The sequence below is a fragment of the Hypanus sabinus genome, chromosome 10, assembly GCF_030144855.1.
Source record: "Hypanus sabinus isolate sHypSab1 chromosome 10, sHypSab1.hap1, whole genome shotgun sequence".
Classification (NCBI taxonomy): Eukaryota; Metazoa; Chordata; class Chondrichthyes; order Myliobatiformes; family Dasyatidae; genus Hypanus; species Hypanus sabinus.
This window is the reverse complement of record NC_082715.1, coordinates 21,690,245-21,834,423: the sequence shown is the minus strand read 5'-3', so window position 1 is coordinate 21,834,423 and position 144,179 is coordinate 21,690,245. Positions and strand designations below refer to the sequence as shown.

At 42.2% G+C, this 144,179-nt stretch overlaps 2 protein-coding genes across 3 annotated transcripts; both read right to left on the bottom strand.

Moving 5' to 3' along the window:
- Window positions 1-66,323: 66,323 nt before the first annotated feature.
- On the bottom strand, window positions 66,324-119,996 carry smpdl3a (sphingomyelin phosphodiesterase acid like 3A). Its single transcript, XM_059981493.1, has 8 exons — window positions 119,867-119,996; window positions 107,384-107,597; window positions 102,496-102,640; window positions 97,948-98,044; window positions 84,697-84,875; window positions 80,527-80,707; window positions 72,777-72,901; window positions 66,324-70,730 (listed from the first exon to the last, which is right to left on the bottom strand). Exons 1-8 carry the CDS (start codon window positions 119,982-119,984, stop codon window positions 70,425-70,427), a joined length of 1,365 nt encoding a protein of 454 aa, XP_059837476.1. The 5' UTR covers window positions 119,985-119,996; the 3' UTR covers window positions 66,324-70,424.
- Window positions 119,997-121,456: 1,460 nt separating this feature from the next.
- On the bottom strand, window positions 121,457-122,469 carry fabp7b (fatty acid binding protein 7, brain, b). Of its 2 annotated transcripts, none has more exons than XM_059981235.1 (4): window positions 122,397-122,469; window positions 121,976-122,148; window positions 121,597-121,698; window positions 121,457-121,507 (listed from the first exon to the last, which is right to left on the bottom strand). In XM_059981235.1, exons 1-4 carry the CDS (start codon window positions 122,467-122,469, stop codon window positions 121,457-121,459), a joined length of 399 nt encoding a protein of 132 aa, XP_059837218.1. The 2 variants fall into 2 exon arrangements, with proteins under 2 accessions (XP_059837218.1, XP_059837217.1); XM_059981234.1 differs by having other exon boundaries at window positions 121,976-122,182; window positions 122,401-122,469.
- Between the last annotated feature and the right edge of the window lie 21,710 nt (window positions 122,470-144,179).

Genomic DNA, 144,179 nt, shown 5'->3' with positions numbered 1-144,179 from the left:
GTGACTAGAGTATATCACTGGTAGTCCAAGAATTGCTGTAATAGGATGAGGTTGTAAATCAAAATGCAGAACTACTGAAATAATATCAAAAATATCTTTCCAATATTTTCCTAGAAGATGACAGGACCAGAACATATGCATCAAGGAAGCTACTTCAGAATTACATCTATCATAAACAGGATGGTAAAAATGAGTTAACTTATCCTTGGACATATGAGCTCAATGAACCACCTTAAATTGTATCAAAGCGTGTCTGGCACACATCGAAGAAGTATTAACTAGTTTAAGAATTTTATCCCATTTCTGTGTAGATAAAGATATTTGAGGTTATCTTTCCCACTCATTCTTAATTTTATCAGATGTACCTAGATGTATTTTCGTAATCAAATCATAAATAATTGCTATTAAACTCTTCTAATAGGGGTTTAAACCTAAAATATTTTCTGTAACTTTGATTTGATGTAATATCGGAAAGGTAGGTAAAGTAGCATTCAGAAAGTTTCTAATCTGTAAATATCTGACAAAGTGTGATCTAGGCAAATTATGTTTGTTAGACAATTGGTCAATCATAAAACAATCGTCCATGAATAAATCAAGAAAGCATGTAATTCCTTTTGTTTTCCATAAAAAAAAGGCTGGATCAATTCTAGATGGTTGGAAAATAAGGTTAGATATAATAGGACTTGACAGAATAAATTTATTCAATCCAAAAAATTTATGAAATTGAAACCATATTTGTACTGTATGTTTAACTATTGGATTTATCATGTCTTCATTCAATTTAATAAATGCAAAAGGAAGCGCAGCTCCTAAGAAGCCAGTGAAAACCTCTGTACAGACTCCCGCTCGAGGCTCATCCATCGTGGGGATTGAGTTTCATCCAACTCTTGTGTCCAAAACGTTAAATATAGAATATTAATTGCCCAATAATATAATCTAAGATTCGGCAAAGCCAAACTGCCTTCCTTTTTTGATTTCTGTTCATAGATGCTGCCTGACCTGCTGAATTCCTCCAGCATTTGGTGTGTGTTGCATCTGTCCTTGGGCCCTAGCTACTTACAATATATGTACACTTAGTGGCCACTTTATTACACCTGTTCATTAATGCAAATATTTAATCAGCCAATCATGTGGCAGCAACTCAATACATAAAAGCATGTAGACATGAGGTTCAAATTTTTTTTGAACCATACATCAGAATGGGAAAGAAATGTGATCCAAGTGACTTTGACCTTGAAATGATTGTTGGTGCCAAACGGGGTGGATTAAGTACATCAGAAACTGTTGATTTCCTAGGATTTGCATGCACAATAGTCTCTAGAGTTCACAGAGAATGATGCAAAAAACAAAAAAAGCACCAGTTCTGTGAGCAGCAGTTCTGTTGGTGAAAATGACTTGTTAATGAGAAAATGGCCCAACAAGTTCAAGCTGACAGGAAGGTTACAGTAACTCAAATAACTATGCTTTGCAACAGTGGTGTGCAGAAGAGCATCTCTCAATGCACAACACATCGAACCTTGAAGTGGATGGGCTGCACGAGCAGAAGACCATGAATATATAATTGGTGGCCATTTTAAAAGGTACAGGTGTATCTAATAAGGTTGCCACTGGATGTATGTCAATTATTTGGATGAGGAAATTGAATGTAATTTTTCCAGGTCTGACAACATCACTAAACTGCTAGGACAATGCGTTATGAGGAAGGTGCAAAGATGTTTCTGAAATCGGCGATTGGACATACGCAAAATAAAATGAATAGATTTGAAGTTATCCAATTCAGCAGGGGAAACAAAGGCAGAGTATTAAAAGACAATAAAATGGGAAAAGTTAATATAAAAAAGAATTTGGAGCAAACATACAAGTGGTAAACATTTAAGGTGGAAAGAGATATATTGTTCTTTATTGCAAGAAGTTTTGCATAGAGTTGCAGAAACAATACAATTAAACCAACCCAGGGTACTGTATGCATCAGTGGGACTGCAGGATTTCTGGGCTGACAGGCTGTGATACGAGAAGAGATTGGGATAAGTAGGCTTGTATTCATAGAGGTTAAGGGACTGTGGAGGATCCCATTATAACATACAAAATTTTGATAGGGCTGGGCAGACTGGATATGGAAAGGATGATCTAAAATGAGAGGTAGCGGTCTCAGTTCTCAGTACTGTGGTAGGAAGCATTTTGAAATGAGGTGAGAAGAAATACAAATTTATTTGTTTTTATTATTTATTGAGATACAGTGCAGAACAGGCCCTTCCGGCCCTTCAGACCATACCGCCCAGCAACCCCCTGAGTTAACCCGAGCCTAATCACGAGACACTTTACAATGACTAATCAACCTACCAGCTGGTAGGTCTTTAGACGATGGGAAGAAGACAGAGCAGCCAGAGGAAACCCACATGGTTACGGAGAGAACATACAAACTCCTTACAGACAGCATCAGGAACTGAATCCAGGTCACTGGTGCTGTTAAATGTCGTACTAACCACTACGTTACCATGCCAATTTCTGAGAAATAGATGAGGCTGTAGGATTCTCTACTCCAACAGGTAATGGGGACCAAGTCACTAAATCTATTCAAGGAGAAGGTAGATTTCCAGCTAACTGGAAAGAAAGAAAAAATATGGCATTGAAATAGAGAATTAGTCATGGTTGCATTGAACAGTAGAACAAGCACAGAAGGCCTATTATCTATACTTAATCATGGTACATCATTACGTACAGATTCACTAAGCCTATATGTGAGAGCTGAAATAAAAAATTGTCTGAGGGAAGGGTGATAATGTGTGAACATTTAGGTGAGAACTAAACAGATTGATTTGTTCTTGGCAGCATCAATATGTTAGATATCTGATGTTTGAAAGATCCTCAGCAGAGTTGGAAAGGGAATCAAGCTGTGATTGAGCAATAAAGCAGAAGGTTATCGGCATCTGTGCGATGTTGAGCCCAGGCCAGCTAAAGCTGTTGCAAAGTCGCTATGTGAAAATTGAAGGAGGATGACAAGGATGGAGACTTGGGACATGTTCAATGTGATCAATGCTTTCAGAAAAAGTAATTGCTATTTAATTCCAGTATCAGTATCAACTTTGTGTCAAGATGAAGCCACTCTCAGGGTGGAGGTGCAACACCTTAAATTATGTTTGGGTACCCTCCAACCTGATGGCAGGAATATCAATTTCTCCTTCCAGTAAACTATTTTCTCCCCCTGCTACTTCCTCTGTTCCACACTCTAAACTTTCATTTCCTCTCACCCACCTATTACTTCCCCCTGGGTCCCCTCCCCCTTCACTTTCTCCTGTGGTCCACTCTCCTCTCCTATCAGAGTCTTTCCTCTCTAGCACTTGACCTTTCCCATTCACCTGGCTTCACCTAACACCTTCCAGCTAGCCTCCTTCCTCTCTCCCCCCATCTTTTCATTCCAGCCTTCCCTCTTCCTTCTCAGTCCTGAAGAAGGGTCATGGCCCAAAATATCGCCCGTCTGCTCATTTCCACAGATGCTGCCTGACCTGCTGGGTTTCTCCAGCATTTTTCTTCTGTTGCTTTGGATTTCCAGCATCTGCAGACTTTCTCAAGTTTAAGCTGCAACCAAACAGCTAAATATAGAATCAAGTGTTGGCATGGAGAATAGGAGCAATGGTTAAGAAACCGTATGAATGGGTGTATTGGACACCGGAAAGGTAACAGCAATACCATGGATTAAAATATTATTGTGCCAATTACCAATGAGACAGTACAAGGATATCTTCACCAGCAATCTCTGCAGTTGCCCAAAAAGGATTTAAAATATAGCACTAATCCTAACCAAAACTTTCTAATGTTGGGACAATTTAGCTAATTAAATCCTCATTGCAGATACTAGAAATGCTGCCTCAAGACAAGAGAATGGAGCAAATAGTGGTAGGAGGTTTATGGCATCTCTTTTTTTTTATAGCGGACATGTTCATTATAAGAGTAGATCATAGAGACTAGTCGTTATTCTCAGAGACTGGACCTCAGTGTCCTGCAGTGTTAGAGCTCTCCAATCATCAGCTTTCCATTTAACCACAATGGGTTTCAGTTCTGGTTGCCTGCATATACAGAAAGGATGTCGTTAAACTGGAAAGAGTTCAGGAAAGATGCTACCAGGACTGCGGGCTTGAATGATAATGAGGGGGTGGGACTTTCTTCCCTGAAGTGTAGAAGGTTGAAGGGTGACCATACAGAGGCTTATAAAATCATGAGAGGTGTAGATAAGGTGGATGATCACTGAGCTTTCTCCTAAAGATGTCCACAAAATAGAGAGAGTACAGAGAAGATTTACTAGAATGTTACCTGGGTTTCAGCACCTAAGTTACAGGGAAAGGCTGAACAAGTTAATTCTTTATTCTTTGGAGCATTGAAGGTTGAGGGGGGACGATAGAGGTATTTAAAATTATGAGGGGGATAGATCGCATTGATGGGATAGGCTTTTTCCATTGAGAGTAGGGGAGATTCAAACAAGAGGACATGAGTTGACAGTTAAGGGGCAAAAGTTTAGGGGTAACACGAGGGAGAACTTCTTTACTCAGAGAGTGGTAGCTGTGTGGAACGAGCTTCCCGAAGAAGTGGTAGAGGCAGGTTCGGTATTGTCATTTAAAGTAAAATTGGATAGGTATATGGACAGGAAAGGAATGGAGGGTTATGGGCTGAGTGCAGGTCGGTGGGACTAGGTGAGAGTAAGCGTTCGGCATGAACTAGAAGGGCTGAGATGGCCTGTTTCTGTGCTGTAATTGTTATATGGTTATAAGGCAGGGTGTCTAAGGTTAGAGGTCATGTGAGAGGAAAAGGATGGTGGATGTATGCAATGGTCTGCCAGAGGAAATATTGGGCTGGGTACAACTACAATGTTTAAAAGATATGTAGAAAAATACAAAGATAGGGAAGGTTTAGAGCAATAGGGATCAAGTGCAGAGAAATAGGACAAGCTGTAATAGACAATTTGATCAATATGGACAAGTTAGAACATAAATGTGATTTTGTGCCGGGCAACTCTACGAATAATCTGACAGAAGAAAATTCAAAGTTTGTCTCACTCTGGTTTCTTTTACCATTTTACCATGATGCCTTTTATGCAGAAACAGAATCAGATTTACTATCACCAGCATACGTCATGAAATTTGTTGTTTTGTGACAGCAGTATATTGCAATACATACTACAGTAATAAAACTAGAAATTACAATAAGTATATTTATTTTCTATAAATACTTATTGTAATTTATAGTTTTTATTACTACCGTATTCATTGCAATATATGTGACATCCATTAGTCTCACGAGACCATGGATCTGCGCCTGGAAAGTCTTGCTTCAGTCTGGAGTGTCCTCTCCAGGGCACAGGCCTGGGCAAGGTTTTTTTAATGGAAGACCGACAGTTGCCCAGGCTGCAAGTCTCCCCTCTCCATGCCACTGATGTTGTCCAAGGGAAGGGCAAGAACCGATACAGCTTGGCATCGGTGTCGTCGCAGGAGCTGCCAGAACGAGGTTGAAGACAACGTCAGACTGCCATAGGGACTCCAGCTCCAAATTTGTCCTCAGGGTTAACTCCCAAAGCCTTTCCCACAAGTGGGTATGGCCACAAGGCAGCGGAGGTTTGAAATCAGAGTTTCCCCTCTCTTCGATGGACTGCCTTCCCAGGCTGACGAGCTCCATCTACCCGAAATACTGCAATATACTGCTATCACAAAACAACAAATTATATATACCACAATAAGTACATAGAAAAAATAAATTATTAGTCAAAAAGGGAGAAGTAAAGATACTGAGGAAGTGTTCGTGGGATCATTGTCCATTCAGAAATCTGAAGACGGAGGGGCCTACTTCAAAGGGGGGACAGTCATACCGGTGTCCAAGAGTAGGGTGAACTACCTCAATGACTATCACCTAATGGCATTCACATCTACAGCTACAACCTACAGAAGCCTAACTTAAGAGCAAGAGACAATTCTGATTGAGGTTTGAGATGAACTGTATGCACGTCTGCTCTAGATGAGTTTGCAGACCATTTCTTCCTACAAAGCAAAATCCAACATCATGAATGGCGATGGTACTTTACTCCCAGATGAGCTCAGTGTCTTTTATGCATAATTTAAAAGGGAGAATAAAACAACATCTATGCGAATACCTGTAGTATATTGTGGCCCTGTGATCTCTGTCCTGGAGGCATATATTGTCACATCTTTCAAGAGGGTGAACCCTAGCAAGGCATCATGCCTTGATGGTGTACCAGGAAGGCCATTGAAAACCCCCACTAACCAACCATCTTCAATCTCTCACTACTGCAGTTGGAGATTTCCATCTGTTTCAAAACAGCGGCAATCATACCAGTGCTCGAGAAGGGTGAGCAGCCTCAATGATTATTGCCCAAAGGCACTCATATTATTATGATGCAGTTCTTTGAGAGGTTGGTCATGGCCAGAATCAAGTCTTGCCTAAGCAAGGACCTGGACATGCTGCAATTTGCCTGTCACCACAATAGGTCTACAGTGGATACAATCTCACTGGCTCTCCACTCAGCCTTGGATCAGCTGGACAATAGCAATACCCACTTGAGGCTGCTGTTTATTGATTACAACTCAGCATTCAACACAATCATACCTCCAGTTCTAATCAATAAACTCCAAAACCTGGGTCTCCATACTTCTCTCTGCAACTAGATCCTTGATTTCCTCACCAGGAGACTATAGTCTGTGCAGATCAAAAATAACATCTCCTCCTCGCTGACAGCAACACTGATACACCTCAAGGATGCGTGCTGAGCCCACTGCTCTACGCTCTCTACACCCACAACTGTGTGGCTAGACACAGCTCAAATGCCAACTATAAATTTGACAATAACGCAACAATTGTTGGCAGAATTTTGGAAGGTGACGGGAACAAGATAGATCAGTTGGTTAAGTGACATTGCAACAACAACCTTGCACTCAATCTCAGTAAGACCAAGGAATTGTTTGTGGACTTCAGGAAGGGGAAGTCAATGGAACACACACCAGTCCTCATTGGGGGATCAGCTGTGAAAGAATGAGCAGTTTCAAGTTCCTGGGTGTCAACGTCTCTGAAGATCTATCCTAGGAGTGATGCAATTGCAAAGAAGGCATGACAGGAGCTGTATTTCATTAGGAATTTGAGGAGAATTGGTATGTCACCAAAGAGACAGGCAAATTAGGGCAGCATGGTAGCATAGTGGTTAGCACAATGTTATTACAGCTTGAACTTTGGAGTTTGGTGTTCAATCCCAGTGTCCTCTGTAAGGAATCTCTGTACCTCCTCCCCATGGAATGCATGGGTTTTCTCCAGGTGTCTGATTTCCTCTCACAGTCCGAAGGCGTACTGGTTAGGTCATTGTACATTGTCAATTGATTCGGTTAGGATTAAATTAGGGTTGTCAGTGGTTGCTGGGTAGTGCAGCTCAAAGGGCCACAATGGCCTATTTCACCATGTATCTCTAAAGAAAATAAATAAATCGAATAAAAATTTCCACAGGGGCACCATGGAGTTCATTCTACCCCAGTCTGATATGGAAGGTCCACTGCACAGGATTGGAAAAAGCTGCAGAAAGTTGTAAACTCAGCTATCTCCATCGTGGGCTCTAGCCTCTCCAGCATCCAGGACGCATTCAAAAGGTGGTGCCTCAAAATGGCAGCATCCATCGTTAAGGACCCCATCACCCAGAATATGCTTTCTTCTGATTGCAACCATCAAGGAGCAGGTACAGGAAGCTGAAGGCACATATTCACTGTTTCAGGAACAACTCCTTCTCCTCTACCAACAAATTTCTGAATGGACAACAAACCCATGAACACTAACTCACTATTTTATTTGCTCTCTCATTGCTTTTTGTGAGTAATGATAAATCTGATGCTGACATGGGTCTCTATTATCAACTGAGAGTGGGAAGAGGGCAGGGAGGAGGGAATCACAGCTGGGAAAAGAGGAAGGGAGAGATGAGGGAGTGGGAAACACCAGAGAGACATTCTGTGATGATTAATAAACCAATTGTTTGGTATAAAATTACCTTGCCTGGTGTATCAGGGCTGGATGTGTCTGCACCAGCATCACCCTCTGCACCTGCACTTTTTCTGTGTCACCTGTCACAAACCTCTCCTGTGGCACTCCATTCTCATTATTCCCAACACCCTATTTATAGTCATTTATAGTTTTTTTTATGTACTGCTGCTGCAAACCAACAAATTTCACGACATATGGCGGTAATATTAAGTATGTTTCTGATTCTTTTGTGCTCATAGGCATTTTGCAGGACAATACCAAAATGTTATGTGGATATATCAATTAAATGCAAAAGTGGAGAAACACAGTATTTCATATATCAGTTTGAAAGTTTGAAAGCAGTATCCACATTCTGCAAATAGTTTCTTCTTTGTGGTTACACTTTAGATTTTCATTAAGTACTTCCTATTAGAATTGAACAGAATGTGACTATCACAACAATGGACAAGGGAGAGGCGAGATAATAGACAGAGAGTGGCGTAATGCTTTTTGACAACGTATATAAGTTGATTATTCACACCTTGGATTGCCTCTTTTTAATTCTTAACCTATTTTTTTAACATTTAATTTCCTTTGCAGAAGTAGCAACATTTTAAAAAAAAGCATTGAGCCTGCAGTGGACGCATTTCACCAGTAAGGGGGCGACAAAATATTAGTGAAGGTATTCATTATACTGCTTCTGGGCATCAGAAAAAAGTAGGTCAGTAGTCTATTGTTTAATAATAGAAACGTACCATTATGATAAGGTATTAACATACCTTTGGATGCTTGTTTTCTGCATTTAAAATGTGGCAAAACCTCACTAAAAATTTAAATTTACCAAACTGGTAAACTGGGTGACACAGTACTAGAGTGGCACAGTAGAATAGTGGTTAATGTAACACTTACAATGCCAACGAGCCTGCTGTCTGTAAGGAGTGTGTACATTCTCCCCGTGACTGCGTGGGATTCATGCAGGTGCTCCAGGTTCCTTCAGCATTCTGTATAGTCCATATATTCCAGCATCAGTGACCAGCTACATCAGCAACTACATTGATGACGTTACTCTGTCCAAGACCATCGCTATACGCGCTAACCAGAAGCCATGGATGACCGCAGAGGTGCGTGCGCTGCTGAGGTCCTGCGACTCCGCCTTCAGAGCAGGTGACAAGGTAGCTCTAACAATAGCAAGGGCCAAACTGTCTCGAGCCATCAGAGGGACAAAGTGTGCACACGCCGAGGTAATCCACAGCCACTTCCAGGACAGCGGCGACATGCGGCGCATGTGGAAGGGCATCCAGGACATCACCAATTACAGGACAACATCACCTGACTGTGCAGGCGATGCCTCCCTCCCAAATGCGCTGAATAACTTCTACACCCAGTTTGAGGCAGAAAATGACGTTGCGGCAAGGAAGTCCACCGCTCCTACAAATGAACAGGTGCTGTGTCTCACCGTGGCCGACGTGAGAAGAACCCTGTGCAGGGTCAACCCACGGAAGGCTGCTGGACCAGACAACATCCCTGGTAGAGTGCTCAGGGGATGTGCAGACCAGCTAGCAGATGTTCTCACTGACATCTTCAACATCTCCCTGAGCAACGCCACCATTCCAACGTGCTTCAAAGCTGCCACCATCGTCCCCGTGCCGAAGAAGTCTTCAGTGTTCTGCCTCAATGACTACCATCCCATTGTACTTACATTCATCATCATGAAGTGTTTCGAGAAGCTCGTCATGAGGCATATCAAGACCCTGCTGCCCCCCTCACTGGACCTCCTGCAGTTTCCGTACCGTCCCAACCACTCAACAGATGACGCCATTGCCACCACCCTCCACCTGGCCCTAACCCACCTGGACAAAAAAGACACATACGTTCGGATGCTGTTCATAGACTTCAGTTCAGCATTCAACACATTCATCCCTCAGAAACTGACTGGAAAGCTGAGCCTACTGGGCCTGAACACCTCCCTCTGCAAATGGATCCTAGACTTCCTGACTGGGAGACCTCAGCCAGTCTGGATCGGGAGCAGCATCTCCAACACCATCACACTGAGCACGGGGGCTCCCCAGGGTTGCGTGCTCAGTCCGCTGCTGTTCACTCTGCTGACCCATGACTGTGCTGCAACACACAGCTCGAACCATATCATCAAGTTCGCCGATAACACGACCATAGTGCGTCTCATCAGCAAGAACGATGAGTCAGCTTACAGAGAGGAGGTGCAGCGGCTAACGGACTGGTGCAGAGCCAACAACCAGTCTCTTAACGTGAACAAAACAGTAGAGATGGTTGTTGACTTCAGGAGGGCAAAGAGTGACCACTCGCTGCTGAACATCGACGGCTCCTCAGTAGAGATTGTAAAGAGCACCAAATTTCTTGGTGTTCACTTGACGGAGAATCTCACCTGGTCCCTCAACACCAGCTCCATAGCAAAGAAAGTCCAGCAGCGTCTCTACTTTCTGCGAAGGCTGAGGGAAGTCCATCTCCCACCCCCCATCCTCATCACATTCTACAGGGGTTGTATTGAGAGCATCCTGAGCAGCTGCATCACTGCCTGGTTCGGAAATTGCACCATCTCGGATCACAAGACCCTGAAGCGGATAGCGAGGTCAGCTGAGAAGATCATCGGGGTCTCTCTTCCTGCCATCACGGACATTTACACTAGATGCTGCATCCGCAAAGGAAACAGCATTATCAAGGACCCCACTCACCCCTCATACAATCTCTTCTCCTTCCTGCCATCTGGGAAAAGGCTCCGAAGCATTTGGGCTCTCACGACCAGACTATGTAACAGTTTCTTCCCCCAAGCTATCAGACTCAATACCCGAAGCCTGGACTGACACCTTGCCCTATTGTCCTGTTTATTATCTATTGTAATGCCTGCACTGTTTTTGTGCACTTTATGCAGACCTGTGTAGGTCTGTAGTTTAGTGTAGCTTTCTCTGTGTTGTTTTTTTTAACATAGTTCAGTCTAGTTTTTGTATTGTGTCATGTAAGACCATGGTTCTGAAAATCGTTGTCTCATTTTTACTATGTACTGTATCAGCAGTTATGGTCCAAATGACAATAAAAGCGACTTGACTTGACTATAAAGTCATACACTTTAGGTTATAAATTGTGGGCATGCTATGGGTGTGCTTGAAGCATGGTTACCTACGTGGGGTGCCTCCAGCACATCCTGGTCTTTGATGCAAACAGCTCTTTTCACTCTGATGTACATGTGATAAATAAAGCTAACCCTCATCTTTCATTTGGACCAGCATTGACCAGCATAATCAAAAGTGCAGTGTACTGTCAAAAGAAATGCAATGTTAGCAAACCAACTGTGTGAGCAATTTATTGAAACTTTGCATCACCATTCATCATCAATCGACCACAAACCACATGTCAACAATTGGGGTGACATATAGCATAGTGGTTAGCCTAATGTTTTACAGTACTGGTGACCCGGGTTCAATTTCCATCTCTGTCTGTAAGGAATTTGTACATTCTCCCAGTGACCGTGTGGGTTTCCTTTGGGTGTTCTGGTTTCCTCCCACAATCCAAAGACATACCAGTTGGTAGGGTAATTGGTCATTGTAAATTGTCCTGTGACTAGGCTAGGATTAAATTGGGGGATTACTGGGCAGCATGGCTCAAAGGCTGGAAGAGCCTATTCCACGGGTTATCTCAACTTAAAAAAAAATCTCTTTCAATCTACTTTTGCTTGAGGTCTACTTATTTCTTAGCTGCATATATATTTAAATATTAAGCAAACTAAAAAAGATCACGCTCCATATTTCAAGTTATCAAAGTTATAAAGACTAAAGAAGTTAAGAGCCAATGGTCACATGATGAGAGAGAACTAGGCGATAAGAGGAGGATGATTATGTGAACAGAAGACCAGTAACTCACCATCAAAATCACTGGAGGAGCTCCACCACCCAGGCCATGCTCTCGTCTTGCTGCTGCCATCAGGAAGAAGGTACAAAAGCCTCAGAACTCATCCCACCAAGTTCAGGAACAGTTATTACCCCTGAACCATCAGGCTCTTAAACCAGAGGGCATTAAAGAGACATGGGAGTGTGGAGCGAGCTGCCAGGGCAGGTAGTGCATGCAAGCTTAAGTTCAACATTCTGGAGAAGTTTGGATTGGCATATGAGGTCGATGGAGGGCTATGGAACCGGAGCAGGTCGATGGGAGTAGGCAATTTAAATAGTTCATTCTGGACTAGATGGGCTGAATGGCCTGTTTCCATGCTTTGTTTTTCTATGGCACTTTAACTTCTCTTGCCCCATCACTGAATTGTTCCCTCACCTATAGGCTCATTTTCAAGGATCTTCCACCTCATGTCCCCGATATTTATTCCTTATTTATTTATTATTATTATTTGCTTTTAGTACTTGTGCAGTTTGCTGTCTTTTGCATGTTGATTCTATCATGGTTATAGTTCTATTATGGATTTTTTGAGTACACCTGCAAGATTACTGAATCTCCGCATTGTATAGGGTGACGTTTGTGTACTTTGATAACACATTCACTTCGAAAATGAGGTCCAGTTCAAACTTGAGAAAGAGCATCTCATTTTCTGTCTGGGCATGTAGCAGTCTCCTGCACGCAATGCTGAATATAATAAAGTGATTTCTGCTTACAGCAATCATCCATCTGTGATATTGGCTCAGCTTGTTTGTTTTCTCCCCCCTTCTGTTGATGGAGAATATACCCAGGCACGCTTCATGTTCGGCATTTCACAACCCTGTCTATACTCACGCTCTCTCACTGCCACCTTTCACTCAATGAATAGATATCTTTCCGGGCAGCTTATTTCTGTGGTCAATCTGTTTCCACCCAATCAGAGACATACACCACCCCACCCTTCCTGCAACTTAACAAGCATCTTTTATCTTCTCTGACAGAAACCTCGACTCAGATTCTCTTTCTAAATATTTCCATCAATTTACACTTTCACTTTAGATTTCCAGCATCTGCTGGGAGGCTAGGGAAGAAATTGTGGAGACCCGTGCAGTGATATTTGCTTCATTGCTAGCCACTGGCCAGGTTCCTGAAGGTGGTTATCGTCATTCCATTGTTTAAAAAAGGTAGCAAGGACAAGCCAGGGAACTGCAGGCTGATCCGCCCGACAGCAGTGACTGGGAAGTTACTGGAAAGAACTCTGAGGGACAGCATCTACCAGCATTTGGACAGACAGAATCTGATTAGGAAGATTCAGCATGGCTTTGTCTGTGGAAATTCAAGTTTGACAAACCTTTTGGAATTGTTTGAAGATGTAACCAAAAGGAGCGATGAGGGTATAACAGTGGATGTTGTCTAATTGGACTTTAGCAAGGCTTTTAACAAGGTTCTGCACAACAGACTTACATGAAACATTAAGTCCCATGGAAAACTGCAAGAGCTAGTTAGGTGGATTCACAAGAGATGCACAGGTAAGAAGCAGAAAGTCATATAAAATACAGCACAGAAACAGACTCTTCAGCTTATTTAGTCCATACTGAACCATTTAAACTGCCTACTCCTATTGACCTGCTGTGGGACCATAGCCCCTCTGTACCCTTCCCATCCATAAACCTCTTAAGCATTGAAATCAAAATCGCATCCATGGCTCATTCCACACTGCCTGAGTGAAGAGGTTTCTCTTCATGTTCCCCTTAAACTTTTCACCTTACACACTTAACCCATGACCTCTGGTTGTAGTCCCACCCAATCTCAGTGGGAAAAAACAGCTTGCATTTACCCCTCATAATACTGTATACCCTTTTCAAATCTCCCCTCAGCCTTCTAGGTTCCAGGGAATAAAGTCCCAATCTTTCCTTATAACTCAGGCAACATCCTTGTAAATTTTCGGCACTCTTTCAATCTCAGTGAAGGGGCTGATGGCTTTTTTTTGAAATAGAGACCAGTGATAGTGGCATGCTGCAAGGGTCAGTGTTGGGACCCCTGCAAAACATTATTTATATAAATGATTTTGGTGTGAATCCACGAGGCTTGATTACCAACTTTATAGATGACGCAGAGTTAGTTGGTGCTGTTGATAGTGAAGGCTATTGCAGATTGCAAGATGACCTTTCTGTTAGGAAAGTGAGCTGAGGAGTGGAAAATAGATTTAAATACAGCTAAGTATGAAGTGATGCATTTTGGAAAGTCAAACCAAAATAGGACTGTGAGTAGTTTGATATTGTCATTTAAAGTAAAATCGGATAGCTATATGGACAGGAAAGGAACGGAGGGTTATGGGCTGAGTTCAGGTCGGTGGGACTAGCTGAGAGTAAGCGTTCAGCACAGACCAGAAGGACTGAGATGGCCTGTTTCCATGCTATATATTGTTATATGGTTATATAGTATTAAAGCAAATGTGTTGAAAGTAGAGTCACAAGTAGCAATGGGGTGAAAAAGGCTTTTAACTCTCTGGCCTTCATCTGTCAGGGCATAGGCAATAGGAGCCGAGACACGATGTTGCAGTTCAGCAAGTTGGTGATGAGGCACACTAGGTTTGGTCATCCCGTTATAGGAAAGATATGGTTAAACTGGAATGAGGGCTGAAAAGATTTACGAGTATGTTGCCAGGACAAGAAAAGCTGAATTATAGGGGAGTTTGGCAAGGCCAGGATTATATCCCTTGAAATGCAGAAATGAAGGGTTTAGAAATGTTTATGAGAGATATAGACTAGGTGTATGTGCGGGGCCTCCATCTATCAGGATTGACCATGGATGTTGTGTACTGGTTATCTAGATACGCAGGCCTGGATGGTACAATATGGAGAACAAGCTTCCTCTCCCCATGCTCCCCATGCTCCCCATGCTCCCCATGCTCCCCATGAACTCAAAGGAAGAGCAGAGACCTATACAGTTTGGCACTAGATGCGTCACAGGAGTTTCCAGTCAGCATTGAACTCAACGTAAGGACTACATTTAGGGACTCCAGCTCCAGATTTTTCCCTCAGGGGTTATTCCTGAAGCCTTCCCCATGAGTGAGTATAGCCACAGGACAGTGGAAATTTGAGATCAGAGTTTCTCTTCTCCAAGATGAGCTGCCAACCACAGCTGACAAGCTCCATCTACCCAAAGTGACTGGTTTTAAGGCACTGGTAACCCACCTTTGCTCAGGCCAAGTACTTAGTGTGCACACCAGAGCATCTTCATGCATACAGACTGCTGTCCCCACATGCTTCAAATCAGCCACCGTAATCCCTGTACCAAAGAACTCTACACCTTCAGAACTAAATGACTACCGCCCTGTGGCACTGCTGCCAATCATCACAAAGTGATTTTTGATTTTTGATGTGGCACACATCAGAAACTCTATTCCTGTCACACTGGGTACTCACCAATCTGCCGCTCTATAACAGATGATAGCACCTCTCATACATCTGGGCCCAACACACCTAGTAAACAAGGACACATGTCAAAATGCTTTGTTTGGATTTCAGTTTGACACTCAACACAAACCCTAGTGAACAAACTCCTACTCCTCAGTCTAAATACACCACTGTACAACTGGATGTTTGACTTTCTACAGGCCTGAGATAGTCAGGATGAAGAATTGCTCCTCCCTTCCCATCATCCCCAGCACAGGTGACTTCCCCCCCCACCCCACCGGGCTGTGTGCTGAAACCACTGATGCTCACTCTACTCACACACATCAAGCACCTGAGTAATCACACTGTCAATGTTGCTGACGACTCGACTGTAGTGGGGGTCATGGCCAAGAAGATGAGAGGGACCACAGAAATTAGGTGGAAGAGCGCAATGCCTGCTGCCAAACAAATACCCTCCTCATCAATGTCCACAAGATAAAGAAGATGGTTATTCTCACACCACTCACATCCATACCTTTACATCAGTGGCATAGCAGTGGAAACTAAATAGTTTCAAACTCCTGGGAGCGGACATCTTGCACAACCTCTCATAGCCCCAAAACCCATCCTACACAGTCAAGACAGCTCACCAATGCCTCTACTTTCTGAGGAGGCTGAAGAGAATTGGACTATATACATTAATAAGAACATAAGAAATAGGAACAGGAGTAGGCCATCTGGCACGTTGAGCCTGCCCTGCCATTCAATAAGGTCATGGCTGATCTGGGCATGGACTCATCTCTACCTACCTGCCTTTTCCCTTTAACCCTTAATTCCCCTACTATGCAAAAATCTATCCAACCTTGTCTTTAATATATTTATTGAGGTAGCCTCCACTGCTTCACAGGGCAGAGAATTCCACAGGAACTGGGAAAAGCAGTTCCTCCTCCTCTCTGCCCTAAATCTACTCCCCTGAATCTTGAGGCTATGTCCCCTAGTTCTAGTCTCACCTATCAGTGGAACCAACTTTGCTGCCTCTATCTTATCTATCCCTTTCATATAGGATATCTATCCCAGTGGCCACACATTTTAATTCCACATCCCATTCCCATTCTGATATGTCTATCCATGGCCTCCTCTACTGTCAAGATGAATCCACACTCAGGTTGGAGGAACAACACCTTATATACTAGCTGGGTAGCCTCCAACTTGATGGCATGAACATTGACTTCTCTAACTTCTGTTAATGCCCCTCCTCCACTTCTTACCCCATCCCTGACATATTTAGTTGTTGTTTTTTTCTCTCTCTCTCTACCAATCACCCTGCCTGTTCTCCATCTCCCTCTGGTGCTCCCCCACTCCCCCTTTCTTTCTCCCGAGGCCTCCCATCTCATGATCCTTTCTCTTCTCCAGCTCTGTATCACTTTCGCCAATCACCTTTCCAGCTCTTAGCTTCATCCCACCCCCTCCAGTCTCCTATCATTTCGCATTTCCCCCTCCCCCCACTACATTCAAATCTCTTACTATCTTTCCCTTCAGTTAGTCCTGACTAAGGGTCTTGGCCCGAAACCTCGACAGCTCTTCTCCCTATAGATGCTGCCTGGCCTGCTGTGTTCCACCAGCCTTTTGTGTGTGTTGTTTGAATTTCCAGCATCTGTAGATTTCCTCATGTTTGCACTTTCATAACTTGATATGTTTCTATAAGACCTCTTCTCATTCTTCCAAATTCCAGCAAGTACAGTCCTAGACAACTCAATTTCTTCTCATAGTTTAATCTCCCAGTCTCTGGAATCAACCTGGTGAACCTCCTTTGCACTGCCTCCAAGGCCAGTATATCCTTCCTCAAGTATGGAAACCAGATCTGCACTCAGTACTCCAGGTGCAGCCTCACCAGTACCCTGTACAGTTGCAGCAAAACCTCCCTGTTCTTAAATTCAATCCTTCTATCAATGAAGACCAACATTTCATTTGCCTGCTTGATAGCCTGCTGCACCTGCAAACCAACTTTTTGTGATCCATACACAAGCACTCCCAAGTCCCTCTGTACAGCAGCACTATGCAATTTTTTACCATTTAAACAATAATCTGCTCTTCCATTTTTCCTTGCAAAGTGGATGACCTCGCATTTACCAACATTGTACTCCATCTGCCAGACCCTTGCCTACTCACGTAACCTATCTATATCTCTCTGCAGACTCCCCGTATCTTCTGCACAATTTGCATTTCCACTCAATTTAGTTCCTTCAGCAAACTACACTCGGTCTCCTCTTCCGGATCGTTAAATGTTGCGGTCCCAGCACCGCTCACCACTGAATACTCACGGCCTTCTACAGATGCACAGTAGAGAGCATTCTAACATGCTGCATCATTGTGTGACAGAGAAAATGCACTGCAGTGGGCAGGAAGACTTTACAACAGGTAATCAGAATTACCCGAAGTATCACCGGCACTGGCCTACCCATCATTAAGGACATATATATAAAATGGTTCTGGAGAAAGGCCAGATGTATGAGGAAGGATCCTTGCCACCCTGCGCTTCGTCTGTTTGTCCTACTCCTATTTGGAGGAGGCTATGTAGCCCCCATGCCAGGACCACCAGACTCAAAAACTGTTCCTTTCCAGAAGCAGTAGGGTTGATCAACTCCTCCATTAACTAGCTCACTCCTCCACCATTACTTTATCATTTCCTATCAGCATCATCTAATGTACAGACACTCCTGTACCTAGTGTCACCTTATGTAATCAATGGATATGAGTTAAATTATTTATTTTTACAGTGATTTTATTGTGATTTTTTTATTAGTGCGTACTTTATCTTAGAGTGTTTTTAATATATTGCGTTGGGTCTGGAGTAGCAATTACAAACACAAGACAATCGTCAAGAGCTGGAAAGCTTGAGGAACACTGGCAAAATGCTAGAGGAATTCAGCAGGACAGGCAGTGTTTATGGAAAAGAGTAAACAGTCGACATTTTGGGCCGAGACCCTTCATCAGGACTGGAAAGGAAGAGGGAAGAAGTCAGAATAAGAAGGGGAAGAAGAAGTATAAGGTGGCAGGTGATAGGTGAAACCGGGAGAGGGTTATGGGGTGAAGTAAGGAGCTTGGAAGTTGATCAGTGGAAGGGGGAATCTGATAGGAGAGGACAGAAGACCATGGAAGAAAGGGAAGGAGGAGGAGGACCAGAGGGTGGTGATTGGGCCACTTAGAAGAGAATATGTGAGCAGGAAACATGAATGGGGAATGGTGAAGGAGAAGTGTGGTGGGGGGAGGGGTGGTGGTGGAGTAATTACCGGAAGTTTGAGAAATTGATGGTCATGCTATCAGGTTGGAGACTACCTAGATGGAATACAAAGTGTTGCTCCTGCAGCCTGGCTATGGCCTTATCATGATAGTGTAGGAGGCCATGGACTGACATGTTGGAATGGGAATTGGAAATAGAATTGAAATAGGTGGCCATCGAGAAATCTTGCTTTTTGAGGCAGATGGAGTGAAGGTGTTCAATGAAGTGGTAACAGTTATTTTGTTCACCTTTACAGTTGTGTACTGGGAATGACATTAAACAATCTTGATTCTTGAATTCTGAACAAGACCGAACTGAATTACAGAGAAACAAAATTTAGTTGTCCGCCTGACCACTGAGTGCATCATTCCCCGCTGAGAAACACTTCATTTACTGCAACAGTGAGAAGGATTGTGAGAACAGTGCAGAGACATAAATCTGGAAAATTATCCTGCTTCTGAGACAAAACAATATCAACCTGTTTTTTTTTTTGAGTATGACTATAAACAACTAAACCATGTTCAGTTCCTGACCATTGTGAGATATGGCAAACCTAGATCAGTTCCTTTCTGTCTTTCTCAGCCTCCGATAGTCAGGGTCAACCATAGATGTTGCTTCCTAGCTGTCTAGATATGTAAGCCAGTGGAGCAGAATAAGGAGAGCACGCTGTTGCCCATGTAGCAGGCTCCCCCTCTCCACACAGTTGATGAATCCAAAGGAACGGCAGATGATGATACAGTTTGGCTCCAGCAACATCACACGAATTGCCAGTTAGCATTAAACTCAACATAAGACTGCTTCAGGGACTCCAGCTCCAGATTTTTCTTGGGGGTTTACTCCCGAAGCCTTCCTCCATGAGTGGGTATAGCCACAAGGCAACGGAGGCATGAGATCAGAGTTTTCCTTCTCCTGAATGAGTTGCCAGCCACAGCTGATGAGCCCCATCTGCCCAAAATTGGTTTCTTCATCCTTCTTAAAAAAATCAGGAATGCAAGAAAATAAAAAGGAGCAAGAACCCCATATGGAGTGAGAAGAACATAAGATTATCTTTGCTAAGACTGTGGGTAAAAGGCAAAGGATGAAATATCATGATGGTGCTTTCATGTCAAACCTTACATCCACCACATAACTACGAATGATTCTGATATGTCTAACTATTGCTCTACTGGACCCATCTATTTTCTTCTCTTGTTTATTCACCACCCTCTTGTATCTTGGTTTAAGATCCTTTTATCATTTATTCTCTCCATCCTTCAGGAGCTTTCCATTTACTTTTCCTCCTCTCTTCTCCACCTGTTCTCTCCTATCCGTTCCACCTGTTTGAAAGCTCTTGCTTCTTTGAAATCAAGAAACCTGCTGGGAATTCTCTGCAGGACTGGAACCATCTCAAAAGTTTAAAGTTTGAAAGTTCAAAGTAAATTCTATTATCAAAGTACATATATGTCACCATATTAAATCATGAGATTCATTTTCTTGTGGGCATACTCAGTAAATCTATAGAAAAATAACCCTAACAGAATCTGTGAATAAGCTCCTAACTGGGGCATTCAACTAGAGTGCAGAAGACAACAAACTGTGCAAATCCAAACTGAAGAAATAGTAAAAAAAAATAAGAAATAAGTATCGAGAATATGAGATGAAGAGTCCTTGAAAGTGAGCCCATTGGTTGTGGCAACATTTTCAATGATAGGGCAAGTGAAGTTATCCCCTTTGATTCAAGAGCCTGATGTTTGAGGGGTAGTAACAGTTCCTGAACCTGGTGGTGTGAATATCTTCTTCCTGATGGTAGCAGCGAGAAGAGAACATGTCTTAGATGGTGGGTGCCCTTGATGACTTTCTGCGTCAGTGTTTCATGTAGATGTGCTTAGTGGTTGGGAGGGCTTTACCCGTGATGGACTGTACCTTATCCACTACTTTTAGAAGGATTTTCCACTTAAGGACATTGATGTTTCCATACCATGTGTCATGCAGCCAGTCAATATATACTCCACTACACATCTATAGAAGTTAGTCAAATTTCTAGATGTCATGCAGAATCTCCACAAACTCTGAAACAAGTAGAGGAGCTGTTGTGCTTTCTTCATAATTTCCCATATATTCTGGGACCTGAGCAGATCCTTGGAAATAGCACTACTGAGGAATTTAAAGCTGCCAAAACTCTCTATCTCTGATCCTCCAATGAAGAGTAGATCATGGACCTCTGGTTTCCTTCTCTTAATTAGCTCCTTGGTCTTGCTGGTATAGAGTGAAATGTTGTTATGACACCACTCGGCCAGATTTTCAGTCTCACTCCTATATGCTGCTTCATCACTACCTTTGATTCAGCCTACAACAGTGGTGTAGGCTGATCTGTGCTGATGGACATCATGGAGGAGATGTTGCCAAATCAAACTGACTGACGTCTGCAGATGAGGAAATCCTGGATCCAATTGCACAGGGAGGTACTGAGGCCAAGGTATTGGAGCCTGTTGGTTAGTTTTGAGGGGGATGATGGTACTGAATACAGAGATTTAGTCGATGAAGTGCTTCTTGATGTGTATGCCTTTGCAGTCCTGAAGTTGCAAGGCTGAGTGAAGAGCCAATGAGATGGCATTTGCAGTGAACCTGTTGCACAGGTAGGCAAGTTGGGGACAGATCTGAGTTGCTTCTCAGGCAGGAGTGGATATGTTTCATCACCAACTTCTCAAAACTTCATCAGTGTGGACGTATGTGTTACTGGGTGATAGTCACTGAGGCAGGTCACCACCCTCTGCTTGGGCACCAGTATCACTGAAGCCTACTTGAAGCTGGTGGGTACTGTCTACCGCCAAAGTGAGAGGTTAAAGCTCTCAGTGAACACTCCAGCCCGTTGATCAGCACAGGTCTTTAGTACTTCATTAGGTGCAGCATCTGGGCCAGATGCATTTTGTGGGTTTACTCTCCAGAAGGCTCCTGGCACACCGGATTCAGAGAGTGATATCATAGGATCATCAGGGGATATGAGAGTTTCAAAGGTTCAAAGGTCAAAGTTAATGACAGAGAAATATATACAATATTCATCTTGAAATTAAAGAGCAAGCACAAGGAAATCTGCAGATGCTGGGAATTCAAAGCAACACACACAAAATGCTGGTGGAACACAGCAGGCCAGGCAGCATCTATAAGGAGAAGCACTGTTGATGTTTCGGGCCGAGACCCTTCGCCAGGACTAATGGAAAGGAAGGATAGTAAGAGATTTGAAAGTAGTGGGGGGGAGGGGGAAATGCGAAATGATAGGAGAAGACCGGAGGGGGTGGGATGAAGCTAAGAGCTGGAAAGGTGATTGGCGAAAGTGATACAGAGCTGCAGAAGGGAAAGGATCATGGGACAGGAGGCCTCGGGAGAAAGAAAGAGGGAGGGGAGCCCAGAGGGAGATGGAGAACAGGCAAAGAGTGATGGGCAGAGAGAGAGAAAAAAAACAAAACTACTAAATATGTCAGGGATGGGGTAAGAAGGGGAGGAGGGGCATTAACCAAAGTTAGAGAAGTCAATGTTCATGCCATCAGGTTGGAGGCTACCCAGCCGGTATATAAGGTGTTGTTCCTCCAACCTGAGTGTGGATTCATCTTGACAGTAGAGGAGGCCATGGATAGACATATCAGAATGGGAATGGGATGTGGAATTAAAATGTGTGGCCACTGGGAGATCCTGCTTTCTCTGGCAGACAGAGCGTAGGTGCTCAGCGAAACGGTCTCCCAGTCTTGACTTCTCTAACTTCCGTTAATGTCCCTCCTTCCCTTCTTACCCCATCCCTGACATATTTAGTTGTTTTGTTTTTTTCTCTCTCTCTGCCCATCACTCTGCCTGTTCTCTATCTCCCTCTGGTGCTCTCCCCCCCCCCCCTTTCTTTATCCTGAGGCCTCCCGTCCCATGATCCTTTCCCTTCTCCAGCTCTGTATCACTTTCACCAATCACCTTTCCAGCTCAGCTGCATCCCACCCCCTCCAGTCTTCTCCTATCATTTTGTATTTTCCCCCTCCCCCACACTACTTTCAAATCTCTTAGTATCTTTCCTTTCAGTTAGTCCTGACGAAGGGTCTTGGCCAGAAACGTCGACAGTGCTTCTCATTTTAGATGCTGCCTGGCCTGCTGTGTTCCACCAGCATTTTGTGTGTGTTGTTCATCCTGAAATGCTTTTTCTTTGCAATCATCCACTGAAACAGAGAAGTGCCCCAAAGAATGAACAACAGTTAAGCATGAAAATCCCAAAGTCCCCCCAGCTCCCCCCTCCCGCGCATAAGCGGCAGCAAGCAATGATCCCTCCTCTCTCCAACAGCAAAACAAAATGCGCATTGGTACCATCACCAAGCCCAAGTGTGTGCTAAGCAATAGCAAAGACACAGACCAAAGGTACCCCAAAGTCTTCACATTGTATCTGAAATCTGACATACCACAGTTCTCTTTTTCCTAGCAAATGAGAGAGAGGTGTGCACCACTTTCACAGTGAGCAGGAGACATAACAACACACCGCTGGTTTACAATGTTAAAAGTCTGTTTTATCATTTTTTTCAAGCTCTGTGTCGGACCTTGGGTCTTCGGGCACACAGCAAAATATTTTCCGGTCTCCCCGCCGACACATGAGTCTCCTGTCATGACACCAACCCTCGATCCACCTGTCTTCAAACCCGATCAAGATTCTCAAGCTAAACCTTTAGTGTGTCGAATAATGGCCTGTCGTAGAACCCCGAGAACAAGTCACGTTCCCGCAAAGAACTGAAGCCTGCATGTAACTCCAGATCAGGGTCTTCAAAAGAAACCTGAAAGGGAAAAATAAAGATATTAGAGGTAGAAATTGAGCTGTTTTTGAAGATGCAAGCAAAGGATTTGCCGTTAGGAGCCATCATCCCTCTTAAGCTTTGTTTGTGATGGTTCCTCCATGTTTTGACAGTCGAAGTAACCATAGATGACGTTGAGCTCATCTGGAAGTGAATGTCACCTGTGTCACTTGATTTCACCTTATTAGAGGTGATAGAATTCAAACACTGCCACAACTGTCAAGCATCCGTTGATTGAAGTTTGATCCAGAATGATCACTTAGCCTGTAAGATGGCTTTCTAGAGATCATACCTGGGCCTCTTGTAACATTCTTGGTCACAGGACTCGAATACCATTGACCTGGTCCTCAGCAGTTTGGGGAAAAGAGAAGCAGAATTAACATTTCAGAACAAATACCCTTTTCGTGATTTGTTTGTTCTGTTTCTTTCTCCACACATGCCTGCCGACCTGTTGAGTATCCTTATCAAATATTGGTTTTAATTCAGATTTCCTCATTCACATTTTGTTTTGATTGCATCTCCAGATTACTTAATCTAATGGGAAGCAATCAGCTATAAAATGCAACACTCTTTGTTTATCTTCAAAATTCAAAATAAAATAAACATATATTACCGTATACTACCTTGAGTCACAGTCATTGAGTACAGCAGAGAAATAGGATCTTCAGCCCATCTAGTTCATGCCAAATTATTATTCAGCCTAGACCCATGGACCTGAATCTGAACCAAAGCCCTCCATGCCCCTCCCATCCAAGTAGTATCCAAAATTCTCTTAAATGTTGAAATTGAAACTGCATCAATTACTTCCAGTGGCAGATCGTTCCACACACACACACATACCCCTCTGAATGAAGAAGTTCCTCCTCATCTTCTTACATTTCACCTTTCACCCTTAACCCATGACCTCTCATTCTAGTCTCACCCAGCCTCAGTAGAAAAAGCCTGCTTGTATTTACCCTATCTATATCCTTCATAATTTTGTATACCACTGTCAAATCTCCCCTGATTCTCCTACACTCTAGGGAATAAAGTCCTAACCTGAAAGCCCTCACTGGAAATGAGATTGATCTTCTTACAAGGCATTTACAAGGAAAAAAATACAATTGAACTTTACAATAATTACTGTACATAAACACTGCCCAGAAGAAGGCAATGGCAAACCACTTCTGCAGAAAAATCTGCCATGATCTTCTGCGTGATAAAGCGCCGCACATAATGATGATAATGATGATGATGATGATAGCAGTCACACCATAGAACATTGCCTTGTTTGAAAGAGATCTCATTTTCCAAGTTTCCTTTTGCATCTCCAGAAAATGAGATCTATTTTTTGGCAGAGCAATGCAATTTCTAGGTCTACGTGATTCTAAGAGAACAGACAAGATGCCTTCTCCAAAGGGGTGCAAAGATGTGGAATCTACCCATGGGTTAGCAAGAGCTAGGATGACATTCGAGATTAAGTTTGTTAGGCTGACAAATAAAAAAACATCTGAAAGAATAAGGAGTCAATGTAAGTACATATTGGAATGGGAATCAGAGGCAGAATTTGTTCATTATTGTCAATATGTATCAAGATACAGTGAAAAGCTTATCTTGCATACGGTTCATATAGAGCAAGACATTATACAGTGCATTGAACTAAAGCAAGGTAAAAAAAATACCAATGCAGAATAAAGTGTAACAGCTACAGAGTAGGTGCAATGCAGGTAAACAATAAAGTGCAAGATTATAATAAGGTAGGTAGTGGGATCAAGAGTCCAACCAGAGAATTATTTAGTAGTCTTCTAACAGTGGGGTAGAAGGTGTCCTTGAGCCTGGCCGTGCATCCATCTAGGTTTTTAATTCTTCTGCCTGATGGAAGAGGAGTGAAGAGAGAATGCCCATGGTGGGTGGTGTCTTTGATTATGTTGGCTTGGAATGAGTTGGTTTGCTTACCTGAAGGACAAATAGAGTCATAGAACTGTAGAGTAATAGAAAAATACAGGGCAGAAACAGGCCCTTTGGCCCATCTAGTCAGTGCTGAACCATTTAAACTGCCTACTCGATCAACCTGCATTCATGCCATAGCCCTCCATGCCCCTATCATCTCTTTAACATTGAAATGTTGATCACATGCACCACTTGCACTGGCAGCTCATTGCCATTCTCATGACCCTCTGTGCAAAGAGGTGTGTCCTCATGGTCCCCTTGAACTTTTCACCTTTCACCCATAACCCATGATCTCTTTGTAGTCCCAACCAAACTCAGTGGAAAAAGCCTGCTTGTATTTACCCTATCTATACCACTCTTAATTTAGTATATCTCTATTAAATTTCCCCTCAATCTTCCACATTCCTAGTCTAATAGTCCTAATCTATTCAATCTTTCCTTATAACTCAAGTCCTCAATCCCAGCAGCATCCTTGTAAATTTTCTCTGTACTCACACAACCTTATAAATTTCCTGCAGGTAAGTGACCAAAACTACACTCAATACTCCAAATTAGGCCTCACCAATGTCTTACTTAATTTCAACATAACATCCCAAATATAATGTAACAAGACCCAAAGACCTATTGCATTTACCCAAATCAACTTACCTATCTAAAACTCTTATCAGCATCAGTATCATTAATGGCATCACAATGTAATTCCAGGAATGGAAACCCCATTCCTGATTTATTAACCAGAATCGGAACTGTTACCTCTGTAACTCAGAACATGCCCTTCTGTTCATCTCAAAGAGCTTTGCTGATTGAGTGCTGGTTACTTGTCTCAATTTCTTGTTGCCCTTAGATTTGAGCTAACTGCTGGAAAGCCCCACTTGAGTAAAATTGTCCATTCCTGAAAGATTTTTATAGGGCTCTAATTACATTCCATTTCTCCAGGAAGCAAGTCCAAGGAAGGACAGCCTTTGACCTCAATCATGCATAAATATCATATTATAAGGACTGACGGAAGTTCAACATTGGTTCAGGAACCTTGGCTATACAAACTAGCATTTTGTTCATTTTCTCTTTTTTTCCTGTCATTATTTTCATTTTAATAAACATTCTACAATAAAACCCAAAGATCTAATTTCTGCTTTGTTGGCTAAAGTATGCTGAAATGTTAATCCACAGTATGATCAACATTAAATCGTACACTTGCATTAATCCTTGTTAAATTCCATCTACCATCACCTTCTAGTGGCTGTAAAAAGATTGTTAACAGCTATATAAAAGAATCCTTACATTCAAAAAAATAGACACGGTAGAAAACTCCTAATTAGATATTTTTAATTTACACCTTTCAAGACAGACTAATATCTTCACAGTGTCTGCACCAACGTCAGTGCTGAGTACTTTAATGACAATGTTAAGGACACAGATAACAGAAGTCTATTTCAATATTGAGTATTTGTCACACTTCTTGTGTTTCATATAATTAGGAAAAAGTTGTGGCTTAGTTAGCTATGATAAACTGTGAGAAAACAGTGAATAGGTGATGATTCTTACATATGAGACTGTAAAAGCAAAATAGTGAAAATTAAAATTGACAGGATACCTAAAGAAGTTTGAATCCCATTTACAAAAGAGTGACCTAATTTCATCCCACCCAACCTTGCCTGCACAGACTTGAGTAACAAAAAAACAATCAATTAAAATTAACTTAGCAGCAATCATCTTTTGAGGAAGTGAGTTTTGAGGTCTTATGCTTACTGACCTACATAGGCTCTCAATACACAGATGGATTGATATTAAAATTTTTATTGCACATATTCAAATCCCCAAATTAAATATGTCAGTCATTCAATAGTTTCATTCATGATCATTATTCCAAACCTCTGGAAACCATAGCTTTTAATCTTTTCATTGAAATGATCTTAATTTTTTTGGTTTTTTTTAACGCAAGGAGAGGTTTGAAGTTCTTGTTTCCATTCGTACGATTTGTTTGTCTTTTGTACGCGAGGGTTTTGATGTTCTTGTTTCTGTTTATGCTTTTTATTTTTTGTGAGTGTGTGTGGGGGGGGGGGGTAATGTTTTTCTTTGAACAGCTTCCATGGTTTTCTTTGTTTAGTGGCTATCTGGAGAAGATGTATCTCGGAGTTGTATACTGCATCCATACTTTGACAATAAGTGTACTTTGAACTTTTGAGAACATTTGAAAACGCTTTTAATTTTCATTGTATCCACTGTTTTGTTAAATTTATGCTCCTTTCTAACTGCCTACCTATTGAAAGTGAACGTCTGTCTTGTGTGTATTTCACATGTAAAAATATGGTGATAAAATGAAAGGTCAGAATCAATCAAGTTTTGACATTGATGCACGGTGATCTCCTTCGTCAACTATCACAATCTTTCATTCCTACATCTCAACTATTATGAAATTGATTCTTCAATCGAATTTCAAATGAATAACACTGTAATAAAACAAAGACCATTCTTTGAGAAAGCTCATTTTGAGATGTTCATTAGAATGCATCAAGTGTACGAGGACAGTCTCCAAGTTGCAGAGATGGCATTTTTCCCAGGCTTCTTCAGTGCTGGTCGTAAAGGCTGAAGGAGTGACTACTACTTTATAGTACCCATCGTCTGATGGTGATGTAAGCGGCAGAGCACACACTCAGTGGCTGTAACCAAACTGGTCATGCTCAGTCCGTTTGAAGCACAATCCACTTAGGTCTAAAGCAGAGCCCTGTGAGAGGCCTTGTACACAATGCACACTGAAGGAAGGTATTCACAGACTGTCAGATCCGCAGTGAAGCATGAGACTAAAGGATATCCCACTAAGTGCGTAGACTTTTCCCACTCTTCAATGACATAATGTGGGAAATAGATCAACAATCCTTGTGTACTTAGTTACAATAGACGAAAAATCATTCCATTTATCAAACTGCTTCCACATAGACTGGCAAAGAATAGTGCAAAATTACCAAGGGAAAGCTGACAGCACATTAGAATAATTTTGAATGTAAAATTTTTGGCTGGTAAATGTGCACTCGGCCATTTCGGAGATGTTTCCTTGCGTAAACCGAGCTGTCTGAATTTAAAACAGGAATCAGAAATTGAGTCTTCAGCATTTAATTAATCAGGATTTACAATGGAACAAATCTGTAGTGACCTTTGCTGACAAGGATTACCATATATAGTCAGTTGGGGTTATTTGGCAGCACTGAGATAGTGGCACTGAGTGCTGGAGATAAATGGTGAATTTTATTCCATAATATGACAGAAAGTGGTCTTTCCTTAACATTTTGTTTTATCACACAAATGAAATATTTAGTATATTACAGATGGGTTCAGTAATGAACCTGTGAATATTCAGTATTTATGACCTCTTATGTGCTGGAACATATATCAATATTTCTTGAATGAGTCTGAGATCTACGTATATATTGCTATAATTCTATTCTTAGGGTTGTAAAGTAAGCTTTAAAAAAATATTCACACTTCTTCACTTCCATGCGATTTGTTTGCAAGGATTTTAAAGGCTATAATTTACAGACCAAAACATACTCTTTCAGATTATTGATCTACAAAGCAGTCAGAAGGGGAAAAAAATGGAAATTTATATTTAAGTATTCAAATCAAGATATTGATATTCAAAAATTGTGTTTGCTACAAAAATTAATGATAAAAAATAAACAACTTGCATCAAGACATTTGCGACAATGATCTTCATGGTTTTCTGTGCAGTACTAGTTCACAGTGCCCAAGAAAATAACCTCCCCCCATTTACCATGAAATTGACTTTGAACAGAGGATCAAAGTCACAACTAATAAAATTTAAGTAGTCATCTACAAAAAGGCCTGATATTGTGAAAGAATGAAGCAACAGGTGGAATGAGTGTTCATCCCACATTTTAAGCAGGTATCCGTTAAGAAGTACTTAATAATAATTTAATAGCAATCTGTACAATATTCCCTAAAACTAACTACATTCTAAGAACACAAAGCGTTGGCAACTCAACAAAAGATAAGGAGCATTAAATAAAATCTCACATTGGTTAATCTGATGGAATTTCCTGATCTCTGAAGCTTTCCCTTGGAGAAGGTTTGTTATACCAACTAATATTTTATCATTGCTGAGCGCTCTTGACAACCACCCCCATCTCTATGAGTATCCAGGCTTACTTGCTAAGCCAAGAGGTTATTATCGTTCAGTCTGCCTCATTAAGAGCATTGTGAACTCTTAGGCCAAGCTGAATAAAGATTAATCAGTGTGCAGCACAACAGGCAGCTGTTATTCATACTCCAATAGTTGCTTTCTGGCCGAGAGTCAATACAATAGGAATATTGTACCTTGTCAGCAATGGTGCTGAATGACAGTAACTTTTTTATTCAGTGCCAACGACCACATCAAAAAAGATCTAGAATACTAATTACAGATTTAATAAATTCAAGACAGTTTTGAAAACAAATAGATGTATTTAGTTCTGTTAAGAGTAGCAAAAGTGAAAGTAAAACATTATATTTAGATTCCATAAATGTTTAGTTCAATTTGAAGAGATGCTGCCCTAACTTTAAGCAGCATGATGTTATTTAGTAGGTAGTTAAAGGCCAAACAACGAACTGCATTTAAATAGCAACATCAGGTCTCTGATACTGCAGCTACTCAACTCAACAATGACTAGGAAACTTGCCTAATCATATCCTCCCTAATTTTAGTCCTGAAGATTCTGTAGCTCTGATTAAACTCTTCTTTTCCTTAACAACATCAAAATGCAAGACAACGGGTATTTTCTTTGTTCAGTTGCTATGGGATTTTCCTTGCCACTGCCATGATATTTCTCTGCTCAGCATTAACTTTCATTCCTTAAGAAAACTGCACTATGAAGCCCTGATCTGTTTCAGCTTCAAGCTTACCAATCCATACTGGAATTCTGACAGAATAAATTTCCTTTAAAATAAGGAAATGGCATTATTCCCTTTAAACAGGAGATATGGAAGTATTTTGTGTTCTTACAAGTAACAAGTTCAATTGCTCTGTTTGCAGGACAGTGGAAGAAGTGGGGCTTGTACATTTTTTGTGGCATTTTCTTTTATATACGGTTTTGGTCTAACCTCTCCCACAGCTTAATCTTTGCAAAGTTCAGACAAAAACCAGTGCTGTGCATGCAAATTAAAATACAGAGCTACTTGGCTGTGAAAATGATTGTACTTCACTAAACCGTTGCTGCTGAACATTTGTATGAGCTGGTTAATCGTCATAGCAACGAACACAGGAAAAGTAACCAGACATTTCAGATATCAAAAAAATCTCATCTAGCCATAATACAGTACTTACTCATCAATTAAAATATAGAAAATAAATATTCTATTGCATTGATGTAGACATTGATGAATTCCCATTACATTATGTAGAAGGTAAATTGTAATTATAGATTGAATGAATAAATTAACACTTGAACTATATCCCAAAATTACCAGAGAACTCAGAATCACAAGACAGAGTAGTGTTGTGCATCATTAGCATTACCCATTTTAAGTACCCATTTTTCTTTATTGCAGGATTGAAACTAAATTTTTATGATGGATTTTTTAAAAAATGTGATATTGAAAACTGGCAGGATAAATGTAACAACAGGTTCAACTAAAGTGCACATCTTCTGACAGCACTAATCGCTTGTGCTGTCATTTTTATCCTTTTGAAACATAAATTTGACTACCACAACACAGGAGAGAGATGAACTTACCTGGATAATCTTTTGGCTTTTCTTAATTTCTACCTGAAACACAGTGCATTCATGTACAAGGTACGAGGTTTCAGATTATCACACATAAGCATAATCACAAGCTGTGGAGTCATTTTCAAGGACACCTCATTTTATGTTCTCAATACTTATTGCTTATTTATTTATTATCATTATTATTATGGCTTCCTTTTTGTATTTACACACTGGCTGAATGCCCAAGTTGGTATGGTCTTTCATTAATTCTGTTAAGGTTGTTATTCTATGCAGTTATTCAGTATGCCTGCAATACAGTATTGGATATGTTGACATATAAGTACTTTGATAATAAATTTATTTTGGAAAACATCTTTAGAGTACTGGGGAATTAATACCACATCCTCAGCAGGAAAATGCATTGTGTGGAACACACTCCACCATACATTACTTGAAGTCTGGTCCTGCACACAGGCACCTCCATTCTGATTAATGTCCATCTGCTCCACACTTTACCAAAATGTACCATCACGCTACAATTAAGAACCTGGAGATATACCAGCATAACTACAAATCGCTGTTTTTCAAATTGGGCTTGCTTTATGAGCACATAAATCCCGACTTCATTATCCTTCCCGGATCATGCTGAATTTCATTCAAGTAATGAAATATCAAGTGCCAGATCTCTTCCAATAATTAGATGCATAAGGAGTCCATTGGAAGAATCACAACACATAAGAAAGCATGAAATTAATCCAGCTAATTTCCTAAGGGAAAACAAAAACTAATATAACTGATGTTCTAAAACCCTTGCATAGCATCTCATTCTGAATCATTGACTTCTCATACATTCTATCTGAAACACATACTAAGCAATTCACCCACTTGGCATGATTTTCTGTGATCTCACTGACTCAGGAATAGTAACATGTAATGCAAAGACCAATTGGTCCTTCTAAGTCAGACTCTTTGTTTGAACCAAAGACTAGTTAACTTGTGTTTCACCAGAGATCCTTGTTCTGAGCACCAACATCAGCCTAATCCAGCAGAGGTACCTTCCATTAACACGTACAACACGATGGAGAAACTCAGCAGGTCGGGCAGCATGCGTTGAAACGAACAGTCAACGTTTCAGGCTGAGACCCTTCATCAGGACTGAAGAAGGAGGGGGCAGAGGCCCTATAAAGAAGGTGGGGAGAGGGTGGAATGTCCCAGGTGAAAAACTAATTAGAGGAAAGATCAAGGGATGGGAGAGGGGAAGAAGGGAGGGGATAGGCAGGAGAGATGAAGAAGGAATGTAAGGGGAAAGCACTATGGGAAGTAGAAGAAGGCAGAATCATGAGAGAGGTGATAGGCAGCTGGAAGAAGAGGCAGAGTGAAAGGTGCATGGGGGAAGGGAGAGGGAGGGAATTACCGGAAGTTGGAGAATTCGATGTTCATATCAAGGGGCTGGAGATTACCCAGACGGTATATGAGATGTTGTTCCTCCAACCAAAGTTTGGCCTCATCATGGAAGTAGAGGAGGCCATGTATGGACATATCCAAATGGGAATGTGAAGCAGAGTTGGTGGGTGGCAACCGGGAAATCCTGTCTGTTATGGTGGATGGAGCGGAGGTGCTCGATGAAGCGGTCCCCCAATCTTCGTCGGGTCTCACCGATGTAGAGGAGGCCGCACCGGGAGCACCAGATGCAATAGATGGCCCCAACAGACTCACAAGTGAAGAGTTGCCTCACTTGAAAGGACAATTTGGGGCCCTGAATGGTGGTAAGAGATGAGGTGTGGGGACAGTTGTAGCACTTACGCTTGCAAGGATAAGTACCAGATGGGAGATCTGTGGGGAGTGTCGTGTGGTCCACGCAGTCACGGAGGGAACAATCCCTGCGAAAAGTGGAGAGGGGTAGAGAGGGAAAGATGTGCTTAGTGGTGGGGTCCTGTTGAAGGAGGCGGAAGTTGCGGAGAACAATATGCTGGATCCGGAGGCTGGTGGAGTGGTAGATGAGGACAAGGGGAACATGGTACCTGTTGTGGTGACTGGAGGATGGGGTGAGGGCTGAAGTGCAGGAAATGGAGGAGATGTGGGTGAGGCAGAAGGGATACCATGATTCTTAAAGAAAGAGGACATTTGAGATGTCCTGAAACAGAAAGCCTCATCCTGGGAGCAGATGCAGTGGAGACAGAGGAACTGGGAATAGGGAATAGCATTTTAACATATGGCAGGGTGGGAAGAGGTATAGTCGAGGTAGTTATGAGAGTCCATCGGTTTATAGAAGATGTCAGTGGACAGTCTGTTTCCAGAGATGGAGACCGATAGATCGAGAAAGGGGAGAGAAGTGTCTGAGATGGACCAAGTGAATTTGAGGGCTGGGTGAAAGTTAGAGGCAAAGTCGATGAAATTGAGGTATCTTCCATCCTGCCTCCTGTCCCACAGTTGGTTTTAAGGACTGTTTCCTATAGTGAGAGAGTCTAGGGCCAGAGAGCACAACCTCAGAATAAAGAAACATCCATTTAGAATGAAGATGAGGGAGAATTCGTTTAGCCAGAAGGTGGTGAATCTGTGGAATTCATTATCACAGGTAACTGTCGAGGCCAGTTTATTGGGTTTATTTAAAGTTGATCGATTCTTGATATATCTTGACAATAAACTGGATTGGTCAAAGAACACTGAGGCTGTCTACAAGAAGGGACAGAGCCGTCTCTATTTCCGGAGGAGACTGAGGTCCTTTAACATCTGCTGGACAATGCTGAGGATGTTCTACGAGTCTGTGGTGGCCAGTGCTATCATGTTTGCTGTTGTGTGCTGGGGCAACAGGCTGAGGGTAGCAGACACCAACAGAATCAACAAACTCATTCGTAAGGCCAGTGATGTTGTGGGGGTGGAACTGGACTCTCTGACGGTGGTGTCTGAAAAGCGGATGCTGTCCAAGTTGCATGCCATCTTGGATAATGTCTCTCATCCACTCCATAATGTACAGGTTAGGGACAGGAGTACATTCAGCCAGAGACTCATTCCACTGAGATGCAACACTGAGCATCATAGGAAGTCATTCCTGCCTGTGGCCATCAAACTTTACAACTCCTCCCTCGGAGTGTCAGACACCCTGAGCCAATAGGCTGGTTCTGGACTTATTTCCACTTGGAATAATTTACTTATTATTTTTTAATTATTTATGGTTTTATATTGCTATATTTCTACACTATTCTTGGCTGGTGCAACTGTAACAAAACCCAATTTCCCTAGGGATCAATAAAGTATGTCTGTCTGTCTGTCAAGGCATGAAAGGTTACAGGGAGAAGGCAGGAGAATGGAATTGAGGGTGAAATGGATCAAAAAGCAAAGTGGATTTGATAGGCTGAATGGCCTAATTCTGTTCCTATGTCTTATGGTCTTATCTTCTGCTCAAGCCATTATAAACTTCTGTAAACTTCCCAGATGTCAAGTCACACTAAGTTAACAGTCAAATGAAATGAAGACATTCACTGCCAGAGGTAGAATAATTTTTATATGCCTGCTTCATTTTTGCTTTTTTGTTTAAATACACACATGAGGTCTGACATAATAAGTGTTTAAGTAAAAGATTTTGTTTTTAAATGGGTCTCAAGTGATACTAGCTGGCTATGAAGAAAGATATGTATTAACATTCAATGACTTATCTAATGGTGACTCCTTAGGCAGGTAAGGCTGCGCCACTTGTTGAAGCAACAATCTTAAACACAAGAGGTTCTGCAGAAAGTGGAAATCCTGAGCAACACTCACAGAGTGCATGGGGATCTCAGCAAGCCAGGCAGCACCTATGGAGGAGAATAAACAAAGAAAAATTTGGGCCAAGGTCCTTCATCAGGTTGTGAAAGGTTCAATTCTGCTGCTGTCTATAAGGAGTCTGTACGTCTCCCTGAGACTGTGTAGGTCCCTCAGGGGGCTGTGGTGTCCCCTACATTCCAAACATATATAGGTTACTAAGTTAATTGGCCGCATGGGTGTAATTGGGAGGTGCGGGCTTGTTGGACTGGAAGAACCAATTACTGTGATGTATCTCAAAATTTAAAAAATAATGTACTGTATCGTTAATTTTTATGTCTTTATTTATGAACTAATCTTGGATAGTTCATTTGTTGCTTCTAATGAAGAAATTTGTTTAAGATAAATGACAACTTAACTTCATATGCAGGGGATTTTCAACAGTTTGACTTTTTTTTTGCAAAATGGATTTTTCAAACTGATTCCTGCACTCAGTTTTCACCTAATTAGTAGATGAATTAAAACTCTGACAAAATACCCAACTAGGTAAAATTTTATTTTAATGATCCTTATTTTAATGATGTATAGATCATACATAGTGCTAAGGAGAGTCATTGCTCTAAAACAAATAGATCCATACATTACACTTCTTCCCCCTTTTAGATCAATGCAATATAACTGTATATGTACAAAACACTCAATTTCCCCTTCATGAACCCATATTCCAAATAAACACATTTTCACAATAACAGTCCATAACTAACTTCACAGTTCTAAAGATTCAGTCTTTTGGGTGGCGCTCTGTGTCTTTCAGGAGAGCATCCCTAGATTTGTGGAGTGGTGTAAAGTTTGGCAGGTATCATGTCAACAGCAATGTTCTTGTTGCACCTCTGGACCTGTGGGTTTTGTAGGTGTCTTGCCTAAGTCAGCGTTTTCAGTTCCCATGCCATGTTGCTGTCAGTGATAAGATCATCACTGAGAGGTAAGAACAGTGACTGTAATGCCCCCGTCTTGTAATTGCAATCGACTCAGATGGGTCTTTGGTTGAGCATCCAGTATCTACTCCACATAACGTCTCCATGCCTGATCTCCAACATCCACTGTGTACATCAGTGGTCCAATTCTTGTTGCTATCTTACCGGGTGTCCACCTGTCCTCTCAGTAATCACATGCTAGGACTTCCTGTCCAATCTCAAAGCTTCTTGCTGCTTAAATTAGCAACTGGCTGAGCAGTTTATTTTGTACTTTCCTCCGTAGATCTGGTTTCAGGAGGTCTATGTGAGATCTCGGATTCTTGCTCATGAAAAGCATCGCAATTGTTTGATCTGTCATCACCTGAACAGAGTTCTGTTATACAAAAAGGAAGTTGTCCATTTTGTGTTGTAGAGAAATGTGCTCCTTGTCTGTAGCATTAAGCGACTTCTTGAAGGTTTGGGTAAACCTTTCAGCTAACCCATTCATTGTGGGGTGGTGAAGAGCTAACTTAAAATATCTGATGTGTTTTTCTTTATGAACAGTTGAAATTCTTCTAACATATATTGTCATCTGTAGGCACTCACAATTGTCATGGTCCCGTCCGGCAATTCCCTATTACCTCTTTAATTGGGGAACACCCTAACCCCCTTGCCCGATTTCCAATCATTCCCAATTCATCAAATTAAACACACCTGCTTCCCATCAGTAACTGCAGGATAAAAACCCTGAGAACACAACAAGGATCTGCTAGTTTGTTGGTTAACTCTTGTATGAGTAACCTTGTTTCATGGTTATTTAGGGCCGGCAGATTTAAGTTCTGCATTGTCTCCGGGATTCTCTACGTGAATCTTGTTTCTGTATAAAGACTCTCTGAGATACTGGCTCTCTGTTTGCAGTGGTGCTAATGCCTAATGACTCTGCCTCAGTGCCTGTGTCCTGTACCTGGGTTTGCCCCCAGCCATGTCCTTGTGACAACAATTTGTTCTGGTAAGCTGCTTCTAGTGAAAATAGTCCTTAGGGCAACGATGGTCTTAGTTGAGGTGGTTGACTGCATTGATATAACCTCTGGCCACTTCAAATGAGCATCCACAGCAATCAGAAACATGGAGTCCACGAATGGCCCAGCAAAGTCAATACGTACTCTTTGCCATGGTGATGATGGCCACTCCCACTGGTGTAACAGCACCTGGCAGGGTGGGGAGATGCATTTTGAACTCTTTGGCATACCAAACAGCTTTTCACTAAGTCTTCAATCTGTTTATATAGTCCCGGCCACCATGCATAGCTCCATGTGAGACCCTTCATCTTGACCATACCCAGGTGTCATTCATGCAGATTCTCTAACACTCTGGTGTGCAGTTTACAGGGAACCACAACATGAGATCCACATTTTATTTTTTGGCATACTGACAGTTGGTCTCGTCTCGCTGAGAAGTCTGGTTACTAAGAGCTGGCTATCCATGCACGGTGATTTCATAGATGTTTGACCATATTGGGTCATTCCTTGTTTCTCTTTGTATTTCCAAATTTGTTACTGGCAACTATTCCACAAATGTGGTCTGGAAAATGTCTGCTGAGACACTGTATGAAGACTTCTTCAATTGCCAAACAGTGGAAGATGAGACAGGCCATCAGCCTTGTTATGTTGTTTGAGTGTGATGGTTTTAGAGTCATTGTAACCAGATGGCAGACATCACTGGAATTCCCTTCCTGGTATTGAAAATGACATAAGTGGCTGGTGGTCTGTCACTAGTGTAAACTTTTGTCTGTAGAAGTAATGGTGGAACTTCTTTATTCCCCAGACTAGACTAAGGACCTTTTGGTTGATCCGTGCATTGCTGTGTTCTGTGCTTGTCAGGGATCTTGAAGCAAACACAATCAGATGTTCAGATCCATCTTTCATGGTATACGGCTCCAATGCTTAAGGAGACACATTGGATGCCAGTCTGATGGGCAGGGATGGCTCATAATGCGTGAGCAGTTCATCAGATGTTAATAGTCTCTTTATTTTCTATGTTAAGAGCCTCTTTCACATCTTTCTGATCATTCCTACTGTGCTCCTGTCTGTAACAATGTTTTCAATGCAACAGTGTTTGGGAGAAACCGGTGGTAGTAGTTTACCATATATATTCTGAATTCTGACATATTTTCCAGTTTGGGTTTCACTTTTCAACACAAAGCTCTAACTGCTGTGTTTGACCTCCATGCATCATTCTCACTCTCAATTTGCCTTTGGAAGACACTTTTTGCCTGTGTAGGTCTTTAAAATCACTGAGCTCTTCTCTAAGGGTCTGTTGTTGTCAGTCTTGGAAATTATAGACACAGCTGACCCTATTTCCAGCTCCATTTCCTTATGATTTTGTGATCTGCTTCAGTATGACTGCTCACCAGTATCAGGCTCTATGTTGTCTGTTTCACATTCGGACACTTTATGCAATTGCTTAGTTTAGTGTGTGAAACTTTTCACTCGGTGTGGTTTTTCTCTTTGTCAGCCTTCCACATTCCCTCTAAGTGACCTTGTTTGTGACACTTTCTACAAACCTTCTTTGAACCAGAAGTCATTTGCATCATGGAAGGATTTGCCACATGACATCTTTGCCTTTTTGACAATTCAGGGACATTTTGTGCATTTCCCATTTTAACCTTCTCTTCAGTAGTTCTGCTGTCTTCTTTGCTGCAGCTTCTAACAATATTGCCAATGCTTATTCTAAGGTTAGGTCTCTTTCTGACAGTAGCCTCTTTAGAGTGCTTTGACTATGCATGCCACATACAATCCTGTCCCTTAATACATCAGAAAGTCCATCTCTAATGTCACAGTACTGGGAAAGTTTGCACAGTCTGGAATGCATTCAGAAATGCTTTCAGCCTTTGACAGGTTCCTTTTGTAAAATCTAAATATCCCAGCTATTACCAGCATTTTAGGACTCCAGTGACTTTGTAAAATTGTAGCAATTTCGTCAAACATCTTTTCAGGAGTTACTAGGTTGCCTAAGAGACTGTACATTCTCGCAGCAACGAAGCCTTCTTTTGCTCATCCATGTTTTTCGCCTTAGAATACAAATCAATCTTCTCAATATGACTCCCAACCTTCATTAGCATTAACAAATTCATCATCTCTCCTTACTGAAGCCATTGCCACATTATTTTCACTTTAACTTTGCTCATTGCATCTTTCACTGTGTACTGTTACCCACTCATCTTTTTCTTAGCGTCCATGATGACTTTCTGTGTTTAAATCTTTCCTCTTACTTTCGTCCCTTATCTGTCAGTGAAGTTGGTGATATTCTCTGGCATTCAGGTTCGTCTTCATTGCTATTTTGTTGTCTGTGCACAATGACATGTCAATTAAATAAAACACACAGGAGATGGCTTTAACTGGTGTATTCACATTGCAGCAAGGGGGAGAGAGAACAATGCACATGCACAGACAACAGATCGTACATTGTGCTAAGGGGAGTCACTGCACTAAAACAAATAGATCCATACATTACAAAGCTAATTTGGCAGGGTATAGGAACTGGCGTGATAGTGCTGAAGATGAGGTAGTTAGGTTACAAACAGAGGCAATGTGTAGTGAGACTCCTAGCAAGGAGAGGCTGATGACAGGGCAAAATTGCAGATAACAGGATGAGATGCAACATAAAAGGCAAACAAAATGGAAAAGGTGAATACAGGACCAAAGGTGTTACATTTGAATGTGTGTAGTATATGGAATAAGGTAGATGAACTTGTAGCACAGTTACAGATCGGCACATATAATGTTACAGGCATTGATGAATCATGGCTGAAGCATGATTACAGCTGGGTGCTTAATGTCCAAGGATACACATTGTATCAAAAGGATAGGCAGGAAGGCAGAGGGTGGCAATAGTAAGGATGTGGTCTACAAGTTACAATGGGAGATAGAAAATGCCTACCAAAAGGGCAGTGTTACAATAGTCATGGGGGTTTTCAATATGCAGGTAGATTGGGAAAATTAGGTTGGTGTGGGATGCCAAGAGCGAGTTTCTAGAAAGCCTGTGAGATGGCTTTTTACAGCAGCTCATGGTTGAGGTCACTAGGGGATCAGAATTGTGTGTTGTGCGATGAACTGGAATTGATTAGAGAGCTAAAGGAAAAGAACCCTTCAGGGCAGGTGATCATCTTATTGACTTCACCCTGAAATTTGAGAAGGAGAAGCTAAAGTCAGATGTATCATTATTACAGTGGAATAAAGGAAACTATAGAGGCATGAGAAAGGAATTGGCCAGAATTGATTGGAAAAGAACACTGGCAGGAATGACGGCAGAGCAACAATAGCTGGAATTTCTGGAAGCAATTTGGAAGGTACGGGATATATACATCCCAAAGAGGAAGAAGTATTATAATGGCAAGATGGCACAACCAAGAGAAGTCAAAGCCAACATAAAAGCCAAAGAGAGCATATAATAGAACAAAAAGTAGTGGGAAGCTTTTAAATGCCAACAATGAAAGTCATTAAGAAAGTAAAGATGGAATATGAATGTAAGCTAGCCAATAATATTAATAAGGATACCAAAAGTTTCTTCAGATACATAAAGTGTAAAAGAGAGGTGAGAGTGGAAAATGATACTGGAGAGGTAGCAATGGGGAACAAGGAAATGATGGATGAACTGAATATGTATTTTGCATCATCTTCACTGTGGAAGATACTAACAGTATGCTGGATGTTCCAGGTGTCAGCAGTTATGAAGTGTCTGAAGTTATCATTACTAGGTAGAAGGTAGTTATGTCACCTGGACTAGATGCTGTACACCACAGGGTTCTGAAAGAGGTGGTTGAAGAATTTGTGGAGGAATTAGTACTGATTTTCAAGGCTCACTAGATTCTGGAATGGTTCCAGATGTCTGGAAAATTGCAAATGTCACGCCACTATTCAAGAAGGGAGAGAGGCAGAAGAAAGGCCAGTCAGTCTGATCTCAGTGGTTGGGATAATGTTGTTGATTGTTAAGGATGTAGTTCCAGCGTACTTGGAGGCATATAAGAAAATAAACTGTGGTCAGCATGGTTTCCTCAAGGGAAAATCTTGCCTGACAAATTGGTTGGAATTCCTTCAGCAGGAAAGACAAAGGAGAATCAGTTGATATTGTATACTTGGATTTTCAGAAGGTCTTTGACAAGATAGCACATGTGAGGCTGCCTAAAAAGCTATGATCCAATGGTATTACAGGGAAGATTCTCACATGGTTAAAGCAGTGGCTGACTGGCAAGAGGGAAGGTGTGGGAATAATGGGTGACTTGTGGTGTTCCTCAAGGGTCTGTGTTGGGAATGATTCTTTTTGTTATATGTCAATGATTTGGATGATGGCTTTGTTGCAGTCTACAGGTGATATGAAATCCTTGTGCAGGATTCCCTAAAGGTTAATTTGAAGGTTCAGTCTGTGGTGAGGAAGGCAAATAAATGTTAGCATTCATTTCAAGAGGACTGGAATATAAAAGCAAGGATGCAATGTTGAAACTTTATGAAGCACTTGAGAGGTCTCACTTGGAGTATTGTGAGCCATTTTGGGTCCCTTATCTTAGAAAGGTTGTGCTGAAACTGGAGAGGGTTCAAAGGACATTCACTAAGCTGATTCCACGATTAAACAACTTGTCATATAAGACCGTTTGATGGCTCTGGGCCTATATTCACTGGAATTCAGATGAATGGGGGGGGGGGGGTGACCTCATTGAAATCTATCTAATGGTGAAAGGACCTGATAGAGAGGATATGGATATTTCCTAGGGTGTAAGTGTCTAAGACTAGAGGACAGAGCCTCAGAATAGAGGGGCATCCTTTTAGAATGGAGATGAAAGGGATTTTTTTTAAAACCAGGAAGCAGTGAATCTGTGAAATTCATTGCCACAGGCAGCTGTGGAAGCCAAGTCTTAATATATTTAAGGTAGAGATAGATAGCTTCTTGACTGGTCAGGGCATGAAGGGATATAGGTGAAGGAAGGAGACTGGGGCTGTGAGGGAAAATGGATCAGGACTGGTGAAATGTCGGAACAGACTTGATGGGCCAGATAACCTAATCCTGCTCCTATAACTTATGGTCTTATTCCCTAGGGTGGAAATGTCAACTACTAAATAGAAGAAATTTATGATATAAGGGGGAGACTTTGAGGCAAGTTTTATTTACTCGGATCATGGTAGGTTCCTGGAGAAGTGATGGTATCAGACATGACAGCAATGTTTAAGGCACCTAGTCAAACTTGTGAACAGTCAAGGTATATACTGTACCCAATAAAGTTGCCACTGAGTGTATGCTTGTGATCTTCTGCTGCCTATAGCCCAGTAACTTCAACATTCAATTTGCTGTGCATTCAAAGGTGCTCTTTTGCACACTACTGTTGTATTGTATGGTTGGTTGAGTTACTATCGCCTTCCTGTCAGCCTGAATCAGTCTGGCCATTCTCTTCTGATCTCTCTCATTAACAAGGCATTTTTGCCCATAGAATTCATGCTCTCTGGACTTTGTTTTCACACATTCTCTGTGAGCTCAAGAGCAGTGATTCCCAGCCATTTTTATTCCATGCACTTATACCATTAGGCAAGCGGTCTGTGGATCCCAGTTTGGGAAACCCCTGCTCTCAAGAATGCTGTGTGTGAAAATCTCAGGAGATCAGCAGTTTCCGAGATGCTCAAACCACCCCGCCTTACACCAACAAATATTCCATGGTCACAGTCACATAGAAAACATTTCTTCCACATTCTGAACCTCTTGACCATGTCTGCATGCTTTTATGCACTGAGTTGCTGCCACATGATTGGCTGATTGGATATTTATGTTAACAAGGTGTGCAGGTGTACCTAATAAAGTGGCCACTGAGAATAGACCAGGAACAGGCAGATACACAGTTGAAGTTGGCATTATATTTGACACAGACATCACAGGCTGAAGGATCTGTTCCTTTACCAACAAGAAGAAAAATCTTCAAATGATCACTCTTAATCAAATATATGACCACTTTTTTCTTCATTAAAAGAATATTTACACATTTAAGGTTAAATGATCTCTAATCCATTCATGCTATTAGTAATCTAGTAACATACCTGTATCTACAACAATGCAGAATTTCTTCTCTTCAGCTGATAATTATTCATACATAATGTGGCTTTGATGAATGTTCCTTTCTGCTGGGTCATGCCTCGGGGGTGGAGAGTGGGTGGTTGCGGACTGTGCTACTGATGGGAAACTGAATGATATCTTGAATAATAAAGAAGAACAAATGGGGATTTTGTTGCAAACAAGAGAAAATCTGCTGATGCTGGAAATCTGAGGAATGCACACAAAATGCTGGAGGAGCTCAGCAGGCCAGGCAGGATCTATGGAAAAGAGTAAACAGTCAATGTTTTGGGCTGAAACCTTTTAGCAGGACTGGAGGGGAAAAAAGCTGAGGATTAGATTTAAAAGGTGGGGGGAGGGCATGGGGAAACACAAAGTGATAGGTGAAACTGGGAGGGTGAGGGGTGAAGTAAAGAGCTGGGAAGTTGACTGGTGAAAGACTGGGGCTGGAGAAGGGGGAATCTGATAGGACTGGACAGACGGCCATGGAAGATGGAAATGGAGGGAGGAGCAACAGATGGAGGCAATGGGCAGGCAAGGAGATAAGAAGAAAGAGGGAAAAGGGGACAGGGAATGGTGGAGGGGGAGGCATTACCGGAAGCTCAAGAAACTGATGTTCAGGCCATCAGGTTGGAGGCTACCCAGACAGAATCTAAGGTGTTGTTCCTCTAACCTGGCTGTGGCCTCATCACAACAGTAGAGGAGGCCATGCATAGACATATTGGAATGGGAAGTGGAATTAAAAGGGGCGGCCACTGGGAGATCCCACTTCTTCTGACTTAGGTGCTTGGCAAAGCAGTCTCCCAATCTACTTTAGGGAATCACCATTATACAGGAGGCCACACCGGAAGCATGGTCACAGTATATGACCCCAAAAGACTCACAGGTGAAGTGTTGCCTCATCTGCAAGGATTGTTTGGGACCCTGAATGGTAGTGAGGGAAATGGTTTAGGGGCAAGTGTAGCATTTGGTCCGCTTGCAAGGATAAGTGCCAGGAGGGAGATCAGTGGGGAGAGACGGTTGGACAAGGGAGTTGCATTGAGAGCGATCCATACAGAAAGCGGTAAGTGCAGGGAAGGGAAAAATGTGTTTGGTGCTGGTATCCCGTTGGAGATGGAGGAAGTTATGGAGAACTGTGTGCTGGACGCAGATGCTGGTGGGGTGGTAGGTGAGGACAAGAGGAACCCTATTCCTGGTAGGGTGGCAGAAGGATTGGGTGAGAGCAGACATGTGTGAAATGGAAGGGATGTGGTTGAGGACAGTGTTGAGGAAGGGAAGCCCCTTTCTTTGAAAAAGGAGGACATCTCCTGGAATGAGAGCAGATGCAGCTGAGACAGAGGAACTGAGAGAAGGGGATTGAGTTTTTACGAGTAGCAGGATGGGAAGAGGTAGGTTCCAGATAGCTGTGGGAGTCTGTAGAATGAATTTCTATTGCTTTCTTTTAACTCAATCACACCAGAAACAAATTTCTTCCAAATTTAACTCAATATTTTTTCCTGTTATTGAGTCCCTTCCCACTTATATTGTGACATTTTGGAATTCAATGACATCCAATTCCATTCTCTGTTCCTAACCTGTTTATCATTACCATGGACATACTGCACCCCCATCTAACATCACAAGGGTTTGAAGATTCTCTTTCTAGAACAGAAGCCTAACTCATTCCCCTCCAACATTGAACAACTTCCATTTTTTTCAATAAATGTGGTAATAGGTCCCCGCAAAGCCGATCTTTTTTGTGGACTATGGAGAACTGTCCTAAGAGTGATGCTGTCTAGTGGATGCTCCTGGTAGGATCACCCATGTTGGTAAGCTCGAGAGGCTGGCTCCAGATGAAGAGCAATCCAACCAAGGTCTAAGTGGTGGGACTGGCAGAAGATGATGTAACTTTGCAAAGTTAGTGAGGGTGGAGGAAGGCTGCAGCAGTGAGGCATCTCCATTCATCTTGCTTTTGATGCTATTGCACACAAATACTGATCTGTCAAGGACTGTGTGGTGGATATGCATGCATCAGCCTCCCCACATTAAGCAAAAACGCACATGGATGTTGTCCATTAAGGGAACTTATTGAACATAGAACATCACAACACAGGACAGGTCCCTCAACCCATGATGTTGTATCAATACTGTAATCTATGCTAAGATCTGTCGAACCTTTCCCTCCCACGTACCCCTCCATTTTTTTCTATTATCCATGCGTCTACCACTAGTTCTGGCAGTATATTCCAGCACTCGGTGTAAAAAACTTACCTCTGACATCTACCCCCATAATTCCCTCCAATCTCCTTAAAACTATGCCTCCTTGTATTAGACATTTCTACCCGGGGATAAAATCTTGGGCTGTCCACTCAATTTATGCCTCTTATCACCTTGTACACCTCTATCTGGTTGCCTTTCACCAACATTTGCTCACTTAACCTTTCTTCATGAGGAATTCCCTCTAATTCTGGTAAATCTCTTCTGCATCCTGTCTAAAGCTTCCATATCCTACCTAGAATGAGGCAACTAGAATTTTCATAGCCACATTCTATTCCTTTAGCCTTCTATATTATTCATAGAGGCAGAGAACTATATAGACCAGAAACAGGCCCTTCAGCCCATCAAATTCATGTAAAATTATTAAAATGCCTAGACGCATCACCCTGTTCCTGGACCACAGCCCTCCATATCCCTCCCATCCATGTAGAAGAACACCATACTCAGACAAGACACACAAATGCTGGAGGAACTCAGCAGGTGAGTTGTATAAACAATAGATGTTTTGGGCTGGGATCCTTCTTCAGGATTGGAAGGGAAGGGGGAATATGCCAGAAACGCCATGCTGGGCTCCAGTCATCACAATAGTGCTACTATCAAATGCAACTTTAGATAACTCGGTCTGCCTTTCCATTTGTATCAGAAGTCAAAACAATCACTTTGACTGGTCTATTCTTCCCCTTGTCTCGTCTAGCCTGCTGGGAATGCTCCAAAGACTGACATATCACACAAACAAAGAAAATGAATTTTGTCTTAACTGTCACATTACATCATTTGACCTTACCCTAGCAACAATATGCCCTCTGTTCCATTCACCTTTCTCGTTCTGCGACCTAAAACAATTTATTCCTCTCAAAAGAGTGACCTTTTGCTATTATTGACCATGCTTCCAAAGTTCCATTTGCCTCCAGCCTCAGCAGAAGCTCTGAAACAAGTGAGTAGTGACCTTGTTCTTTGATCCACAATTCCTAACTCATGCCAGTCCTCCTTGGCTGTGGCATGATTGAAGGAAATGCACAAAATACTTCATAAACAGGAGAGATACTGCAAATGCTGGAAATCCAGAGCAAGATACTTCATTCAATCTGTGTGAAAAAAGAAATTTGAAACGTCTTTAAAGATACGGATTCACATATTGTTACAAATTCACAGCCTCATGTAATCATATAGACACAACAATACTGAAACATTCCAACTGACTGAAGTTCCATTGTACAAAATAATATTAAAAATTACTCTAGTAGGCCATAATATGATTTCTATTTTTACCCAAGTTTTCTACATTAGTATACCAGCAATTTTGTGCTTTGTTTCAAATGTACGTTTAAGGATAATATGCCAAGCCTCATACTTTGCAGAGGTTTAAGCAAAGTTTGAGACAATGAACATCTCTGTGCATTGTGTATCTAAATAATGGCAGCAGAATAAATGGGTCCTCTCCTTTCCCTCTCTCGTCTTTAATCTCAAATAAGAGGTAATTTTCCATCAAGCAAGATATAAAAAAAACATTGAGGTGAGTGCGGTAGGCAAGCAAGAGCCTAGCACTATCTACTAGCCTCTCTCACTGCTCCCGAAGGAAGGTCCCTGGGTTCAAGTGATGTCTCTCTCTCCGTCGATGCTGATGGAGGATGGTGCCAAAGTTCTGAATCTGCAGTTTGTGGATTGGACTATAGCTCACATTATGATGTGTTTCTAGTTTCTGGACAGCATTAGTGAGCCAGGTAGCTTTTTTACTTCAGCACTTCAGTAGTTCAACAGTTAAGAGTTATAGAGGCTAGTTTCAATTCCAGATTTTGTTAATACTGAATTTGTTTGTAAGCTGTCTTGGTGGGGTTCGAACCGTGAATTAATCATTTAGATATTTGGCTTATAGTCCAGTCAAGTAAACACTGTTCTATTATACCCATAAAATAATTCAATTCAGGAACAATTGACTAGGTCCTATGTGGAAAACCCAATAAAACTGGACAAGATGTACCCCAGGCTATTGTGAGAGGTGAGGGAGGAGATTGCTGACATTGCTGAGCCTCTGGCGATGATCTTTGCATCATCAATGGGGACAGGAGAGGTTCTGGAGGATTGGAGGGTTGTGGATGTTGTTCCATTATTCCAGAAAGGGAGTAGAGATAGCCCAGGAAATTATAGACCAGTGAGTCTTACTTCAGTGGTTGGTAAGTTGATGGGGAAGATCCTGAGAGGCAGGATTTATGAACATTTGGAGAGGCATAATATGATTAAGAATATTCAGCATGGCTTTGTGAAAGGTAGGTCATGCCTTATGAGCCTGATTGAATTTTTTTGAGGATGTAACTAAACACATTGATGAAGGTAGAGTAGTAGATGTAGCATATATGGATTTCAGCATGACATTTGAATAGGTACCCCATGCAAGGCTTATTGAGAAAGTAAGGAGGCATGGGATCCAAGGGGACATTGCTTTGTGGATCGAGAACTGGCTTGCCCACAGAAGGCAAAGAGCGGTTGTAGATGGGTCATATTCTGCATGGAGGTCGGTCACCAGTGGTGTGCCTCAGGGATCTGTTCTGGGACCCCTACTCTTCATGATTTTTATAAATGACCTGGATGCAGAAGTGGAGGGATGGGTTAGTAAATTTGCTGATGACACAAAGTTTGGAGGTGTTGTGGGTAGGGTGGAGTGCTGTGAGGTTACAGCAGGACATTGATAGGATGCAAAACTGGGCTGAGAAGTGGCAGATGGAGTTCAATCCAGATAAGTGTGAAGTGGTTCATTTTGGTAGGTCAAATATGATGGCAGAATATAGTATTAATGGTAAAACTGTTGGCAGTGTGGAAGATCAGAGGGAACTTGGAGTCCATAGGACACTCAAAGCTGCTGCCCAGGTTGATCTCTATGATTAAGAAAGCGTACAGTATATTGGCCTTCATCAATCATGGGATTGAGTTTAGGAGCCGAGAGGTAACGTTGCAGCTATATAGGACCCTGGTCAGACCCCACTTGGAGTACTGTGCTCAGTTCTGGTCGCCTCATTACAGGAAGGGTGTGGAAACTATAGAAAGGATGCAGAGGAGATTTACAAGGATGTTGCCTGGACTGGAGAGCATGCCTTATCAGAATAGGTTGAGTGAAAGCCTTTTTTCCTTGGAGCAATGGAGGATGAGGGGTGACCTGATAGAGGTGTACAAGATAATGAGAGGCATTGATTGTGTGGATAGTCAGAGACTTTTTCCCAGGACTGAAATAGCTAGCACAAGAAGGCACAGTTTGAAGGTACTTGGAAGTAGGTTCAGAGGAACTATCCGGGATAAGTTTTTTTTAATGCAGAGAGAGGTGAGTACATGAAATGGGCTGCCGACGACGGTGGTGGAGGCGGATACGATAGGGTCTTTTAAGAGACTCCTGGACAGGTACATGGAGCTTAGAAAAATAGAGGGCTATGGGTAACCCTAGGTACCTTATAAGGTAAGGGCATGTTCGGCACAGCTTTGTGGGCTGAAGGGCCTGTATTGTGCTGTAGGGTTTCTATTCCTTTTCTGTTGCTATTTCAAGTGACTGATTTGAAGCATCATGCAGATAATGAACACTGAGATGTACTGAATTTGGACTCTATCTATTTTTTGTTTTATATTCTGTGTTTTTTGCTCATTCATTTTTGTTGCTGCTTTCTTGATTTGTTTTTTGCATGGGAGGGTGGGGTCTGATGTTTTTCTTTGAATGGGTTCCATGGTTTTCTTTGTTTCGTAGCTGTCTGTGGGAAGACGAATCTCAGGGCTGAATACTGCATACTTACTTTGATAGTAAATGTACTTTGAATCCTTAATTTACTGTCTGGTCAGGAGGTAGTTTGGTGATTAGAAGCTGAAGGTAATGAAAACATAATAAAGCTCTGATACTGAAAGTATTGATAGAGATAAAGCATATCTCTATTTTTCACGTTTTTAATATAAAGAAAGGCCAAAGTAAAGATGGAATTTATCTATATACATTCAGGGAACTTGCCCAAAGTGCCTAGCTTGCTGCTACACTTTGCACTGTGTGAGTTGTAACATGGCGCAGCTCACTGTTAAGTTGAACAATATTCTTATTTAACACTGTTAAACAAGAAACTTCCCACCCCCACACACTTCAAATCATACTCAGGATCTTCAATCAAGATTGTCTGAAGAAATCTTGGCCCAATTATCATCAGCATATAACCTGCAGTACCAGGAGCCCCAATACACTCAACTACTGTTACACTACAATCAGGAATGCCTAGACCGCACTTCGGGAAGTCTGATCACTTGGCTGTCCCTCTCCCACCAGCATATAGGCAGAGACTAAAGAGCAAGATTCCAGAGACAGGGACAACAAAGGAATGGTCACAGGAGGCAGAGGCAGAAGATTGTTGATTTGTTGTTCAAAGACTTGTCACAGGTTTCTAAATGAATACACCATGGTTGTTGCAGACTTTATATAAAACAGGAGTGAGACACTGATAGGTGGCATTCAGGTCTGACACTCAAAGCCTTCTATGCTCGCATTGACCATCAAACCATGGAGGAAGCATCACAAAGTCCCACAGCCCCTGATGACTTTGTGCTTTAGGAGGGTGAACACATGAAGTTTGGGTCCAGATGGGGTATCGGGCCAAGTACCAAAGACCTGTGCTGGTCCACTGGTTGGAGTGCTCACCATTATATTTAACTATTCACTTCTGCAGCCTGAGGTATTCACCTGTTTCAAGCAGGCTTCAATTATGATAGTGCCTAAGAAAATTGTGATAACTTGCATCAACAACTATCATCCAATAGCATTTAGATCTGATGTGATGAAATGCTTTGAGAGATTGGTGATGAAACATATCAAATCCTGCCTGAGAACCAACTTAAATCTGCTTCAATTGGCCTACCGGCACAAAGGGTCTACGGTGCATGCCATCTCATTGGCACTTCACTCAACTTTGGAACATCAGGACAACAAAGATACATACACATATTGGGAAATTCCTTATCGACTACAACTTGACATTCAGTACCATCACCCCCTCAAAACTAACCAATAAACCTCAAGACCCTGGTCTCATTACATCCCTATGCAATTGGATCCTTGATTTCATCACTTGCAGACCTCAGTCAATTTGGATTAGCAACAACACCTCCTCCACAATCTCGATCAGCACGGGTGTACTTAACCCCCTGTTCTACTTGCTTTATACTTATGACTGCCAGGCTAAGCATAGCTCCAATATCATATTTAAGTTTGCTGATGACACGACTGCTGTTGGCCAAGTCAAAAGTGGCGACAAATGAGCATATTGGAGGGACATTGAAAGTCTGGCTCAGTGGTGCCACAACAACAATCTCGCACTCAAGTGTCAGCAGGAACAAGAAGCAGATTATTGATTTCAGGAGGAGGAAACTGGAAGTCCATGAGCCACTTTTGATCGGGGGATCAGAGGTGGAGAAGGTCACAACTTTAAATTCCAGTGTTATCATTTCAGAGGATCTGTGCTTGGCCCAGCACGTAAGTGTAATTATTAAGGAAGCTTGACAGCACTTCTGCTTCCATAGAAGTTTGCAAAGACTTGGCAATAACATCTAAAACTTCAACAGACTTCTATAGATATGTGAGGAGAGTATAAAGACTAGTTGCATCATGCCCTGAAACAGAAAATCCTACAAAAATTGGTGGATACTGCCCATTCCATCAAGGGTAAAGGCCTTACCGCCACTGAATACAGCTACACTGAGTGCTGTCGCAGGAAAGCAGCATCCATCATCAAGGATCCTCAACACCCAGGACATGCTCTCTTCACAGTGCTGCCATCAGGAAGAAAGCAAAGGAGGCTCGGCATTCACACCATCAGCTTCAGGAGCAGTTATTACCCCTCCAGTTATAACCATTTGGCTCTTGAACTGGGGGGATAACAGTCGTGTCTGTACACAACTACATATCAATGAAATAAAAGCACACGTGCTAGAGATGGCTTTAACTGATGTATTCACATTGCAGCGAGAGAGAGAGCAATGTGCATGTGCAGGCAACAGTGCATTTGCAAACATATAAATATGTAGTGATAAGGATGATGAAGGATCATTGCTCTAAAAGAAATAGATCCTTACATTACACTACCCCCTTTAGATCAATGCAATATAAAACTGTATATGTACAAAACATTCAATATTTTCAAAAAACCCATATTCCAAATAAATAGGTCCATACATTACACTTCTTCCCCCTTTAGATTAATGTAGCATATAATGGTAAACGTGCATTCAATTTCCCTTTCATGAACCCATATTCCAAATAAACATACTTTAGCATAAACATGCTAAACAGTCCATAACTAGCTTCACAGTTCCAAAGATTCAGACTTTTGGGTGGCTCTCTGTTTCTTTCAGGAGAGCACCACTGGATTTGTGGAGTGGCATCAGGTTTGGCAGGTATCTTGTCAACAATAATGTTCTTGTTGCACCTCTGGTCCTGTGGGTTTTGTAGGTGTCTTGTCTAAGTCAACATCCTCAGTTCCCATGCCATGTTGCTGTCAGTGATATGATCATCACTGAGAGGCAAGACCAGTGACTATAATGCCCCCACCTTGTTGGATGCAATCAACTCAGGTGTGTTCTTCAGTTGAGTATCCAGTATCTGCTCCACATAACGTCTCCACGCCTGATCTCCAACATCCACTGTGTACATCAGTGGTCCAATTCTTGTAGCTATCCTACCAGGTGTTTACTTGTCTTCTTGGTAATCATGTGCCAGGACTTCCTGTCTAATTCCTAATTTCAAAACTCCTTGCTGCTTCACTTGGCAACTGGCTGAACTATATATTCTGAACTTCCCTCTGGATTTCTGGTTTCTAGAGGGTTGTACAAGATGTCAGATTCCTGTTCCTGAATAACATTGTAAATGTTTGATTTGTCATCGCATGAACAGAGTTCTGATACACAAAAAGGAAGTAGTCCACATTGTGATGTAGAGAAATATCCTCCTTCTCCATCACTTTAATGGACTTCTTGAGGGTTTGAATAAACATTTCTGCTAACTCATTTGTTGCTGTGTGGTGAGGAGCTGACTTGAAATGCCTGATGCCAATTTTCTTCATGAACAGTTGGAATTCTTCTGACATGCATTGTGGTCCATTTTCACTCACAATTTATTCTGGTAAGCGATTTTGGGTGAAGATTGTCCTCGGAGCAGAGACAATCTTTGCTGAGGTGGTTGACTTCATTGGTGTAACTTGCGGCCACTTCAAATGAGCATTCACAGCAATGAGGAACATGGAGTCCGTGAATGGCCCAGCAAAATCAGTATGTACTCTTTGCCATGGTGACTATAGTGCCTGTGGGGGCGCATTTTAAACTTTTCGAAATCCTGAACAGCTTTTGGCCAAGTCTTCAATCTACTTATCTATTCCTGGCCGCTACACATAGCGCTGGCTGAGACACTTCATTTTGACTGTACCCAGGTGTCCTTCATGCAGATTTTCTAACACTCTGGTGCGCAGTTTAGAGGGAACCACAACACAAGATCTACATATCAGCGTTCTTCGACATACTGACAGTTGCTTCCGCCTCACTGAGGACCCTGGAAACATAGGGTTATCATGAGCTGGATATCCTTGCATGGTGATTTCATAGACTTCTGACAATGTTGGGTCATTCCTTGTTTCTCTTCGAATTTCAGAATTTGTTATCAGCAACTGGCCCTTCAGTGCAGTGTGGAACATTTCTGCTGGGAAAGTATGAAGACTTTCCTTCAGTTGTCAATAGTAGAAGGTGTAAAAAGCTATCTGTGTTGCTATGTTTTTTTGGTGCCCTTGAACTCTATATCATAAGAGTGGGCTCCTAGGAATAGTGCCCCATATTGTAACTGGGAGCAGTCATCACTGGAATTCCCAGTTCCTGGGATTGAAAATGGACACAAGGGACTGGAGATTTGTCACCAGCATAAACATTTGTCTGCAGAGGTAGCAGTGGAACTTCCTTATACCCCATTGTAGACTAAGAACCTCTCAGTTGACCTGTGCATAGGTGCAATCTGAACTGCTTGGTAATCTTGAGGCAAACAGAATCGGATATTCAGATCCATCACACATAATGTGTGACAAAATATGTCCGATGCCTTGAGGGAACGCATCACATGCCAGTCTGATGGACAGGGATGGGTCATAATGTTCATAAGCAGTTCATCGGACGTCTCTGTTCTCTTGAAAGCTTTTTCACATCTTTCTGATCATTCCCACTTTGCTCCTGTCTGTAACAATGCACTCAATGGATGCAGCACTGTAGGAGAAACTGGTGGTAGTAGTTTACAAGGCCCAAGTATGACCTGAGTTGTACCAGATTTTCCGGTTTGAGTGCCTGTAGCACTGATAATCTTCTCGTGACTTATATAAGCCATGTTTTTAAATGAAATATCCACAATATGAAATTTCATTCTTGAAAAAGTTAGATTTCTCTCTCTTTGCATGCAGACCATACTCACTCAGCCTGGTAAGCACTTTACTAAGGTTCTGGAGATGCTCTTCATCATTTTTGCCAGTCATAATGATGTCATAATGGTAACATTGTGTCCTGGAGCACTTGGTCCATTGCCCTTTGCTAAATTGTTGCAGCTGATGCGCCACCAAAGATGAGACGATTATACTGCAACAGTCCCTTGTGGGTGTTGATTGTGAGGAAATTCCTGCTTGACTTCTCAATCTCCATTCGCAGATAGGCTTGTGACAAGTCAATCTTTGAAATCTTCTCCCCACCTGCCAAAGATGCAAAAATATCTTCTATTCATGTCAGAGAATACTGCACAATATGTTGATGTTCACCCTACATACCCCACATATACAAATGGCTCCAGCCTTACCTTTCTTGATCACCGGGACAATGGGCATGGCCCAATCGCTCCACTCAACCTTGAAGAGAATTGCAGACACCTCCAATCTCTGCAGTTCAGCATCCACTTTAGGATGTAATGTGTAAGGCACTGGATGCACTTTACGGAATCTTGGTGTTGTTGTATCATCCAGTTGAATTCTGCCCTTCATGCCTTTGAGATTACCAATCCCCTTCTCAAACACCTCCTCATTAGCATTTAGCAGCTGTGCCAGTCTCTGGTTGGTGCTACTATTCGGGCTGCCATTGCCTATTGATGTCACACTGAGAGCTTTGACTGAGTGCCAGTCTAGTTGGATTTTTCTCAACCATTCATGTCTGAATGGTGCTGGCCCTTCACCTCTCAATACATAAAGCTCAAACTGTTACGTTAGCTCCATCCATCATAGTTACTTTCAGTTTGCCTTTGGGAGACACTTTTTCACCTGTGTACATCTTTAGCATCACTGAGGTCTTCTTGAATGGTATCTTAGAAAACGGTCTGTTGTTGTCAGCCTCTGGAATTATGGACAAAGCTGACATTATGTTCAGATCTTTTTTCAGTTTTACACCAAATAGATCTATTGTGACCCAGAAGATTTTGTGATCTGCCTTAGTAATACTATGCAGTGCTAGGCATGACAGTTCACCTTTGTCTGACTCTGTGTGGTCCAATTCTGTTTTACATTTGATAACCTCATAAATTTGCTTAGTTTTATGTTTGACACTTTTCACTCGGTTGTGCTCTTTGTCTGCCTTGCTCGTTCTCTCTATTTTCAGTGACACTTTTGGCAGTATTTTTCTTTGAACCAATAGTCATTTGCAACATGGGAGGATTTGCCACATCAATAACATCTTGGCTTTTTGCATTTCACATTCTAAACTCCTTTTTTTTTGTACTTCTGCGGCATCCTTTGCTGCAATCTCTAACAAAATCGGAATGTTCAATGCCCGTTCTAAGGTTAGGTCTTTTTCAGATAATAGCCACTTTTAAGTGCTTTGATTCAGCATGCCACATAGAAGCCTATCCCATAATGCACCAGAAAATCCAACTCTAAAATCTCAGTACTGGTGAAGTTTGCGCAGTTCTGCAATGTATTCAAAAGTGCTTTCATCCTTTGACTGGTTCATTTTGTAAAATCTAAATATCTCAGCTATTAACAGTGGTTTAGGACTGATGTGACTTTGTAAATTTTTAACAATTTCTTCAAACTTCTTGCTTACTGGCTTTGCAGGGGTTACTGTGTTGTGTAAGAGACTGTACATTCTTGGGCCCCATTAAGCTGAGAAGTGTAGTGGCATTCTTTTGCTCTCCGCATTGTTCACGTTATAATATGGTTCAACCCTTTGTGAGTGAGACAGAGATCTCTAAGTGCATAGTGCTCAGGTGGGGGGTGTCACTGCTGTAAAAGAAATAGATCCATATAGAACAATAATTCCACTCGCCTCATCAACCCATGGACTCACTTCCAAGGACTCTTCAACTTATGTTCTTGATATTTATTGTTTATTAATTATTTATTATTATATATATTTTTCTCTCTTTTGTATTTGCACAGTGTGTTGGAAAGTGGCCAGTGAGTGAGTGGAGATCTGAGGCTTTGACTCGAGAGGCTTTGACGAGAAGAGGCTGAGTTCGAGCTTCACTGCAAGTGAGGTAAGACCGGGTAAGTTCCTTTCAAAGGAGAAAGTTTCAAAAGTTGAGGCAAGTATTGGGTAGGTCATGGCAGCTGTGGTTTGGTCATCCTGCAGCATGTGGGAAATCGGGGATACTTCCAGTGTCCCTGATGACTACGTGTGCAGGAAGTGTTTCCAACTGCAGCTTCTGGTAGACCGCATTGAGCATCTGGAGCTGCGATTGAATTTGCACTGGAGCATCCACGATGCTGAGAAAGTCGTGAATAGCACGTTCAGTGAGTTGGCCACACCACAGGTAAAGGCTACACAGGCAGAAAGGGAAGGGGTGGCCACTAGACAGCGTAGCAGTAGGCAGGTAGTGCAGGAGTCCCCTGAGGTCATCTCCCTCCTAAACTGATATACTGTTTTGGATACTGTTGGGGGAGATGTCTCATCAGGGGAAGGCAGCAGCAGCTGAGTTCATTGCACCATGGGTGGCTCTGTGGCACAGGAGGGGAGGAAAAGGAGTGGGAGAGCTATAGTGATAGGGGATTTGATTGTAAGGGGAATAGATAGGCATTTCTGCGGCTGCAAACGAGACTCCAGGATGATATGTTGCCTCCTTGGTGCAAGGGTCAAGGATGTCTCTGAGCGGCTGCAGGACATTCTGGAACGGGAAGGTGAACAGCCAGTGGTTGTGATGCACAAAGGTACCAACGATATAGGTAAAAAATGGGATGAGGTCCTACAAGGTAAATTTAGGGAGTTACGAAATAAACTAAAAAGTAGGACTACAAAAGTGGTAATCTCTGGATTAATACCAGTGCCATGTGCTAGTCAGAGTAGAAATAGGAGGATATTTCAGATGAATATGTGGCTTGAAAAATGGTGCAAGGGAGAGGGATTCAAATTTCTGGGGCATTGGAACCAGTTCTGGGGGAGGTGGGACCGGTATAAACAGGACGGTCTGCACCCGGGCTGGACTGGAACCGATGTCCTAGGGGGAGCGTTTGCTACTGCTGTTCAGGAGGCTTTAAACAAATGTGGCAGGGGGATGGGAACAAGTGCAGAGAGACAGAGGGGTGTAAAATGAGGGTAGAAGCAAAAAGTAGTAAGGTGAAAAGTAAAAGTGGCAGGCAGGCAAATCCAGAGCAAAAAGCAAAAAGGGGCACTTTTCAACATAATTGTATAAGGGCTAAGAATGTTGTAAAAACAAGCCTGAAGGTTTTGTGTGTCAATGCAAGGAGCATTCCTAACAAGGTGGATAAATTGAATGTGCAGATAGTTATTAATGAATATGATATAGTTGGGATCACAGAGACATGGCTCCAGGGTGACCAAGGATGGGAGCTCAACATCCAGGGATATTCAATATTCAGGAGGGATAGACAGGAAAGAAAAGGAGGTGGGGTAGCATTGCTGGTTAGAGAGGAGATTAACACAATAGAAAGGAAGGACATTAGCCTGGAGGATGTGGAATTGACATGAGTAGAGCTGCATAACACTAAGGGGCAGAAAACGCTGGTGGGAGTTGTGTACAGGTCACCTAACAGTAGTAGTGAGGTTGGGGATGGCATTACACAGGAAATTAGAAATGTGTGCAATAAAGGAACAGTAGTTATAATGGGTGACTTCAATCTACATATAGATTGGGTGAACCAAATTGGTAAGGGTGCTGAGGAAGAGGATTTCTTGGAATGTATGCGGGAAGTTTTCTGAACCAACATGTCAAGAAACCAAATAGAAAGCAGGCCATCCTAGATTAGGTATTGAGCAAGGAGGAAGGGTTAGTTAGCAACCTTGTCGTGCGAGGCCCTTTGGGTAAGAGTGAACATAATATGGTGGAATTCTTCATTATGATGGAGAGTGACATAGTTAATTCAGAAACAAAGGTCCTGAATTTAAAGAAGGGTAACTTTGAAGGTATGAGACGTGAATTAGCTAAGATAGACTAGCAAATGATACTTAAAGGGTTGACGGTGGATATGCAATGGCAAGCATTTAAAGATTGCATGGATGAACTACAACAATTGTTCATCCCAGTTTGGCAAAAGAATAAACCAGGGAAGGTAGTGCACCTGTGGCTTACAAGGGAAATTACAAGGGATAGTATCAAGTCCAAAGAAGAAATATATAAATTAGCAAAAAAAAGTGGCACACCTGAGGACTGGGAGAAATTCAGAGACCAGCAGAGGAGGACAAAGGGCTTAATTAGGAAAGGGAAAAAAGATTGAGAGAAAGCTGGCAGTGAACATAAAAACTGACTGGAAAAGCTTTTATAGATATGTGAAAAGAAAATGATTGGTCAAGACAAATGTAGGTCCTTTTCAGTCAGAAACAGGTGAATTGATCATAGGGAACAAAGACATGGCAGACCAATTGAATAACTACTTTGGTTCTGTCTTCACTAAGGAGGACATAAATAATCTTCTGGAAATAGTAAGGGACCGAGGGTCTAGTGAGATGGAGGAACTGAGGGAAATACATGTTAGTAGGGAAGTGGTGTTAGGTAAATTGAAGGGATTAAAGTCAGATAAATCCCAGGGCCAGATGGTCTGCATCCCAGAGTGCTTCAGGGAGTAGCCCAAGAAATAGTGGATGCATTAGTGTTAATTTTTCAAACCTCCTTAGATTCTGGATTAGTTCCTGATGATTGGACGGTGGCTAATGTAACCCCACTTTTTAAAAAAGGAGGGAGAGAGAAACCGGGAAATTATAGACCGGTTAGTCAGATATCGGTGATGGGGAAAATGCTAGAGTCGGTTATCAAAGATGTGATAACAGCCATTTGGAAAGAGGTGAAATCATTGGACAAAGTCAGCATGGATTTGTGAAAGGAAAATCATGTCTGATGAATCTTATAGAATTTTTTGAAGATGTAACTAGTAGAGTGGATAGGGGAGAGCCAGTGGATGTGGTATATTTAGATTTTCAAAAGGCTTTTGACAAGGTCACACACAGGAGATTACTGTGCAAACTTAAAGCACACGGTATTGGGAGTATGGTATTGATGTGGACAGAGAATTGGCTGGCAGACAGGAAGCAAAGAGTGGGAGTAAACGGGACATTTTCAGAATGGCAGGCAGTGACTAGTGGGGTACCACAAGGCTCAGTGCTGGGACCCCAGTTGTTTACAATATATATTAATGATTTAGGCGAGGGAATTAAATGCAGCATCTCCAAGTCTGCGGATGACACGAAACTGGGCGGCGGTGTTAGCTGTGAGGAGGGTGCTAAGAGGATGCAGGGTGACTTGGATAGGTTAGTGAGTGGGCAAATTCATGACAGATGCAATTTAATGTGGATAAATGTGAGGTTATCCACTTCGGTTGCAAGAACAGGAAAACAGATTATTATCTGAAAGGTGGCCAATTAGGAAAATGGGAGGTGCAACGAGACAACACGAGGAAATCTGAAGATGCTGGAAATTCAAACAACACACACAAAATGCTGGTAGAACACTGCAGGCCAGGCAGCTCTATAGGGAGAAGTGATGTCGACGTTTCGAGCCGAGACCCTTCATCCTGATGAAGGATCTTGGCCCGAAATGTCGACATTGCTTCTCCCTATAGATGCTGCCTGGCCTGCTGAGTTCTACCAGCATTTTGTGTGTGTAAGTGTAACAAGACCTGGGTGTCATTGTACACCAGTCATTGAAGGTGGGCATGCAGGTACAGCAGGCGGTGAAAAAGGCAAATGGTATGTTGGCATTCATAGCAAAAGGATTTGAGTATAGGAGCAGGGAGGTTCTGCTGCAGTTGTACAAGGCCTTGGTGAGACCGCACCTAGAGTATTGTGTGCAGTTTTGGTCCCCTAATCTGAGGAAAGACATTCTTGCCATAGAGGGAGTACAAAGAAGGTTCACCAGTTTGATTCCTGGGATGGCAGGACTTTCATATGAAGAAAGACTGGATTGACTAGGCTTATACTCACTGGAATTTAGAAGATTGAGGGGGGATCTTATTGAAATGTGTAAAATTCTAAAGGGATTGGACAGGCTAGATGCAGGAAGATTGTTTCTGATGTTGGGGAAGTCCAGAATGAGGGGTCACAGTTTAAGGATAAAGGGGAAGCCTTTTAGGACCGAGATGAGGAAAAACTTCTTCACACAGAGAGTGGTGAATCTGTGGAATTCTCTGCCACAGGAAATGATTGAGGCCGGTTCATTGGCTATATTTAAGAGAAAGTTAGATATTGCCCTTGTGGCTAAAGGGATCAGGGGGTATGGAGAGAAAGCAGGTACAGGGTTTTGAGTTGGATGATCAGCCATGATCATACTGAATGGCGGTGCAGGCTCAAAGGGCTGAATGGCCTACTCCTGCACCTATTTTCTATGTTTCTATGTCTCTTACTCACTGGTTGTTTATCCATTTTATTGGGTGCTGCCTTTCATTTATTCTATTGTGTTTCTTGAATTTACTGTACATGTCTGTAGAAAACTGATTGTATATGGTACTTTGATAATAAAGTTACTTTGAAGGAAAGGGTGGTAACTGGAAAGTTGTCCATTTATTCCTGCGAAGCAGCACATACTGAAGTTTAGATTCAAGAGGGAGGTGCCGACAACAGATTGAACACGAGCTTCACACTGAGCTGCAGTTGCAGTGGCCATCAATGAAACTTCAGACCCAAATCTTCCAGACTGCCTACTCAGCTTCAACCTCTTATTCTCAACCAACTTCTCATGTGTCCTTTCTAGATACCTGCCAACCTCTCCCTCATGTTTGACACATTCTAATTCTTCCCTGCTCCTATTTCATCATTGAAAATAGACAGAACAAAAACATTTGCATATGACATGTTACATAAAAAAAATCGAAGAGACTCTGGAGATCTGAAATACAAAAGGAAAATGACAGATTGTCATCCATAGAAAGAAGTGCTCATATTTGAGAGATTTGTTCATTAAAAAAGTGGAAAGAGATTCGTGCTGAGCAAATACCAGCAGTTTGTAACTCCGGATTCCAGCATTTGCATTCTCTTATGTCTCTTGATGAAGTATGCTCCTGAAAACCAGCAGTGTGCAGAAGAGCATTTCTGAATGCGCAATATGTCAAACCTTGAAGTGTTCTTCTATAATTTTTTTTATTGAATTTTCAAATGGTTCCAGAAGGAAAAAAAAATTATCAACCCTTCCCCCCTCCCCTTAACCCCTCCCCCCCGACATATCCCTGTCGAAAGAGAAAAAAAAGAAAGAAAGAATGCCTGGGTATCAGAAGATCCCCACATGCTCCATGGAGTTCATATTAACTTAGTATATATATTTATTTCTTTCCCCAAATAACCATTAATTTTATCTTCGGAGCACCTATATATTTAATCCTATCTTTTGTAAATAAGGGCACCAAATTTTCAGAATTATTTCATATTTATCTCTTAAATTAAGTAATTTTTTCAAATGGAATGCAGCTACAAGCTATATCTATTTTCATTTTCTTAATGAATGTTAAAATTCTTTTTCTTTTCACCTGTCCATTAAGCCCATTAACATTAAAACTTAAAAAATTCAGTCATTATTTTTAACAGGGTTACTCCAGTGTATAGTAATACCTAATTTTTCAACTTTCGTAGTAGCTTGGGGAATCTTTTTAAAATTCTCCGTGTTGCTATGTGTCTCCCCACCCCACCCCCTGATTGTCCAGGCAAAGAAAGAAAGATTAAATAAAAATAGATTATAGAGAAAAAAAAGACAAAATACCCCCTACTAATGTTGTGAATAAAAAAAAACACAGCATTACCCCCCTCCATTGTGCGGGTCATGGCAATCGCCTTGATTACATATGGGAATCCCGGAGCAATCGATCTGAAGTTCCCCCTGCTCCCCGTAACATAAAAAAGTATATATAAGAGAAGAAAAAATATCACTACTCACAATTAATATTTCTCAATTTTTTACCTTTCTCCCCCTGTATCATATAATTAATAATATATTTAAATATTCTTCTGTCCTTAAACATCCATCAACTCCATTCACTGTCCCTGTCTTCATCTTTAATTCATTTCACTTTTAAATCTTTGGCTGTGGTTAGCGAATATTTGGGAGTTCTTGTGCAAATTCTTCCGCATCCTGATAATCAGTAAAAGATCTTCTTTTTCCATCATCCAAAAAAATTATCGTGGTTGTCGGGTGGCGCAATATAAATTTATAACCCTTTTCCCATAAAACTTTTTTCGCTGGGTTAAATTCCTTCTTTCTCTTCAAAAGGTCATAACTTATATCAGGATAGAAAAGAACTGTTTTCCCTGCTATCATCAATGGCCCGTTTCTCTTTCTGGCACGTTGGGCAGCTGCCTTCAGGATCTTTTCTTTATCTTGATATCTTAAGCATTTTATCAAGATTGATTGTGGATTTTGATCAACTTGAGGTCTTGATCTTAAAGCTCTGTGAACCCTTTCAATTTCAATTAACTGGGTTCCTTCTTCCATTTCCAAAATTTCCGGAATCCATTTTTGAAAAAAATTTATTGGATCCTCTCCCTCTATACTTTCTTTAAGTCCAACGATCTTAATATTGTTTCGTCTGCTAAAATTTTCAAGTACATCCACTTTTTCCAACAACCGTTTTCTTTCTGATGTCCGGGCAGAAATATTATCTTCCATTTTATTCACTCTATCAATGGTGTCTCCCATTGTTTCTTCCAAGTTTTTAATTTTCTTGTCCATTTTGTCCTGTCTTTTCATCATTTTATCAAACATAATCTTCATATTTTAATACCTTTTTTATTACTTTTAATGCTTTTAATTCATGCATTATTTGCACCAAAGGTTTTTTTTTATGTCTCCAATATCACCTCCAACCTCTTCCTGTTGCTCTTCTTTGTTTGACAATAGACAGTAGGTGCAGGAGTAGGCCATTCAGCCCTTCTAGCCAGCATCGTCATTCACTGTGATCATGGCTGATCATACAAAATCAGTACCCATTTCCTGCCCTCTCCCCATATCCCTTGACCCCGCTATCTATAAGAGCTCTATCTAACTCTCTCTTGAATGCATCCAGAGACTTGGCCTCCACTGCCTTCTGGGGCAGAGCATTCCACATATCCACCACTCTCTGGGTGAAAACATTTTTCCGCATCTCTGTTCTAAATGGCCTACCCCTTATTCTTAAACTGTGGCCTCTAGTTCTGGACTCACCCATCAGTGGGAACATACTTCCTGCCTCCAGTGTGTCCAATCCCTTAATAATCTTATATGTTTCAATCGGATCCTCTCTCATCCTTCTAAATTCCAGTGTATACAACCCCAGTCGCTCCAATCTTTCAACATATGACAGTCCCGCCATTCTGGGAATTAACCTTGTGAACCTATGCTGCACTCCCTCAATAGCAATAATGTCCTAAAATTTGGAGACCAAAACTGCACAAAATACTCCAGGTGGGGTCTCACCAGGGCCCTGTACAGCTGCAGAAGGGCCTCTTTACTCGTATATTCCTCTTGTTATAAAAGCCAGCATGCTATTAGCTTTCTTCACTGCCTGCTGTACCTGCATACTTGCTTTCATTGACTGATGTACAAGAACACCTAGATCTCGTTGTACTTCCCCTTTTCCTAACTTGGCTCCATTTAGATAGTAATCTGCCTTCCTGTTCTTGCCTCCAAAGTGGATAACCTCACATTTATCCACATTAAACTGCATCTGCCATACATTTACCCACTCACTCAACCTGTCCAAGTCACCCTGCATTCTCATAACATCCTCCTGACATTTCACACTGCCACCCAGCTCTGTGTCATCAGCAAATTTGCTAATGTTACTTTTAATCCCTTCATCTGAATCATTAATGTATATTGTAAACAGCTGTGGTCCCAGCACTGAACCTTGTGGTACCCCACTGGTCACAGCCTGCCATTCCAAAAGGGACCCATTAATCACTACTCTTTGCTTCCTGTCAGCCAGCCAATTTTCAATCCATGTCAGTACTCTGCCCCCAATACCATGTGCCCTAATTTTGCCCACTACTCTCCTATGTGGGACTATCCAAAGCTTTCTGGAAGTCCAGGTACACTACAGCTACTGGCTCTCCCTTGCCCATTTTCATAGTTTCATAGTCTCTTCATCTTCGTCTGATTTATCCAGAGAATCTGATTCCACCTCATATTCACTTTCAGTTCCGATCATAGCTGGGATTTGTAGTTTGGGTTGCTCGTGTTTACGCATGCCCCTTCCTTCACACATGCACAATTCCTGTTGCTTTTTTTTTTGGAAACGGTTGATGTTGCCGTAGTTTCTATTCTGTATCGCTGGAGGTAAAATGCACATGAGCCCGAGGCTCTTTCCTGGTGGTCGGCCTTGATTCTTTTCCAACTTGTGTTGTCTTCAAAGTAGTAGTTTTCTTCTGCTTCTGTTTAGGAGACATATCCTAAAACATTCCTGAGTAGTTTATATGTAATTTTTTGAAAGTATTTACTAACTTTTCTTCACTTAAACATTTTTTTACTTTTTTTTTAAACGGGAGAGCTGGATTTCCACGTCTCAATCCTACGTCATCACGTGACGTCCCCAATACCTTGAAGTGTTTGAGCCACGGCAGCAGAAGACCATGAACATACACCCAGTGGCCACTTTATTAGGCTCAGGAGGTATCTAATAAAGTAACCACTGAGTGTATACTCACAACGTGAGCTCTCTTTCCTCAAAGAAACCAAACACACGGGGAACATCTGCGGGAACGTCCCTGTTATTTAATTCTCTGCCTTACCTCCATCCATCTGTCTGTGGTCTCCTGCATTATTTGAATGAGTCCCCTGCAAGTTTGAGGAACAGCACCTCACCTTCCTTCTTGGCATACTGCAGAGTCTGGACTCAACGTCAAACTGGACTCACTTTCTCTGGTTGTACCAGAAGTGGTCATCCATCCACACTAACCCAAGCTTCCGCTCATCTAACACAACCCGGGCATTTCTCAGCTCGTGTGCACTTATTTCAAAGTTTTCTCTCTAATGTTCCTCATTAGTCTGTCACATGCTGTTAATGCTTTGAAGTTAAAACAAGATTACCATGGTGATGGGCTTCCAACAGAGATATTCCTGTGTCCTATCCATCCCTCCCCCTCCTTCTGTTCAAATAATTCAGTAATGGGATGGATGAAATGATAGACTGCCAAGCACATATCAACCAATCCCCAAATAACCTTCATGTTTTAATAATATACATGGAATCAATAAATATGTATGTTCACTTCACTATGATTACTGAAACATCAAAACCAACACTGGTTTTTCTTTGCAAGGAAGAGGCAGGGGACCCATGAAGCATCTCAGGAGTCAGAACATTGAGACAGTGGGTGTGGCTATCTGAGGGCTCTGCACACACTCGATATGGCGAGTGAGAGTCGGGGGAACTCGAAATAAACGTGGCATTACAGACCGTAACATCGAAACAGCGAATATTTGTCTCCTCTCTCACTGTGGAAGGAGTGGCATCTCTCTCTCCCTTATTAGTGAGCGAGAGAGAACCTGAGGGCTGCCGAACTGTTGGGATGAACAGTTTCTGATGGACTGTAGACGATAGCTGTTTTTTGGGGCTTTGCTGTTATTTACATGGTGGGTGGTGGGAGTGCTGATGCTTTCTGCTAGAATAAGTAGGGGGAGGGGATGGAAGAGGGTTGATGCTGCTTGTACAGGGGAGGGGGCAATGGTCTTTGGGGTTCTTTCATTTTTTCCCCCATCATTCTTTGTGGTTTTTCTTCTGTTTTGAGGATGTCTGTAGAGACTAAGAATTTCACATTGTATATTGTCTCCATTCTCTGATATTAAATGGAACCATTCAACAAATATCAAGCATTCCTCTTCCCTCAGGACAGCAGCCCTTCCGCCCATTAAGTCTCAGGACTCATAGCTTTTGTCCTTGCTCAACAATAGTTCTCATTCCACTGCAGTGAAAACTGTAATCAATGAGCATTTATATCAACCATCTAAACACAGCTGATACTTTTTTTTTGGGGGGGGGGGCACCATAAAAAACACTAGAGACAGGTGGAAGTTGTACATTCTGTTGTTCTTCTTTGCTTGATAAATCAATATGATTAAAGCTGTATTGTTTTAATCTCATTTTCTTCAAGTAAACTCCATACCCTGAATTCTCCCAATCTGTAAGAATCTATACCTAAAAGTCTTTAATATATTTAGCGACTGTTTCTTCTTAGTTAGAGAATTACAATAATTCACTACTCAATGTGAAAGAACTTCTCAGCTCTGCTCTGGACCAATGCCAATATTGTGCTGCTCAGTAAAGCTTCTAAAGCTCATTGTAATGTCCTGCTTATGTTTCTTTCTCCTCTTTCGACAAATTCTCCCACCCCAATGATTTAGTTTAATCTCCCAGCATCCAGTTAGTGAATTCCAGCACCCTCATCACAAGTAATATAAACTGGAAATACAATTGAATAGCGACCAGGCTAAATGTCGAAATCTCAGCAGGTCAGACAGCATCCATAAGGAGAGAAACTAGCTTCATGTTTCAGGCTAATGACCTTTGTGGTCCAAAATTTAAATTGGCACTTGCGTATTTTGTTTTAGAGTTCCCCTCTGCACCTTGTGACACATCATGCATCAACCTTGCTGTTTCTTTAGCATTTGCTGTTTTATTCTTTTTTATGAGGTCAAGTTGCTAGCTTAATGCTCAACCCAGCATGAATGGAAAGTGCGCAAAGAGTCAGCCAGATATGAACCTGGGACCACTTGCAGATCTGGTGCAGATCCCAGTACACCTCTGGCCATCTTATTCATATTTAATAACCTGTTAATGGGCTATGACTGATGATTTTAAAAATCTATCCAATGGAACCAAAGACAACTTTTTTAAATGGAGAATTATCTCTGATACAGAGAAAGACAACAAAATTCATCCAAACTCAAGAGACAATGTATTTTAAATACAAAACAAATTAAAACCAATTCACAACATGACATTCATGTGTTGAACATAATCAATAGAAGACAGAATTTCATTTAATAAAATGTAAACAAGCAGCTTTCTTACTCAACCAGTGGATGCATAATTACTCATACATTACAGCATTTAATCTTGAATTGAGTACTCACATCTTTAAAGTGCAGTTGGAACACCACCCCACCCCATTTGAGTTGTAACCCAAAAGTGCAAAAACTGAATCAAGGCTGACAATGAATTTCCTTATCAGTAAAGAAGGATACCCTTCAGGATATTGTAAGATTTATTTAAAAAAAGAAAATGAAATGATGCTTGGTTTTATTGAAAATGACAGATAACCATTGAAACTTTACAGTGAAATCTGCCATTTGAGTAACTGCATGAATATTTTACATCAGTCTTCACTGTGGGAAAACACTAGCAGTGTGAAAGATGTTGAAGAGTGTGAGGGATGAGAAGCATCTACAGTTACTATTACAAGGGAGAAAGTGCTCATAATGCTAAAAGACGCAAGCCAATCGGGCCAGATGAACTGCACCCTGGGTTCTGAAAGAGGTAGTGGTAGAGACTGTGGAGGCATTAGTAATAATCTTTCAAAAATCATTGGACTCTGGAATGGTGTCAGAAGACTGGAAAATTTCACTCCACTTGCTAAGAAAGGAGGAAAGCAGCAGAAATGAAATTATAGACCAGTTAGCCCTACCTCAGTGGTTGGGAAGATGCCAATTTTTAAGGATGAGGTGATGGATGACACAGGACAAGCTAGGACAAAGTCAGCATGGTTTCCTTCAGAGAAAATCTTGCCTGACGAACCTGTTGGAATTCTTTGAGGAGATTACAAGTGGATAGACACAGGGCATGCAGTGGATGTTGTGTATTTGGACTTTCAGAAGGCCTTTGGCAAGATGCCACACATGAGAGTGCTTATCAAGTTAAGAGCCCATGATATTTCAGGAAGGTCACTTGCAAGGTTCGAGCATTGGCAGATTGGTAGGAGGCAGTGAGTGGGAATAAAAGGATCCTTTTCTGGTTGGCTGCCAGTGACTAGTGGTGTTCCTTAGGGGTTGGTGTGGGACCACTTATTTTTCTGCTGTATATCAATGATTTAGATGATAGGTGGCTTTGTTGCCAAGTTTGCACATGATACAAAGATTGGTGGAGGGGCAGGTAGTGTTGAGGAATCAGGTAGGTCGCAGAAGGACTTAGACAGATTAGGAGAATGGGCAAGATAGTGGCAAATGAAATACAATGTTGGAAAATGCATGGTCATGCACTTTGGTAGTAGAAATAAATGTGCAAACTATCTTCTAAAGTGGGAGAATCCAAAAAATCTGAGATCAAAGGGATTTGGGAGTTCTTGTTAACTTGTAGGTTGAGTCAGTGGCGAGGAAGGCAAATGCCATGTTAGCATTCATTTCAAAAGGGCTAGAATATAAGAGCAGAGATGTGATGCTGAGGCTTTATAAGGCACTGGTGAGGCTTCACCTTGAGTATTGTGAACAGTTTTGGGCTCCTCATCTAAGAAAAGATGTGCTGGCATTGGAAAGGGTTCAGAGGAGGTTCACAAGGATGATTCCAGGAAGGAAGGAGTTATCATATAAGGAACATTTAATTGCACTGGGTCTGTACTCACTGGAATTTAGAAAGATAAGGGAGAAATCTCATTGAATCCTTTCAAATGTTCAAAGGCCTAGACAGAGTAGATGTGGAAAGGAAGTTTCCCATGGTGGGGTAATCTTGGACAAGAAGGCACAGCCTCAGGATAGACGGGTGTTGATTTAAAACAGAGGTGTGGAGAAATTTATTTAGCCAGACGGTGGTGAATTTGTTATGGCAGGCAGCTGTGGAAACCAGGGTGTTGGGTGTATTTAAGGCAAAGCTTGACCAGTTCTTGACATCAATGGTTACAGGGAGAAGGCTGGGGAGGGGAAAAAAAGGATCAACCATGATTGAATGGCAGAGCAGACTTGATGATGGGCCAAATGGCCTAATTCTGCTTCTACATCTTAAAGCATTATGGTCTTATTTGATCCATTTAGGCTCTGCTAATCAGTACCCAATTTAACCCTGATTTTCAGCTCTATGCCTGAGGGTCTGCAGAGATAGATTGCTGCTACTCTCAGTGAGAAAGGTGTTTCCTCAAGTTTTTTTCATATCTTTCAGTGAATTACTTTGAACCTGTACCCCATGAGATATGCTGTGGAAAATAGGTCCTTCCTGTCTACTTTACCTCAAGACCCATCCATTAAATCTTCTCTCAGCAATGGAAGCAGAATCAAATTCTTAAAGCACTAATTGAATGTTAACATCACATTTTACAATACAATACTAATACTTTGTCACCAAACAATTGATACTAGAGCGTAGAATCATCACAGTGATGTTTGTTTCTGCGCTTCACGCTCCCTGAAGTACAAATCAAAGTAAATATAATAAAAATTTAAATTATAAATAGTAATTAGAAAATAGAAATTTTCCCTTCATCACTCAACTTTTGCAGGTTGAGTCTGTGGTGAGGAAGGCAAATGCAATGTTAGCATTCATTTCCAGAGGACTAGAATATAAAAGCAAGGATGTAATGTTGAAACTTTATAAAGCACTGGTGAAGCCTCACTTGTTAAGTATTGTGAGCAGTTTTGGGCCTCCTATCTGGAAAGGATGTGCTGACATTGGAGAGGGCTCAAAGGAGGTTCATGAAAATGATTCCAGGACTGAAAGGTTTGTCATGAAGAACATTCGATGGGTCTGGACTGTATTTATTGGAATTCAGAAGAATGTGGGGGATCTCAGAGAAACTTATCAAGTATTTTAAAGGCATTGATAGAGAGGTTGTGGAAAGAATATTTCCTATGGTGGAAGAGTCCAAGACCAAAGGACACAGCCTCTGAAGAGAGGGACCTCCATTTAGAACAGAGATTAAGAAGAATTTATTCACGCAGAGTGGTGAATCTGTGGAATCCGTTGCCACAGATGGCTGTGGAGGCCTAGTCATTGGGTAATTAGGTATATTTAAAGCAGAAGTTGATAGATTCTTGATTAGCCAAGGGCATGAAGGGATACAGGGAGAAGGCTGGTAACTGGAACGGAGAGGGAAATTGGATCAGTCATGATGAAATCTCAAAGCAGATTTGATGGGCTAATTGGCATAATTCTGCTCCTATACCTTACAATCTTGTGGTAGTTAGGCCCTAGCTAAACTGCAAATTTCTACAATTAAGGCAGATGACAAATCCGTTAGAGACAGACAGACATACTTTATTGATCCAGAGGAAAATTGGGTTTCGTTACAGCTGCACCAACCAAGAATAGTGAAGAATAATGTTAATCATGCCAAGTAGAAAAAGCGGAGAGACAGGGTACTGAGAAGATTCACCTCATGTGACAATTGTGTGATTTTATTTGCATGGAGGAATTAGCGAAACAAAAGGCTCTCCTGAAAAAAAAGAGCAGAGATGGTTGAGGGATATTTAAGTTCAAAATTATGGAAGGGTTTTGACTGAGTAAAATAATGAGGAAATTTTTCAGAAAATATCAAATAATATAGACAAGATTATTTTGAAGATCAGGAAAACCTTAAAGAACACAGCAAATTGGAATCTGGAAAGTAATCTGAAAAGGATATTTGAAAAGATTGGAAAGATTAAAAAATAAATAATGAAAGCTAGAAATATTTCAATGTTATTGGTAAAGCATATCAAGTAGGATTATTTAGATTACACTTTAGAGAGCCAGAATAGTCAAAGGCCCAAATTACATTTCTCAAAGCATTACATGGACACTAACATTCAGAAGAGAGAATGTACAGTGGAAATTTCAAAATAAAATTTCACGTCAGCAACAAAAAAAAAACTGCACCAGATTAAAACAAAACTGAAACTCAATGTTGGGAAGATGAAATGACTGAGCATATGCATATAAAAATAAAAAATAACTAATTTAAAACAAGCAAAATGTACCAGCCTGCCAGAAAATAAAAATAATGATTTTCTTTTAAGCTTAAGTATTGGACAAAAGGCCCGTTAAGTGCTTAATACAAACATTTCCCCTGAAAATGCTCTATTTCAGTCCCTTTTGAATGCAGTTTGAGTATGAAGTGATATCTAAATACCTTATAGCGCATACTTGTTTTACCTTACAAAGGCCAACACATTTCTTTCGTGTATCATAGTTGACTAAGTAATGATTATAATACATATCAAATTTCTCACTTTGCGGAATTATGAACTGATCAGTTAAATCATGCAAAGACTGTGGATGCAAATCGTTTATGCCATAGGCTGATGTCATGATGTATTCCAACTTCCATTTGGGCTGCTTCTTCTCATTTGCTTCTGTAAGGTTCAGATAATACTGCCAGAAATCCTGAAAGAAAATAATATTTCTGCACAATATTTTCTGGTAAACAGGCAAAAGTTTATATTAGTTATGCAATTTCTGAAATAATTATCATGCAAACGAGATCCGGCTGGATCAGCTGACATTATAGATCTGTAGACTTTTTTTTAAAGAATCAGAATTAGGTTTAAAATCATTGGCATATGTTGTGAAATTTATTGTCTTTGCAGCAGTTGTACAACTCAGTACATAATAATAGAAAAAAAGTGACTTACAGTAAATATATATTAAATAGTTAAATTCAATAAATAGTGCAAAAATAGGAATAAAGTAGTGAGGTAGTGTTCATGGGTTCAATGTCCATCCAGAAATCAGAGGGCAGAGGGGAAATTTGCCATTATTCTATTGTAGCAGAACAGGACCAAAGGGACTGTTTCTGTACTGCAGTGCTCTATGACTCCTCGACGTTTCTACACATTTTCAGTCAGGAAACTAACAGAGTTACAGATAAAGGGAGTAGTGCCACAAAATATTTGTTATTCAGTAAAACGTCCCCGAAGTCTACCTGCACTCTCCCCTTCTCTGTAATGCAACATCCTGACTGATTCACAGTGCTAAAGGGCAGAGAGCATCTTTCAAGTGCAGAGCAACACATCAAGCAAACTCTCCTAGACTTCTGCAACCAAGATTCCACTTATTTCCAACACAATCTGTACAGAATCGGCCACACCAGCTCAGAATTATAGAAAATGTTAAATGCAGGAGTATTACAGCGGAATACAATTGGGGTGCCACAGCAGCTTAGCAGTTAACAGGATGATCACAGCTCAGGGCTTCAGAGTTCGGAGTTAAATTTCCTGTAAGCAAATTTTTATATTTATATTCCTTCCTGTGTGCACATGGATTTCCTCCAGGTACTCCAGTTTCCTCCCACATTCCAAAGACTTAGGAGGTTAGTACGTTAATTGGTCGTTAGAAATTGTCTCGTGATTAGGATATTAGTGTGTCCCTGGGCGGCATGGCTCGAAGGGGTGGAAGGACCTGTTCTGTGCTGTATCTCGAATAAATAATATGTCAATACAGTCACCTCAGGATTTTATAAAATCTATTGGAAAACAGCCATTCCTCTCCCATTTCTGTCAATGGCACAGGTCCCTGAAAGCACTTCAGTTGCATACATTTTTTTTTTAAGAGCAGTACCAATATTCAATTTAACTAAGAACCCGGCCTTTCTTACAGTGGTAAAACTGCAGTGATTGAGTCTAGGATAACATAGATAAAATGCTGAAGGAACTCAGCATGTCAGGCAGCATCAATGGAAAGAAATACAGAGTTGACATCTCGGGCCGAGACCCTTCTTCAGGACCGGGAGGGAAGGTGGAAGAGCCCAGAATAAGAAGGTGGGCGGGAGGGGAAGGAGTACAAGCTAGAAGTTGATAGGTGGAGCAAAGAGAGTGGGGAAAGGAGATAAAGTGAGAGTTGTGAGGTGATAGGCGGGAAAAGTAAAGGACTGAAGAAGAAGGCATTAACACCAATTTCTCAAAACAGGACTTGTGATATGCAGCAGCTGCTCCTACGACTGTCTACCGCCTGCTCCTAAGACTTCACGTGACCCTGAGCGGGCGGCTAAGAAGGTGCTGCACCTTGCCCAAGGGTGACCTGCGGGCTAACAGAGGGAAGCAGCACCTTACAGCTCCTTTGATAGAGACGTATCTCCATGACTAAGTCTAGGTTTTCATTTAAGTAAACTTCAAATAATTTTAAATCCAATTTCTAGTCAGCGTAACACTAGGTACCCTCATTAAAATGTCTGTTGTTAAGGATAAATCCATTTTCAGCCAGATTAAAATTGTATTAGGTTAACTCTCAAACACAAAGCACGTATTTTAATAGGGAAACAAAGCTACATTCCATTCAGCTGAATGGAATTATGCTGTTTTATAGAATTTGGTATTTTCATAAATTTATTTTTTAAACAAGAAGATTGAAGGCAAAACACACCAGTGGAACGTCTCCAGTGCAGACTGTGCTCACTTTGGAATGTTAATTCACTCACAGGCAGCAGACACTTACCAGCAGACTGTAATCACTTGTGTCGTACTTAAACAGGCGCAAGCCTGGGTTGTTGGATACTTGCTCGAAAATTCCTCTTTGAGGGGTTACAGCAGGTGCCACAAACAAAGAATTGATTGGACTCCCTAATGGAGAGATTATGAAATTAAATTTTACTGATTTAATGTAAATGTTTACATTTTTAAAGAACATTTTTTCCTATCACTAAAATATAAATGTAAAATGATTCACTTTAAAACACAGATTACAATATAAAGTACAGAATTCATTACCAAAACATTTATATTTATTATATACATCAGGGGTTCAAACTCATTTTAGGTCACGGGCCGAATTGGGCAAAATGCAGCTTCATGCAGGCCGGATCAGTCGGGTGCGTGCGAACGCAGCTTCCTTTGCCTCCGTTTTTTCAGCCTGTTCTCATGCGTCTCAGTCTCTGCTATAACTACAAAGTGTTTCACTTCACAAATTCCGTTTCTTATGAAGAAGACTGCTGAGCAAGCATTATTTTTATGATTGGTATTAACTTACAATCATAGGCTTCATATCGCCGGGCCATTAATAATTAAAATAATAGATCTATCTAAAATGATCTCGCGGGCCGGATATAATTGTACGCCGGGCCGAATACGGCCCGCGGGCCTTGAGTTTGACACCTATGATATACATTAATAGCAGCAAATGCATCAGCATTATTCTTAATTTAACATAGTTGAATTTTAGTCAGGAAGTTGAGTTTTAGTTCTGCATATGGACTGATTTTATAGACTCAGCCAGGCACCACCCTCCCCACCACTGAGGGCATCCTGAAACAACAGTACCTCAAGAAGAGGGCATCCAGGATATGCCCTCTTCTCATTGCTATCATCAGGAAAGTCTCAGTGTCTTAGGAACACTTTCTTCCTCACCACCATCACATTTCTCATTGGTTGATGAACACTACCTAGCTATTCTTCTCTTGCAATCTCTACTATGTTACAATAAAAAAGTTTTATATTTGGCACTGTACCTTTCCCACAAACATTAAATACCTTGACATGTCATATGTCACAGATAACAAACCTGATTCTGATTCTAATACTACATATCACTGGATTATTGAGGGAGGTCTCCATTCCTCAAAATGCTGTCTTGCACTCAAGACCTCAGCTGACTTCTCCAGTGCACTCAAAATACAGGAGGGTTTTCCCAATTTACCATGTCAATCATCTCTGAAACAGACAATCTTCCATTTCATGACTGTTGCCAGAAACTGAATGAATTGGTTGTTCTACTAGTTTACGAAAACAATAGTGACAGAACAATATGTTAATTCACCACAACTGTAGTAGTATTTAGGTAGATTTTAGGTCAAAAAAATTAATAATGATGTCTACATCTCTAAAAAGTGCCATCTCCTTTGCTGGAATGTCTCCAAGGTCTTCAACAATAAAAAAAAAATCTTGTTCATATTTACAAACATGTACGGCACGAATAATACACAAATAAAATGCATTGTAGTAGATTTGATCTGATTGAAAAATTCTCCTTCATCAATTCCCAATGTCCTTCTATCGAACGTAGGTATCATTAATTCTATCTTTACCAATACAGTGGTACTTTTGTTCAGCTAAAAAGCATTCCACTGTGTACTTCCTGACATTCCCAACATTTTAAAATCAAGACACAACGCAATTAAATTTCTATCCAGCATCTCAAAATTATAACATTTTCTCAGTACTGCTTACCATTAGGAGCTTAACATACTAATTGCCTTAAATGCATCCAAATCTAGCTCAATATCATGCTGAGGTTTGGAACTGAGTGCTACTTCCTATTCTGGAAGTAAAGGCTGGCAAATAGGTTGTTGATGAACTGGAACTGTTCAATGATATCATTAATTCTGTAAGTTCATGGTGATTAGAAACAAAATAACAAAGTATATTTTTCTGATCCTGTAAACTGTTGTTCCTCTTCAGATAAAGCCCAATATTTCCACAGTCATTTTCACCACTGTTTCACAGAGGGTCCAGGGGAATTTCATACGAATGATTGTAGGAACAAAAGGATTAGCAATTGAGGACGGTTTGATGGCTCTGGGCCTGTACCTGCTGGAGTTCAGAAGATTCAGAGAGGATCTCATTGAAACCTATTGAATATTAAAAGGCCTACAAAGAGTGGACTTGGAGAGAATGTTTCTTGTGGTGGGAGAGCCAAAGATCAAAGGGCACAGCCTCAGAATACAAGGAAATAGAAACATAGAAAACCTACAGCACAACACAAGCCTTATGGCCCACAATGCTGTGCTGAACATGTACTTTGTACTTACTTTAGATATTACCCAGGGTTACCCATAGCCCACTATTTTTCTAAGCTCCAAGTACCTATCCAGGAGTCTCTTAAAAGACCCTATCATATCCTCCTGCACCTCCATTGTCGTCAGCCCATTCCACGCAATCACCACTATCTCGTAAAAAATTTACCCCGCTGTACCTACATCCAAGCACCTTAAAACTGTACCCTTTCATGTTAGTCATTTCAGCTCTGGGAAAAAGCCTCTGACAATCCACACAATCAATGTCTTTCATCATCTTATACAGCTCTATCAGATCACCTCTTATCCTCTGTCACTTCAAGGAGAATGGGCCAAGTTCACACAACCTATGCTCATAAGGCATGCTCCCCAATCCAGGCAATATCCTTGTGAACCTCCTCTGCACCCTTTCTACGGCTTCCACATCCTTCCTGTAGTGGGGTGACCAAAACTGAGCACAGTATTCCAAGTGGGGTCTGACCAGGGTCCTATGTAGCTGCAACATTACCACTCGGCTCTTAAACTCAATCCCACGGTTAATGAAGGCCAATGCACTGTATGCCTTCTTAACCACAGTCAACCTGCACAGTAGCTTTGAGTGTCTTATGGACTTGGACCCCAAGATCCCGCTGATCCTCCGCACAGCCGAGAATCATACTATTAATACTATATTCTGCCATCATATTTGACCCACCAAAATTAACCACCTCACACTTACCTGGGTTGAACTCCATCTGACATTTCTCAGCCCAGTTTTGCATCCTATCAATGTCCTGCTGTAACCTCTGACAGCCCTCCACATTATCCACAACACCCCCAACCTTTGTGTCATCAGCAAATTTACTAACTCATCCCTCCACTTCCCTACCCAGGTCATTAAAAAACAAAAAAATCACAAAGAGAAGGGATCCTAGAACAGATCCCTGAGGCACACCACTGGTCACCGACCTCCATGCAGAATATGACCCATCTACAACCACTCTTTGCCTTCTGTGGGCAAGCCAGTTCTGGATCTACGAAGCAAGGTCCCCTTGGATCCCATGCCTCTTTACTTTCTCAATAAGCCTTTCACAGTGTAGCTTATCAAATGCCTTGCTGAAATCGATATACACTACATCTACTGCTCTATCTTCATCAATGTGTTTAGTCACATCCTCAAAAAATTCAATCAGGCTCAAAAGGCACAACCTGCCTTTGACAAAGCCATGCTGACTATTCCTAATCATATTATACCTCTCCAAATGTTCTTAAATCCTACCTCTCAGGATCTTTGCCATCAACTTACTAACCACTGAAGTAAGACTCACTGATCTATAATTTCCTCGGCTAACTCACTCCTATTCTTGAATAATAGAACAACAACTGCAACCCTCCAATCCTCCGGAACCTCTTACATCCCCTTTGATGATGCAAAGATCCTCACCAGAGGCTCAGCAATGTCTTCCCTCTCCTCCCACAGTAGCCTGGGGTACAACTCATCAACTCATCCAATAAAAAATCCAGCACATCTTCTTTCTTAATGTCTATATGCTCAAGCTTTTCAATCCACAGTAAACCATCCCTACAATCGCTAAGATCCTTTTCAGTAGTGAATACTGAAGCAAAGTATTCATTAAGTACCTCAGCTATCTCCTCCAGTTCCATACCCACTTTTCCATTGTCACACTTGATTGGCCCTATTCTCTCACGTCTCATCCTCTTGCTGTTCACATACTTGTAGAATGCCTTTGGGATTTCCTTAATCCTGCTCACCAAGCCTTCTCATGGTCCCTTCTGGCTCTCCTAATCTCATTCTTAAACTCCATCCTGCTAGCCTTATAATCTTCTAGATCTCTACCATTACCTAGGTTTATGAACCTTTCGTAAGCTTTTTCTTCTTGATTAGGTTTTCAACAGCCATTGTACACCATAGTTCCTGTACCCTTTCATCCTTTCCGTCTCATTGCGATGTACCTATGCAGAATGTCACGCAAATATCCCCTGAACATTTGCCACATTTCTGCCATACGTTTCCCTGAGAACATCTGTTCCCAATTTATGCTTCCAAGTTCCTGCCTGATAGCTTCATATTTCCCCTCACTCCAATTAAACGCTTTCCTAATTTGTCTGTTCCTATCCCTCTCCAACGCTATGGTAAAGGAGATAGAATTGTGATCACTATCTTCAAAATGCTCTCCCACTGAGAGACCTGACACCTGACCAGGTTCATTTCCCAATACTAGATCAAGTACAGCCTTTTCTCTAATAGGCTTATCTACATATTGTGTCAGGAAACCTTCCTGAAACCACATAACAAACCCCACCCCATCTAAACCCCTTGCTCTAGGGAGAAGCTAATCGATATTTGGGAAATTAAAATTTTTCAACACGACAACCCTGTTATTATTACATCTTTCCAGAATCTGTCTCCCTATCTGCTCCTCAATGTCCCTGTTACTACTGGGTAGTCTACAAAAAAACACCCAGTAGAGTTATTGACCCCTTCCTGTTTCTAACTTCCACCCATAGAGACTCAGTAGACAAGCCCTCTGTGAATTCCTCCTTTTCTGCAGCCAGACACCATCTTTGATCAGCAGTGCCATGCACCCCTCTTTTGCCTCCCTCCCTGTACTTTCTGAAACATCTAAAGCCTGGCACTCTAAGTAACCATTCCTGCCCCTGGACCATTCAAGTCTCTAATGGCCACAACATCATAGCTCCAAGTACTGACCCACGCTCTAAGCTCATTCACTTTCTTCATGATGCTTCTTGTATTAAAATAGACACATCTCAAACAATTAGTCTGAGCGTATCCCTTCCCTATCACCTGCCTATTCTCCCTCTCGCACTGTCTCCAAGCTTTCTCGATATGTGAGCCAATCTCCTCTTCCCCAGTCTCTTCAGTTCAGTTCCTACGCCCCAGCAATTCTAGTTTAAACTCACCCCAGTAGCCTTAGCAAAACTCCCCGCCAGGATATTGGTCCTCCTGGGATTCAAGTGCAACCCGTCCTTTTTGTATAGGCCACTACTGTACCAAAAGAGGTCCCAATGATCCAGAACTGTGAATCCCTGCCCCCTGCTCCAATCCCTCAACCACACACTTATCCTCCATCTCATTCTATTCACTCCTCACTCTTCTATCTATCTCATGTGACAGGCAGTAATCCCGAGATTACTACCTTTGAGGTCCTGCTTCTCAACTTCCTTCCGAACTCACAGTAGTCTGTTTTCAGGGCCTCTTTTTCCCTACCTATATTGCTGGTACCAATATGTACCACGAGCTCTGGCTGTTCACCTTCACACTTCAGGGTATTGTGGACGCGATGAGAAACATACCAGATCCTGGCACCTGGGAGGCAAACTACCATCTATGTTTCTTTCCTGCATCCACAGAATCGCCTGTCTGACCCCCTAACTATAGAGTCCACTATCACTTCTGCCTTTTTCCTTTCCCTATCCTTCTTAGCCACAGGGCCAGACTCTGTGCCAGAAATGCGACCACTGTTGCTTCCCCCAGATAGGCTGTCCCCCCCAACAGCACTCAAACAGGAGTACTTATTGTTACGTGGGACAGCCACAGGGGTACTCGCTAGTATCTACTCTTGCCCTTCCCTCTTCTGACTGTCACCCACTTATCTGTCTCCAGTAGCCCCGGTGTGACTATTTGTCTATAGCTCCTCTCTATCACCTCCTCACTCTCCCTGACCAGATGAAGGTCATCAAGCTGCAGCTCCAGTTCCCTAACCCAGTCCCTAAGGAGCTGCAGCTCCATGCACCTGGCGCAGATGTGGCCTTCTGGGAGGCTGGGAGTCTCCCGGACACACACATCTGACACTCAATACGTAACACCAGCCTAACAGACGTACCTCCAGCCTCTATTCTTCACAAGTAGCCTACCTCGCCTCCACCCATTATCGCAAAGCCCTGACATCACTTTAAAATAGAGATGAGGAGGAAGTTCTTTAGCCAGAGGAATTTATGAAATTCAACGCCACAAACGGCTGTGGAGGCCAAGTCACTGGAATGAGTTGAAGTGGTGGTTGATAGGTTCCTGATCAGTAAGGGTGTCAAACAATATTCCCTCTAATTTTTTTTCACAGCTACACAGATGGCCTGAAAACCATGTGGCACTTTAATTTTCTTTTGTAATATGCATACTTTGAATATTTAAAATGAAAATCGTAAATCACATGCTTTTTGATTTCGTTAATTAATTGAAGGGTATAGGAAAATAACAGTACAACAAAGAAAATCTTTCATGCTTTGTAAACTTTTTCAGGTCTGGCTTTATTGCAACAATGGCTATGTGCATAGGAACATTTCAGTTACTGTGTGGCCATGCACCCACAGGGCTCAGAGCAAACAGCAGCAAAGTCATGGGAAGTAAATAAGTCAGCCATGATGGAATGGTAGAGCAGATTCAATGGGCCAAATGGCCTAATTGTACTCCCATGTCTTATGGTATTATGTCCTGGCATCAGGTGCACAGAAATACTATTGATTTCGGCTCTGAATAATTACTCCTCAGACTGGAGGAAGTCATGCAGTGATATACCCCAAAGCTCAGCACCAGAAGCACTTCCTTTGTTGAATCATACATTGACTTGGACACCATTTTGAAATGTTCAGACATCAAAACCTGGAAATGTATAAAACCTTGTGGGGGGGGGGGGGGGAGAACAATGATAACTTCAAGGATAGAGTCAGGCTGGTGTAATGAGTCGATATGAAGCAGAATGCAGATACAGTAAGCTTGTGTGAAGGAGAGCTCTGGGTAAATGCACTCCTTACACATGTGCAATTAGACACACATACATTAGCGTAGCATTCTGCGGAGTGTGCACTCTTCAGTATCCCCCCCCACCCAGTATATTCTCATAATGGGTTGGTTTTATGGTGCCTTTCCTGCCAGAGACTTCAGAATACTCCCACTTCTTTAGTAATGGGGATGTGTAAATGTGTATGTATTGCTTGCATACTGTATTTAAGCTAGATACATCTGCTTATTTTGTTACATGATTATAATTACATTGTGGGTGCACCATATTCTGATTCATGCGTAGTCTTAAGTTAACTCTGTGGGTAATTAAAGATGGTATGTCCTGGACCATAAAAGACTGTGTCAGTTCTCTCAGTAGCAGGAAGAGAGAGAGATTGAACTGCCAAGGATTCACACTGGGCAAAAATAGTATGGAGCTATTTATTCTGTTTCCCAGGTAAATATTGGCAATTTTCTTTTACTTTTTTCACTAATTTTTGTAAGTTTGATTGTTAACAGACATAGTAAACACCCTTGCATGAGAATGCTAAGCGGCTCCAGCCAATTTTTCCTTCAGTCATAACAGCCTGATCTGATGAAAGAATGAGGCAAGGCAATGTATTATAACGGATACAATTCTAAACAGACGCAGGAACAGAGCAACTTGTGTACATCTACAAAACAGACTGAGTAAGCAATTTAAAAAAATAAGGTATTACCTTGATCATCCAAAAGAACCATTATGCTGTCCTTGTGAGTGTGGCCAAAAAATTGTCCAACAATGATATTGCTGTACTTGCGAAGTATTTGCACCAGTCTTTCGTTGTCCTTCTCCCTAACTGCAGTGGTACTCAGTGAATCTGGCAAGTAACCAGGAGGAACGTGTGCTATGACATAAACCTGGAAGGAAATAAATTTATGGGAATAATCTAATTGGCTGAAAATCAAACCTCTTGACATATTGTATGTATTTATCCATTTTTATTCCAGCATTCTACTTACTTTCTAAGACGCAACAGGCAGTTCAAGTACAGCCATTAAAGACAATAGTCTTTAGAAAGCGTAGTCTTTAAAGGTTACACAAGTCCTGAAGAGTCTCAGCCCGAAATAGAAACATAGAAATCAACACATTACAGGCCCTTTGGCCCACAATGTTGTACTGACCAGGACCATGACCCATTTCTACTCTTGAAACTGTCTAGAATTTCTCTACTGCACAGCCTCTATTAGCCTAAGTTCCACTTAGATTAACAGTCTCTTAAAAGATCCTATTGTATCCGCCTCCACCACCTTTGCTGGCAGTGCATTCCACGCACCCAGCACTCCCTGTGTGAAAAACTTACCTCTGACATCCCCTTGGCACCTACTTCCAAGCACCTTAAAAACTATGTCCCCTCGTGTTAGCCATTTCAGCCCTGGGGAAAAAAGCCTCTGACTATCCACATGATCAATGCCTCTCATCATCTTATACACCTCTATCAGGTCTCCTCTCATCCACCTTTGCTCCAAAGAAATAATACTAAGTTCTCTCAAACTATTCTCATAAAGCATGCTCTCCAATCCAGGCAACATCCTTGTAAATCTCCTCTGCACTCTCTCTATAGTATCCACATCATTCATCTAGCAAGGTGACTAGAATGAAACACAGCACTCCAAGTGGGGTCCGACCAAGGTTTTATATAACTGTAGCATTACCCCACGGCTCTTGAACTCAATCACAGGGTTGATGAAGGCCATCTCACCTTACGCCTTCTCAACAACAGTGACAAGCTGTGCAGCAGCTTTGAGTGTCCTATGGACATGGACCCCAAGATCTTACTGATCCTTCACACTGCCAAGAGTCGTACCATTAATATTATATTCTGTCTTCAAATTTGATGTACCAAAATGAACCACTTCACACTTACCTGAGTTGAACTCCATCTGCCACTTCTCAGCCCAGTTCTGCATCCTATCGATGTCATGCTGCAATCTCTGACAGCCCTCCACACTATCCATAACACTCCTAACTTTTCTGTCATAAGCAAACCTACTAACCCACCCTTTTATTTCCTCATCCAGGTCATTTTTATGTTGACTATCTATTCATTGCTGCAAATGCTGCCTAAACTGCTGAATTCCTCCAGCATTTTGTGTATGGATCTTCAGAGAAGATGTTCTCCAATTATTTTTCACATATCTTCACCATTAATTTTAAAATAGTCAAAAAATCCAAATTTCAGTTTTTATTTATATTGTTTTTCTGTGAAATCATATTTTAGTGTGATAACAGAGCATAAACTGAGTCTAATGCAAAACATGAGTTAATTAAAAAAATCAGTAAATTTACAAGTCACTGTCCGTACGTGTGCATGGGTGGGGGTGGGGGGAAAACAGGCTTTGTTTTGATGTTGTTCTACTGTTCTTGATTGCATTGTGATGGTGGATATCCTTGGGTTGTATTGCTTGTCAATGCAAATGTGCACTGGACTCTATTGTTTCGATGTGCGTTTGATAAATAAATGAATCTGAAATCTGAAGTCTCTGGATTTTATGCAGGGCTTCTCACAAAATTCAGCCCTAACCTTGTGGTAGTCAGAGGATTAAAACAGCTATCAAAGAATAGGAAGTGTACAAATAACTTAATATGCATTTGGAGTTTGGCACAGAGCGATTAATAGTCTGAGATGCTCTCTGAGAGGTTTAGGAAAATATAAGAAAGGATATAGAAAATATCTTTAATCCTGACTGATAAAAGTTGATTTCAAAAAGTGTTGGCTCTCTGGATGATCCAAAATGGAGTAAATGAATGATTCTCTAATTTGAAATGCTCTCAATTTCACTAAGTAGAAGTCTAAACTTAATAAAATTGCTCACAATCTTAGGACTGTAAGTCTCAGAGGTCGAGTAAATAGGAGACAACAAGGCCGTGTCCATCTGGCTATAGTGAGATGAACAAGAGGGTCACAAGGTTCTGAAATCTGAAGCACCAAACAATCTGCTGGAAGAAGTCAACAGCTTGAGCAGAATCTATGGGAGGGGAAAGGAATTACTAACTCTTCAGATCAAATCCATGTATCAGCACTAAAGAGCTTCCTATCAACTGAAACCTGGATGTTGTATTGGCCTTGCTGCAGCTGGGTGACAATGGACAGTAGGTGCAGGAGTAGGCCATTTGGCCCTTCTAGCCAGCACCGCCATTCACTGTGATCATGGCCGATCATACACAATCAATACCCCGTTCCTACCCTCTCCCCATATCCCTTGACCCTGCTATCTATAAGAGCTCTATCTAACTCTCTCTTGAATGCATCCAGAGACTTGGCCTCCAATGCCTGCTGGGGCAGATCATTCCACATATCCACCACTCTCTGGGTGAAAAAGTTTTTCCACATCTCTGTTCTAAATGGCCTACCCCTTATTCTTAAACTGTGGCCTCTAGTTCTGGACTCACCCATCAGCGGGAACATGCTTCCTGCCTCCGGTGTGTCCAATCCCTTAATAATCTTATATGTTTCAATCCGATCCCCTCTCATCCTTCTAAATTCCAGTGTATACAAGCTTCAATCTTTCAACATATGACAGTCCCGCCATTCCGGGAATTAACCTTGTGAACCTACGCTGCACTCACTCAATAGCAAGAATGTCCTTCCTCAAATTTGGAGACCAAAACTGCACACAGTACTCCAGGTGGGGTCTCACCAGGGCCCTGTTCAATCCCAGTATCTTAGTTTTCTACAAATGATTAAGCTGTTTGAAGTCTAAATAAAACTGATACAGTGTATGCAATGGTGTGTACACATGGCCACCCCAAGCAGAAGTGGAGCTGTCTCCAGCTTGTCACGTCCCCTTAGTCACAGGACCTCATGTCAGAATGACCTCATTCTAGATATCAGGATTGGGGGGGGGGGGGGGGGGGGAGGAGATTAGGAAGGAAAGCTATAGGGAGGAAAATGGAGAATCGAGAAAAATATGACAGGATTAGGAGAGATTAGGGAAAAGAAATAAGAGGAAAAAGAAGAAACATTGGAAAAATGGAAGGGAAAGAGACAGGAAGGATTAGAGAAACAGGAATACATTTCTTTACACTTCCTTCTCCTCCATTCACTCTTTCAAAGGTGGACTACACTCATTGCTCTCTCCTTTTCTATGCAACTCCCCAGATGCATTCTACTCCCAATGGCTCAATTGTGAAGATCTATGCCACTTACTTGACCTGCTGCAGTCAACAGACTCCATGTCAAGGTATAAATTTCAAGCTAAACTTTGAAGATTTCACAAACCCTGTGACCTGAACTTGAAGTTTCCCCATGCGTTATGTCACTTACAAAGTGAATACCTCATGGCCACATGGACAGAGAATAGTTTATGAAAAGGTCCTGGGTATTTTTCAAGCAATATACTTTCCCAGTGTAGAAGTCCCAGAAAGGTGCATTGACTAAGACACCAGATTACAGAGTACATAATTAATTTACAAAAATGTAAAGTGCTATACTACATAAAATAAAACCATTAATTCCAGATCATACAGGATTTGTAATGCATTGCTTCAACAATTATCTTTCTTAAGAGTCATAGAAAAGTCCATGCTGAAATATTTAAGTTGCCTAGTTCCATCGACCTGCACTGGGACCATAGCCCTCCATACCCCTCCCGTCCATGTACCTTTCCAAGCTTCTCAAACGTTGAAATCAAGCTTGCATGTACCACTTGCTCTGGTAGCTCATTCCACGCTCTCACACTCCCTCTGAGTGAGGAAGTTTCTCCTCATCTTCCCCTTAAACTTCTCACCTTTCACCCTTAACCCATGACTGTTAGTTGTAGTCCTATCTAACTACAGTGGAAAAAGCCTGCCTACATTTACCTGTCTGCACCCTTGAAGATTCACGAAGATTAAGTCATTGGTTTACCTTCTCCTTGTTCTGTTGGGCTTTCTTCAGTGTCTTTTCTAGCCACTCATATTGTCCTGCAGGATCTGGCAGTCTCTCAGTCACTTCATTTGGACTGTAGTACAAATTTGTATTCAGGCCGATTATCCGGAGACTCTGCTGAGTAGCATTACAATTAAAAACCTGGGTGTAGAAACCACCTACAGGGAAAGTCAAAGTAATTTTATTATCAAAGTACATATATGTCACCATAAACTACCTAGATTCATTTTCTTGCAAACATTTACAGGAAACTAAAGAAAAAACGTTTATGAAAACTCTACATGAACAAAGACTGACAAACAACCAATGTGCAAAGGAAGACAAATTGTGCAAACAAGTGAGTAAATAATACTGAGAACCCGAGTAGTAGAGTCCTTGAAAGTGGGTGAGCAGTTTGTGAAATCAGTTGAGAGTTGGGGGTGAGTGAAGTTATCCATGTTGGTTCAGGAGCCTGTTGGTGTAGGGTAATAATTATTCCTGAACCGAGTGGTGTGGGATCTTAGGCTCCTGTGCTTCCAGTCAGGTGCTAGTAGCAAGAGGAGTACATGGTCTGAATGGGGGGTGGTTCTTGACGACAGATGCTGCTTTCTTGCTTTCTCCATGAAAATGTGCACAATGGTGGAAGGCCTTTGCCTGTGGCAGACTGGGCTGCACCCATTTCCTGTACACTTTTCAGTTCCTGGGCGTCGGCGTTTGTATAATAATGCAGCCTGTGCTGCAAGGAAAGCAAACTCAAAAATGCGCATAGTAACTAAGTAAAATAAAGTTATCTCCAGAAAAGCTTTCATTGACAGATGCAGCATTTTTTAAACGGCAAAGAAATATAACAAAATTATCCTTTAGCACAAATTAATAAAACCCTAATGCGAGTAGAATGAACAGCAATGATATTTTTAGATTAAATCAATTTAGAAAATATTACTGTATATTAGAAAACAAACTACTAGAATTATACATGTAGATAAAAGTAACTGTATCATTTTCCCTTTCTGTCAATGGAAGCTTTAGACTTTGGCCTTGAAGCAAGAAGAGACATTCTTTTGAAACTGTGAGACATCAAAAAAGAATTCCCCAAGTTTTCTTTTTAGCTTTTCTCATACAGGCAGCCTGAAGACCAGGAGTGAGAGCAGGGCAAGTTGCTAGGAGAGGAGAGTTGTGGTTAGGAGGTACAGCATCAGATCACAGTGACAGAACCCCAGGGGAGTAGGACGGTCGTAACCAGTCAGAATGTTCCCTAAAAGGAAGGAGTGTGAAATGTGATGACAGTTTAACCCGAGCATCATAGCTGGGAGTCATTGATTAAACATGCATACTGCTGCTGAATAAATTCCACCAACAGTGCAAAGACGTACCCGTTAGTAGGTTAACTGGTCACTGTAAATTGTCCTGCACTCAGGATCGTGTTAAATAGGTGGGTTGCTGGGTGCAGTAGCTCGCTGGGCCAGAAGGGCCTGTTTTGCACTGTATCTCCACGTAAATAAGTTGAGCCTGCATCTTACAATCTGTGGACACATTCAATACTGTACCATGTTCATTAAAAATGTGTAGAAGGTGTCCTTAAAGTGGAGACAAAACAGGGTAACAAAACTACTGAGAGCATGCTGATCGGGGAGTTACTGGATGGCCTGTTGGACCCGGAAAGAACACTTTTGCTCCTTCTGGGCTGTAAATAAGACATAAGCACACTTAACTCATGCATTAGGCAGTTTACTTTCTGCTCCTATCAGTGCTGGATTTTCCCAGAACTGGTAACATACCAAAGTCTAATACTGGCTGTTAAAATTATATCATCATTTTCTCTTAACTATGGCTTCTCCTATTTCACAGAAGATAGGTTCTCCAATCCTTTCTGCTGTACAGCCTGCATTTGTACTTTCACTCACATAGCTCTCAGCCAGAACAAGGTCTCCAATTAATTTTGTTGCGTTCAGTGCTCACAGCTTGGTCTACCGTACACCGGAGAGACCAAGTGTAAATTGGGTGATCGCAGCACATACTCTGCAAGAGTGAGCTTGAACCCCAGATGCCTGTCCTTTAACTCTCCTTCCCATTCCCACTCTGTCTGCATGCTTCCAGTAGTTCCCGGGCTGTTCAGAAATCTTGACGATTTGGTCGCTGTCTCACCAGGTAATGCTTGCTGCATCCGTACCTACTCAAGGGCCCTGGTGCCTGCACTCCCTTTCAAATGATCTGGTTCACTGGACAATTTATTGGCATTTTGTGTAACCTTTTTATTTTGGTAATTGGTTTATTGTCAGATACACCAAGATAAAACGAAAAACTTTTTTTGCATGCTATGCAAACAGAGCAGTCCAAACACAAGCATATCGACGTAACACAAAGGGAAAGACAATAACAGAAAGTGAAATATTGTGTTATAGTTACAGAGAGAGTGGAAGTAAAGTGTACAAGGAAAGTAACACAAACAGAAGAAAATCTGCAAATGCTGGAATTCTGAGCAACACACACAAAATGCTGGAGGAGCTCAGCAGGCCAGGCAGCATCAATGCAAAACAGTAAACAGTCAACAGTTCAGGCTGAGACCCTTCAGCAGGACTGGAGAAAGAAAGATGAGGAGTAGAGATAAAAGGTGAGGGGAGGGGAGGGAGAAACACAAAGTGATAGGTGAAGCCGGGAGATGGGGAGGGGTGAAGTAAAGAGCTGGGAAGTTGATTGGTGAAAGAGATAGAGGGCTGGAGAAGGGGGAGTATGATAGGAAAGAACAGAAGGCCATGGAAGAAAGAAAAGGGGGGTGGGGAGGAGGAGCAGCAGAGGGAGGTGATAGGCAGGCAAGGAGATAAGGCGAGAGAGGGAAAAGGTAATGGGGAATGGTGAAGGGAGGAGGGGACATAACCGGAAGTTTAAGGAATCAAAGTTCAAGCCATCAGATTGGTGGCTACCCAGATGGAATACAAGGTGCTGTTCCTTCCTTCAATCCCAGTGTGGCCCCTTTGTGATAGTAGAAGCGGCCATGCATGGACATATCGAGTGGGAATGGGAAATGAAATTAAAATGAGTGGCCACTGGGAGATCCCACTTGTTCTGGTGGACAGAGTGTAGGTGCTCAGTGAAGCAGTCTCCCAATCTGCCTCAGGTCTCACTGACATACAGGAGGCCACACCAGGAGCAGTGACCCCAGCAGACACACAGGTGGTGTTGACTCACCTGGAAGGACTGTTTAGGGCCCAGAGTGGCAGGAAGGGAAGAGGTGTAGGGGCAGGTGAAGCACTTGTTCCGCTTGCAAGGATAAGTGTCAGGGGGGAAATCGGTGGGGAGGGACGAATAGACAAGGGAGTGGTGTAGGGAGTGATCCCTGCGTGGCAGAAGTTGCAGAGAATTATGAGCTGGACGCCCAGGCTGGTGGAAAGATAGGTGAGGACAAGAGGAACCCTATACCTATTAGGGTGATGGGAGGATGGGATAAGAGCAGACATGCATGAAATGGAAGCGATGCAGTTGAGGGCAGCATTGATGGTGGAGGAAAGGAGGCCCCTTTCTTTGGAGGAGGACATCTTCTTTGTTCTGAAATGAAAAGCCTCATCCCGAGAGCAGATACGGTAGAAATGGAGGAATCGAGAGAAGGGGATGGCATTTTTACAAGTAACTGGGTGGGAAAAGATACAGTCCAGGTAGCTGTGAGAGTCTGTGGGCTTATAAGGGAAGCAACGCATTTCCCTTTTCACTAATGTGTGTGTGTGTGTTGATCTGGATTTCCAGTATGTGCAGATTCTCTTCTGTTTAGAGAAGTGCAGAGCACATTCTGGAGGTCAGAGTCCTGACCTGGGTTTGGTGTCCTGTCTGTGTATGTGTGGGTGGGAAAGGGCTTGCTTTGCTGTGGTTGCTTGCTGCATGATAGGGGAGTGTTGTTCTGCTGAACACTATGGGCATGCTCTGTTGGTGTTGGAATTGCTGTGACACTTGTGGGCTGTGCACATCCTCAGATTGTGTTGGCTGTTAACGCAAACAATGCATTTCACTGTATGCTTTAATGTACCTAACCTAATCAAATCTAAGAGCAAGGTGCAAGAGTGATGACAAGGTAGATTGAGAGATCGAGGGTGTATCTTTATCATACAAAGATTCAAACTTTCAAAGTACATCTATTATCAAAATATGTATACAAAATACAACTCTGTGATTTGTCCTCCTGCAGGCAGCCACGAAACACACACAGACCATGGAACCCGTTCAAGAAAGCATCAAACACGCAACGTGCGAAAAAGAACAGATTGTGCAAACAGCAAAAAGTGAGCGGGCAACAGATAGAATATCAAACATCAAACCAGAACTCCAGTAGTATTCAGGTTAGTTCTAATTAGCACAATATAACATAATCAAATTCATTGTTATGCTTATCTTGTACTGAAGAGAAATTAATTGGTAAGGTTTAAGTCATAATTCCAAGTTATAACAAGCATGAGAAAAGTAGGGTGGGGTGGGAGCTTTTAAATTCAACACAGCTGGATCCCATCCCTGAGTGTCCACAAACTCCACTGTCATGGAATACTTCAAAGCAAATTCCAAGATAAGGTACTACACTATGATTTTGAGTGAGTGTAAATAAATATGGAATATAAATCTGAAGAGAAGCAAGAACATTAAAACCCACACACAAGAGACCCCATCACTTCAGCTCTTGCTAACACACAATATAATTTAAGCTTTCAATCAAGCAATTGAATAGGAAGTTGGAAATGGCTATCCTATTGATTTAATATCTGCTTACTAATTGAACTAATTTGTTTCAGTACGTTACACAAATAAGCCAAGCAACGTTAGCCAATTACTTAAGACATACTATCATTGCAAATTAATTGATTTAGACAGGTGCTCTGCACTGTGTGCTTTTACATATTACAAATCAAATCTGATTCATGCAGACTTCATTGAATTTGCAAGGTTCAAGATTAAATTAATTTTGATACAAGCAAATGAACATGGGCAATTTTAAGAAGCAAAATAGAAAACATGCTTTAATTATTAGCTTTTCTCCATCCAATTGAAACATTACATGCAATAGTTTTACCTTGGAGTAAATCCAAAACTGTAACAAAAAAAAAATCCTGGATGCTCTCAGCAGCTCAAACATCGCCCTTGGGATGAGAAACAGAGCTAACAGTTCAACTAGAGAATTTCTCATCAGAAATGCAGAAGAGGAAAGAGTGAAGCAGAATGGTAGTGGTAATGGCTATGATCAGGTACAGAGCTCAGTTGTCAAGATAACAACTACGTTAAAAGCCAGCAGCTAAGAGACACAAGAAAGGTAAAAAAAAAACACAAAAAATAGTAAACTTAACCTGAGCCATCCTGGCTCTGTATCTAACTCACATCAGGGTCCTTATCCCTTGGTGTTCCTTAACTCTTCCCACAAAGATTCTACATCCTCCAATCCTATGTCACCCCTTTGATTTTACTTTTATTTTATTTTGATTTTATTTTATTTTTTACCAACAGAGACACTACCTACCTACCTGCCTGTCCTTTTGATGCAATGTATCCTTGGATGTTAAGTTCCCAACTATGATTCAGCCATGTCTCAGTGATGTCTACAACATCATATCTGCCAATCTCTAACTGTGCTACAAGATCATCTACTTTATTCCATATACTGTATGCACTGAAATGTAACACTTTCAGTCCTGTATTCATCATCGTTTTCGCTTTTGCCCCCACATTACACTTCACCTCATTTCATAGTCTGTAATTTTGCCCTATCATCTACCTGTCCTTCCTCAAAGTTCCATTATACAATGCATCTACATGTATACCAATTGACCCATTCTCAGCCCTATCACTCCAGTTCCCATATAACTTAGGTAAACCCTCCTGAGTAGCTTAAACAAACCTGCCACAAGGTTAATGATTCCCCTTTGGGTTCAGGTATAAGCAGTCATTTTTGTATAGGTCATACCTTCTCTAGAAGAGATCCCAATGATCCAGAAATCTGAAACCCTACGCCCTGCACTAGTTTCACAGCCACTCATTCATCCTATTCCTGCCTGGGCAAGCACATGCAAGTGGGAGTAATCCAGAGATTACTACCTTGGAAGTCCTGCTCTTAGGCCTCTTTCTTAAGTCCCTATACTTTGTCCTCCTTTCTAGCTATGTTATCGGTGCCAATGTGCACCACGACTTCTGGCTGCTCATCCTCCCTCTTGAGAATCTTCTGCAGTCACTCGGAGACATCCTGAACCCTGGCACCTGGGAGGCAACACACCATCCTGGCTTCTCTATCGGAGCCACAGAATCGGCTGTCCTTCCCCCTAACTATCAAGTCTCCTATCACTACGACTCTGCCCAACTTTACCCTTCCCCGTTGAGCTTCCTAGCCGGCCACAGTGCCGCTGGCCTGCCTGCCCCTGCCGCGCCCTGGTAGCTCCTTCCACCCAACCACACCCCGGCAGTATTCAAAGGGGTACACTTGTTCCGCGATGAATGGGCACAGAGGAACCCTGCACTGACAGCCTAATCCCCTCACTTCTCCTGGTCACCCATCTACCGTCTTAAGCCTGCCCTCTGGGTACGACCGCCTCAGTGAATGACTGATCTACGAGGTTCTCAGCCACCCAGGTGGTCCTGCATGCATCCAGCTCCAGCTCCTTGTCAGTCAGAAGCTGAAGCTGGGTGCAGTATTCAATTTTCAATTCACCTTTTAAATTCATTTGAAAATACACACCTCCAAGTTCAAGTAAGCTTCCATCCCACTGTTACATAACAAACCTTTCCATCTTCCTTGCTATGGCCCTTGCACTATTCTTCTGCCTGCACTTTCTCTAAGTGTAACACTTTATTCCACAGTCTGTAACTGTTTTTTTCCATTGTGCTTCCTCAATGTACTTGTGTTTGGAATGACTTGGAATGACGTGCAAAATTAAAGCTTTTCACTGCATCGTAGTACATAACAGCAGATGATATAGGAGCAGAATTAGACCATATGGTCCATCAATTCTGCTCTGCTGTTTCACCATGGCTGATACTGTGAAATCTGAAACAATAAGGCAGGTCAGGGAATAGTCAGTCAAATCAGTACTAATGCTTCTGGTCCAACACCCTTCATGATAGCTGAGAAACAGAAAAAGTTTTAGTTGCAGAGAGGATGAGGAAGTGATGGGTAGGACAGAGAGCACAGCACTTCTTGAGTATGCAGGACAAATGTTGCCCAGGTGATCCCAACGTTTACAGTATTTTAATGAGGGCAGTTACAGCGAGAAATGAGATAAAGTTTAAGTGGCAAAATACAGGTCAGAATGCTGCAGCAAATGTAATGAAAGCTGAGTGCTCCTAACTTCCTCTTACCTTGGACAACTTATCTTCCGTCTCCAATCACTCTCTCCAAATCAAACCTGTAGTTATGAGAACATACAGGGGCACAGCTTGGGCCCCCACTGGACTTGCGAACTCAGGCAGTGGCCTGCAATTAATGGACCAGCTGCGAACTCGTTTTCTCGAACTTTAGTTCTGAATGTCATTTTCTTACTTTTTATGGTTTGTGTGATTCAGTTTTTTTTTGTACATTGAGTGTTTGATGGTCTTTTTCTAATGAGTTGAATTTTGGGTTTCTTTGTTATGTAGCTGCCTGTAAGGAGACGAATCTCAAAGTTTCCTATAGTATACTGTACATACTTCAATAATAAATGTACTTTGAACTTTATTTCAGTCCTATTCAAGCATTTAAAGATCGCATGGATGAACTACAACAATTATTCATCCCAGTTTGGCAAAAGAATAAACCAGGGAAGGCAGTGCACCCGTGGCTGACAAGGGAAATTAGGGATAGTATCAAGTACAAAGAAGAGACATAATAATTAGCCAGAAAAAGCAGCACACCTGAGGACTGGGAGAAATTCAGAGTCCAGCAGAGGAGGACAAAGGGCTTAATTAGGAAAGGGAAAAAAGATTATGAGAGAAAGCTGGCAGGGAACATAAAAACTGACTGTAAAAGCTTTTATAGATATGTGAAAAGAAAAAGATTCATTAAGATAAATGTAGGTCCCTTACAGTCAGAAACAGGTGCATTGATCATGGGCAACAAGGACATGGCAGACCAATTGAATAACTACCTTGGTTCTGTCTTCACTAAGGAGGACATAAATAATCTTCCGGAAATAGTAGGGGACCAAAGGTCTAGTGAGATGGAGGAACTGAGGGAAATACATGTTAGTAGGGAAGTGGTGTTAGGTAAATTGAAGGGATTAAAGTCAGATAAATCCCAGGGCCAGATGGTCTGCATCCCAGAGTGCTTAAGGAAGTAACCCAAGAAATAGTGGATGCATTAGTGATAATTTTTCAAAACTCTTTAGATTCTGGATTAGTTCCTGAGGATTGGAGGGTGGCTAATGTAAGCTCACTTTTTAAAAAAGGAGGGAGAGAGAAACCGGGGAACTATAGATTGGTTAGCCTGACATCGGTGATGGGGAAAATGCTAGAGTCAGTTATCAAAGATGTGATAACAGCACATTTGGAAAGCAGTGAAATCATTGGACAAAGTCAGCATGGATTTGTGAAAGGAAAATCATGTCTGACGAATCTTATAGAATTTTTTGAAGGTGTAACTAGCAGAGTGGATCAGGGAGAACCAGTGGATGTGGTATATTTGGATTTTCAAAAGGCTTTTGACAAGGTCCCACACAGGAGATTAGTGTGCAAACTTAAAGCACATGGTATTGGGGGTATGGTATTGATGTGGATAGAGAACTGGTTGGCAGACAGGAAGTAAAGAGTGGGAATAAACGGGACCTTTTCAGAATGGCAGGCAGTGACCAGTGGGGTACCGCAAGGCTCAGTGCTGGGACACCAGTTGTTTACAATATATATTAATGATGTAGACGAGGGAATTAAATGCAGCATCTCCAAGTTTGCGGATGACACAAAGGTGGGTGGCAGTGTTAGCTGTGAGGAGGATGCTAAGAGGATGCAGGGTGACTTGGATAGGTTAGGTGAGTGGGCAAATTCATGACAGATGCAATTTAATGTGGATAAATGTGAGGTTATCCACTTTGGTTGCAAGAACAGGAAAACAGATTATTATCTGAATGGTGGCTGATTAGGAAAAGGGGAGGTGCAACGAGACCTGGGTGTCATTGTACACCAGTCATTGAAAGTGGGCATGCAGGTACAGCAGGCGGTGTAAAAGGCAAATGGTATGTTGGCAAGAGGATTTGAGTACAGGAGCAGGGAGGTTCTACTGCAGTTGTACAAGGCCTTGGTGAGACCACACCTGGAGTATTGTGTGCAGTTTTGGTCCCCTAATCTGAGGAAAGACATTCTTGCCATAGAGGGAGTACAAAGAAGGTTCACCAGATTGATTCCTGGGATGGCAAGACTTTCATATGAAGAAAGACTGGATCAAATGGGCTTATACTTGCTGGAATTTAGAAGATTGAGGAGGGATCTTATTGAAACGTATAAAATTGTAAAGGGATTGGACAGGCTAGATGCAGGAAGATTGTTTCCGACGTTGGGGAAGTCCGGAACGAGGGGTCACAGCTTAAGGATAAACGGGAAGCCTTTTAGGACCGAGATGAGGAAAATCTTCTTCACACAGAGAGTGGTGAATCTGTGGAATTCTCTGCCACAGGAAACAGTTGAGGCCAGTTCATTGGCTATATTTAAGAGGGAGTTAGATATGGCCCTTGTGGCTAAAGGGATCAGGGAGTATGGAGAAAAGGCAGATACAGGGTTGTGAGCTGGATGATCAGCCATGATCATACTGAATGGCCTATTCCTGCACCTATTTTCTATGTTTCTATGCCTCCTACCCAGGCTTGATTTCCCTTCTGTAATGATGCTGTTTCATTCTTTCAGCTTCTCAGTTTCTAATTGGTTTGCTCTGATGACAGGAAGTTCCACACCAGGGCTTCAAGATGTTTTCTTGTCTCTGGTAACCATTAGTTCCTTTCCTTACAGTAGATAGGGCATTTTCTTTATAACTCTACTTTCTGCACCCCTGCTCTCATCCCAATTAGAACTAGGATAAAGTTCCACTAAGTTCAGGAATGGCTACTTTCCTACACCCATCATGTTCTTGATCCTACTTGCCTACTCTAACACTACCACAGCAATGGAACACCATGATCCACTTAGAAATGTAGAAACCCGACACCATAATACAGGCCCTTCAGCCCACAAAGCTGTGCCGAACATGTCCCTACCTTAGAAATTACTAGGCTTACCCATAAAAGGCCCTATTGTTTCCGCCTCCGTCTCTGGCATCGGCAGCCATTCCATGCACTTACCACTCTGCGTAAAAAAAAAACTTACCCCTGACATCTCCTCTGTTCCTACTTCCAAGCATCTTAAAACTATGCCCTCTCATGCTAGCCATTTCAGCCCTGGGAAAATGCCTCTGACTATCCACATGATCAATACCTCTCATTATCTTGTACACCTCTTATCCTCCCTCAGTCCAAGGAGAAAAGGCCAAGTTCACTCAAGCTGTTCTCATAAAGCAAACTCCCTAATCCAGACAACATCCTTATAAATCTCCTCTGCACCCTTTCTATGGTTTCCACATCCTTCCTGTAGTGAGGCAACCAGAATTGAGCACAGTACTCCAAGTGGGGTCTGACCAGGGTCCTATATAGCTGAAATATTACCTCTCAGCTCTTAAACTCAATCCCACGATTGATGAAGGCCAATGCACCGTATGCCTTCTTAACCACAGAGTCAACCTGCACAGCAGCTTTGAGTGTCCTATGGACTCGGACCCCGAGATCCCTCTGATCCTCCACACTGCCAAGAGTCTTGCCATTAATACTGTATTCTGCCATCATACTTGACCTACCAAAATGAAACACTTCACACTTTCTGGGTTGAACTCCATCTGTCACTTCTCAGCCCAGTTTTGCATCCTATCAATGTCCCACCGTAACCTCTGACAGCCCTCCACACTATCCACAACACCTCCTTTGTCTCATCAGCAAATTTACTAACCCATTCCTCCACTTCCTCATCCAGGTCATTTATAAAAATCACAAAGAGTAGTGGTCCCAGAACAGATCCCTGAGGCACACCACTGGTCACCGGCCTCCATACACTTCTTGCACTACTCTAGAAATATCTTCAATACATCTTAGTTTTTACAGTAGGATCTTGTTTTTTTTTAAAACTTTATTTAACAAACACATATCTACAAACAAGCATCGGCTATCAGTCCACAGTTCACTGCACAATGGTAAATACCTATGTTAACAATACCGGGGTAGAGAGAGTAGGAGCAACAGAAAGCAGGAACAAAGAGCACATACATACAATTACATACAAACACAAACATACACATGGTCTACATACTTTACATCACCCCCAATGTGCATTTACATCTATTTTATATAAAATCACAGTCCTCAGTAAATCAACTGAAGTCCTACATTTTACCAGGGCCCTGTATGGGCTTTCACTGTATGGATCTTATTTGTTTAAGATTTTTTCCACTGTATGGTCTAATTTTATGTGTAATCTATGCATAAGTTATATTCTTCTGTTATTTGTAGTGATGTTCCTGTGATGTTGCTGCAAGTTTTTCCATTGTACTATACCTTACCGTACTTTTGCATATAGAAATAGACAACATGACTCATTCTTTCCTTCCACCCGCCATCCACTGTGATTTACATAACGTGCACCACATGTATCTCCCACTCCTCTCTCCTCCAGGACTCTGAAGGTACCTTTCGCGTGACTCCCTGGTCCAGTCTTCCATTTCTACCAACCACTCTATTTCTCACATCGCCATCACTTCATACCCACAACTGAAGATGCTGCTACATATGCACCTTTTATTTCTTCTGTTTCCGCCATCCAGGTACACAAGCAGGCCATCCAAATGAAGCATTAGTTCACCTACACTTATGACAATTTACAGTACGCTTTTGGTACTCCTATTGTGCTCACCTCTACACTGGAGAAACCAAATACCAACTGGAATATTACTTAGCAGAACACCTCCATTCAGTCCACAGGAATAACTTCAAGCTTCTCGTCACCTTAACTCTCCATCTCATTTCCACAATGACATCATCAGATCACCATATTGATTCATCAAGCTCCAACATATGGTTAAGGTAAAGCACTTTGTCATCTGTCAGGAGATGGTGCAACCCTTGGGACAAAGTGGACCCCAAGATGGTGTTGTCGAGGCACATGATATTTTGTAGGCGTCCAACAAAACTACAACCTATTCTACTAAATATACTTTTTCTGGACAACAATCACTGCAATCCGCAGCCTGTAATTTCCACTGGGAGTTGTGCTTTCAAACCATTGTATGATCTGGCATTTTTGCAGTATCCTTCAGGATTTGGCAAATTGGACACTCAAGAAAATAGGCATTCAATTGCTGGAGTGGACTTGGGCTGGGACTGAATCTTCAGGCCAGACTGAAGCAGAGGGGTCCAGGCCCAAGAGTGGATAATGAACCATTGTTTGGCTGAGCCAGATTTAAAGGATTAAAGCGTCGAGGCAGAGGGTGGAGGATGAACTGGTGTTCAGCTTACTACTCCGGGCGGCTTTATTCAACCTCAACACGGAACAGAGTCTGTAGCTGCTGCCTGCAGCCATTGACACTCGCCTCAGCGCTAAACCTAGATCTGTAGCTGCGGCCTGCAGCCATCGACACTCGCCTCAGCGCTAAACCTGGCTCTGTAGCTGCGGCCTGCAGCCATCGACACTCGCCTCAGCGCTAAACCTGACTCTGTAGCTGTGGCCTCAGCAAAGCAAATTCCTGGACTGGCTGCCGCATTTAGCCAGCTCTGTTGCTGTGCACTCACTTTCGGAGATTCTGCAGTTCCTGTTCTGTGTGTTATTTGTGTTTTTTACTGTTTGCACAATGTGTTCTTTTTCACACATCAGATGTTTGACAGCTTTGCGGTGTGGGTTTTTCAAGGATTCTATTGTGTTTTTTGTTTTGTGGCTGCCTGCAAGAAGATGAATCTCAAGGTTTTATATGGTATAAATAATTTGATAATAAATTTGAAATATAAACTTGTTGACTTTGACCTAATATTGATGATATTCAGCTAACCAAAATCTTTTCTTTCTGTTTTCTGTCTCTCTTTGAAAGCTAGTTTTTAAATTAATTAATTTGATAACTAATGTCTCTCATCTCAGACGTCCCTTCTGTTCTCTCCACATGTCCCTCACTCTGTAAATTAAAGCAGACTTCTCTTCTCACTTCCCTATTTCTGCTAACTTAAGCAGTGATATCCCAACATTCTCTACTTTTTGACCTTTTACCTTTTAGCAGGGTAGTACGTGCTTCGGACGTCAACCACTGTTTCCACATATCCGCTGCAGCGACGTAAACTTCGCTCACGTTAACTGGAAGCTGGTCCTAACAACAAAAAGACACCATCGTTTAAAAGACAGACTTATCACACGTACATGGACACTTGCACTGAAATGTGTTGTTTGCATCAACATCCAACACAGCCTACAAGTGTCGCCACACATTTCAGTGCCAACACTGTATGACCACAGGGCTTGGCAGAACAACACAGAACACAACAAGCAACAAAACAACAGCAAAACAAGCCCCTTTCCTCCCTGCCACCTACACACACCGACAGTTTTCCAACTGCAGGACTGGCTTTCGGGCCTCCAGTCTCTGGACTGCGACTTCCCGTCTTACAAATTTTGATCTTCAAACACAAAAAAAATCTGCAGAAGCTGGAAAGCCAAAGCAACACACATAAACTGCTGAAGGATCTCAGCAGGCCAGGCAGTATCTGAGCGTAAACAGTCGACTCTTTGTGCAGAGACCCTTCATCAGGACCTCTGACTGACCAGACCTCGTGCTTTCTGCTCGCATGGATATCCGATCCCGCAACAGATAAACTTAGGAAGTGCGTTTTCAAAGTAAATTGTGGTTTTGTTTTCACTTCTGTTGTTCAGCTCTTTTACTCAAACTGCTGATTTTTTTTTCCAGCATATATTTCAATTTAAAATTCTTCTTCAGAGATGACAAATTGCTTGGAAGACAGCACACCCGCGCGATTGTTCACACACCTGCGCAATTGGGCAGAACCTTCTGATTTAACATGGCCTGCTGCAAAGCTGAAGATATCCTCAGTCTACTGTCCATTAAGAAAATCTGTAGGTGTTACTATAATTCAAACCAATTAGTTGCATGCAGAATTGTGTTTTGCAGCTTTTTTGTTCTTATTCAAGCCAACAAAAGTGAATGGAATATGTCCATATAAGATATCCGTGACCAGGCCCCAGAATGCATTGACGTGACTGAATCGATATTTGAGCAATGACTTAATTGGCGAGCCAAATTGGAAAGGTCGGGTATAGGGCAAATCGAGGCGGCAGAGTGCAGATCATATCGAAGCAACTGAACCCATTGCTTGGATGATGAGTTAATCACTGGGCTAGATAGAAAAAGTCAGGGTTTCGGGGCCTGAGACGAAGGTTTAGCTCGCTGCTCTGTGACATTTACTCAACTCTCAGGGTCTGTGGACGGGCTCTCTTTGTGAACTTCAACTCAGAAAGCAACTTGTTTACTTTCATTGGCAGAGGAGAAGGGTCTCGGCCTGAAACGTCGACAGTGCTTCTCCCTATAGATGCTGCCTGGCCTGCTGCGTTCCACCAGCATTTTGTGTGTGTTGTTTACTTTTACTTTTTGCATTATTTGCTGTTGTTTTTTTCTTTCTGCACGTTGGGTGTTTGACGGTTTTCCTTTCTTTAAAAAAATAAGTTCTTTCGGATTTCTTTGTTTAGTGGCTGCCTGTAAGGAGACGAATCTCCAGGATGTATAATGTATACATAGTTTGATAATAAATGCACTTTGAACTTGAATTCTTAAAGTTCTAGATCAGTGTTTCCCAACCGTTTTTAGCCCAGCACCCTCACACTTGCCAAAGCCCATCTCAGGCACAATGTACACTCCGGCACCCCCCAGCGTAAAAACATGTCTACCATATACTAAAATGAGAAAAACAATTCTGCTTTAAATTTTTGGTGGTATAAACTAGGTTTAAAGACAATACATCTGTACTGCACAGCAGCTTTGATATTAATATGATTCTTGTGGTTGGTGGTTTTTAGCAGGAGTTGAAATATCTGGTTCAAGTTATGACCGCAAAAGCCTTGAATCCCCATGTGCAACAATGCCCAAGCGGTTTCGGTTATTTGTGTGTATGTAGTTCACTACACTGATGCCTCTTTCAACAAGGTAGGAGGATGGAAATGTAACGAAAAGCAGGTTGGCTCATTGCCAAAAAAACAGGCAACTTTGTATGACAGTGTAACCACATACCACAAAACCTGACATTTCTGAAAAGCACTTTTGCTTCTTCCACATTCTGAATTTTGATAACTTCTTGCAAACTCTCTTCCTGTTCTTTCACCTTGTAAGCAAATGGGTTAATTCCCCAGGTTGGAATTTCCAGATGCTCAAATCCTTGAATCAATTCTGAAAATCCTCTTTCAGTGACTGAAAGTGTAAGTAGTACTCCTGCAAATCATCATCTGTGAAAGAGAGTGACATGCTTTCCATGCAAAGAAACTGCAAGAATATTCCTCTCCCAATGTTTTGCTTAAATATTTCCAATTTTCCTATAGAAGTGGACACTGCGCTTTTTGTCCAAATTAAACTGACATTCTCACCCTGCAGTTTTATATTTAGAATGTTCGTTTTGTCATACAGATCCACTAGGTATGCCACATCTCCATGTAGAAGTTCAATCTTGTTTCCCAAGCTCCTATTGACTTTGAGCAAAAATTCAACCACAGTGACAAAAAGATCAAAGAAACATTTTAAGCAGCAGCCTCTTGATAGCCAACACACTTCTGTGTGAACAAGCAAGCATTCAAACTCTTCTTTGATATCTTGGCATAACTGGCAAATATTCTGCTATTTAATGGACAAGCTTTAATTCTGTGGATAGCAGATATTACAAGAATCGTGCTTGAAAAAGTCGCTAGCTGAGGTTTTTGGCTGTGAGATATTGACGATGATACACAATGGATTATATACAAACTTGGAATTTATTTTTTCATAAATGCCACTAAACCAGCATGGCAACCAGTCAAATACAATGCTCCATCTGTTGCACAAGGAATCATGTTCCGAATTGGAATACTTTTATCTCAATATACATTTTGAGCTTGTCATAGATTGATTCTCTGTTGATATTTGTTTTTAACTTTTTACAAGAGAATCTCTTCATAAACTTCTCCATTATTGATTAAACATATTCATGCCTCATTGTCTCGCACAGTTGACTCATCCAGTTGTATCCCAAATTCTGTTTTTTGTAGCTCTGTGCATAGTTGATACTCAATGTCTTCACTTATTTCATCAATATGACAAGATACAGAGTTATTACTCAGAGGAATTAATTTTAAAATACTGGTATCCATCTTGGGAACAGTGGTGAACTCTTCCGATACAGCAGGCATTATTAATTTTCATCGATTATATGAGATTTTCCACTCTTGGCTATCAGTTTGGAAATATGATAAGAAGCAATGAGACCATAATCAAGGTCATTTTTAACTCTCTTGGCAAATGACCCAAGTGTGCAAGTGCTTTTAAAATGCTTCTTTCATCTTCTGGAACTGAGTAATACGATAAGTAGCCTTTTCAGGATTTCTTTTCCAGAAGTTTTCCTGCAATCTTGATGGTGTCATGGCTTCATTGGACAGTGGGGCATTACAAATAAGACACATGGGGTGTCATTGATCTGACAGGCACAGAATAAAACCATACTCCAGGTATGCAACATTGTATTGACACACGTTCTGTAGTTACTGATTCTTAGCAGGATTAGAATTCAAGGCTTTACCACCTTTGTAGAATCCACACCATATGTATTTATCTATTATTTATGGGACTAAATTAAAATATTAAAAAAACACAAATTGGGAATGCCTATCGGATATTGACGACGGTAGTGAGTTGGGACAGTTGGAATGATGGTAGCAGCACGCAAAGGAACAGACGAAGATGAAGAGAATGACAACAGCGAAAATTTTATTGACAAGGATTCAGATTGGACTCTAGATGTCAGTTGGGATAGAGCTGGTGTTTGGCAAGCTACCTTTATACTACTCCAGGTAGCGGGACTGACCAATCACGCAACGTCTCATAATTATTGTGCCATAGTTAGGGTGCCACTTACTGCACCCCCCCCCCAAGAATCCTGAATGCCCCCCAACAAATTATATTCCCCCTAACATCCCCTTAGCACACATAATCATCCCCTTGGGAGGTGGTACTGGACCTGTTGGGAATCACTATTCTAGATTATCTAATTAGGGTGCCTAAGACTTTTGCAGAGTCCTGTACTTGCCTACATGGAGTAGAGAGCGAGTCTGTAAATCTGGCGTGAGCAAAGAATGCTGAGGATGGAGCACTGCAGGAGGGGTGTGGGACTGATGGCAGAGGAGAAGTCCTGGGGCAGGGTCTGCAGACACATCCAGCCCTGAGACACCAGGCAAGGTCATTTGATCCCAGACAATTGGTTTATTGATCATTATAGAATATATCTCTGGTGCTTCCTGCTCCCTCCCTTCTCCCTTCCCCTTTTTCCAACCATGATTTCCTTTTCCCTGATCTCTTCCCTCACTCTAGATTCACAACAGATTCAGGTTTATCATCACTCGCATACTGATTGTAATAAAATTTGTTTTTCTTTGCAGTAGCAGTACAGTGCAATGCATAAAATTACAAACCTGTGCAAAAGTCTTAAGCATCCTAGTTCATGTTCCTAAGACTTTTGCACAGTACTGTAAACACCATATTTTTCCTACAGTTAACAAAAATAATGCTGCTACCTGTGGCCAGTAGTCATGGTTTCCCAACACAGGAAAAACTTGTAGATCTTTGAAGTGATCCTGAATAGTCCGTGTCATATTGTGGAGGATGTCAATCACAATCCTTGTAGAGAGCTTTGCAGCTGGCACGTGAGGGGGACTATCCCTGTTTTAAAGAAAACTAAATGAGTGTAAACAGGTATTGGAAACACTGACATAACCACAAAAGTTTCTGCAGATGCTGGAAATCCAGAGTAACACACACAGAATGCCGGAAGAACTCAGCAGGTCGGGCAGCATTGACGTTGAGGAATAAAAAGTTGACATTTCAGGCCAAGACCCTTCACCAGTCCGAAACGTTGAGCCTTTATTCCTCTCCAGAGATAATGGCTGACCTGGTGCGTTCCTCCAGCATCTTGTTTGTGTTACATGGAAAACATTGAGCCCAACTGCCTTGCTAATCCACCTTTATGGAAATCATTACAACTTAATGCTCTTTCCATTGGCCAACTAAAAGAACATAGATGATGACCATTCAGTCCATTGATTTTTTTTTTGAAAATAATCCAGCTTGCCTCATTTCTTACCCTTTCTCCACATACAGAGTATTTTCTGCTGTTCACGATGCAAAGACATGCAGCTGAGAAATAGTTGTTCAATTTCAGGAATCATGCACTTACTGGTGACCTGTCCTATGGATCATCGGGGGTGGAGGGAGAAAAGAATTAAGAACATTGGCATCTGTGATTCAAGGTGATACTTGGATGGGGTAAGAATATTCTCATTTATTTAAATTTCTTAACCTTAGTCCCAGTCACTAAATGCTATTCCACTATTTTTTTCCAAATTTGGCAGTAGAAATGAGTGTTTAAGTGTTGGGGTCCAATAAATATTTCAACTAAAATCTTGTCAAAGATCTACTTGCAGTGATGGAGAAGCTAGGCCAAAGGCTATCATCTCTATCGAATACTTTAAAAAAAGTGGGCATCAACGCATTTCCATTAGACAGCTAATGATAACTTTTCAATCATCTCTGGCTTCAGAAAAAGTGCTAGAGAACTGAATGCCAAATAATATTTATCATTGTTTAAAAACAGAAAGGAAGAGATAAACCAAGCTACAGAAGGTTAGTTAGCTTAACTTTGGTGGTAACCTTAATGCAGAAGACATGATAATGAAGTCTGCATAACACACAAAAGTTGACGATGCGTTAGACAAAGAGGATGGAAGTTCTAGAGTGCAGAATGATGTGTATAGCCTGGTCAGGTGGACAGAAATATGGCAAATGGGATTCTATGCGTTGAAGTGCAATAATTCAGGTAAGATGGAATGAAGTGAATGTGATATACAATAAATAGAAACATAGAAAACCTACAGCACAATACAGGCACTTCGGCCCACAAAATAGTGCCGAACATGTCCCTACCTTAGAAATTACTAGGGGTACTGTTACGCCTGTGCCCCTCCCCCTCCTTTCTGAGAATCGCAAGATTGCTTTTAAGTCAGGGCAGGAGACCCAGGAAATGAGAGAGAGACGTTTGGGATGTCCTGGCCCCCAGCGATACAAAGTAACGGAAAAGGTCATTGTCTCTTGGAGACGGAATTGTGTATTGAATACTGTACTTCATGGAAGCCCTCAGGCAACGTGGGCTGGTTGGGGGGGATGACATCATTCCACCCTGAGTGACATCTGAGACCCCGTGAGTGGGGATAAAAGAGGGTCTGGGGAACAGCCCCTTTAGACGCACCAGAAGAAACGCTAGAACTCCTGTAACAGTGTAATAACGAAAGCCGGTGGAAAAGCCCACCTGTGTCCTTTTCCATTTGCCTCCGAATTGGTGGGTCTTGCCACGGAAGAATGGCTTTAGCTAACCCAAAGGAACAATCAGCCCCCACCAACTCTTGAAGGATTGACATCATAAAAGTTTAAACCCTCTCTCTTGACTCCAACCAAAGGCTGCAGCCTGCAGCTTGAATGAACTAAAGTGACTCTTATATTTCCATCAGACAATACATTATCCCCTAGACAACGATAGAGCTATTTCTTATTGATTATTATACCCGCGCTTTTAGATTTAGTATTGACGACGTATATTATCTATATGTTTGCATTGATATTATTTTTGTGTATTTTTATCAATAAATACTGTTAAAAATAGTACCATCAGACTTCAACGGACCTCTCTAACTTTGCTGGTAAGTGACCCAGTTACAGGGTACGTAACAGTACCCAGAGTCCTCCATTTTTCTAATCTCTATGTACCTTTCAGTCTCTACCCATTCTAATCTCTGCGTAAAAAACTTACCCGACATCTCCTCTGTACTTAACTTCCAAGCACCTTAAACCTGTGCCCCCTTGTGGCAGCCATTTCAGCCCTGGGAAAAAGCCTCTGACTATCCACACAATCAATGCCTCTCATCATCTTATACATCTCTAACAGGTCATCTCTCATCCCCTGTCGCTCCAAGGAGAAAAGGCCGAGTTCACTCAACCTATTCTAATAAGGCATGCTCCCCAATCCGGGCAACATCCTTGTGTATCTCCTTTGCACCCTTTCTATGGCTTCCACAACCTTCCTGTGACTAAAACTGAGCACAGTTTTAGTCGACCAAAACTGAGCACAGTACTCCAAGTGGGGTCTGACCAGGGTCCTATATAGCTGCGACATTACCTCTTGGTTCTTAAATTCAATTCACTGTACGCCTTCTTAACCACAGAGTCAACATGCACAGCTGCTTTGAGCGTCCTATGGACTGGGACCCCCAGATCCTCCACACTGCGGAAAGTCTTACCAATAATACTATATTCTGCCATCATACTTGACCTACCAAAATGAACCACTTCACACTTATCTGGGTTGAATTCCATCTGCCACTTCTCAGCACAGTTTGCATCCTATCAATGTCCAGCTGTAACCTCTGACAGCCCTCCACACTATCCACAACACCCCCAACCTTTGTGTCATCAGCAAACTTACTAATCCATCCCTCCACTTCCTCATCCAGGTTGTTTATAAAAATCATGAAGAGCAAGGATCCCAGAACAGATCCCTGAGGCACACCACTGGTCACCGACCTCCATGCAGAATATGACCTGTCTACAACCACTCTTTGCCTTCTGTGGGCAAGCCAGTTCTCGATCCACAAAGCAATGTCCCCTTGGATCCCATGCCTCCTTACTTTCTCAATAAGCTTTGCATGGGGTACCTTATCAAATGCCTTGCTGAAATCCATATACACTACATCTACTGCTCTTCCTTCATCAATGTGTTTAGTCACATCCTCAAAAAATTCAATCCAGCTTGTAAGGCACGAACTGCCCTCGACAAAGCCACGCTGACTATTCCTAATCATACTATACCACTCCAAATATTCATAAATACCACCTCTCACAATCTTCTCCATCAACTTATCAACCACTGAAGTAAGATTCACTGGTGTATAATTTCCTGGACTACCTCTACTCCCTTTCTTGAATAAGGGAACAACATCTGCAACCCTCTAATCCTCTGCAACCTCGCCCATCCTCATTAATGATTGAAAGATCATCAACAGAGGCTCAGCAATCTCCTCCCTTGCCTCCCACAGTAGCCTGGGGTACATTTCATCTGGTCCCGGCCACTTATCCAACTTGATGCTTTCCAAAAGCTCCACCACATCCTCTTTCTTAATATCTACATGCTCAAGATTTTCAGTCTGCTGCAGGTCATCACTACAGTCACCAAGATCCTTTTCCACAGTGAATACTTAAGTATTAATTAATTACCTCTGCTATTTCCTCCGGTTCCTTACACACTTTCCCACTGTCACACTTGATAGGTCCTATTCTTTCACGTCTTATTCTCTTGGATGTACATATATCAAAAGTTGAGCACAAATAAAGCAACCTTTATCCACTTTTAAGCAATTGTTTAGAACAAATAAATTAAAAGTCAGACAGGTAGTTAAGGTGGTTCAAAATAAAAACAAGAGAATGGGAGGTTACACTGGAATTGCATGGTTCAATTTAATATCAGAGAATGTATACAGTATACAACTTGAAATTCTTACTCTTCGCAGACATCCACAAAACAAAAACAACTTCCAAAGAATGAATGACAGAAAAATGTTAGAACCCCAAATTCCCCAATTTGTCCCTTATTGGGACAAACTCTTGACCTCTTCTAACAAAGACAAGGACTATTCACAGATGGTAACAGCGCCTGCAGATTTCCTTCCAAATCATACATCATTCTGACTTTGGGCAAGCTGGGATCTGTCTACATCCAGTTGTGGGGTCACTAACAAATGCACACCCAGCAGCAAAAAAGTCCGATAGCCTGCGCCCTGTGGCCACTCCAGCAACACCGTGTAAGCACAAACTGTCAGCAATGTCTTCCGTGACAGATTCCTTTCCAGTTGCTGGTCTGTGTGGGAAGATCAGGACAACAAAGTAACTGGAAACAGAGCAGACAGTGCTTAGTTGTACCGTCTCTTACCATTCAAATATTACAGTCAATGTTACAGAGGCTGCCTGTGGGACCCACTCTACAGGGACAGACAGATCACAGCAGCAGACCTGGATCTTGGGATCAATGTAACTTGATGGTGGTTTTCAACACCCTTGAGGCATACTGAATGTGCTTTGGCACCAAATTGTAACGAACAAACAGCAAAACATTTCCATGCTAAAGTTTATATGATGCACGCCTAGAAGTAGCTTCAGGTAGTGGTGTTTCCTTAAACATACTTAACTTGTCCTTCTGTAAGCAAAAGTCACACAATTTTTTAAAGAAATGTTCTTCAAGAAACCTTAGTGAGTTGTAGCTGTTTATACGCTGATAATGCATACTACGATCATTGTACTAGTAGAAAGAATGAATTACCAGAGTGCTAGTCATGTGAAGTTTTGTGTAACATTGATGCTTACCCAGTCCATATTACAAAAGAGGGTTGAACTTTAGCACCCTTCATGAAGTTAAAAGCAGATTGGATAAGATTATATGGTGAATCACACAAATAGTCTCCATAAGGTCCTGCGTGCTTTGCCGGGTATCCCTTTGACGAAAAGCAGACTTTGGTAGGATCAGGTGTCAGATGATAGGTAGGATCCAAATGCAAGTCAGTCACATGCCAGAATTCACCTAATAGAAAAAAAAAGGCAAAAAGATGTTTGTCACAGAAAGGTCTGTGCCTGTTAAGCCCAATCAAACATGTATATGTCAAGCAACAGTATTATTTCACGTGCAAATTTCCTTAGATTTGCTGACTAATGCTCGCATTACTGCTGGACCTTTTTGAACTACCACTGTCAATGCCTTGGCAAAAACCAATTGTTTCCTTATTGTAAATATTGATTACATTGCAGTTCGTTCTTATCCTCCACGCATTAGCCCCTCTAAAATTATACCCTGTGCTTTTTTATATGGGTGGTGGGGTAGAGATACTTCTCTATCAAAGGAGGCATAAGATGCTCCTTCCCTCCGCTAGACTGCAGGTCACCCTTGGGCAAGGTGTAGCACCTACTTAGCCCCTCCTCCCGGGTTCTGCATTGTTCAAAATTAGCTCTACATATCTATAATAGCACCTGGATGATTAAAAATAAATTATGTTCAAATCCTTTAAAATACAACCAAAAGAGAAATGACAGATGATTCAATGAAGTTGCCAAAATCATTCTGCTACATGAGCTGTGAAAATCTATGAAATTATTTGATCTGAAACCCAAATACAACTGTGTTATGTGCAAGTGGATATCACAACTGTAAGAAATAAAATTACACTTACATTGAAAAAGTTGCCCATTTGTCCCTATTTGCATTACCATTCATCAAGATCATGGTTCACCTTACACCACACATTATGTTTTCTTGACCTATCCCTTGATTCCTACAATTTCCTGAAAGCTCATCCCTCTCCACTGATCTCCCTCCTTATGCCTGCAATTGTGATAGGCGGTGTACCGGCCCCTACACCACCACTCAGGACCACTTCACCTGTGTGTCTATCAGGGGCATTTATTGTACTTGGTGCTCTGAGTGCGGCCTCCTCCACTTGGATGAAACCCTGAGCAAACTGCGGGATCACTTTGTCAAGCATCTTTTCTCTGTCCGCTGTAACACCCAGGATCTCCCATTCCCACACCAATATGTCTGTCCATAGTCTACTCTACAGCCATAATGAGGCCAAACACAGCTTAGGGGAGCAATAACCTAATTGTATAAAGATCAATGTCTAACTTCTGACAACTCCCCCTTTCTTTGTTCTCTTCCTTTACCCCTTCTCTTCTCCTCCTCCACCCTCATGACCTGCCCATCACCTCCTAGTTTCCCGTCACCTACTGTTTATTCTACAATCCAGTATCCTCTCCTATTAGATCCCTTCTTCTTTAGCCCTTTACCTCTTCCACCTACCTCCCAGCTTATCACATTATCTACCTCCCCCAACCACCCACCTTTCCCCTCTAACTTTCTCTCACCTATCACCTGCCAGCTTGTGTTCCTCCCTGTCTACCCCCCTTGTTACTCTGGCTTTGTTACCCTTCATTTCCACTCCCACCTCCACCTGAAATATCGATTTTTTACTCCCATCCATTGATGCTGCCTAACTTGCTGAGTTCCTCCAGCATTGTGTGTGTATTGCTGCAAGCTATCGATCTTTGTGTTGAAGTCAAAGGCCAAGTATCCATAATCTACCAGAGTACATAATTATGAAGATTCATCACTATTGCAAAGCAGTGATTTTTCTTTATTCAATTCTAAATAGCTTACCCCAAAAAACAGCTTAACTTTAAACATTAAAGCACTTAGTTACGTGAAGTGTACATAAAGCTACTTATTCACCTGAGAAGATAATTGAGAGCATTGAAATACTGAAGCTAAATATTTGCAAACCAGTGAGCTTCCAATGTTATCATATAAGTCAACATCAGGAAAAGTGCAAAGTTCAGAACTTCATGAACAGTACACAAACTATGACCCAACTAGTTAGCTTTCTTGAGTGAAAGGAAAGGAGTTAGAATAAGCTTCGTCAGATCTCACTGGCTCTAAATCATATTCGATTAATAAAAAAGTAGATGAAGTTACTTAACTAAAAACTTGCAGAGGGATTTGGACAAGCTGGAAAAATGGGCTGACAAGTGGCAGATGGAGTTTAATGCAGAAAAGTGTGAGGTATTGCACTTTGGAAGGACAAACCAAGGTAGAATATATATTAGGTAAACGGTAGGACACTGAGGGATCTGGGAATACAGATACATAATTCCCTAAAAGTGGCATCACAGGTAGATAGGGTCATGAAGACAGCTTTTGGCACATTGAGTATAAGAGTTGGAATGTTATGGTGAGGTTGTAAAGACATTGGTGAGGCCGTATTTGGAGTACTGTGTGCAGTTCTCGTCAACTAATTACACGGAGGATATTAATAAGGTTGAAAGAGTGCAGAGAAGGTTTACAAGGATGTTGCCAGGACTTGAGAAACTGAGTTACAGAGAAAGGTTGAATAGGTTAGGACTTTATTCCCTGGAGCATAGAAGAATGAGGGGAGATTTGATAGAGGTATATAAAATTATGATGGGTATAGATAGAGTGTATGCAAGCAGGCTTTTTCCACTGAGGCTAGGGGAGAAAAAAAAACCAGAGGATATGGGTTAAGGGTGAAAAAGGAAAAGTTTAACGGGAACATTAGGAGGAGCTTCTTCACACAGAGAGTGGTGGGAGTGTGGAATGAGCTGCCAGATGAAGTGGTGAATGCGGGCTCACTTTTAACATTTAAGAAAAACTTGGACAGATACATGGATGAGAGGTGTATGGAGGGATATGGTCCAGGTGCAGGTCAGTGGGACCTGGCAGAAAAATGGCCAAGAAGGGCCAAAAGGCCTGTTTCCGTGCTGTAATGCTCCATGGTTCTAAAAGCGGAATCCAAAACTGATTGTTACCCATTACTTAGTCTGTTACCCACAGGCCACCTCTCCAAGTATAGGCCCAGATTCTTCATAGAATATAATGAGGGTTTCTACTTTTAGAATCATTTCAAGATCATCAAGTCCAAGATCCTTACCATCCTCAGAAAAAATTATTTTTCTCATCTCCTATCATTTAAGAACTGAGCCAGAAAGGGCAGCATGGCAGTGTAGTGGTTAGGACAGCACTTTAAACTACCAGCAACCTGGTTCAATTCCCACTGCTGCCTGTAAGGAGTTTGTAAGTTCTCTCCATGACCATGACCAAAACTGTATGGTTTGGTACAGTCCAAACCATACCAGTTGGTAGGTTAATTGCTCATTGTATACTGTCCCATGAGTAGACTAGGTTTAAATCAGGGGATTTCTGGGCAGCAAAGCTCGAAGCGCTGGAACAGCCTATTCCTTCTTGTATCTCAGTAAATAAAAGACTAAGCTGCAGGATCTTCAAAGCGGCTTGGTAGTTCAGATTCAGAATTGGCTTGCACATAGAAGACAGAAGGTGGTGGAAGAGTGTCCTATTGACGCAGAAAGTAGTGCTGGGACTTCTGTTGTTGGTGATATAAATAAATACTTGGATGAAAATGAAAATGGGTGAGTTAGTAAGTTTGCCAACAACACAAAGTTTGATCAATTTATGAATAGTGTTGAGAGCTATCAAACGATATAGCAGAATATAGATTAGACATGGATATGGGCAGATAGATGGCAGATGAAGTTTAATCTGAGTATGTATAAGGCAGTCCTAATACTTGAGTAAAGGGTCCTGGAAGTCCTTGTGCAGAGCATCCTGAAGGTTACCTTGCAGGTTGAGTTGGTGGTGAGGAAGGCAAATACAATGTTGGCATTCATTTCAGGAGGTCTTGAAGATCAGGGATGTAATGCTGAGGCTTTACAAGGCACTGGTGAGGCCTCACTTTGAGTAGTGTGAACCGTTTTGGGCTCCTCATCTAAGAAAAGATGTGCTGGTATTGGAGAGGGTCCAGAGGAGGTTCACAAGGATGATTCCGGGAACGTATCATACGAGGGATGTTTGTTGGCTCTGGGTCTACTCTCACTGGAATTTAGAAGCATAGGGGGAATCTCACTGGAACTTTTTGAATGTTGAAAGGCCGAGACAGAGTAGATGTTGAAAGGATGCTTCCCATGGTGGGGGAATCCAGGATGGGGTGGGGGAGGGGGGGGGAGTCCAGGACAAGAGGGGAGTCCATTTAAAACAGAGCTGTGGAGTAATTTCTTTAGACAGAGGGTGGTGAATATGTGGAATTTGTTACCACAGGCAGCTGCGGAGGCCAGGTCATTGGGCGTAGTTAAGGCAGAGCTTGATAGGTTCTTGATTGGACACAGCATCAAAGGTCACAAGGAGAAAGATCAGCCATGATTAAATGACACAGCAGACTCAATGGGCCAAACAGCCTAATTCTGCTCCTATGTCTTATAGTCTGATGGTCTTAAAGCATACAGTTAATGGCAGGATACTTAACAATGCAAATGAATAAAGGGATCTTGGGGTGGGGGGGGGGGGGGGTCCAAGTACATAGCTTACTCAAATTAGCCACGTAAGTGGATTGGGTTGTAAAAAAAAGGGTGTATGACATTTTTGTCTGCATTGGTCGAGGCCTGGAATCTAAGAGTCAGTTAGTAGTGTTGCAGCCACATCAAATTTCAAATTTTGGCTAGGCTGCACTTGCTGTAATGTGTGTAGTTCTGGTGCCCCACTGCAGAACATGGAGGCTTTGGAAAAGATGCAAAAGAGATTTATCAGAATGCTCTTGGAATTAGTGTATGAGGTGTACAGAGAGTTTGGACAAACTTGGGTTGTTTTCTCTGGAGCATCAGAGGCTGAGGGGAGACCTGATACATTTATAATACTATGATAGGGATAGCCGTGGTAGACGGTCAGAATCCCTTTTCCAGGGTAGAAATGTCAAGTACTAGAGGACATCCATTTAAGGCAGCAGTCCATGGATTCCTTGCGTAATGGTATTGGTCCATGACATTAAGAAAAAGGTTGGGAACCCCTGACTTAATTGAGAGGGAAAAAGTTAAAGGAGGTGTGTGGGGCAAGTTATTTTCTCCCTTATGCAGAGAGTGGCAAGTACCTGAGGGTAATAGTGGAAAGATATATGAGGCTTTTAGATGGACACATGAATATGCAGAGAATGTAGAGATTGTGGATCATGTTCAGGCAGAAGTGTTGGTTTAATTTGGCATCACACTCAACACAGATATGGTGGGCTAAAGGGCCTGTTCATGTGCTTACTGTTCTGTGTTCTCAAAGGACCCCCGACCAACCATCTTCAACATTCAATGGTATTGTCACAGAGACTCCACCACCAATGAGGATTGACTAGAAATTCAAATTAAAGCAGCCACACGATCAGGTCAGAGACTGCAATTAACAGCTCACCTCCAGACACGCTGATGTCTATTTACCACCAGTAAGGCACGCACAGAGAATGCAACAAAACATACTACGTCTGCCTGAATGAATGTAGCTCCAAAACTCAACCCCAAAAAACAACATAAATACTTTATTCCTCCGTAACTAGCAATGGTTTCTTAGATATAGCCACTCCCAAACCCATGATCCCTACCAACATGAACACTGGCTACATTGAAATAGCATCTTCACGTGGTTCTCCAAGTCACATACCATGCAGCTTGGAAAAGAATCATCAGGGCTCATTTGTATTTTAATAGGATACCAATGCTTAATACAAACTCAAAGATTCAGTAACATTATAATCCATTTTTTTTATCAAAAAGCCCAAATTATGTATGTGCCCTGCATCTTCTCAATCAGTGCACATCATTTTGCCTGTTGTACAGATACAAATTAGGAACAGAAGACCATCTAGTCCTGGGAGCCTATGCTGCCATTCAATAATATCATTACTGATTGATCATAATTGATTAATGACTCCCACCATTTAGGCCAGACTGTCTTCTTGCTACCACCACCTGGCAAAAGGTATAAGGGGCTTTAGGTCCCACACCACCGGGTTCAAACAGTTATTACCCTACAAACATGAATAACTTCACTCACCTCAATAATGAAGTGATTTCACAACCTACAGACTCACTTTCAAGGACTTCACAACTCATGTTCTCAGTATTACTTAGTTATTTTTGTATTTGCATAATTTCCTTTCTTTTGCACATTCCTGGTCAGTCTTCATGTACAGTTTTTCATAAATTCTAGAACATAGAAATCTACAGCACATTATAGGCCCTTCGGCCCACAATGTTGTGCCGACCATGTAACCTACTCTAAAAACTGCCTAGAATTACCCTACTGCATAGTCCTCTGTTTTTCTAAGCTCCAAGTACCTATCCAAGAGGCTCTTAAAAGACCTTATTATATCCGTTTCTACCACTGTCGCCAGCAGTGCATTACACACATCCACCACTGTCTGTGAAAAACTTACCCGACATCTTCTCTGTACTTACTTCCAAGCACCTTAAAGCTACGTCCCCTTGTGTTAGCCATTTCATCCTTGCGAAAAAGCCTCTGGCTAACAACCAGATCAATGCCCCTCATCATCTTATATACCTGTATGAGGTCATCCCCATCCTCCATTGTGCCAAGGAGAAAAGGCCAAGTACATTCAACCTATTCTAACAAGGCACGCTCTCCAATTCTTGTAAATCTCCTCTGCACTCTCTCTATAGTATCTACATCCTTCCTGCAGTGCGGTGACCAGAACCGAACACAGTATGCCAAGAGGGGTCTGACCAAGGACTTATATAGATGTAACATCTTCTCATGGCACCTGAACTTACTCTCTTGGCTGATGAATGCCAACACACCATATGCCTTAACAACACTGTCAAACTGCGCCACAGCTTTGAGTATCCTATGGACACAGACCCCAAGATCTCTTTGATCCTCTACATTGCCAAGAATTTTACCATTAATACTATATTCTGTCTTCAAATTTGACCTACCAAAATGAACTCTTTCACACTTATCTGGGTTGAACTCTCTGTCACTTCTCAGCCCAGTTCAGCATCCTATCGATGTCCTGCTGCGACCTCTGACAACCCTCCAGACTATCCACAACACTCCCAACCTTCATGTCATGAGCAAACTTCATTAACCTATCCTTCTACTTTGTCATTTAAAAACTTACAAAGAGAAGTGGTCTCAGACCAGATCCCTGCAGAATGCCACTGGTCACTTTCCTCCATGCAGAATATGGCCCATCTAAAACCACACTTTGCATTCTGTGGGCAAGCCAATTCTAGATCCTCAAAGCAATGTCTCCTTGGAACCCATGCCTCCTTACTTTATGAATCAGCCTTGCACGGGGAAATTATCAAATGCCTTACTGCTATCCACTTACACCACATCCACTGCTCTACCTTTATCAATGTGTTGACTAAGTCATGCTGACCATCCCTAATCAGATTACATCTGTCCAAATGCTCATAAATCATGCCTCTCAGGATCTTCTCCAACAACTTGCCCACCACTGAAGTAAGACTCACTGGTCTATAATTACCTGGGTTATCTTTACTCCCTATCTTGAACAAGGGAACATTTGCAAACCTTCAATCCTCTGGGCCATCTCCCATCCCTATTGATGATGCAAAGATCATCACCCACAGGATAAACAATCTCCTCCCTCACCTCCCACAGTAGCCTGGGGAGTATCGTGTCTGGTCCCAGGGACTTATCTAACTTAGTGCTTTTCAAAAGCTCCAGCACATCCTCTTTTTTAATGTCGATGTGCTCAAGCATTTCATGCAAAATTCTATTGTATTTGTTTCCTTTCCTGTAAATTCCCACAAGAAAATGAATGTTGAGGTAGTAATATGGTGACACACCTACTTTGACAATATATTTACTTCGAATTGGCAAACCTCAATTCAACATTCTTGCCTACTCTCCATAATCTTTTAGCTCCTTATTTAATGAGATTCTTCCACTGCCACTTTACCAACATTAAAGTGCTTAAGTTCCATAACTCTGTGGGCAAGTTTCAAAGCCTTATGATCCTCAAAGATAAAAAGACAAACACCCCTTACCTCTGTCCTAAACACTGTACCTTAGATTTAAATTCATGTACAAAAGAAGTATTTTCTACACATCCAAGCTGCAAAGAGCCATCAAGAATGTATTTCTTTCTATCAGCTTCTCTGTTGTTCCTCTCTACTCTAATGGGTACAGGTAGTTTCTGCAGATTTTTCACATAATACAGGCTGCTCATTTGACATAACAGTCTTGTAAACCTCTGAACTATTTTGAAATGTCTATATCCTTCCTTGAGTTGGACCAACATTGTGTACAACACTCCAAGTATGGTCTCGCTAAGGCACTGTATAAAAAAGCATTTTCTACTACTATTGTATTCAACCCCCTCCACAGTAAGTGATAACATTCTGTTAGCTTCCCTAATAAATTTCTGTGCTTGTCTACAAGCACTTTGCAAATCAGGACAACATCAGGACCTCTGCATCTCTAAATCTTACCATACCTTCACCGTTTAGACAATGGGTCTTGTTACTTTTCCTGTGAATATGCACAATTTTGCAGAAGGCTCTCCTCTTGCAGCACCCCAACCATCACACCATTCCTCAAGTATGATACTTCCATTATGCGACCCACCACACTGCAATACTACAGAGGAATTTCATTGGAAACTAGATAGAGTGCATGTGGAGAGGTTGTTTTCTATAGTGGGGGAAGTCTAGGACCAAGACGACATAGCCTCAGATTATTGGGACGTCCATTTAGAATGCAAATAAGTTGGAATTTCTTTAGCCAGAGTGTGGTGAATCTGTGGAATTCATTGCCACAAGCAGGTGTAGAGGCCAAGTTTTTAAGTATATTTAAGGTAGAGTTTGACAGGTTTTTGATTAGTCAGGGTGCAAGAGGTTACAGGGAGAAGGCAGGAGAATGGAGTTGAGAGGGAAATGGATTAGCCGGATGAGATGGCAGAGTGGAGTCGATGGACAGAATGGCCTAAGTCTGTTCCTATGTCTCATGGCCTTATAACATGTAAGTCACATTGTGTGAAACTGCAGGGTCTTCAGAAAAGCTGTTTTTGTACAGTTCTTAGCCATGACAGGCATACATAATTAAACAAACTAGGTAAACAAGTTTGCAGTCTTACCAAGAAGGAATTAAACTCTCATAAATAGCAAAAACATAACCAAGCTGTACAGTTGTAAATATTTTTTCACACTACTGATATCCAATTGCCATACTTAATTACTTTCCCAAACTGAGATTTAGTTGTTTAATTTTTATGCTGTCTTTCACCACTCCCCAATCTTGAGCAAAAATATTTAAGAAACAAATGAAGTGGTTTAATTGTGACTTGTACTTATGCTTTCAATGACGGTTGGCAACTTTTATCAAGTCCGCAATCCATCCAAGTCCATTGTTATTTTATCAAGTTAGAAAGAAACATATTACTGCTAAAAAATAAAGTCTGATAGTCAACTTCACTCTTTATGCTTCCTGTTGAATAAGCTTCATTCTATTCTGTTAATGCTGAGGTGATCAATACGCTGCAGGATCAAAGAGCTCATTGTACAAGCAGATGTTAAGCTTTTAGCTAGAGAAATGTACTCATTATCAGAGAACACTTACTTCACTGGAGGTCATTCTGTCCATCACGTTGATTCTCCAGATTTTCCACATAATACAAGCTGCTCAATTGACATTACAGTTTCTGAACATTCCAGTAATGAATCATTGTGATGATAGTAGACACTAATTTTTCATCTAAGAAGCAAGTCCATCCACTCACTTGGTGAAAGAATCTTTCCTCATCTCTCATTTGATCCTTTTACTACTCAATAAGTCTATGCTCCCCATTTTGACCCTTCTATTAAGCCCTTCCACTTCATCTAGACTTTGTAATTTTATACTGCTCAGTTAAGACCTTTGTCTCCCACTGTTTCAAAGAAAATTACTTTGCTCTATCCAACTATTCCTCTTTGCTACAACTTTCCAGCTCTGGCTGCATTCTCAACTCTCCTTAGCATCTGCTCTGCTCTAGTACAAACATACCCTTCCTGCAATGCAGTGACCAGAACTGGACACACAGTCCACACTGGAGTTTGACTGGTGTTGCATTCACTTCAAGAAAAAATATTCCCTCCTCTTACATTCCGTGTCTCCGTTATGCTGGAAAGGTTCCCAAGTTTCTTAATCCACCTTACTAAGCTGCCCTGCTACTTAAAAGGATTTCTCCAAGGTCCCTTTGCACAGATCCCTCAATATCCTGATATTTTTACATGAATCCCTTCACCTTGTAACCCTCTCACTTTTCAAATTTCATCTGCGACTTCCTGCCCAACTCACTAGACACCCTATACCTTCCCAAATCCTTCCTTCCTCTGTCAATAATACATTTTTTTGCATCTGCTCAGATTTTTTATTATTATTTTTTATCATCTACTCAAAATCATGCCCATGCTAACAAGCAAGTATCCACTGATACTAATCCCATTTTATCTTCTAAATAGCTCTGTTGTCTTGAAGTGCACAACCATTTCAGCTTTAACCAGGGTTCTCAAAGCATTCTATGCTACTCACTGTGTAAAAACTCCTGTAACTTCCCTTATAAGGAAAGCGCTCATATTCAAAATCAGCAACCAGACAGAACAGTCTTTTCTAACAAAATCATTCATAGGTTAAAAACACCAGAAGGACATCTCCAAAGTGTCCGGTAATTGCATTAATCTGAGTATTTCCTCATAACTACTGCTTCTCATGCCTAGTTTCACACTGGTGATACAATGTACACTTTTTTTCAAGGCTCACAATACGTTGCACAACTTTGGCCATCTTCAGCGAGTGTGCCACTTATGAAAAGAGTTTGAAAGCAAATAAAATACGCATGGAAGTAATATGATGAAAGCATATCTAAGAACATGAGTGTGAACAGGTGCTTTATTGAAAAATTCTAATTTTCCAAGGAACACTGCCCAATATTGAATCAAAGTTCATGCCTTCAATATCATGATTTCATGGTGAATTGTGTTTTTTTTCTGATATTTACTCCTTTAGTCACTAATTTAAAGTGGGAGAACAGCTTATTCATAGCAAGCTCCTCATGTCTGATAGTCTGTTGGTGTATATTTATTTATATATATATATATATTTATATTTATTTCATACAGTCTGAAAGGGTGAATATTCAGCATATTCTAATATCACTGTCTCAACACATTTCTCCTCTGTGTCAACATAGTATATCTGTAGTGCAGCCTATTTTAAGGAGTCACAAGAAAAGTACAGCACAGAAACAGGCCCTTCAGCCCATCTAGTCTGTGCCAAACTATTTAAACTGCCCAGTCCCATCAATCTGATAACCACAGAGTTCATTAAGAATTGCTATATGGGGGTAGGGGGCAGTAACCAAACATAATTTGAATTTGGACTTTCTTACATGAAATATTCCCTATCAAACCCTTTCAACAGGAATTGAAAATGCAGATCAAGATTATCTGATTTAAATCAACAATAATCAACTTAGAACTCTGTCCATCCATAATTCAGACAGCTCCTAAAATATAGAAATTTCAAATATATCATTCATTGTAAGGAGATAGAGGAGAGCAGTCAGGAGGATTATGTACAAAGGGTTGGATTACCTACATTAAATATTGCTGGATAAGGAGAAGATTGAGAAACAATGTCCTGGTTTTAAGATTCTGGAAAAAAAAGGGTGAAGCCAAAAGAATAGAATCTGATAAAAATGGCCTGTATTTAAAAGTTAATGTCAAAAAATATCAATAGAATATTCTGTAAGGAAGCAGAGCTACTTATATGTAAATTAGATCACCTGATTTAGTAAAATAACTTCTTGGGAAAATAACGTTTGAAAGATTAGGTGATTTTAGGCCCTTTTTCCAAAACAAGTGCAGTTTTCCTATTGTATCAAGAGTCCGCTCCAACTAATTAATGGATTGATTCTGATGGATTTTTGCAAACAACTGGTGAGGAACTCTATTGCTGTATCGCATAAACACAAGGAAACCCTGAGGGAGTTAGGGTTTATTTGTCTATCAATCTTGTTTTAAACCGCCACCACTAAAGGCAGTCCGGAGGTCACGTATTTATTTACTGCTGTCATGCTGATGCAGATATATTTTCCCCAACTTATTTCCGGATTGGCCATTTTAAAGTTTCGGCAGGATGAGAAACGAGCGCTTTCTTTTAAATATTCAGTCTCTAATACAGCAAACTATAATTATCATTTTACCCAAGCACAAGCTTAAAGCACCAATATTCCCAAACTAATTTTACAAAGTATTCGGCAATACTTTTACCGAAACTATTATTTAGATTGCTTTATTCATACCAAAACAACTTTTGGGGGGAGAGGCAGCACACTGCGCAACTTTAAACCCCCAAACAAGCAAATGAACACTTCTGCTACGCCTTTATATCTTGAACACTCGGACAACAGTCACTTCCACCCCACGTACCTGCGAACTCAGCGCTCGTTCTTTTCTGCTGCCGTGCGGCGACGGGCACCGCTGAGTTGACGGCGACCCGGCACAACGCGCAAAGCGCCCACAGCCACACAACCCCAGCAGCTGCCATCGCTATACCAGCGCGCAGCCGCAGCGCACGCCAGCACGTAACCGGCGCAGACCCGGACCGAGTCAGTGTCTATGTCTATGTGCGCTAACCCCAGCTTGCTCCAGTCGGAGCAAACAGCTCTCCAAAAGCAGACGCGAACCACGTCAATTTAAATCTGATAGCCGAGTTCACTTTTTAAACAATGACATGAGGTTCTATGTTGCTTTCTGAAATAAATGAGACGATTTGCTATTCCTCGTAATGTAGAATTTGGCCGATGAAAACCCACCCATTCGTATACGTAAAGGGCTACTCTATTTCAGCAATTCGAATTTGAATCTGTACAGGTAGAGTTTGTTCCCAATTCAATTGAAGTAAACTGGAACTGGCGAATTTGTAGAAACAAACGCTGTTTTTGTTTTGGTGTCAACTCTTGTTTTTGTTGTTGTCAAAAGCACACTTTGCAACGAAAATGACTGTTTAAAATAGTGATAAAATTTGCTAAATTAGAGCAAATTACATATCCATTAATTAAGATTAGAAAAATATCAACACTCTTCTCGGTTGCCAAAAAGTATCAACTGCTGTGCAGATAATGATGCCTCTCCATCGTGATCTGGCCGAAGAAAAAAAACTGTCTGCAAATGAAGCGCGACCTGACTCGTTTTCTTTAGACCCAGACCCTTGGAAAACGGAAAATGTGTACATCACTAACTATATGCACGTTAGCACCTTCTGAACAACTTGCAATTGGAATCTAACTTTCATCGCTGTTCAGCACCGTTTTATTTATTATCAGAGTTGAATTTCTTAAGTTCTGAAACTTTGGTCCAACAGTTCTGTCCAAATTTGGTCAACCGTTCGTGAACAATGACTCTGAAAGTACTGGGGCTGAACGGACAAACTAAACCCTGATTAATTCGGTACACTTGTCACATACAGCAACCACTTGGTTTCTTAGCAAGAAGCTGAGAAATGCGAACTGTTATAATCTCCTAAAGTATTTAAACACTTGAGAGTTCATCGCACCTTTAGAAATGAACTAATTCTTTGTAATATGAACCCCTTGGGCAGCGGTTGAATATTGGCGATTAAACACTTTTGCAAAATGTTTATACAAAAATGTTCACGGTAAGCACAAGAACCACACAACCATCAATTCCAGAGCAACACGTTTATTGACCGCTTCAACTTCCCAGTCTGACTAAAACACGGGCCCATCGCGACTAAGTTCCGTTTTATAAAAAATAAAAAAACGTGGATAAATGTTGTACAAGTATTAAAAATGCTATTCTGTTAATTTTTTTTTACAACGTAAAAGCAGTATTTCGTATCTTGTTACAAAATAGGTTGGTAGATTGGCTCCTCATTGGAAATCCATGGAAGTCACAGTCCAGTCAGAGGAAGAACCATTCCAGATTTGAAATACTGCCGCGAGCCCAATGAACTGGACCCGATTGCTCTGCTGCGGGTACAGGCCTTCCCTCGGAACGTTATGCCTTCTCGTAGGTACGAACCGCAACGGCATCGCCGTATGTTAGGGTCTGTTCAAACATAATTCAACAAATCAACACTAAGCCTTTCAAACTGAAGGAATACAAAAGAAATGAAACGTGGTCGCACGTCAACGTACCATAATCATTTTCCCATCTTTAATCTCTCTGACAAAACTTGTTTCCTTTCCATCCCATTTCTGAACATGAACGAGTTTCTCACCCTCCAACTGTATCGTCGTCTGTTGGCAAGAGAAAAAAAACGAATGATCGATCCGCGAACTTAGTTATGATGAACAAGAAACTGAACATCATTGGCGGTTCTCGTAACACAATTATAGTATTTAAATACAAGTCAGAACATAAAGATAATGCAGCACGTTAGAAAAGCCTTTGAAACAAATCTCTGCTTACTTTCTTATGTGCTCACCTGGAGGTCGGGCGCGGAAGAAACATTACTTTTTAGCTCATTTATCTATGAATCTCATACTGAATGGGAACGCCATTCCCTGCACTTACTTTGCAATTTCGGTCATCTGCTGTGGTTTCGTCGAACTCCTCTCCCAGTTTGAAACTGATTTCGGTGTTCTTAAAGGTGCTCAGGGTCTTCAGCGTCACCGTATCCCCCTCTTTGCTGATGACAATCGTGGGTTTCGTGACATTCCCGACCTGTCTGGTTGCGAAACTCACACCTGCCAAAATACAGACATTGCACCAATTTCCACTCTCTGTTCAAAGCGAGAGACAGAAAGACCGACCATACAGAGCTCGCCCCGAACGGACGAATCATTTACACCAAAGAAAATAAATCGATCCAACTTAGTTTCTTCATGGTTTCCCGCGTGGTTCAAAATGACATCGTGTTAATTTCAAGCAAATGCGTCCGTCTGGACTGCCCGGTTTAAGATTCATTAATTTACAGGTCTGCCGGTTTGCTTACCCACAGCTTTCATGTACGCATCGAAATTCTCGCTTTCAATGAGCTTCCAAGTTCCGACGAAAGCATCGACCATGGTGACGGTGCCGAAGATCGGAAGAATTTGAAGAAAATGAAAGGGGAGACTTCAGGTCGAGAACTAGTCTCACAGTTGGAACTAGCGGTTCCGTTGGCTGCAAGGCTAGTGGTGCGGCTCGGCGCGGTACCCCCTAAATACAGACCCGCCGGCGAGGAGGAGCCACGGGTGGAGCATGTCCATGGAATCAACTGCATTCCGTCAACTGTGAATGAAACACCAGAAAGTTTCAGAAGGAACTCAAGAAAGTAAGAAGAAAAACATTAGACTATTTCAAAAAAGAGCAATTAAAACGAAGAACAAAGGGTTTTTGTTAAATCTATGAATTACAACATGAATAAATTCCTCTCCAGGTGTCTTCTGCCTGCGAAATAAAACAGACTTTTCTGATCTATCAAGCAAAATCTCTATTCCCGGGCACTGTATTCAGATTAACGTCCTACCTGAATTGCATTAAAATGTACGCGAATAGATTTTTTTTCTGGGCGGCAAGGGGGATCTTTACGTTTAGCTTTAATGCCATTTAAATGTAAGTTGTATCGTTGCAAATAAGCGTCCTCTGTCGCAATTGTTGATCGATGGAAAATGTATCAGTGTAGTACACTGTGACAGATATCGTGTTTTGATAAAGCATTTACTTTGAACTTTGGATTTGGTTTCTAAAAGGGTATTTTAGATGGCATTTAATTCAATCATTTGATTAAATGCGATGTTTCATATTTGTAACTATGGAATCCAGTTAATTGTCTCCAAGGTGATTTAAAAACGAATTAGTTACAGCAAATTGCGCCGAATTGGGTTTAGGAAATGAATGAGTAAACCCGCCCCCAGCAGATTTGTCACGGTGAAAGCGACGCCTATTGTTCAGTTTAGTGACAGCGTCACGCTCGAAGGGAAATGCCAGTGGATAGTTATTATTAAAATATTTGCTTTTCATTCAAATGTGCCTACACTAGAGTTGCTAAACAGCGATGAGAATTGAGTAGCTCTTCGGAAAACTGAAATATCCTTTATTGTTAAGCATTTCTTCTGGATTTGTGCTTAAATCAGATTTCCATTGTAGATATCTTTGGCGACACTCCTGGACCGACACCGCCAGCACACCGTTAGGTTGCTAACACAAACGCCGGGTTTCACTGTATGTTTCGATGTGCACATGATAAATAAATGAATCTGAGTACGAATGATTTGGTCTGCCCCATTTTGCTTGCCTACTTCTGTAGAAGCGAAGGACTATTTTTTTGTTGGCAAGTTCGAAACAATGTGATGTCCGGTCACTGAGGCAGCTGGGCGACGCTCCGGATCTGGAGGTGTGGCCCATGGGCCAACGCTTCTGGGACACAAGTGGGGGCCTGATCCACCCTGGATGGGTTGTCTAACCGACGACGTCTGATGTTGAAAGACCCGAAATACCCGATGACCCCAGGTTACATCACTCATGATGTGTCCCAGCACATCCTAAGATTCATCTCAGCATCTATTCATTTTTTTCAACCTGACAGAAAATGCGTAGTGTACCAATCATCAATGGATCAATGATCTGTAATTTGAGTATATACTTATTATTAAATGGACATGCTGCCAATTTGGTATCAGCTCATCCCTCTGCAATTGGACCTTGGACTCTCTGACTAACAGACCCCAAACTGTTAAAGTTAGACAACCTCTCCTCCGCCACTCTCACCCTGAACACCGGCGTGCCTCAAGGCTGTGTGCTGAGCCCTCTTCTGTACTCCCTTTTCACCTATGACTGCGTTCCTGTACATGGTTCTAACTCCATAATCAAGTTCACAGCCAACACCACAGTGGTTGATCACTGATCAGCCTGATCAGAGGGGATGAGGTCCAGGACCTGGCCGTGTGGTGTGCCGACAACAACCTGGCCCGTAACACCCAGAAGAGCAAGGAGATCATTGTGGACTTCAGGCATGCTGGGAGCCACACTCATGTCCCCATCTACATCAATGGAGCTGTAGTGGAGCATGTATCAAGCTTCAAATTCCTTGATGTCCACATTTCTGAGGATCTCTCCTGGACCCTGAACTCCTCCATCCTGATCAAAAAGATGCAACAGCACCTTTATTTCCTGTAGAGCATCATGAAAGCTCACCTCTGTCCCAGGATACTAATGGACATTTACCGCTGTACCATTGAGAGCATACTCACCAGCTGCATCTCAATGTGGTATGGCGATTGACCCGTATCGGACCGCAAAGCACTCCAGCGTGTGGTGAAAACTGCCCAGTGGATTATCAGCATCCAATTGCCCACCATTGAGAACATCTACCACAAACGCTGCCTGGGCAGGGCAAAAAGCATCATCAAGGATGCATCTCACTCTAACCATGGACTTCTTACTCTCCTCCCAGCTACAGAAGCCTCCGCCCCCTCACCAGCAGGCACAGGAAGAGCTTCTGCTGAACTTCACATCATAACGCTAAGCAGTATTGCACCCATATTATACTGTCTCAGTACTTCTATATTTGTGTGTTGTAGCACTTACTTTTTATTTGCAGTTTTTTTGTAAATAATACTATTCTTTGCATTTCTGGTTAGATGCTAACTGCATTTCATTTGGCTTTGTATCTGTACTCGGCACAATGACAATAAAGTTGAATCTAATCTAATCTAAACAAGGCAAGTGCCCAGAAGCTTGGCCGCTTTAAGCTGACCCAACTAAAGGATAGTGAGTGGGGTGCAAGGGGTTTTAAAATCTTTGGCAGCTGAAACATCAGCAACAAGCTGCATCATCATTTTGGACACTACCAGGATTGGAAAAGAAGGACATGACAGATGGACGTCCACCAGTAGAAGAAAATTTAAAAACAAAACCACAGATACTGGAAATCTGAAGTACAAAATATGAAATGCTGGAAACAACAGTCCCTGGAAGCCTAGTGGGAAGTCTAAAAGAGCCAACGTTTCTGGCTGAAGACTCTGTGTTGTAACCAGGAAATTCAGAAAACTATTTAGTTTTAAACTGCTCAGAAGGTAAGGTGGGGGAATGGTTAGGACAAAGAGTTCTCATCGATAGGGTGGAGTGAGGATTATCATGGAAATGAGATGCAAATGAGTCTCCCAGATGCTGAAATAATATGGCCAGTTAGAAAGAGGATCCAGCAATAAAAGCTATGGAATGAGGACAGTTAGAGATTGAGAACACAAGCCAGTGAACATAATGTTGTAATATCCCTTCTTCAAGCAATTCCAAACTGTGGGCTTTTAGTTTGGTTAACTTTTAACCTTTGGCTTCAGGACAAGATTAATTTGCTGGTTTGTGCTGTGCCCATTAATGGGCCCAGTGCTGATTTGGTCATTACCATCTACCAGCTGTCTTTGCATGAGACCCATCCCTGCTTTTCCCTTTGACTTAACAGGTCAAGCTGTCAGACTGCCCAACTAGGCAGCACTACTGCAAAAACCTGAGCCTGTCATGGTCCGGTCCATGAAATCCACATTCCGGTTCACATGTCCATGCTGTCCATGCTCCTTATTCCAGGTTTTCCAGGTTTCCCCAGTTTCTGTTGAGGCAACTGATTCTTGTTTGGGCTGGCGTCATAAATAGCTTCAGGATTCAGCCTCTGGCTGCTGGATTGTTCCTGTCCAAATCCCTTGTCTGCATACCTTCTCTTCACCTTCCTGCCTGGAGCCTTGCCTTGGCCTCTGCCTGGAGCCTCGTCATTTTGGAACTGTCTGTCCGTGTCCATGCCTTTGCTAAGAAGGTCTGGCTGTTTGCCGCTTCCTAACGTTGGGATGTTATGCCACTACCTGGTGTTGGGAACTGTCTTGTTGTGTTCAGTGGTCTGAGTAATGAATCCTGGCCCTATGTCCTGTACCCAAGGAGGAGTCCTGGCTTGGTGTTCTATACTCCTGTTTCTCCCTTGACCAAGGCTCTGGGTTCTTGTCATGTCCATGTGCCGCGCCCAGCACAGGATTACCTTGCCCAGCCCGGTGCTGGGATTCCCTCGTTCTGTGCTGAGGTTCCCTTGTCCTGTCCAGGAGTCTCACGTCCAGCTCTGTGCCTCTCCTCGTAGCCACGTCTTGTCCTCGCCTGGTTCTGGAGTCTGAACCCAAGTCAAGGCCCAGGTTCTGGGTCCTTGTCCAGTCTCTGGCTCGGAGACCAAGCCCAGGCTCCTAGTTCCCAGTTCCATGTCCTAGTTCCCTATCCTAGTCAGGTCCTAGCCCAGGCCTGGAATCCTTGTTTCATCTGGGGCCAGTGTCATGCCCAGTATTTTTTCTTCCTCTCTTCCCCTGCTTCCTTCTCACACCTAGTCCTGTTCCTGGTGGTTCAGTGTCTGTGTCTTGCATTTGGGTCTGTTCCTAAAGCCCCCATTATGACAGATCCAGCATCATGGGCAGACTAGTCATTTCTGATATAGAGCAAGTGAAGTTATAGATTTCCTAATTATGTCTGGAAGGATGCAAAATCCCTACATGAAAGTTGAGGTGCTGTTCCATCAGCCAACACTGGGCTTCATTTTTGATGAGAAACATAGGCAAAGAAGATTAGGACCTAAGTGCTGGAGTAGCCGAGACTAGAAACAAAACACAATACAAGACTGAGGCAAGAACTGGGTTCTAAGCTAAATGCTAGACAAGAATTCGAAGTTGAGCTGATGACTGACCACCAAACCTCAGTTCAGATCCTCTTTAAATATTTAAATCCTAGCACCAAAACATGGCCTGAATCTTTCAGCGGGCTTTGTCAGCTATCCATATTCTGGAGATTGGGAGCATCTAAACCCCAGAAGCTGGCACAGTTGGGTGTGAATCATAACATCATTATAACAATGCATGGAAGGTTAGAATAGAAATAGGATGGAAAATTAAAATGAGAGGTAATCAGAAGCTCAAGGTTGTTCTTGTAGACTGAGCATATGTTCTCCAAGGCGATTATGCATTTTGAATTTGATTTTGAAGAGACCATATTAAGAACATCAAATGCAGTATTCTAGGAGAATTAAAATGATCCTTTGTTCATCTAGATCAGGGAGTTCCCAACCTGGTTAATGGTCAATGGTTAATGGTTCCTCATTTAATGGTAGATGTCCATGGCATAAAAAAGGTTGGGAACCCCTGATCTAGATGAACTACTTGGGTCCACAGATCAATCCTTTGCTTGTGCTCTCTTTTCCAACTCTTCCTTCACTTCATATTCTGCATTATCTACATTCGTTCTCTTTCTCCAGCAACCCTATTGAGTAATTGATAAGATGATCCCAGTAATGGTATATTCCTACAGAAACTGTGATTTCACCTTACGTCTTCTCTACAAATTAAATCCAACTTTTTTCTCCCTCCCCCTATTCTGATACAGGATCTTTGACTTGAAACGTTAACCATTTATTGTAGATTTCTGTCATCTTGGGTTTCTTTAATTAAATTGGAAGGCAATCAAAGATTCAGGGTTGCTTCTGGGGCAGAGATTTTCATGTAGTAGTAGTCTCTCGAAGTCCGAGGAAGACGGATGGGTTGGGCAGTCAATGTCTGTGGGCACGCATTTGACTTCTGAGGCCGAAGTCTGAAGCGCAGATATGATTGCAGATGGGGCAAGGAGCACCGCTTGTTGGGGCAGGAGCAGACGCCTTCCTGTGTCTTTCTTGACACTCCTTGAGGCGCTGACACGCCAGTTGGCCTGGAAGTTGTTTGCTGCCTTGGAGCATAGATTGCGCCACTTGGACCGATCAGCAGCAGTGTGTTCGAGATCTTGCTGATTTTCACTGCTTGGTTTGATCTCACTTCTCTTCCAGGAAAGTTAATTGTTAGAGATTGTTCTGGATAAATCCCTAACAATGAAATTAAAGGTAGCATTTATTAATAAAAATGAATCTTCAGGAAGTAAAACCAGTTCATAATTTAACTTCAACCGATACATTAAGCCAATTAAATCAATTATTGGATGGCTGATATTCTGATTCTCTACCATTGTGACTACACAGAGGAAGACAATAAGTGAATGTTGTATTAATTTACCCTCACTGAAACCTTTATGATAAGATCCCTCAGCATTGTAACAAGAGATACTGCATATTTTAGTTGTTTGGAGTTTATGGGCAGAAGCTCTCAGATCAGCCACCAGTATCTGAATATCCAAAGTCTATTTGGGATCCACTATTATTGTAAATAGATACAGTAATTCTGCAAAGTTTCTGCTGCATTCAAGATGTTGAAATAGGTATTTATAGCCATTGAATCTGTAGATAATCTTTCGTTACCTGTGTGTTTAAATAGTATAAAACATTGTATGCAGAGAAGAGAAATAGATTCTCCAGAGGGTCTGCTGTGTTGAATCTATACCTTTCATAACTCCCATCTACCGTCTCTGATTCATTCAGTCCCACTGTTCCCTCTAAGCAGTACGGGTGCGTGGCCGTGGAGTAACTGAAATGCTCCTCTATACACAGCCGTTGTTGCCGTGCAGCTGGAATAAAGATATATTAGAAAAAGTTTACAAAACGGGGAAAGATTTTCTTTGTTGTATTGCATTTCATTATATCCTTTTAAAATCTTTTTATTAATTTTCAAATACATAGTCATAATAACAATAGTAATACAGAGAGATTGGGAATACATAGTTAGTTAACAGTATGTACAAGCTATAGATAACACATAGGTACTAAGCCTCCCAAATTCCTGATATATTTAAGAATATATCTTTCAACTAATAAATAAAATCAGAAGTATCTAAATTTTTCATTCTAGATATTCATAGTATGTATATTACAAAAAAAGCATTTACTGTGGTGTTGTGTTCAGGCCATGGAGGGAACATACAGCTGTAAAAAAAAATATCAGAGGGAATGTTGCTCAGTACAAAAGTCACAACACCAAACCTGAAGTTCTGGTTACCCCTATCTGTTTATTTTGCTTTTTCCACCCTCAGAGATTTCTGTTTTGAGAACATTGAACATAGAATGGTACAGCATAGCAGGGGCTATTGAGCCCATGTTGGCCTGGAACATCGATTGTTCATTTCTCTCTATATATGATGCCTGATCTGCTGAGTTCCTCCAGAGACTGTCATGGTCCTGTCTGGCTGTCCCCCATCTCGCTCCTATCTCCTTGATTATTCCTTAATTCCAGTCGTTAGATTCCCAGTTGCTGCTAGTTCACTTAATTACAGCACACCTGGTTCCCATCAAAGACTGCAGGATAAGAACTCTGTCGTCACAACCACGAGTCACCAGTTTGTTGGTCGATTCCCGTGTGTTAACCTCGTTTCCCAATCATTTAGGACCGTTAATTCTAAATTCAGCGCCAGTCTCTAGATATTCTATGCAAACCTCGTCTCCAGGTCAAGACTCCCCTGGTTATCTGTGCCACGTTCGCGACTGTGCAAGCACCTCTCAACCCCTGTCTCCGTGTCTGTGTCCTGCACTTGGGTTCGACCCCAGTCACTCTTTGCAACAGATCGAACTGGCCAGGAATGAACCCAGCGGACACGAACCCCCTGCAACAGGCCCTCGCCAGCCAGGGTACCCGACTGGGTCTACATGATCAACTGCTCAAGATGTCATGGAGAACAATAGACAATAGGTGCAGAAGTAGACCATTCAGCCCCTCGAGTCTGCACTGCCATTCTGAGATCATGGCTGATCATTCACTATCAATACCCAGTCCCTGCCTTGTCCCCATATCCCTTGAACCTCCGTGACCTGTCTGAGGATGTAAAGCAGGTCGGCCGGGTATCCGGTCCTCTTGCTCCATCCCTTCCGAGAACCCGGTCAGACCAACCCGCACAGCCTGGGATGGGCAACGCCCGAAGGGTCGGCGACACGATCACCAAGAGAGCCGCCCGTACCCGAACCGGAACCCTACGCTGGGGACCGAGGGAAGTGCCGGGTTCTCTTACTGCAATGCTCCTTGGTTTTTGAGCAGCAGCCAACTACATATGCTACGGACAGATCAAAGATAGCGTACAGCATGGGGTTGTTGCGAGGGAATGCCTTAGCATAGGCCACCGCGACATGGGATAACCAGCCAGAGACCTGCTCTTCTTTTCCCACCTTCATCTCTGAAATGAGGAAGATTTTTGAACATCCCATTCGCGGTAAGGATGCCGCGAAGTGCCTACTAATCGATTCTCCATCAGGGCTCACGAAGTGTAGCCGAATACTCCATTGAGTTCCGGATGCTAGCGGCTGACTCGACAAGGCACACTGTGACAGGTTTCTGTGACAGGATAAATGATGAATTGGCGGCGAGGGATGACACAAACAGCTTGGACTCTTTGGTCTCTCTAGCCACCATGCTAGATAATCGACTGTGAGAACTTCAGAGAGAGAGAGAGGGCCTCACTCACGGCTGGAGAGTCGTGAAACCCCGCTCCTCGGGTCACCCCACGGCCTGTTTTACCATCTTCAATCAGCCCTATTCTCGCTCCCCCTACTGCTCCTAGCATAGCTCCCGCTCCGACCGTTCCCACTACCCCGGGGGAGGAGCCGATGCAGCTGGGACGGAGCCGTCTCTCTCCCACCGAGCGGCTCAGGAGATTAAGATCAGGGGATTGTCTCTATTGCGGCAAGTCTGCACACTTCCATGATACCTGTTCACTTCGGCCAAAAAGGGAGGGCTCACCAGTAGAAAGGGGGGCCCTGGTGAGCTAGACGACACTCCTTTCAGGCCCCCAAACCCAGTTGCAGGTCCAGGCTACTGTGAACTATCACCAACAGTCTCTGTCTCTGTCCGCCTTGGTAGACTCCGGTGCTGAGGGAAATCTGTTGGATGAGGACATAGCCTCCTGGACCGGAGTTCCTCGGGAACCGTTAAGTACCCCTCTGGAAGCCCGGTCGCTTGACGGAAGACTTCTGGCCCGGGTCACCCACTGTACGCCACCCCAGACTTTGATTCTGCCTGAAAACCATCGGGAGCAGCTACAATTTAATCTGATCTATTCTCCTCAAGCCCCTATAGTTCTGGGATACCCCTGGTTGAGCCACCATAATCCCCACATAGACTGGTCTACTGTGAGGATAGCCAACTGGAGCCCATTTTGTCACTCCGCCAGTCTTCAGTCAGCCCTATCCCCTAACCGTTAAAAAGAAGTACCCACTTCCCCTCATAAATTCAGCATTTGAACCACTTCACTGCGCCAGCATCTTCTCGAAGTTGGACCATCTACGAATACGTGGTCATGCCGTTCCGCCTCACCAACGCCCCCGCCGTTTCTCAAGCCCTGATTAACAATGTGTTGAGAGACACATCGAGTGAGAACAGATCCCGAGAAGATCCGGGCGTTGGCGGAGTGGTTCAGACCCACGACCCGCAAGTGACTCCAGAGATTTCTGGGGTTTGCGAACTTGTACCACTGGTTTATCAAGGATTACAGTCGGGTGGCGGCGCCCCTTACCCGACTTACCTCACCTTCAACACCTTCTCTTTGGGACTCCGAGGCTGACTCAACATTCGCTGAACTGAAGAGGCGTTTCACATCCTGGTCCAACCGGACCCCTCCTATCAATTCATTGTGGAGGTCGACTCCCCCGACTCCAGGGTGGGAGCGGTCCTGTCCCAACGTTCTGGACATGATCAGAAACTTCATCCTTGCGCCTTCTTTTCTCGCCGGCTGCCTCCTGCTGAACGAAATTACGATGTGGGGAACTGGCGTTGGAAGAACGGAGGCACTGGCTGGAGGGGACGGAACACCAGTTTATCGTATGGACCAATCACAAGAACATTGCATATATCCAAACCACCAAACACCTGAATTCCCGCCAGGCCCATTGGGCGCTATTTTTTGGCAGGTTCAGGTTTACACTCACTTAACACCCGGGATCCAAGAACAGGAAACCTGACACGCTCTCCCGTCAATACCATCCCAAAACAGACCTTTCCAGCCCGGAGTCCATCCTCCCACCATCCTGTGTAGTGGCTGCCCTCACCTGGGAAATCGAGACCATAGTAAAAGAGGCCCAAAGGGCTGAACCTGACCCCGGCAACGGACCCACCAATCGAAAATTCAGATCGATCTCTGGTTCTCCAGGGGGGAACACGCCTCGTTTCGCCCGCCATTCCAGGAGTGATCGGACACTGTCTCTTCTGAAAAGTCAATTTTGGTGGCCTTCCATGGACACTAATACCCGTTCCTTTGTCTGTGCATGTTCCGTCTGTGCCCATGGAAAAGCCTCCCACCGGCCGCCTGCTGGATTACTTCATCCCCTACCTGTCCCTAGTCGTCCTTGGTCACAGATAGCACTGGATTTTGGCATAGGACTAGCCCTTTCACCATGGGAACACCGCCATACTCACCATGTTGGACCATTTCTCCAAGACTATGCACTTTGTAGCCCTCCCTAAACTCTCTTCTGCTCAGGAGACCGCTGAACTTCTCATCCACCACGTCTTCCGCCTGCACGGAATTCGTTCGGTCATTATTTCCAACCGGGGTCCCCAATTCATTTCACAAGTCTGGAGATCCTTTTGTCGATCCCTGGCTGCCTCAGTTAGCCTGTTGTCCGGCTTTCATCCACGGGCGAACGGGCAAACGGAACGGATCAACCAGGATTTGGAGGCGGCACCACGGTGCAGCCAACAACCCGTCTACCTGGAGTGACCACCTCGCCCACAACTCTACGGTCAGCACCACCACCAGACGATCTCCTTTTGTATGCTCTCGTGGTTACCAATCCCCGTTGTTTCCCGCTCAGGAAGAGGATATTGCAGTGCCGTCTGTTCAGGACCACATCCACCGGTTCCGCAAGGTCTGGGAAGATGCACACGGCCCCGCTCCGCTCAGCCGATCGCCAGCGGACTCCTGCACCTGAGTATCGACCTGGGCAGAAGGTGTGGCTCCCGTCTAAACACATTCCTCTCAGAAATGAGCCCAAGAAGCTTGCCCCTCGTTTCCGTGGACCTTTCGAGATTGAGAGTATTAGCAACCCCACGGCGGTTCGACTCAAACTGCCTAAATCTATGCACATCCATCCTACGTTTCACGTTTCCCAATTCAAATTGGTTTCTATCAGCCCCTTGTGCCCTCCGACAGAACCCTCTCCACCCACCCGAATCATTGTCGACCGCCCGGTGTGCACCGTCCGGCAATTACAGGATGTGCGCCGTCAGGGCAGGGGCCTCCAATACCTGTTCGATTGGGGAGGGTACGGTCCAGAGGAACATTCTTGGATTCCCGGCTCCTTCATCCTGGACCATTCCCTCATCCCTGACTTCCATGGGGACCATCCAGACAAACCTGGGGGGTCGCCTGGAGGCTCCCGTTGGGGGGGGGGGGTATTGTCATGGTCCCATCTGGCTGTTCCCCATCTCGCTCCTATCTGCTTAATTCCGGTAGTCAGATTCCTAATTGCTGCTAGTTCACTTAATTACAGCACACCTGGTTTCCATCAGAGGCTACAGCTTAAGAACTCTGGCATCACAACCAGGGGTCACCAGTTTGTTGGTTGATTCCCGTGTGTTAACCTCCTTTTCCCCATCACTTAGGACCATTAGTTCTAAGTTCAGCGCCAGTCTCTAGATATTCTGTGAAAAGCACATCTCTGGGTCAAGACTCCCCTGGTTATCTGCGCCACGTTCCCGACTGTGCAAGCACCTCTTAACCCTGTCTCCGTGTCTGTGTCCTGCACTTGGGTTCGCCCCCCAGTCACTCCTTGCAGCAGTCTTGTGTGCGTTGCTCAAGGTTTGCGGCATCTCATGTACCATATTTAGTGGGACAATGGAATTGTATAATGAGCTAGCATAGACTTAAAAGGGTAAAGTGTAAGAAAACAAGAAATGAAATGAGGCAATAGGTCAGCCCTCAATCATCTCCTCTCCCCTTCCTCTGAACCATGAACACCGAATATCAAGCCATTGTCTCCATACAAATCTGGATCTCATTTCCTTGGGTGACCTACCTTTCACTACTTACACAATTATAGGTTTCTAAATTCCACACAGTCTGCTTCTCCCCTCTTTTCAATGTCCACAAGCAAGTCTGTCCAAATAGACCCATTGTTGCAATCTGCTTCCACAATACTGAATCTTTTTCCTACTTTGAGGGTGTAATTTCTTCATTTCCTTCCCGATAATACCATGATACCAGTACTGTCCTCTGGCACTTCGACTCCTTCCAATTCCCTGATCCTAACTGGCTCATCATGGCTGTACAATCCTACTGCACCTCCATCCCGCACCAAGATGGTCTTCCTTGAACAGGGATCCAAATTTTTGCCCTCCACCAGCACGCTCAATCATCTGGCTGAACTCATTTCACACTGAACCTCTTTTGTCTTATTGACTTTATCCAGATCAAGGGAACTACACCAGTCTTTTTGTGTGGGATACATGAATCAGTTTGTTTTAGGCTCTCTTATTCTTGCAAGTAGAACTTTGTGAAAAAATATATTCATAACTTCATTAACACAAGAAATTCTGTAGATGCAGAAAATCCAAAGCAACATATATAAAATATGTCCTGTCGAAGGGTCTTGGCCTGAAACGTTGACCGTACTTCTTCCTATAGATGCTGCCTGGCCTGCTGCGTTCCTCCAGCATTTTGTGTGTGTTGCTTGAATTTCCAGCATCCGCAGATTTCCTCGTGTTTGCTTATATAAAATGCTGTAGGAATACCTTCTAGCTACCTTCCTTCCCCTCCCCCTGCCTTTTTGTTCTAGTGTCTTTCCCCTTTCTTTCCATCACTGAAGGAGAGTCACAGGCCAAATTATCAACTGTTTATTCACTTCCACAGATTATGCCTGATCTGCTGAAAATCTCTAGCATTTTGTGTATGTTCGGGTTGTTCATTGATTCTATTATGGTTCTCATTCTATTATGGATTTACTGAGAATGCTTTCAAAAATCTCAGGGCTGTATGTGGTGACATATACTATATATATTTGATAATAAATTTACTTTGAACTTCATTGGCATTGTTTCTTGTATACATTCATACACAACTCAAAGGGCTATTTACATTTTCTGCCAATTTACACCCAGCTTTTACCTTCATGTGGTCCTTCTCTGATGGCAGTCTCCATCTCGCCCTCTCCTCCAACTGCAGTGTTCCCTCTACAGTCATGATGCAGTGTCTCGGCCCAAACCATAAAGGTTCTCGTTTTCTCCACAGGTGCTGCCTAACCTGCTGATTTCTTGCAAAAGGTTATCACTTGCACCTAAGGTCTCCATCACATTCCCACTCTGACCTATCTGTTGGTGGCCTTCTGTACAGTTCTGATCTAACCCAATTAACCGTAGCTCATGGAAAAATTACTCCATTCTCTGTCTGCACACATTGAAGCTGACCTGGACTCAGCAGTTAATTCGATAATTAAAGGTAGTTCATTAATTTAGTCTATGTCAGAATTGATCAGTACATCAGTGAAATTAGCTTGTTTTTCCTCTCTCAGAGAACCTGATGCTGGGCAACTGGGGCTAGCAGGGAGGATGCAGTGGTCAGCATGGACTAGTGGGGCTGAAGGGCCTGTTTCTGTGCTGTATTACTCTTCTGGGCATGTCCTGCCACTCTGCAATTTATGGTTGCATTCTCAGTATCTAACTGTCCTTACTTCATTGCTTTCCTGTTGCTTTGTTCAGATTCACTCTCCAGCTGGTGGCCCCGACTTTCCCATTAGCTCAACGACTGGGTGAACTGTTTTAGAACATAGAGAACATAGAACAGTACAGCACATTACAGGGCTTTCGGCCCACAATGTTGTGCCAATCCTGTCTGACCACGCCCTCTCAGAATACCGCCTTTGTCCTCGCCCTCTGTAACAGAGCTAACTTTTCTTTCTATTCCATTTCTAATGAAGTGTCTTCAACATCAAACTAAGCCCAGGTTCTCTTTCCACAGGTGCTGTCTAAACTGTTGAATGTTTCCAGCATTGAGCATGATATTCAAGAGCAGTCCTGTCACCAATCCCCCACTATCAATGTTCTGGATATAACCATCAAGCAGACGTTAATCGTATGAGCCAAGTAAATGTTGTAACTGCCTGATGGATAACTCAGGTTTGCCCCATTGACAATTTGTCAGAAAATAACCATATAACCATATAACAATCACAGCACAGAAACAGGCCATCTCGGCCCTCCTAGTCTGTGCCGAACTCTTAATCTCACCTAGTCCCACCTACCCGCACTCAGCCCATAACCCTCCACTCCTTTCCTGTCCATATACCTATCCAATTTTACCTTAAATGACACAACTGAACTGGCCTCTACTACTTCTACAGGAAGCTCATTCCACACAGCTTATCACTCTCTGAGTAAAGAAATGCCCCCTCGTGTTTCCGTCATGGTCATGCCTTGTTCTTTTTGCTACCATCAAGAAGGAGGTACAGAAGCTGGAAAGCACACAATCAACAATTCTGGAACATATTCTTCCCCCCCTGCTATCCGATTTCTGAGTGGGTATTGAACCCATGGGCGCTGCCTCATTACTTTTTTATTTTTATGAGAGAGAATGAGAAAGAAAGAAAGGAAGGGACTGGGTCGTCGGAACTCAGCTGGATGACTATTGCTTATCCTGTTTACCTGGATCCCTCTATTCCTTGACATACTTAAATTTCTGTTGTGCAAATCCTACATGACATCCCTTGCTAGTTCAATGACAAGAAGAGCATCTCTGGGCCAACTTGGTCAGACTGGTGGATTCACCCTGAGCTCGGAATCAGAGTGAGCAATTCGTACTGGTATCTCGGGTGCAGAACTCTTGATGGAAAGTGAGCAAGATGTTCTTTTAGCTAAAGGAAGATTTACTTAAGTAATTTGTTTGGAAACATGGCAAAATGGAAAATTAAAAAAATGGTGTTTTGCATGCCATAGTGGGATGTTTTGGGGACTAGAGGAATAAAAAAGGTATGTTAATGAGTAGCTTGCAGCCAGAGCACCCAGCCCACTCTCCACCGCTCATGGCTACTTACCCAGCAGTAATGGCCACGGTACAGAAGCACTGGGGTGTATTGTCTGCCAAAATCTCAATGACCTTGCTAAACATCTGAGTTTGGCATTTTCTCTCTCTAATGAATTTTGCACCAGTTTGGTCATATCAGTGTGTTCAGGCCACTCTACAGACATCATGCAGGCTGATGACACAAGTGCTAAAGGCACTCTGAACTGACCGAAACAGTTTTTTCAGTTGGTAGGTAATGCATGTGATCTAACCTTCCTTTATTGAGAAGGATGGAGAAAACAGCATTTCTTACACTGTGTGTTCTAGCATTCTGCATTATATGAACTATCTGTATGTAATCTACATACTGTACAAAACACCTCTGGATAGGCACATATAAACAGCTGGGTGCCTCAGACATTTGCACAGTACTGTATTTGTTGACATGGAGCGGGGAGCAAGTTTGTAAATCTGGCAGGAGCAAATGAAATTGGCAATGACGAGGGTGGAGCACCGAAGGGTGTGAGGCAGCTGGCGGAAGAGGAGTGCCGGGGCTGGAGGTGGCCCTGGTGCAGACACACCCAGCCCTGAGACACCAGGCAAGGTCAGTTGATTCCAAATATTGGTTTATTGATCATTACAGTGCTTCCTGCTCCCGCTCCTCTCCCTTCCCCTTTCCCAACCATGATTCACCCCTCCCTGCCCCCTTCTCACTCTCAGTCCACACTAGAGACCCATTTCAGAATCAGATTTATCAACACTAACATATAACAGTACAGTGCAATACATAAAATTGCTATACTACTGTGCAAAAGTCTTTGGCACCCTAGCTTTATAAATGTGTCTAAAGCTTTTGCATGGTACTGTACATTATTATAATACATAGTGATAGTATACAGAGTTAAACTCCGTAAGTTATTTTGATGATTTCCTAACGCTTGCAGTTTCAAAGTCCCGCTTTGGTGATATTTGAATGCAGTTCGGCTTCTGCAGGAATTTTGGGTCTAAGTTGTCATTATTCTTATAGTTTGATTTTCTCAATTCTTGCTTGTATGCTTGTATAATCACCTGCTTCTCTGTAAAAGGCGCCACGTTAGTGTAGTAGTTAGTGCAACACTATCTTTCCTTTCAGTTAGTCCTGACAAGGGGTCTCGGCCCTAAACGTCGACAGCACTTTTCCCTATAGATGCTGCCTGGCCTGCTGTGTTCTACCAGCATTTTGTGTGTGTTGTTGTTTGAATTTCCAGCAACTGCAGATTTCCTCGTGTTGACTATTAAATCTCAGCATGTTCCAGAGTTCAGAGTTCAATTCCAACCTGTTAGGAGTCTGTGTACCTCCTCCTGTGAAATGCGTGAGCTTTCTCTAGGTCCTCCAGTTTCCTCCCACAACCCAAGTACTTACCAGGTAGGCTAATTGATCGTTGTGAATTGTCCCGTGATTAGGGATGGATTAATCGAGATTGTAAGAGGCTTCCGGGGGGGTGGAGTGGCTTGAAAGGTTTATTTCATGCTCGATAGGTGATAATAACAAATTAATGCCAATAACTTCAAGACTCCAACTAAGACCTGGACTTTCCCTCAATGATCTGGGTGACCCACCACCATCGCCCACCTCTCCACTGACCTAGCTTCCACCCTTCCCTAATCATTTGCTTAGCCAAATTTCTAGATCTCCTGTCAGAACACCTATCCCTCTGTCATCCTCACTAAGAAGCCCTTCACACTGTCATTGTCCACCCCACAGTAAATAAAACATTCTTACCTTTGTAATGTATGGAGGTACTGGGTGAACCCTAATATTACGTGAAGATTCCTCCAGGCAGACCGCAACTTTGTCATAGGGTTTGGAGGCTGAGTGCCTCAATGAGCCAAAGAGGAGTCAGGTCCTTGTGCTTTAGTTGTTGGTGGGATCACCCATGCCAAGCAGGTCAAAGGGCAGAGGCCAGACTAAGACTGGTCCATCGGTCCTCCAGGTTCGGTGGGTGGTGGGGGGGAGTTCAGCTCAGGGCTAACAACTCTGACTGGTAAAATAAAATTGTTATGGAAACAACAAAGAAGAATCTTTTTACATCGAAGTGCGACGGTATGGACAGACGGAGAACCTTCCTTGCTGCCCTAAGCGCCAACGGCTACAGCCTCTTCAGTGAGAAGATGAAGCATTTTTCTTTGAGCTTATGTTATGTATCTTTAGAATAGTTCAGCGAGACAATCTACAGAGCCATCAAGAGGGGGTGGAGAATTAAAGTGACAGGTAACTAAAACTCAGTCAGGGGTCATTCCCAGCTTCTAGTTGCCTGTCACTTTAATTTCTTTCTGAGTGGCATCAGAATTTTTGCTTTCAATGTTGATTTACATCATCTTCAGTTTGTACTGCTTCAGAGGCTAATTGTTTAAGGTTAAGGAGATTCGAGTTTAGAGCCAGCGTGATAATAGTACCCCTCTTTGCTTTAGAATGTGTTTTAATTATGAACATCAAAAGACTCTGTTAGAAAGTGCCTAGTCTCTCTTATTTTTATTTTTCGGGATGTAATATTTATTGTGAGTCATAGAAGAAGGACGAGGCAACCACATACACACTGACCATCGAGTGTCCATCTGCACATGTCCCATTTATCAGTACTTGTTCTGAACCTTCCATGCCTTGGTACACTTCCTATCAAATAAACTTATTTGTGATCCCCACCACACAACAAACAGCTAAGAGGTGATCCCACATATTTGAATCTTTAAATTGAGTTTGAAGTTCCCAATCCAACCTAATCTTTCATGAGACAGCAGTGTTCATTTTAAATGCTTGTGGATTCCTGTTGCCCTACCAAATCCTCCCTCATGTGGGCAGCATTGGTGAATAGATCTTGGATTCTCTCAGACTTAATTAAAGAAACCATCGAATTACATGATAAAAATAAATTAATTTTCTCTGACCCCTACCTAACCATCCTACTAGTCCCAGACTTAGTTAGAGACTCTGCCCCACCCAGGATCTGAAGAAAAAAATCGAGAAAATGCTCCACAGCTCCACTGACCCAAGTTCAATCTCATCTCTCTTTGGAGTCTGCAAATTCTCCCTGTGACCTTTAGAGTTTTCCCTGGGTGTTCTAATTTCCTCCAACAGACTAAAGACATACAGGTTGGTAGGTTAATGGGCAGCTGTCGTTTGCCACCAGAGTGTGAGTAGGTGAGTGAAAGATACAGGGTGCCACGGTGGACTAACTGTTAGCACGACACCTTTACTGCTTGGACTATCAGAGAGTGGAGTTAAATTCTCATGTTTGCTGTAAGTAAGTTTGTACGTTCCTTCCTGTGTGGATCTGGGTTTCCTCCGGGTGCTCCTGTTACTTCCCACAGTCAAAAGGTGTGCTGGTTAGTGGGTTAATTGGTCATTGGAAATTGTTCTGTGATTAGGCTAGGGTTAAACTGGCGGGTTGCTCAGTGACACGGCTCAATGGGAGTAAATTGATGAAAATGTGGGGAGAATATAAAAGATGATTTAAAATAGGACTAACATAAATGGATTGTTGATAGAATGAAGATGATGGGCTGAACAGCCCTTTTCAGTGTCATGTGACTCTACGAATCTATTTGCCTCCCACCACCCAGTGGTCCAGGTGAACCTCCACTGCCACCTGACACAGACACAGGGACGTGCCTCATTCTGATCAGCTTGGCAAGAAACCAGCAAGCAATTCATGAGAAGGTCATTGTCCTGGGAACTAGTGAGTAATTCCGATGACACTTCTGGCCTGTGCAAAAGGCTGCTAAATCAGAAAATGGGGAATTCAGGGTGGTCCGTTAGCACCTCTGGAGAGAGAAATTGAATTAATGTGTTAGGTTAATGTGAAAGGTAACTGGCTCTAACTGTCAGTGATCGGTTATGATGTGAATCTGTGTTGTGAAGAAGTCTGCCATCTAGTGGCAGATTAAAATAGTGAATGCTGAACAATGAGGATCACCAGCAACAAATGAATATTTAATTGAACCCTCCTGTAACCAAGTACACGAGAGACTGTCTTCTTGCAATGAAGATCAGAAAATTGGCTCATAGATAGGTGTAGCTTGTCAAGGATCCCATTCGGATTCCCTATCTTTAAATGTATGTGACTTTCTTTAAGATATATGCTTTGGTCTTCCTGATGGTCGAATATTTAAGGAATCTGGACAACCCTGATTCTTGGCAAAGCAAGACAAGAAACTGAGCATCAACCGAAAATTGTTCTATCTGTTGGCTTGATATTCTTCTGGTACCTATTTTAATTGGAACTATCCACATTAAAAGCAACACATACAAAATGCTCAGCGGGTCAGGCAGCATTTATGGAAAAGAGAAAACTGTTGACAGGCCAAGAAATCAAGAAAGGGGAGGGGGCTGTCAGAGATGGGCATCTCTGTCTCCTCCCTCCATCCTCTATTCTCCACTCTGACTTTTCACATCTTCTCACGTGCTTATTATTTCTCTATGGATCCCCTTCCCCTTCCCTTTCTCCTATGGTCCACTCTCCCCTACTACCAAGTTCTTTCTTCTCCAGCCCTTGAATTTTCCCACCCGTCTGGCTCCACCTATCACTTCCGGCTAGCCTCTTTCCTCTCCCCACACCTTACAATTCTGACATCTCACCCCTTCCCCCTCAGCCCTGAAGAAGTGTCTTGTCCTGAAGCATTGACTGTTTACTCTTTTCCATAGATGCTGCCTGACCTGCTGATTTCCTCCAGCTTTTTGTATCTGTTGCTTTGAATTTCCAGCATCTGCAGATTTCCTCATGACTCTGCTATCCACATTAAAATAGCACATTGAAGGGCACAGTAGCATAGCGTCTAGTCTGATGCTTTACAGCATTACAATCAGTGAGGTTGGGGTTTAAATGCTGCCAGTGTCTGGAAAGAGTTTGTACGTTCTCCCCATGACCACGTGCGTTTTCTCTGGATGCTTTGGTTTCTTACCACATTCCAAAGATGTAGGAATTAGGACTAGTACATCGTGGGCACGCTTTGAGGGTGCCAGAAGCAAGGTGACACTTGTGGGCTGTACTCAGCACATCTTCAAACTGTGCAAATGATGCATATTTCATTGTACATGTGACAGAAAAAGCTAATCTTTAGTCTCTGTCTCTCTAGCTTATGGATATGACAAAATGGATGCATTTCACATCTGGCCCCTCAGCTTTATGCCTGGCATATGTAGTGTACCCCTAATCATTGGTAAGAGGCTGTCAATCTTCATTTGGAAGCTAATTTTAGCAATGGCTATTTTACTTCCTTTTATTGCATGATAATGTTTTAATAAATGCAGGTTAATATTTTAGTTGTTAATTTAAAAAAAAATTGGTTTCCAAGTTTTGATGAGCATCAGAAACATCTCCAAGGCCATTTGATGGAGCCAACAGGAGGCCATCAAGCTGTCAGGGCAAAGCCTTTTCGTGTGCCAGTTGTACCTCACTGCACCATGTGGGAGGGCTGTGCCAGTGACACCAGCCTGTACCGGGAGTCACACTGTCACAAGGATTCAGTCCAAATGCATAGCCGCTACAAATGGTGATGCCAAAATGCAGTCTGGGGTCAGTGCAATATGGCTCTTCAATTTACTTCAATGTTTTAATTTCTTCAAAGTGCTTTAATTCATTTTTTTTAATAATTACTCAAAAGTTTGATTACATGAACATTTCACATCAAAGAATATTCTGCCCAAGATTTCTGCAGGAGAGGTTTACTTTGGTTCCTTCACAATGGGATTTAAGTCAGAAAGGTCCATTCCAGGATAGGCCTGGCTGCTGAGGATCAGGACTGTTGCCCCAATGTCACTGGGATTGAGAAATATTCAAAGTATTCAACAGTTTTGAGAGGAGGACTGTGCCTTAACTGGCTGTCAAAACTATCTATATTTTAGTGGGTAGGTCTTCTGTAGCTACATTATGTAGTGGAGCAACACACAGTGCTGGAGGAACTCAAAATAAAATGGTGGAGGGAAGGGGTATGGAGGATCTTGATAGTCGGTCGAGACCCTTCAGCAGGAAAGAAGGAGGGGAAGTAATGAGTATAAAATGGTGGAGCGAAGGGGTGAAGCAAAAGTGGGGAGGAGAATGGGTTGGAGGTGTGTAAGGACGATCAGCTAATGGAGTGGGAAAAGTGGAGCTAGTTGAATCAGGAGGAGAGAGAAGAAAATAAAATGGGGGGAGAAGGAATGTGGGGGAGTATTCCTATTGAGACTGTAATGTTCACTATCCCAGGTTGGAGACTGTCCAGGTGGAATATGAGGTGCCATTCCTCTAATTTGCATTTGGCCGTGACCCAGCAGTGGAGAAGGCCATGGACAGACAGGCTGGTTTGGGAATGGAAAGTGGAAATGAAACGGCTGGCCACCAGGAGATCCGGGCTTGCACATCAGACAGAGTGAAGATGCTCGATGAGGTGGTGTCATCAAGAAGGCCCAGACATCACATACTTCGCTGATAAGGACTGGAAATGGCAATTTTTTACATACATAGAAGGCAAATATGAGTGAATCACCAGTGGGAAATGGTTTTACAAATAATTATTCAACAGGTCTGTAGACAGCTGGCAAGTTCAGCATTTACTGCCCCTTGCTTTCCAGGTCAGATCAACACCTGCTCTTTAATTCATGATTTGTTTAATTAATTGAATTTACATTTCCTAGCTGCTGTGGCAGAGTTCAAGTTCAAGCCTTTGGATCACAAGGCAAGATTACTGATTTCCCAACCCAAACCTGCAATGAGTAATGCATAAGGCCAAGCCTCTGCAACTATGTTACCTACATAACTACCCTGAATGTAAGTAAGGAGAGTATGTTGAATTTCCCCAAGGACTTGCCCAGGATTCCATTGATAGTATGAAGAAGCAGAAAACAAAAAGAAACAAATAATTTTTTTTT

Bases quoted from the DNA above. Each gene is read 5' to 3' on its own strand.
- smpdl3a (XM_059981493.1), bottom strand. From the start codon at position 119,984: ATGGCAGCTGCTGGGGTTGTGTGGCTGTGGGCGCTTTGCGCGTTGTGC. The intron at 72,902-80,526 runs GTAATACCTTAT...TCTCTCCATTAG, and splicing joins GGTTCTTTTGGATGATCAAG to GGAGTCCAATCAATTCTTTG. The intron at 70,731-72,776 runs GTAAGTGTCTGC...ATTTTCTTTCAG, and splicing joins CAAGTGATTACAGTCTGCTG to GATTTCTGGCAGTATTATCT.
- fabp7b (XM_059981234.1), bottom strand. From the start codon at position 122,469: ATGGTCGATGCTTTCGTCGGAACTTGGAAGCTCATTGAAAGCGAGAAT. The intron at 122,183-122,400 runs GTGGGTAAGCAA...CTTTGAACAGAG, and splicing joins TCGATGCGTACATGAAAGCT to AGTGGAAATTGGTGCAATGT. The intron at 121,508-121,596 runs GTACGTTGACGT...ATGTTTGAACAG, and splicing joins AAGATGGGAAAATGATTATG to ACCCTAACATACGGCGATGC.